Genomic DNA, 144,179 nt, shown 5'->3' with positions numbered 1-144,179 from the left:
CCTGTTGGAAGACTGGGCTCTGGGAAAACCAGACTTGGTGTACTGTTTACACAGAGCGCACGAAAGTTTCTGGCAGAGTCTTTTACAAGGTCCAGGTAGGAGGCTCTTCTGAGAAAGAGCCCCAGATAAACCTGAAGGTTGGCTAACACTGCCTGCCGTGATGGGTGAAGGCTGGAATTTGTCTGTTTCAGCAATTCCTGCGGCGAGGACAGGTAAGGGAAGTTAATCCTATATATAATTATATGATGAATTTCTTCATTTTGAGTAGTTGTATGTCTTACCTGGTTTCCACCACTAGAGGGAGTAAGAGCAGCCTGATGCATACTTACATGCTTACTTTCAGAACACACGCTCAGTGAAGCCTGGTTCTCCAGAGGTCTCACGTCTCCACTGCAGTCCCTGCCACAACAAGGTAATACAGGGGTCCCTCGTAGTCTGGGGGTCCCACGCAGCTCTAATGAGACTCCTTTTTCCCCCCCTGGATTCCGGCGGCTCTCGTGCACGCGCGCTGCGCGCGCTCCCAGGCTAATGGAGGCGGGGGAGTGTGGTTGTGAGCCGTGCACGTTGGTGTGCACGGCACTGTACTGCGCAGGCGCCAGGTGGCAGTTTTAAAAAGCCCAGAGCGTCAGGGGACTGTAAGTGAGAGACACAGGAGCTTTGGGCAGTAAGCATCCCAGGGGATTGGATCCAGGCAAACCTTAGACACCTACTCAGCATCAGGTTGTGCAGTATTAAGCATATATATGTTATTGTGAGACTTTTAGCACAACAGTGCTTGCACTTTGTACTAGTACCTCTGCTTTGTAGCTTAGGACTATGTCTCCTCGTAAGAGGGTCTCAGGGGGAGGTAACAAAGGCACTGGTAAATCACCGCCTAGGTCCAGGGGTTCTAAAAATGCCTGTAAGTTACCATCCCCCCCTGCAAGACTGGAGCCAGCCTCACAGGACGAGTCAGTGCCCCTGTCAGGTTTTGCAGCCTCCCCTAATGTCCCAGCCCCGGTATATGTCACTGAGGACTCCCTTAGGGCTACATTGGAGGGTTTTGAAGGGAGAATAATGAATTTTATTTCTGCTTCCCTGAAAGATAGCAGGAAAAGGGGTAGATCCCCTCCCTCTGCTGAGATTCCTCTCTCAGATGATTCTTCTGACAATGAGGAGAGATCCCTATCTTGGGACAGGGATTTTGAGCAGTCGGAGGAATCAGAGAAAGAGGAGAGAGTCCCCCCCTCCCAGGCGCTCAGAAAACAGGTGCAGTATTATACTGAATTGGTGCGTACCACATTCAGAATGCCTGCTGCTGAAGTCGCTACGTCCTCTGTTTCTTCCCTAGGAGTCAGGAAAATCCCACAGACTGCTTTTTCCTTTCCAATTCATCCTTTAATGGATAAATTGATGTATGAGGATTGGGGACATCCCGATAAACTGTTTACTCCTCCTAAAAGGTTTTCTCTGCTTTATCCTCTGGAGGAAAGTTTCACCAAGAAATGGGGGGTCCCATCTGTCGATGCGGCTGTTTTTGTGTGAATAAAAACCTGACCTGCCCATTGGATAATGCTCAGGTATTTAAAGATCGAACTGATAAGAGGTTGGAAACATTATTAAAAGCCTCCTTTTCCGTGACTGTCGCTGTAGTGCAACCTACAGTTGCAGCCGTGGGGTTGTGTCAGTTCCTCAAGGAACAGGTTAAGTGGATGCTTGGCCTCCTTCCCAGTGAGGAAGTGGAGAATTATGCAGAAATACCTCAAATTCTGTGTTTCATGATTGATGCGATTTTGGTTTCTGTCCAACAAGCATCTCGTTTATCTCTCCTGTTGGTACACATGTGAAGGGCCCTATGGCTAAAAAATTGGGCAGCTGAGCTATCGTGCAAGAAGCATTTGATTGGGTTCCCGTTTAAAGGGGAACGTCTGTTTGGAGAAGAATTAGACAAATTCGTCCAAAAAATTTCAGGGGGTAAATCTACTCTCCTTCCAGTCAAAAAGAGCAAACGTCCGTCATTTAGGCATTCTCTCTCTCCCGGAGCATCAAGCTCTAAGCAGTGGCGACGGCCTTCTCAACCCTCCTCTACAGGAAAGGCTCAGGGCCGGGCCCAAGGGCAGAAAAAGACTTGGGGGCGGAAGCCCGCCAAGCAGAGCCCGAAAGCTTCCTTGTGAAGGGGCGCCCCCGCTCGGCCGAGTGGGGGGAAGGCTTCGGCAGTTTGCGGAAGCCTGGCGGGAAGAGATCCAAGACAAGTGGGTGATCTCTTCGGTGTCTCTGGGCTACAAGCTAGAGTTTCAGGAGATTCCACCTTCTCGCTTTCTAAGGTCAAAGATCCCCAGGGATCCAGTAAAGCAAAAACTGCTATTTCTGGCCTTGGATCACTTGCTATCCCAAGGGGTGATAGTAGAAGTGGACCCAAAAGAACAGGGTTCAGGGTTTTACTCGAATCTCTTCACCGCTCCGAAGCCAAATGGAAGTGTCAGACCTATCCTAGATCTGAAGGATCTGAACTGGTTTTTACGCATCCGGTCCTTCCGAATGCAATCAATTCGCACTGTGGTCTCCTCCCTGCAAGGGGTAGAGTTTATGGCATCGATAGACATCAAGGATGCATATCTCCATGTGCCAATTTTTCCCGCACACCAAAGGTATCTAAGGTTCACGGTAGAGCGGTGCCATTTTCAATTTGTGGCCTTGCCGTTCGGGCTCGCTACGGCCCCTCGAGTCTTCACAAAGATTCTAGACCCTCTCTTGGCAAACCTAAGAGCTCAGGGTATAGCCATCATGGCTTATCTAGACGACTTGCTTCTCATGGAAAAAACAGTAGCGTCCCTGAACCACAGTGTTTCCAGAACACTAGAACACCTGGAACGTCTAGGTTGGATTATAAACCTAGAAAAGTCATCCCTACAGCCTGCTACCAGGTTGGAATACCTGGGTATGTTTATCGTCACCGCTCAGGGCAAGGTGTTTCTTCCAAGGCCAAAAGCCTTGGCCATCGGGGATCTGGCGCACCTCATTCTGGGCAGGAGACCTTCCCCCATTCGGTTATGCATGAGACTGTTAGGGAAAATGGTCGCCTCCTTCGAGGCCGTTCCATTTGCCCAGTTCCACTCAAGGCCTCTGCAAAGATGCATCCTTGCGGCCTGGAACAGGAAGCCCCAATCCATGGATCTTCCTATGCGTCTATCCCCAGGGACACGCAAGAGTCTCGTCTGGTGGTTACAAACCAAGAATTTGCTGAAAGGCAAAACCTTTCTTCCTCTTCCATGGAAGGTTATTACGACAGATGCCAGCCTGACAGGCTGGGGAGCAGTATTGGAGGAGACATGCTCGCAGGGGAAATGGTCTGCGATCGAGAGGCTATTGCCCATAAATGTCTTGGAGATCCGGGCAGTTTATATGGCTCTCATAAGGTGGTCTTCCAGACTACGGGGTCTCCCTGTTCGGGTTCAGTCAGACAATGCCACAGCAGTGGCCTATATCAATCACCAGGGCGGTACCAGAAGTCTGGTAGCGCAAAAAGAGGTGAATCGCATACTTGTCTGGGCAGAAAAGCATGTTCCATGCCTTTTTGAAGTCTTCATTCCAGGAGTGGAAAATTGGCAGGCGGATTTGCTGAGCCGCCAGCAGTTGTGCCCAGGAGAATGGGCTCTGCACCCCGACGTGTTTTTGGACAAATGTCTCAGGTGGGGTACTCCAGACGTAGATCTGTTTGCGTCCAGGTTCAACATAAAACTGGACAAATTTGTGTCAAGAACAAGAGATACACTTGCTCAGGGGTCAGATGCTCTGACAGTTCCCTGGGATCAGTACAATCTGATTTATGCTTTCCCCCCGTGCCCGCTTCTGTCGCGGTTCCTGGGAAGAGTCAAGTGGAAAACGAAGTCAGTCCTTTTGGTAGCCCCGGCTTGGCCCAGGCGACCGTGGTACGCAGAGATCATGAAGTTGGCCGTAGGCAGGCCATGGATCCTCCCTCTCCGGCCAGATCTGCTCTCACAGGGTCCAATCTACCATCCTGCTTTACACAGTCTGAATTTGACGGTTTGGCTGCTGAGACCCACATTCTGAGAGACCGTGGGCTTTCGGGGCCAGTCCTTTCTACTCTGGTTAATGCCAGAAAGCCGGCCTCCAGGCTTATTTACTACAAAATCTGGAAGGCATATGTTTCCTGGTGTGAACTCAGGGAATGGCATCCTAGAAAGTATGTCATTAGCAGGATCTTGGCCTTTCTCCAGTCAGGCCTAGAAATGAATTCGGCCGTAAGCACTATCAAGGTGCAGATTTCGGCCTTGTCAGTATTTTTTCAGAAGCCACTTGCATCGCATTCCCTGGTGCGGGCTTTCATCCAGGGGGCTATGCGGATAAGGCCGCCAGTCAAACCTCCGGTATGCCCATGGGATCTAAATTTGGTTCTCTCGGCTTTGCAGGGGCAACCTTTTGAACCTTTGCATCTGGCTTCATTAGTTCTTTTGACCAAAAAAATTGGTTTTCTTGGTAGCCATTTCCACGGCTAGAAGAGTGTCAGAACTAGCAGCTCTCTCCATCAAAGAGCCGTATCTAATTGTTCATAAGGACCGGGAGGTCATGCGTTCCAACAGGTCCTTTCTACCTAAGGTGGTTTCAGGATTCCATTTGAATCAAGATGTAATCCTACCATCCTTTTTTCCGGACCCACAGTCCGCAGAAGAAGAATCCTTGCACACTTTGGATGTGGTTAGGGCAATCAGTATCTATCTTCAAGCAACGGCTCAGATAAGGAAAACTGATTGCTTATTTATTTTGCCGGAAGGCCCTAGGAAGGGCCAGGCGGCATCAAAATCCACTCTCTCAAGGTGGATCAGACAGATTATTTCTCAGGCCTATAGTGTTAGAGGGAAAATCCCTCCTTTTCAAGTGAAAGCGCACTCTACTAGGGCTGTAAGTGCTTCTTGGGCAGTGCATCACCAGGCCTCCCTGGCTCAGATCTGTAAGGCTGCAACTTGGTCATCAGTCCACACATTCACCAGATTCTATCAGGTGGATGTTAGAGGGCAAGAGGATATCGCCTTTGGGCGCAGTGTGCTGCAGGCTGCAGTTTAGGACCTCCGGCCCATGGCGATCTATAATTATGATCTGTGTCTCCCTCCCCTCAATCTGAGCATTGCTTTGGGACATCCCACTATGTAATGAGCTCCTGTGTCCCGTGATGTATGATCAAGAAAATAGGATTTTTATATACAGCTTACCTGTAAAATCCTTTTCTTGAGAGTACATCACGGGACACAGAGCTCCCGCTCCTCTTGGGTTTTACGTGGTTTCCTATTGCTTTGCTACAAAACTGAGGTGCCTCCCATATGGGAGGGGTTATATAGGGGATGAATTCTCCTTAATTGGGGTTAACCAGTGTCCAATCACTAGAGGTGACTATATAACCCACTATGTAATGAGCTCCTGTGTCCCGTGATGTACTCTCAAGAAAAGGATTTTACAGGTAAGCTGTATAAAAAAAACTTTTATTTCTCACACATGCCATAGTTATATGTGGAATTGCACCCCAAAATATATTCTGCTGCTTCTCCTGAGTACGGGAATGCCACATGTGTGGGACTTTTTGGGAGTTTAGCCGCGTACGGCACCCCGAAAACCAATCAATCAATCAACCAAGTTTTTGATTTCAATCCTCACTACCTATCACCAAATGACCCTATTAGGAAAGTAGACACCCCAAGCTATTTACTGAGAGACATGTTGAGTCCATGGAATATTTTATATTTTGCCACAAGTTGCGGGAATATTACAAACTTTTTTTTTTTTTTTTTTTTTGCACAAAGTTGTCACTAAATGATATATTGCTCATACATGCTATGGGCATATGTGAAATTATACCCCAAAATCCATTCTGATGTTTCTCCTGACTTTTTGGGAGCCTAGCCACATACGGGACCCCAAAAACCAAGCACCGCCTTCAGGATTTAAATATAAAGCGTTACAAAAAAAAAACTCTTATGCCCCGTACACACGAGAGGGATTAAGTCTGACAGACCTCCAAAGGAGTTCCGCCGGAGTTTCGACGGAGTTCCGACGGAGTTCTGGCGGACTTTTCGTCCGAACGGACTTGACCACACACCATCACACCAAACTCCGACGGAGTCGAACGTGATGACGTACGACTGGATTAGACGTAGGAAGTTCATAGACAGTAGCCAATAGCTGCCCTAGCGTCGGTTTTAGTCCGTCGGAGTAGCACACACACGAGCGAATTTTTCTAAGGGGACCGGGTCCGGCGGAGTTCCGTCGGGAAAATTTGAAGCATGCTTCATTTCTAAAGTCCGTCAGACTTTAGCGAAGCTAAAGTCCGTTGCAGCCCACACACGATCGGATAGTCTGACGGACTCAGTCCGTCGGAGTTTGGATGTCGAAAAGTCCGCTCGTGTGTACGGGGCATTAGAGATCGCAGGGATCAGGCCTGACTCTGCAAACTCTGCAGTTATGTGTTTAGTGTTTTGGAAGTGACAGTGATCGATTGATACTGCACTTGGGTGGGCTGGGCGGAGGGGCAAAACGCAGGTGCTAGCAGGTATCTGGGCTGATCCCGCTAACAATGTTTTTTTTGGAACCCTAAACTGCTGGTGACGCTAGTATAGATCTGATCAGATCAGATACTATACCACTACGGGAGGTGTATGCTTTGCGTGTGGGTGTTAGTGGTACTGGCACTAACCTAGCGCTGCCTGGGGTGATGCAGACCCTATCTGACCCTAAAACCTAATTGATATCACCCGTCGGGTGATCAGGGGGTTAAACCTTTATTGTGTAATAAATGGTGGGTGCCCCTAATGCTATAAAAAGAAAACTAACTAACCAGCGTCACCTGTAACACTTATACGGTGATCACTGGTGAAAGGGTTAACTAGGGGCAGTCAGGGGATTAAAACCTTTATTAGGTAGTATATGGGGGTCCCTGACGCTATATAAAAACCTGACGGTGAACCTAAATAACTAAATAACTAACTGGCTAACCAGCGTCACCAGTGACACTTATACTGTGATCGCTGGTGAAAGGGTTAACTCTATGGGGCAATCAGGGGATTAAAACCTTTATTAGGTTGTATATGGGGGTACCTAACGCTATAAAAACCTGGTGGTGAACCTAAAAAATAACTAGCTACCTAGCGGCACCAGTGACCTGGGGGGGGGGGGCAATCAAGGGGTTAAACCTTTATTGGGGGGTAGGGGGCTACCCTGGACCTAACACGAACTGCCCTGACAGTTTTTACAGTTACAACTGACACTAAATGCAGTGATCAGTAAATAAATGATCACTTCAATCAGTGACACTGTGACTGGGAGGCGGTGATCGGGGGTGATCAGGGGGTGACTGGGGGTTAAAGTGTGCCTATGTGTACCTACATGTCAGTGTTGGTGCACTTACTAGGATGTCTTCTCTCCTCGCCGTCCGGTCAAATAGACTGCCCCGAGGAGAGTGACATCACTTCCTCCTGCCTTTGTTTACACTACATAGGCAGGGGAAGCTTCTCATTCACCAGGAGCGATTGAGAGGGGATGGCCAGAAAACAACATCCCCTCATCCCGGATTGCTCCTGAAGCAAAACGGACCACCTCAGGCAGCGGGAGGGGGTCTGATCGGACCCCCCACCCGCTGGAAGGCAGGCACGTACGGGTACGTGCTTGTGCCTGTCCGTGCCATTGTGCCGACCCTGGTGTGGATCCAGGTGACTTTTCCTTCAAGTTTTGCAAAACTGTACATGAAATAGATGCTGTATTGAGTCCACAAGTCACCGGGCTTTAGTTTTAGATCCTTCCAAACTTTTAGGATCTGGAATTGGGGAGAAAACACAAAAATGAGTTTGTAAAAAAACCTTAAAAGATCAGCAACATTCTCTGTTAGATCTGAATGGAGGACTTCAGCAGCTGAGACAAAATATAAGCAAGTGAGTAACACACTCCCAAACCAATTCCCATAGGGAGAGAGTCCAACATCCACTTAGGGGCTTGATAAAATATAATAAAACATTCAGGCAAAAGTTTTCTAGTTTCTTACTCTACTTTGTCCGCTACATTGTAGACAGTGTAAAAATAAAACCTCAAAACTTCTAGTAAGGACTCTCCTACAAAAATGATTTCCTCTGTTACTCTCTGTAGATTCTGCACTGTACTTAAAAACTACTTATGAAAACACTTTTTTACTGTGGCCTTTGCAGTAGCATTTGCCACTGGACATCCAGAATACATGTCCATACAAACAAAATACATACTCGTAAGATCCTGACTTGGCATCTGGATATATCTTTTTGTTATCTCTGGAAGGGATGTTCAGCTTTTGGCAACTCCTTTGGTAACAGGTAACACAAGAAGTGGTATGTTATAAAAACAACTGTGGTGAAAGCTGTCTCTATCCCACGCTCATTTACTAAGGCAGCCATAACTGCTTGTGACTGATGACACGGTCCATGTGTCAAGCTGAAGGGAAAAGAGTGTCTGGCAGATATAAATGATCACCTTTTCCAAACTCTTGTTTCGTAAGAAGTTGCCTTCTGTGGACCACTTGTTCTTCTCGTTCTGGGGTCCTTAAAGTTGAATTATTAACCACTACAATACAGGGCACTTTCGCCCCCTTCCTTCCCAGCCCAATTTTCAGCTTTCATCGCTCTCGCACTTTCAATGACAATTGCGCGGCCATGCTACACTGTACCCAAATGAAATTTTTATCATTTTGTTCGCACAAATAGAGCTTTATTTTGGTGGTATTTATTCACGACTCCGGTTTTTATTTTTTGCGATATAAGCGCAAAAAAGCGGAAATTTGGAAGAAAAAACAATATTTTTTTCTATTTTTTTTTTCTATTTTAAAAGAAATTCAATAAAATCTAATTTTGTCATAAATTTAAGCCAAAATGTATTCTGCTACATGTTTTTGGTAAAAAAAAATTCAGTTAAGTGTATAATAATTGGTTTGTGTGATCACGGACATATGTAGGCAAATGATCACGTACATATGTGTGCAGGTGATCACGTACATATGTGTGCAGATAATCATTGGAACATGTGATTTTAGTGGGACATATGTGGGGGGCATGTGTTTTTTTATTTGGGGACATGTCTTTTTATTATTGGGGGACATGTGTGTTTTGGGGACATGTGTGGTGACATGTGTATTGTGGTGACATGTGTGTTTACACTGTGTGGTAATGTGTGTTTACATTAGACTAGTGATCAGTTAGTAAAAAGCTGTAAAAACAGCTCATACTCACTGATCACCAGCCGGCTGCAGCGATCTGCTCTCCTCTCCTCAGCGATGACTTCTGTGTGAGGAGAGGAGGAGCTGATTGCCTAGCAACCGGCTGTTTGTTTACATCACATGACGGCCGTGATTGGACACGGCCATCATGTGATCAGGAGGGCCAATCACAGAGCCCTCCTGCCGATCCGAGATGTGCCGTGTCCGGGTGACACGAGCACATCAGGATCGCGCCGCTGCGCGGGCACGCGCGCGCGCGATCCCCCTCCCACCCGGCCGTATATGTACATTGGCAGGATGGGAAGTGGTTAATCCCAGCTATACTGGGCCAGAACTGGGGTGGAATCTGTGAGTTGCACAGACCCAGCAAGTGTCCGGGGCTGTAAATGCAGCATCCTTAGTCGCCTGGTCTGCTTCCATATATGAGTTTTACTGTTAGTATGGCTACCTCAGCAAGAACCTGGAAGGCTGAAAACAGCCAATAAAATTAACTTGGCATGCTTGATTGGTTTACCTGCCGAAGTAAAAACAAACTTCTGGCCCTTCAAATGGAACCAAAAGCTCTCTCTATTCCGACTATGTACATAAATATACTCTTTTTATAGCTCATAGGCTTTGCTAAAACATGGAGCTCTGCTTTTTGAGCTGGGGAAAAAGGATCCAATGTATCTGAATACAGAGAATCCTTCTGGATGATAAACTTCATCCTTGGTATAAAACCAGGAATAACACTACAAAAAAGTAAATACTCGGGTCTTCAGGGAGTGTGTCCTGCACTGGACTCACAGCAGCTGATTCCCACGTCATCAATTTAACACATGTGCTTTTTCTTTGTCTCCAGCCTCCTCCAGTAGAGGCAATGAGGTGGCTGGATTCAAATGTACACATTTTTCATTGTTAGATTTGTACATAAACAAAACAAATTCATATTTTGAACCTTTCATTAGATAAACATTTAGTTAGCTATAAATTTGCTGTGCAGAATGTCGGACCATTAAAATTTAAATATTCGACCAAAATAATGTCTGTAACTTTGTCTAATAGCAACTTTGCATAAAGCTACAGCTCTGATATATCGGGGTGAACCCTTGATTACTGGGTCCAGCTTGCATAAATATAACAATGGCTTGTTTTCTGTCATGCTGTTTGTGTAAGAACTCCAGTTTCATGTTTCAAAAAGACAACTTTTTCCTGGCAATATATTAATAAATGATCAAAATACCCTGCAGTCATGCAGAGATGCCCATAAATCCAAAATATTCTTCTACTTATACCTACTGCACTTACAAGGAAAAGGGGCACATCATTTCACAATTCACACATTCTGCTGTGGATTTTAAAAATAAAAATACATAAAAACAAAAGGACCAACAATATGTATGATGGACCAGAAGGCACTCGGCCATCAAACTATAAACCAACTGGTTGCAGGTGTCAGGTTACCTTGAGACCAGGTGACAGATGCACCCCGTAGGGATTAGGAGTGCACCGAAAGGTTGTGGACCCTACGGCTGACTGCTGCGGACGGGGGTCAAGGTGATAGGAAGGCAGGGCCGCCAGAACACCAAGATGGATCCCACCGGGGTTAGAGCGCAAGATTCCCTGGGGCACGGAGTCTAAGAGCCAGCAGGTGTTCACCAGAGCCTCGAGTGGTGAGGATGGACTTGGCTGCAACTGGCTCCCGGTCGCGACCCCCAGGGTCCCCCAGCTCACACCCACAGTAGGCAACAGGAGGATAGGGATGGTGAGGGACAAAGCCAAGGTCGGGGCCACAAGCAGACAAGAATAGTCCGGGACACGCCAAAAGGTCAGGATCACAGGCAAACAGGGATAGTCAAAGACACGCCAAAGTCGGTAACGGAAAACAGTAGAAGAGCACACGGCAGGTAACAGGAAGCTAACACACAAAGGTTGATCAGCAGGATTGGCTTGCAGTGCACAGGTTAATATAGGGTTCTCTGATGGGAGCTAGGGTGGAGCCATGCCAGAGGATGGATTATAAAGGCAGTCAGGTGAGGGTCGGCTGGTCTCTAGAAATGAACACATGGAGACAGGTAAGCAGACGAACTCTATTGCATAACCATGACAGTACCCCCCCCCCCCCTCTTACGAGGCCTCCCCCTTCCCCGCCTGGGACCAGGTTTAGAGGGGAACTTCAAATGAAACTTCCTCAACAGACTAGGTGCAAAGACCTCGGAAGCCGAAATCCACGACCTCTCCTCAGGACCAAAACCTTTCCAGTGCACGAGGTACTGGAGAATGCCTCTACAGAGTCAGGAATCCAAAATTTGGCTAACCTCGTACTCTTGATCATCCTCAGAGACCGGTGCTACGGTAGAGAGAGGACGAGAGAACTTATTGAGGACTAAAGGCTTCAGAAGGGCAACATGGAAGGAGTTAGAGATTTTGAGGCTTTTGGGAATCTGGAGATTGAAACAAACTGGATTCAGTTTAGAAATGATGGTGTACGGACCAATGAATCTTGGGGCAAATTTGAGAGAAGGAACCCGGAGTTTGATGTTCCTGGTGGAGAGCCAGACTTTGTCTCCTGGCTGAAGAGAAGGTGGCTTACGCCTGCGACGGTCAGCAAAATTGAATTTGTTGGCAGCTTTCTGGAGGGAATCATGAACGTCAGCTCACATGGAATTGAATGATTCCTGAACAGTCGCCAAAGCTGGAATGTCAGAAGAACAAGTCATAGGAAGAGGAAGCTGAGGATGTCTTCCATAAACAGTGACAAAGGGTGTTGTCTGAGAACTGACGTTGACATGATTATTGTGGGAGAACTCAGCCCACGGTAATAGTGATGCCCAATCATCATGATGGGCCGAGACCAAGGTACGGAGAAAGACCTCCAACTCCTGATTAACTCTCTCAGTCTGGCTATTGGATTGGGGATGATAAGAAGAGGTAAAATCCAAGGTAATGTCGAGGGATTTGCAAAAGGCTCTCCAAAAATGAGAAGTAAACTGCACACCCCTGTCCGAAACGACATGAGAAGGAACACCATGAAGGCGGAAAATCTCTCGTACAAAAATGGGAACCAAGGCAGGGGCAGAAGGGAGACCAGGAAGAGGAACAAAATGAGCCATCTTGGAGAACGGATCGATTACTACCCAAATGGCCGTATTATTCTCCGACAGTGGAAGATCAGTGATAAAATCCATGGCGATATGAGACCAGGGCTCCTTAGGAATGGGCAAGGGCATGAGAAGACCAGCAGGGGCTTGAGTGGAAGATTTAGACTGAGCACAGATGTGACAAGCCTTAACATAGTCTTTAACATCCGAGCGGAGATTAGGCCACCAGTAGTGATGACTGATGAGCAGGAAGGATCGGAGGAACCCAGCATGACCTGCCACCTTGGAATCATGTCCCCAACGAAGGATCTTAGTTCTTAGCTCCGTGGGAACAAAGGTCTTACCAGGAGGAATTTTTGATTTCAGGGTGGTAGAATGGGCAACAATGCATGAGGTAGGAATGATCGGCTCAGGATTAGGGTTGGACTTCTCGTCCAAAGTGTCAAATGACCTAGAGAGCGCATCAGCTCGACCGTTGCAGGAACCAGGTTTGTAGGTAATCGTGAATTTAAAACAGGAAAAGAAGAGACTCCACCTGGCCTGTCTGGGGTTCAGACGTTTAGCATTCTGTAGGTACTGTAGATTCTTATGATTAGTAAAGATCGTTATAGAGTGAGGGGAACCTTCCAAGAGATGACGGCACTCCTCCAACGCCAATTTAATTGCGAGAAGTTCCTGATCACCAATGGCATCATTTCTCTCTGCCTGAGAATTTTTTTTGGAGAAGAACGCACATGGTTGACGTTTCTTCTCAAAGTCCTGAAGAAGCACAGCTCCCACCCCCACCGAAGAAGCGTCTACTTCAATAAAAAATGGGTCCTCAGGATTTGGTCTCCTCAAGAGGGGTCGGGTCCAGAGACAAAGGCCTGTTTCAGATCGTGAAACGCAGAGACAGCTTTGGGAGGCCAGTCTTTGCATTCGCACCCTTCTTGGTCAAAGCAATAATAGGCGCGGCAATGGAAGAGTAATTCCTTATGAACTACCTATAATAATTTGTGAAGCCAAGAAAGCGCTGTGTGGCCTTGAGGTTAGCGGGAAGGGGCCAGTTGGTAATGGCTGAGACCTTTCCGGGATCCATGCGAAGACCCACACTAGAAACAAAACATCCCAGAAACAGGACCACGGAACATTCAAAGGAACATTTCTCCATCTTGGCATAGAGATTGTTCTCTCTAAGGCCCTGAAGTACGGTGCGTACATGGTTTCTGTGAGCAGGCAGATTTTAGGAAAAGATGAGAATATCATCCAGATAGATGACAACAAACTGGTACAGTAGATCCCTGAATATTTAATTGACAAAGTTCTGGAACACAGCTGGAGCATTACACAAACCAAAAGGCATTACCAGGTATTCGTAATGCCCGTCCCTAGTGTTAAACGCGGTCTTCCATTCGTCACCTTCCCGTATTCGAATGAGATTGTATGCACCTCTGAGATACAACTTAGTGAAAATGGAAGCCCCCTTCAACCTGTCAAATAGCTCAGATATTAGAGGAAAGGGGTATCGGTTTTTAATAGTCACAGCGTTTAAACCTCTATAGTCGATGCAGGGTCTGAGGGTACCATCCTTTTTGGCAACGAAAAAGAACCCTGCTCCTGCAGGCGATGAGGATTTCCGGATGAAACCTCTCTCCAGATTCTCGGTGACATACTCAGACATGGCCTGGGTCTCTGGAATGGACAAAGGGTAGGTACGACCTCTGGGCAGGGTTGCTCCAGGGACAAGGTCAATAGCACAGTCAAAAGATCTGTGGGGAGGAAGCACCTCAGCAGACTTCTTGCAGAACACATCCCGGAAATCGCTGTATTCCGTGGGAAGATCAGACGATACAGATGTGGTAGCAATGGGAAGTTTCCCCTTGGGGGTCACCTTGGGAAGACAGGATGAGAAATACGAAGGACCCCAAGCCAGGATCTGCCCAGAGACCCAGTCCACATGTGGCGAGTGGAGCTGTAGCCAAGGAAGGCCCAATACAATGGGGGTAGAGGCCTTAGGTAGGATGAGAAAGGAGATCCACTCCTGGTGGAGTATCCCCACCGACATCCTAATAGGTAGCGTCTGGAAACGGATAGGGCCCCCTGGGAGCACAGTGCCATCAATTGCCGAGACTACCAGTGGAGTAGCGAGGGGAGAAAGGGTAAGCTTCATAGAAGAAGCAGTTCTCCAGTACATAAAATTGCCGGCAGCCCCGGAGTCCAGATATGCTAGGACCGATTGGGAAGAAGTGCCTACATGGAGGAACACCGGAAGAAGAAGACGAGAAGGTGATGTTTCTGGGTCCAATACTCCACCTTCCAAATGTATTAGACCCGAGCGTTTCCCGGTCGAAGCGAGCAGGAGTCACGAAAATGACCCTTGCCCCCACAATAAAGGCACAAGCCCAGAGTTCTGTGTCTAGCACGTTCTTCGGGGGTTAGTCTGGTGCGGCCCAGCTGCATGGGTTCCCCAGCAGACAGAGGATGCTCCACAGGGCAACGGGAAAAAAAGCTCAGGCTGACTAGGACCTAGGGGGTGCTGGCGTCTTTTTTCTAAGAACCTCTCCTGGAAACGAATGTCAATCTGATTGCATAAGGAGATTCCATCGTCCAGACCGGCGGGGATAGCTCTTCCTGCTAATTTCTCCTTCACTCGGTCAGAGAGGCCATGTAAAAAGGTTTGCGACCAGGGCCTCATTGTTCCAGCTCAATTCCGCTGTAAGGATACGGAGCTGAAGTGCATATTGTCCCACTGAACAAGATTCTTGGCGAAGGCGTAAAAGGGCACTAGCCGCAGAAGAAACCCGAGCTGGCTCCTGGAAGATATTACCAAAGAGCTTCAAGAAGTTGGACAGGCTGGAAACCACTGGATCATTTTTCTCCCACAGGGGAGCAGCCCAGGCTAAAGCTTCACTGGAGAGGAGGGAAATGATATAGGCTACCTTTGCCTGATCAGACAGAAAGTTTTGAGGCTGGAGCTCAAAATAAATGGTGTATTGGCTGAGGAAACCCCTGCAGGCCTTGGAGTCCCCAGAGAAACGGGACGGGGCTGGCAGTACTAATGAATGCGTGGATGCGACTGGTGCGATAGGTGCAGTCGCAGACTGTACTTGAGGCGGCAGGTTCGGGGTCCCCAAGGAAGCCTGTAGCTGCTCGAAGCGGGAAGCCAGATCTTGAAGGAATCGCATCACCTGAGTCTGATTAGATTCCTGGGTTTCAAGTCTCCGAACTATGCCCTGCAAAGGATCGACTGCAGGAAGCGGCACGTCAGCCGGGTCCATGGCTGATCAAACTGTCAGGTCACCTTGAGACCAGGTGACAGATGCACCCCGTAGGGATTAGGAGTGCACCGCAAGGTTGTTGACCCTACGGCTGACTTCTGCGAAAAGGGGTCAAGGTGATAGGAAGGCAGGGCCGCCAGAACACCAAGATGGATCCCACCGGGGTTAGAGCGTAAGATTCCCTGGGGCACGGAGTCTAAGAGCCAGCGGGTGTTCACCAGAGCCATGAGTGGTGAGGATGGACTTGGCTGCAACTGGCTCCAGGTCGCGACCCCCAGGGTCCCCCAGCTCACACCCACAGTAGGCAACAGGAGGATAGGGATGGTGAGGGACAAAGCCAAGGTCGGGGCCACAAGCAGACAAGAATAGTCGGGGACACGCCAAAAGGTCAGGATCACAGGCAAACAGGGATAGTCAAAGACATGCCAAAGTCGGTAACGGAAAACAGTAGAAGAGCACACGGCAGGTAACAGGAAGCTAACACACAAAGGTTGATCAGCAGGATTGGCTTGCAGTGCACAGGTTAATATAGGGTTCTCTCATAGGAGCTAGGGTGGAGCCATGCCAGAGGATGGATTATAAAGGCAGTCAGGTGAGGGTCGGCTGGTCTCTAGAAATGAACACAAGGAGACAGGTAAGCAGACGAACTCTATTGCATAACCATGACAGCAGGCAGCATCTATCCTAACAGGGTGTGTGGACTTGATGTGATGGGTCTGTTATATTTACATTTTATTTATTATTACTCTCACATCATGGACCGCACATCAAGTTATTATCAGACTTTAAGATTTCATTTTTGTACAAAAACTTCTTATGTATCCCATCCATCTTGGCTTTGTTAAACATTATTGCAGCTGTATTCAAATTAACAACTTCATCTTAGACTTTTTTTTTTCTTTTCACTCAAAAAATGTAAAATTACAAAATTGTTATCTTAATCTAAACTAATCCCATTTTTATCAATTTCCCCAATAACCTGGATTTCATTTCCAACCAAAGGTTGTCTAAACCAGTTTCAATATATCTATATTTATTAATAAAATTGTTAAACTCATATTAGAAATTAATACTCATATGATAATTTCAATATCACACACTAATATATATGCACAGATAAATGTCCTCCTGTCTCTCTCTTTTTTTTTTTTTAAATGCACTGTTTCCGCTATCACAGGATATTCAATTTGTGTAAGACACGGTTAAATGTAACCTTCATTTTACCATGTTTGGAAAACAGATTCAAAAATAATTGTGATCGCATTGTTTATCATTAGCCCCTGTACACACAGTCGGACATTCTGCCAACCAAATCCGTCGGATTTTGTCCGTCGGATCTTGTCCGAAACTGTTGCATACACACGGTCAGACTAGGTTGTCGAAAAATCCAATCATTCAGAACGTGATGACGTAATTTCGTTACGATGGGACTACGTTCAGGCTAGTAGCCAATAGCTTTGATGTAGGAATTTGATCTGAGCGTGCGTGGCACTTGGTCCGATCAAAATTCTCTACACATGATTGGAGTATGTCCGATCGAACCAGTTGGTCGGAAAATATTTCCAACAAGTTGGAAAATTGGGTCCGACGGATATTCCGACGGAATCAGTCCGATGCATACCACACACAGTCGGATTATCCGACAACACGGTCCGATAGGACACATTCCGACGGATTCTCCGACCGTGTGTACAAGGGCTAAGATTCGTTAACCCGGCACATTTTGTTATAAATGTTTTGTCTAAAAAAATGAAATTGGCATGGTGTCCTTCCAGCTTATCACCAACCTCTCATCCCAGCTATATTCTTTCAGGAGAGCACAAAGGAGGGGGTCACATTTGCGTACATGACACATACAAGAGATAGAACTAAAGGTTCCAGCATTCACACATATACATAAATATATCTCTAAAAGCTTACATTATTCTTATTTGTACACAACACATGCATATCATTCTCTCACTTTATTTTAACGCTTTTTAAATACTTCCTTGCTTTTGCAAGGAAGTATTTAATTGCAACTTCTGCTTTCTTTATTTTGTTCTGATATCCTTTGCATCCAATGTATTGTAATACCATACTTCACATACTGTACCTTCTATGATCAGACGGGCAGCCATAGTGCTCATCCCATCTTCCCTCTCTGACAACATATAAAGCATTCTGTTTTTAACTCTCATTACTGTTTCTTGACTTTACTAGTTGTAGTGCCTGACCCCAAATTCATCCCACAACTTAACATCAAAAAGTCCCTTTCTGTCTAGTGTTAATTGTCACCCTTGATCCATCCTGCTCACATAGATAGCTGTTTCTCTAGCTGTATACTCTGCATGATTCTTTGTCCCTATGGACTTTGGTGGTAACCCAGTTACCCTTTGTGGATCCCTGTCCACTTTAACCATTAATCTAGGGGTTCAGTATAGGCGGAACCGCACCTTCGGTTCATATATAGCGCTCCTCTTGCGCTGGGCATTTTTGAGGGTCGCTTACCCTTCATTCCCTTACTTAATTTAATGCTCATAATGACTGGCCAGTCTTCTCTACATGTGCCTATACCCTCTTGCCTCTAAACGACTTTATCTAGCAGATGTACTACATATACCTATGAACAGCACTATTCTTCCCTTTCGCTATAACACTTCGATGGACAGTAGACAGTGACAACATAACATATATAACATATAACCACCAATCAATACAGTTCGATTAAGGGGAGTAAAATAGGTACCCTTTGTCACAAAAATGCCCTACCAATCAAGAAAGTCTGATAGCTCAGATGTAAGCAAAATGCTTATCTCACCAGCTGATTATCAGAAATTCCCGGATCGTCTCAAGCTCCTCGTTTCAGATACTCAGGGTCACCTGGTAACCCCTGCTGGCTAAGTTTGCCACCTGAAATGGATATTTTGTAGATAGGCAACTCCTATCCTCATATTGATTAGTGGTTCTAAATTAATAATAACTACTGCAGTAGGGAACAGACACAAAAGATACGCTCAGCATCTTTCCAAATAACCATTCTCCTTTATTATGATGCATTTGAAGGTTTTTATACACATGATTACGTAGGTATCACATTAATATTACAATTGTACGTTTATGGTAATAAGGGGCGTTACATAGGTAGGCTAATTCTAATCAGGACTCGAAAGAATGCAAAACATGTACTGAAAACATTATTAGTGCTGTGTGCACAGTGAGGGCATTGTGCAATACATATAAAATAGAATACAATTATATACAGAATCTACAAATTTCCATTACAGTACCCAAGGTTGGAAGATCTACTAAAGTAGGCCAAAAGAGTGTGCAGCCATTTTAGGCGGGCATACGCAGCCAGTGCTCGGTTGGCTGAAATTCAGCAAGCATTCCACCTGCCTGTAAACCACCTGATTTGTGACATGCCCATCAGGTGGAATTCGATTTTGGCAATGCTGCAGCTGCTGTACATGCTGCAGTGGGCCATCAACAAGTACCTGTGTGAGTATGGCACAACGACAGGCTCAGGCCAGCTCGGCTTTTTTTCCCCACACCAATGGCTGCTCATAAAGGATGCATGCACTGTACTGTCTCCATTTGAGAAGGCCACACGGATGGTGAACCGTGACAATGCATGCATCAGTGACACAATCCCTGTTGTGTTCCTGCTAGAGCAGACTCTGCATGGCATTATGGACAAGGCACTCGAGGCAGAGCAGCAGGACAAAGAGGAGGACTTCCTTTCCTCTCAAGGCCCACATTATGCAGACACCATTGTTCCTATGCCACAGAACACACAAAAGGAGAGAGGAGGAGAAGGATTCTGGCAGTTTCTGAGTCATTGAAGCAGAGGAAGACATACAGTATACATACAGACATACAGTCAAACAGTAAGAGATATTTCCCATCCGTAGAACCCTTGGGAATAGTACGTGGCTGGGAGGAGGCAGTTACAGATATTATAATCCTCAGTCACCCGAGGAGTCCGCTTCTCATGGATCTGCAAATTGGCGGTGCATTGGCTCTCTCGTACTTCAAAGCCTTCAAAAGGACCCAAGAATATGTGGCATATAGGAAAAGGATCACCATTGATTGGCAACCCTTCTTGACCACCGTTATAATCTAAAAGTCTCAGAACTCATTCCGTCCCCACAGAGAGTGCAGAAGATGAAATCTCTTGAGAGCGCTGAAAGGGTTAATCCTGTGTCTAGGGTGGTCCCTTCAACCTCTCAGACCTTAGATCCAATGTATTGTATAAATTCAGATATATCTGGAATCAATTCTCGAAGGACAAATAAAACCACACACACACCATGGCGTCCTTCAAAAACTAATTGTATTGAGTTTTTGCAAAGCGATTGGACCTTGAAGAAGGGGACATACCCGAAAGCTTGTCCTGAAAAATTGTATGTTAGTGCAAATAAAAAAAGTATCACGGACAGTACTCAATTTTATCTGTCACAATTGCACTAATACGGCTACAATCACATTAAGTACAAAGCGATTGATATAGTAAATTTCGCGTCACACAGAATAAGACATGCGCAGTAGACATCAAGACGATTACAGCTGGTCAAGACAAAACGCTATTGTTCTTTGTTAATATGAGAAAAAGATAAGAGACAGTACATGATTTCTTCTGTAGCTAAAGGAATGCTGAGAAAATGTGTGAAAGTTTTAGATAAGTGTGTGAGAACAAATGAGTTAGAAGAATCTCATGTTGAGACAGTTATCTGAGAAGTTAAAGGGGTGTTCAAACTGTACATATTGTAAAATGGAAGTTTGTGAATATTAAGATGGCTGACAGAAAAAAGATGGATGCTTAACATAACCTTTCAACCCCCTCTTAAGTCATGGAATGACTTTCTACAGATCCGCAGCCTCCTGAAATCTACGGTTCTTGCTACGTTTGTTATATTCATTTACATAAAGCTGCAGATATTGTGTATATGCGTGAGAAGGTTGGTCTGGTGTAGTACATTTGCTAATACAAAGTAGAATAAGCTTGAAAATCAGGTAGCCTATCAATCCTAACAATAGTACTATGATAATCATAATCACTATGTCCTTTAACCATGAAAACATTCCACCTAAACCCAAACTATAAAAGGGGTTCCATCCATAATTACCTATGTGCCTTGCTTGTTTCATTAATTCATTTACCTGTGTTCGGTGTTGACTAATAACATCATAGTAGTCTGGGATTTCCAGGCTGGTATTGTGAAACCATGTACAACATTCATAATCTTGGGTCATTTCGCATAAACCTGTCAGAGCTGCACTCATGCTTTCAATAGCCAATTCGTGTAACTCTAGTTGTCTTCTAATTGCTTTGAGCTCGACATTGAGTAGTCCTATATCTTGGGAGTTTTTTTCCATAACATAATTTATTAAACTAGTGTAGTTATTTAATTTGTCCATCATGGTTATGCCCCATCCTGTCCAGGATGGAAACCATGTCCATGACTTATCTGAAGTAGAAAACATAGGTGGGGTTTCTCTCTTGTATTTATAAGTTAACTTATGTACTGGACTTGAAGTAACTTGTATGTGATGTTCCTGATTCTGGCCTAGGGCTGACATGACTGGTACCAACTGTGTTAAATAACACCATCCTTTCACTACTGCGGGGATCCATGGGTAACAAATTTTAGCACAGCATACGTATGTATTGTTTCCCAATGAAAAACTTCTTAGAGAACTACGTTGGGGCTCAGTTCCAGCCTCAAATGCAGCACTAACAAGTTTACTCACAAGTATCCCAGAGGTTGTGTTCCTGTATGTAGTAAGTTCACTAATGGTGTTGTTAAGGGATTGATTTTTGTAACTACACATATGACCTATGATAATGTTACTGGTGTGGAAGGGAATACCCTTTGAAATGTTAAATACAGACTGGGAACACATACCTATTCCGTTGGATGTATTGCCTAACTGAACACACCACTCAGGTTCATGTGTCTTTCCTAAAGTGTAAAACATAATACTCTGATTGCGGTACCCTTCTGAGACATTCTTAATACTTAAGACTAGAGTATTTTCCAATAATGACTTGAGGTTTAGAGGGACAGCTAAAAGTGGGATTTTAGCAGTTTCTGGGTGCAACTTACTACAAATCCAGCATTTTTCATATCCTGACTTTCTAGCATAAGCATATTTAAATTTTAACAGTAACATTTTTCCAGAAAAACTTGTTTCTTTGATCAATTCATTAGAGACATCTCTTTTACTGCGATTTCTGAGGTGAAAGTCAGTATGGTTGGTGTGTATTTCGCTTTTACCACATATGAGTTTCAAGGCACCTAAGTCTTCAGGATGAAAGATACAGTTAGTTATTATCCACACTGGAACAAAGATCAGAAGTAGAAACATCACCAGAAGGCAAAAGGCCTTCCCAGAAGTCTGTGGTGAAATGAGTGACATCACTGTCCTTTATGTCTGTGCTTGTCTTTTGAGGACTTAAAACACCTGCTTCACCTCTTTTCAGCCTTTCTTGAATTCCTGGGCTTAGATCAACCTTCTTTACTCTGCTGGCATGGATCCAAGTAGGACTTTCCTCTGTAAGGATGGCGGTCCTGGTGACGGCTACCACTTTGGTCACTGGTCCGAATGGAACCTCTTGCGGCTTTCGACCTTTCTGAAGCCTCTGGACCACAACTTGATCACCGACCTGGAACGGGTGGGTTGGTACCTGTGAAGAAGAAGGAGAGGTGCGAGCAACTCTTCTTTCGACAATATCAAGAGTTTCAATCAGTTTTTTTACATATTCCTCCTGTATTTGTTCCAAATCACCTTTCTCTACCATCAAGGGATGATTAGCCCACGGTGTGGGGAATGGCCTACCCATGAGTACCTCAAAGGGGGAATAACCCGTCACACTGTGAGGGGTCATTCTGATTTCAGCTAATACAGCTGGGAGAACTTTTTTCCACTTGCCAAATTCCCACCCGTAGCTTTCCTTATCCTGTCTTAAATTGTTCTATTCATTCTCTCTACAATTCCTGAACTCTGTGGATGGTAGGGGAGGTGAAATTTCCAGTCTATTTTTAGTACTTTTACAAGATCTTGGCAAATTTTAGCTGTGAAAGCTGGGCCATTGTCTGAATTTATTTGCAATGGACATCCCCATCTAGGAATAACTTCCTGTGTGAGGATCTTCACTACAGTTTGTGCGTTTTCATTGTTGGTGACAAAAATTTCTGGCCAGCGTGACATCATGTCCACTATAACCAAAAGGTATTGTTGTTTCTTTCCTTCTTTGGGCATATGTGTAAAGTCTATCTGTAAATGGGTAAACGGTGTTGTTGGATACTCAAGATGTTCATGCTTTGATTTCTTTGGGTTTGTTGGATTGTTCCTAATGCAAGTGACACATCTCCTTACAAAAGCTTTGACTAGACTAGGTAATCCTGCAATGAAAAAATCTGCATCTAGAAGTTCACATATGGCCTGCCATCCCTTGTGACCCAATCCATGGTATTGTGCAATGAACAGGGGGGCGCTAGCAACAGGAATACAGGGCTTCCCCTCTTTGCAGATTAATCCTGTTTTAGGATCCTTTTGTACCATCCCATCACAGTTCCATTGCGCAATATCATCAGGGGTGGCAAAAGCCTGTAGTTCCGTGAGCCAATGTGTCTCTTTCAGGGAATATGGCTGAGGTGTTAGCATGGGCATTTGAATGTTTGCCTTTTGTGTAGATGCAGCTTCTTTAGCTATTCTGTCAGCTAGTGCATTACCTTTGGCTATATCAGTCATTTGGCCTGTATGTGCCTTACAGTGCATGATAGCTAGTTTTGAAGGCAACTGAATTGCATCTAGTAATGCTGTGACTAGGTCAGAGTGTGAGATGCTCTTTCCATCTGCTGCCACCTATCCTCTGCGAAGCCATATTACACCATGGTCCCAAACCACACCATGAACATACCTGGAATCGGTGTAAAGGTTTACCTCTTTTCCTGCAAACAGCTGGCATGCACGGGTTAATGCTATCAATTCAGCAGCTTGTGCAGACTGATAGGGTATTGGATTGGCCTCGAGGACGGTATCCGGCAGTTGGACAACAGCATATCCTGCATGATAGACATTATCACTTGGTCTGCTGCAAGAGCCATCAACAAAAACTGTTTTGCAGTAGGAATTGGTACTGAAAGCATATCTGCTCTAGGTGAAGTGTCCTGATGTATTGATTGTGTACAGTCATGAGGTGGTGGTAAGTCATCCTGTTCTCCTTTAAGACCTAATAAGGCATTTAAAATTGGAGCTGGGCCAGAGTTTATGTTTGAACTTTTTATTTTCAGGTTTGGATTGGACAGGAGGATGACTTCATACCCACTCAATCTTTGTGCTGACATATGCTGAGTATGTAAAGTTTTGAGGAGTGCGGTAACGTTGTGTGAGGTGTGTAAAGTAGTGTTATGGCCCAAAGTAAATGGTGCTGCCAACTCTACAACCATAGAACAAGAAGCCAATGCTCTGAGACAAGCAGGCATGCCTTGCACCTGTACTGGAACCACCTTTGAGAAAAAAGCTACGGGGCGCAGTCTCCCACCATGTTCCTGGGCCAGTACTCCTGCCATGGTTTTGCAATTTTCCCTGGCAAACAAGTGAAACATTTTGCCAAAATCAGGGAGGCCGAGGCTCAGGCTGGTAACCATTGCACTTTTCAACATGGTAAAAGCATTTAACATTTCATCTGACCATTTTACAATATCAGACATTTCAGAGAGGGTTGCTTGTCTCAATATATTGTCATAGAAAGAACAGTCAGGTATCCATTGGCGGCAGTAACCAATCATTCCAAGAAAGGTTAGCAGGTCTTTCTTGGTAAGCGGGCGGGGCAGACCCACTGTAGCAACAGTTCTTTTGTGACCGGCTTTCCTAACTCCCGGAGACAGCACAAACCCTAGGTACTCAACCTCCTGTTTACACCATTGTAATTTTTTCTTAGAGACTTTGTGACCACACGTATGTAACCATTTCACTAAGGATAGGCTATCAGCTCGGCAGTCCTCCTCTGAAGAACTACAAATCAAAAGATCATCAACATATTGCATATAACAGTACAGAACCATGAGGGGCAGTCCAAGGCCTGAGGGTGGCTTGGAGTACTATAGAATAGACCACAGGTGAGTCTATATATCCCTGGGGCATTCTACACCAGGTAAACTGGCGATTGTGTTGGTCAATCGACACAGTAAAAGAAAAGAGTGGCCTTGTCTCCTTGTCTACAAGGACAGAGAAAAAAGCATTCTTTAAATCAATTACAGTAAAACATTTGGCTGTTGCTGGAATGGAGGACAGTAGTGATGGAACATCAGGTACAATGGGTGCTATTGGGACTATGAGGTCATTTATGGCCCTCAAGTCCTGTACAAATCTGAAGGAGCCATCCGGCTTCTTTACAGGGTTAACAGGTGTGTTGTATGGAGAAATAATTTCCTCCAGGATTCCATCCTGCAGAAACTTTTTCACCATTGGCACTATGCCATCCATCTTTTCTTTAGAGAGTGGATACTGTTTGTGATAGATAGGAAATGCACCTTCTTTGAGAGTGGCCTTGTATGGTGTGCATGAAACAAGTCCTACATCCAGATCTGATGTAGACCAGACCTGGGGGTCTATATCCTCAAAATCTTCTTCACTATTTTGTTGTGACAGCATCAATAAACCTGGTTTGCATGCTACTATAGTGATTTTATCTGAGGAAATGTCTAGACCTCCTTCTGAGTTGGTTCTAATTGTGATTCCTAGTGGCCCAAACAAGTCTCTTCCCAACAAATTTACAGGACACCTTGGTATTATCCTAAAAGAATGTGTACATATGGTGTACCCTTCATCATCTTCTATTGGTAGGGGTGGAGTCCTATATGTTTTTGTCAGTATCCCATTAATTCCCAAAGAGGGTTCTGCTGGTTCCCACTTGCCTCTGAAATGATCTTCACAAATAGTACTCCTAGTGGCCCCGCTATCGACGAGATAGGGGAGGAGTCTCCCATTTATTGAAATAGAAACCATTGGACTGTCAGTGAAATCATCTGAGACAAAAGGAAAAGCTGGGACACTACCCTCCGGGCCCCATCATTGTTGTTGATTTCCCCATTTGATTGGAAATGTTGGACCTTGTTGGATGGATGCCTGTGGTTGTTGTGTCTGGTTAGGGACAGAGCTGGAATCGGGAGTCTGAGGAGGGGTGGGGCTAGGACACTGACTCACCCAGTGATCCTCAGCACCGCAATTGAAACATCCATTGTTTCTAGAGCGACTCATCCCTCTTCCATTTCTGCCTTTAAATCTGCCTCTAAAATTTCCTCTGCCTCTAAAATTTCCTTTCGTATTCCCTTGAAAAAGTTGTGTGGAGACAGGCGACGGCTTTGGTATATCAAAACAACCTGCTGCATCTTTCTGTGAAAAAGCTTTACCAAAGTTAGTTCTAGAAAGTGTTGACCATTCAGTAACCATTTGTTTGACTGGGACCACTAAATGGGGTTTGAGATTACTCAGGAAAGTCTGGATCAATAATGGATCCATAGTTGGCACAACACCCAAACCGGCTTCCTGTATCCACACATCATTGAATCTTTTCCAAAATTCAAGAACTGATTCTCCTGTCTTGTGTTTGCATGATATGGCAATGGGCAATGAGGATTTTGTTTTAAAAACCTCTAACATGTGAGTTGTTACTTCAGCCCACATATCATCTCTCCCTTGTTCTGTGTTAAGCTTGTAATCGGATGCAGCTGTGCCTGCCGGTTCTATAGTAGATATAGTTCCGACCTTGGCCCAATCCCAAGCTGTATCTGTCCCCACAACACTCTCAATAATTAACCTCATATCTTCCTGTGTGTAGTTTCTGCCTTTACAAGCCCTTTTTAGTTAGGCAAGAGTGGCTGGTGCAGAGACAGTGGGTTTAGGACAGTTTTTAACTATGCGATTTATATCTTCAATTTCTATAACCTTTTTTAATAGGCTGTTACCTACAGTCATGAAGGGCAGCTGCTGAGTTGCAGTAGCCGCTTCTTGCTGTTTTCGCTGTATCATTTGAGTTCTAGTCTCGATTTGTTTTCCTGATGGACTTATTATGTCAGTTGTATCAGATCTGTCAGTAACGCTAGTAATAAGGGACCTTCCCGTTGCTTCATTATCCTTACCTTCCTCATCCGATTTTTCCTCTGCATCTTGTACTGTGGATGAAACTACGGCTGCTCTGTCCTGTTGCTGTGATTGTTGTGGAGGTGGTGCCTGTGGTCTTTGGGGAGGATTATGGTTGGGGTTGTTGGTTTGTGTAACATGGTAACCTGCTAACAAATCTAAGTCCTCGGGTCTCAGACTTGGGTATAAACCTTTCGGGGCATTGGTGGTTGTGGTAACATTATAGGGCGGGGACAGGGTGACGGCGAAGTGTCCATGGTTCAGAGATTTCTCTAACTCATGTTTCTTCTCCGAAGCTGGATCTTTATCCTGTATTTTGGGAGGTTTAGTATTCTTATTTGTTCTATCATACCAATAAGGAGCGTATGTCAACCAGTTTTCCCCTCCCTTTCGCATATAGTCCTTGTCCCATATGGGATCCGGACCATAATATGGCCATGCGTCTCTGTCATTTAGACAGAGGCTTTTAATCATGTCCATATGAAAGGGGTCATTTGCGCCATCCCAGGGAAAGGGACTGCAACTGCCTAGACCTTCTGTCCATCCTGCCATATGATCCACCCAAGGGTTAACTAGGTATTGCTCCGTACATTTCATTTTCCTATGAAAACAAAACAATTTACCATGCTTGACTGCCACCTAGCGGTGCAGACAATCAGACAACGGTGTGAATCTGACAATACCTCAACTTAGATTCCTTTAACAAAAAATATCAGTACTGTCCCTGATACTTTTTTATACTAATACAGCTACAATCACTTCAAGACTGTAACAGAATAAATTTGGAACAAGTTCAAGAGTATTTCAGACATACAATAAACGCACAATCTTGCTCATGGAGCTGCTGTTTTGTTTCAGACAAATTTAAATCTTCTATGAAATTAACTTTGCAATGTACATTAATCTGTTTACCTTTCCCAAAATGGCTTTATCCAAATTGTAACTTTATAACCTCCGGGAATACCACTCATCAAGTATGCCTTTTGGTTCTGGAAACAAAATAGCAGTTCACATATACACACTCAGCGCAATATCATTCAGCGTGATACTTTTAAAGCGAAGCAGTTATACAATCATACACAAAGTTTACACAATACATTGATCATCAGTCACCAGTTCTGTCCCGAACAGAACTAAAACTCTAGAGTACTCTGTAAATTTTTCTAAGGTCATCAAAACCTTTTCTTCTAAGGTCACCAAGACCTTTTCTTCTAAGGTCACCAAGACCTTTTCTTCTAAGGTCACCAAGACCTTTTCAAGTGTCCCGAAAACACTATATGACCCCTAAGGTCATGACCGGTCAACTTATCTACACTTATGAGAGGTTCTATAACCCAACAGCAATCTCTGTGGGATGGTAGCCAAGTCACACACCTGACACCTGGACTCCGGCAAGTAAATTTCACTCAATAAGAATAGAATTCACTTACCGAGCCGTTAAAAGTAGCTTTCCAAGTCCGTTAAGGGTAAATAAACATCCATCCCGTACGAGCCCCCAGTGCTGAAAGGGTTAATCCTGTGTCTAGGGTGGTCCCTTCAACCTCTCAGACCTTAGATCCAATGTATTGTATAAATTCAGATATATCTGGAATCAATTCTCGAAGGACAAATAAAACCACACACACACCATGGTGTCCTTCAAAAACTAATTGTATTGAGTTTTTACAAAGCGATTGATATAGTAAATTTCGCGTCACACAGAATAAGACATGCGCAGTAGACATCAAGACGATTACAGCTGGTCAAGACAAAACGCTATTGTTCTTTGTTAATATGAGAAAAAGATAAGAGACAGTACATGATTTCTTCTGTAGCTAAAGGAATGCTGAGAAAATGTGTGAAAGTTTTAGATAAGTGTGTGAGAAAAAATGAGTTAGAAGAATCTCATGTTGAGACAGTTATCTGAGAAGTTAAAGGGGTGTTCAAACTGTACATATTGTAAAATGGAAGTTTTTGAATATTAAGATGGCTGACAGAAACAAGATGGATGCTTAACATAACCTTTCAAGCACCTTAACCCCCCTGACGGTATTCCCGAGTCTGACTCGGGGTGGATTTTTTATACCAAGAGCGGTATCCCCGAGTCAGACTCGGGACTGCATCGCTGGATCCAGGAGGAGGATTACTTACCTTCTCCCTCGGATCCAGCGTTGTCTCCCCGCTGTACGAGCGAGCCGTGTCTCGCTCGATGCATTACATCGCCGATCTCCGTGCCCTGCGAGCGTTGCGACGCACGGGCACGGAGATCGGCGCCAAATTCAAAAAGTGAAACAAACAGTAAACATACAGTATAATGTAATCTTACAGATTACATTGCTGTATGTAAATATTTCACATCCCCGTTGTCCCTAGTGGTCTGCCCAGTGTCCTGCATGCAGTTTTATATAATAAAAACTGTTCTTTATGCCTGGAAACTGGAGATTGCCCATAGCAACCAAAACTGTCATTTTACATCAAAAATGATTTTAGACCAGCTAGAAAACAGCGATAATAAATTAGAATCACTCGCAGAATTGAGCGACAGCGATTTGTGGGGAGATCCGTCATCAAATACTGAAAAGTAATGACAGTGACAATTCTGCAACTGAGCAAATTTCAGTGTTTTTGATTTGATTACATTATTGAATAATTTTTATTATTGTTATATTATTATTTGGTACAATTATTTATAATTATTTATTATATTATAATTTATGATTTCATTTTTCAAACTTTATCATACCCGGGATGTCTGCTAGACTCTGGTTTGGACAGATTTAAAAGAGTTATTCCTAAGAATTGCAGGACTACAATATAAAACGCCAAATTTTCATGCAAAATAATGGTACCGCTTTTAGCACCTAAAATCCGAAATAATCGTACCGCCAGGGAGGTTAAAGAGAATTTTATCGAACACTTTTGCCAACACTCTGGTAGGTTACAGTGTCATGAAAAACATAGTTTTGAGGCTTCTATTGGTCAAGAGAGGAGAAGGCGGCTGCCTAAGTTGCATTTCTGAATTTTTTTTAGTCCTCGCCACCCAGAACAGTCAGCTTCCACATCCCATCGGCAGCATCACATGGTGGACATTTATCTAGGGGCGAAAACAAAGATGGAGAGCTTTCCAGTTCGACGATCTACTGGCTTACAGGTGCTTATTACAATTTTTGACAGCAAGGCCAATTCTTGATTCATCAAACTATAGGGTTACAGTGTGAGGGAACCACCCATACCCAAAGAACAATTTTTGCGTGCCTGTTTGACAGGTGCATATCATTGCAATTTCTTGCTTTCATCAAAAGTATCTCTATAGGGTTATGGTGTGAATCTGCCACCGACACACAAAGAATAATTTTTCCACACCCATTACAGAAGTAGAAATCCAAAGTCTGTGGTAGAGACACCAGAATTTATCCAAAAAATTTCTAATCATGTTCTAAAAGAGTTGAAGCTGGTATAGCTGCAAAAGGTGGGCCAACTCAATGTAGAGCAAAATATGCTGATGACGGCTTAACTGAAGTAATATCACCACCTGTAAATTCCTCCTTAAATTTGAGTGCAATACAGTACTGACCTTACAGCGCAGGGGAGAAAGACAAGGCCCCAAAGTCCAGCTGTATGATGCCTGTGAAGAAGTAGATTCACCTCCGAAACAAAACACTCTAAATCTGTCAGATTGCAAGGGCATCTTCTGTGCACAGCCCTCTTCAGATCACCCCAAGATTTTCTATTGGATTCAGGTCTAGGCTCTGGCTGGGCCATCCCAAATCTTTAATCTTCTTCTGGTGAAGCAATTCCTTGTTGATTTGGATGTATGCTTTGTGTCGTTGTCATGCTGAAAGATGAAATTCCTCTTCATGTTCAGCTTTCTAGCAGAAGTCTGAAAGTTTTGTGCCAATATTGACTGGTATTTGGAACTGTTCATAATTCCCTCGACCTTGACTAAGGCCCCTGTTCCAGTTCAAGAAAAACAGCCCAAAGCATGATGCTGCCACCACCATGCTTCACAGTGGGTATGGTGTTCTTTTGGTGATGTGCAGTGTTGTTTTTGTGCCAATCATATATTCTGGAATTATGGCCAAAAAGTTCAACCTTGGTTTCATCAGACCATAACACATTTCCCACATGCTTTTGGGAGACTTCACATGTGTTTTTGCAAAATGTATCTGGGCTTGGATGTTTTTCTTCTTGCCACTCTATCCCATAGCCCAGACATATGAAGAATATGGGAGATTGTTGTCACATTAACCACACAGCCAGTACTTGCCACATATTCCTGCAGCTCCTTGACTGTTGTATAACAGATGTGATACCCCAATTACCTAACCCCCAACCTGTTAACCTTCATCTTATTAATTAAGATCACACCAGGTTGGAGTAACAAAAGGCCATAGCAGCCTACTTTATTTTAACAAATATAAACTATATATCTTCAAATTAACATAAAACAAATACAACATCTGTTATTCAACCCATTTATCTAGCGTTGGTCTATGCAGGCAATTCGTAACCATCTGTGGAAAGAACAATATTACACTGCGGTCCCTCTCCAGGTGTATCAGTAGGCCTCAAGCCGACAAGCTGGCTCAAAGACAACCACTGACCGCAGTGCCCCCATTACCACTTCCCGGCTAACCTCCGTTAGCCGGAAACAACCATCAGGAACCATACCAACGATAATTCCCGAACTCTTTCTTCTGCCATATCTTCCTTCCCCTGCACAGACCAATGCCCGCCACAGCATACAAGAGTAACCCCCTTACTCTCGGGTGACCCTCCACACCCAAAGTGCTCTCTGTATACTGTCCTGTAATCCCAACACCCACATATCTATGCCCACATCATTCAAATGCACCCCGTCATTCCTCAGGTACCTCCACGTCTCAAACTCCAGGTCCAAATTCCTAATAGCCAATCCTCCATTCCTGGCCATGAAATTGCTCACTTCCCTATTGATCTAACTCCGAGCCCTGTTAACCCCATCTATCCTGGCCATCCTCCATGTTGTGCGAGCCACCATGTCTGACCAAATTACCATTTTTGGAAAATCCATCATCAAATGCTACACATCAAATTTGATGTCTCTCGTAATGTCGATCATGGATCTCACCTCCAAATCATTGCCTCCTATGTGCAGCACTAAAACGACCGGAGGCCTGTCCAGTTGCACATGATGATGCACTTCCGAGACCAACCTAACCCATAACATCCCAGGTATCCCTAACCACCTAATGCAGGCCTCCTGTCTTGCAAAACCTAACTGCTTGCCCTCCCGTCTAGCGTCCCCCCTCTGGGCCCCCCAGCACACATATGAATGGCCCATTATCCAGACCAATCCAGTCTTCGAATCTGAAATTAGAAGAAAAACAAAAAACACCACACCATGATCACGAAATTCTTGCTCTACACCCCAGGCAATCTGAAATTTACTTCCCCCATGCCGTGTTACCACCCCACCACCAGGTGAGGCCGCACATAAGACTGGATCCTACGTGATTCCCAGCTCCCAATTCATTTCACTGCCTCCAAGTCCATCCCATTCCTGGCTGGCTCTGTTGTCGCCCCCTATCCTGAACGAATGACCTGAAAATCCCTTCTCTTCCAACCCCAAGGCCCATAGCCATTTTCTAAACATCGTCACAAATTGGAAATGCGACAAAGGGGTTCCATCTACATGCAGTAAAAAAGGGGCATTTCCAGCCGGACGAATAGCCAAAAACCCCTCAACTGCCCCCACCGGGCACAGCGGTGAATCCCGCACCAGAAACCAAATTCCCTTTTCCTATTTGATCTGTCTTAGATCTACGTAACCATACTGAAAACCCTTCCTCTCCACATGTCACCTCATGCCACCCAATCCCCCCTTGCACAAAAAGTCCAACCCGGCTAATTTCGCATTAATACCTGATACAGACACACTCTTTTCCATTTTTCTTGCAACTTAGTACAGCACCAGTAGTCTTTCATCCTGACCCGTTGGCACTGTGCCCACCCCTTGAGCGAACGCCAGCCACTCCCACCATACCTTTGTGTATGCCGACCACATCACCTCACTTACCGACCTCTTTATCCATCCAGCAATGTAGCCAATGCTATCCCCCACAACCAAGGTAGCCCCAGCTGCTCCGCATCTGCCACCATCTCTCGGAACCTGTCCCACTGGAAGCGAGATAATGCATCAGCTATAACGTTTTCGACACCTGGAAGGTGTACTGCATGAATGAAAACATTCAGTTGCAAACATCTCAACACCAAATGTTGCAGTAACCTAATCACCGGCGGAGATGAGGCCATGCTCCTATTGATAACCTGCACCACTCCCATATTGTCCCCATGAAACCGCACCTTCAGGTCCCTGAACGATGCTCCCCACAGTTCCACTGCCAGCACCACCGGAAAACATTCCAGCAACACCAGATTCTTTGTGAATCCCGCTTCCACCCACGACCTGCGCTCCATTGTCCCTGAAAAAATGCCCTAGAAGACCCGTGGATCCTGCTGCATCCGTGAAGAGCTCCAGGTCAAAATTGCTAACCGGTCCGGACATCCAAAACATCCTGCCATTAAAGGACTCCAAAAAGGTGTGCCATACCCTTAAGTCATCCCTGTGCGTTTTCACCAAACGCACAAAATATTTTGGGGATCTGATTCCTGCTGTATTTGCTGCCAACCTGTGGCTAAACACCCACCCCATTGGCAGAATGCGCAACGCAAAATTCAGCTTGCCCAATACCGATTGTAACACTCGCAGCTGAACTTTGCGCAATCCCATCAAACCAGCAATCTCCCTCTTTAAATCCGCCAACTTATCTTCCGGCAACCGGCATTCCATAGCATCTGAATCCAGGACAATGCTGTAACGTTGCCAACAGTACCGCACAGATCCTGGAAGCCACCGGCCCTATGCAAAGGAAATCATCCAGGTAGGGAATTATAGAATTCACCCCCGACACATCCCGAACCACCCACTCCATAAAGGAGCTGAATTGTTCAAACAGTGAACATGATAGGGAGCAACCCATCGGTAAGCATTGGTCGACGTAAAATCCGTCATTCCAATGACACCCCAACAACCCAAAACTATCTGGGTGAACTGGCAGGGCTGGAAAGCTGATTTCACATCCGTCTTGGCCATCAAGGCCCCCTTCCCATATCTGCGCACCAACCCTACTGCAGCATCGAACAATGTGTATGTCACCGAGCATGCCTCTTGATCTATCGCATCATTCACCAACCCCCCTTTTGGAAAGCACAGGTGGTGAATGAGCCGAAATTTGTTGAGTTCCTTTTTTGGCACTACCTCCAATGGGGACACCACCAAATCAGCCCACGGGGGAGCCGGGAAGGGTCCACTCATTCTACCCAATGCAACCTCCTTCTTTAATTTCTCAGAAACCACCTCTGGATGTTGCATGGCCGACTTTAAATTGGGAGATAACGAGGGAATAACCGCTAACGTACAGGGAAACCGATATCCTACTGTGAAGCCTGCCTCCAACAACTGAGCCGCCTTCATATGTGGATACCTACCGAGAAACGGCTGCATCCTTTCCACCATCACTAGGGTCCTCCCTCTTGTTGCCAACCTCTCCGAAACAGCACTTTCCTTGCTTGAAGCATCTGAATGCTGGATGAGATCCTCCGCACCCAGAACATTCATGCTTGTACCGACACGTCCTTGTTTACGGCTGATTTTCCCTGGGTCAAAAGTCTACCGCACCCCCCCCCCCCCCCCGGAAAAATTGACCTGGAGCCCTTGCCGTCGTCATCAAGCGCATCCACCAGCTGATGTCCTTGTGGTCCCATCTCAACGCCGGCCGTACTGCTCTCCGCTGACTAAACTGCTCATCATAGTGCAGCCACGCCCTCCCGCCATACACCCTATATGCCTCTGCCATCGAATCCTGGATGTCCAAGGATGCCAGGAAGTCCCCTTGATGGAGTGCAGCGACTACTGAGCGAACTGATTCCATTCTGAACCTCTGCACTTTTACAAAGGGATTGAGGGCCTTCAAGTCCAAAATTGGACGTACCCCTTCCTTCTTGGGAACCACAAACAGATTGGAGTAGAACCCCTGGAAGCGTTCCGATTCCAGAACTGATACAATCGCCGCCTGATTCAGCAAGTCCCTCACTGCCCCTAACAGGGCCTCCCGGCGAACCGGGGACACGGGTATGCTGGAGGGGAAGAATCTGTTTGGCGGCCAAGAGAGAAACTCTATCTTGAAGCCGGTGGAAATCAGGTCGCAGACCCATTGGTCGGATAACCGGGAGGTCCAACGGGCTGAAAACTCCCGAAGGCGACCCCCCACCCAAGATGTGGGTGGGGGCAAAGCTTCATGTGGTAGCACCTTTTGTTCACAGGCTTGTTAGGCTTGCGGTTCCAGGGACACTTCTGTTGCTGCGTGGGGGGGGGGAGGTGCTTAGCGCTAGACTCACCACCCTGGGGCTTTCTGTGAATGCCAACAACAGTGCCTGTAGTCCCTAGGAGGTTCCCAGATGCAGAGAGGAGAAAACACTGTGTCAGCAGCAGCAGTTCTAACAGTGGTGCAATGGTCTGCAGAACAGCTTCAGCATTCCACACAGAGCCATCCAGTGTCCCTCACACACAGGGAATACAGGAAGTGATATGAGAAAGCACATTGCAAGCTGTCACAAGAGCCAGCGGTGAAAAAAGCATTTTGGCTTTCACAAAATGGCTGCCAATGCAATATATAGGAATCCCAGGGAAAATGTCTACTCCCCGGCGGAATCTATAGCTTTCCAAGATGGCTGCCAGCCATGAGGTGAAAATGAGGCCATGAGGTGAAAAGAAGCAAAAGAATAAAAACAAACTGCCTGCTGACACACAGACATCCTCCACAAAAACCTGCCTTTTTTGGATCCCCAGACCTGGATCAGGACTGAGCAGCAACCGCACAGAGCCCCACAGGTGAGAAACAGCGACCCACACACACCGCCCGCAGGGCATGCAGACACCCCCCTCAGAGGGGGGAAGGAGGGGTGATAGGGACTTGGGAGAGAAGATAAGGAGGTTAGGTGGCCCCGAATTGACCCCCCAGGGAATGCCCAGCTGTTCCCCCCACCGAAGAAGGGAGAGCCGTACTTACCAGTCCTGTAGAGCTGGGAGACATTTTGTGGTAGCAAACTCCTGCGCAGTTACAGGGAAGGTTACTGGCCCGGTATACTGTGATCCAGACATCAGTAGCCTGGTCATATGTATACCTCGGAGCATTGAAGCTCACCGATCACCCTCAGTGAAGCCTGGTTCTTCAGCTGTCTCACGTCTCCATTGCAGTCCCTGCCACATCAAGGTAAACACAGGGGTCCCACGTAGTCTGGGGGTCCCACGCAGCTTCAGTGGGGTTCTCCTCTCCCCCCCTGGATCGCGTTCCTGGCCTAATGGAGGAGGGGGGAGTGTGGTTATGAGCCGTGCACGTCTGTGTGCACGGCGCTGTACTGCGCAGGCGGCAGATTTAAAAAGCCCAGAGCGTCAGGGGGCTGTAATTGGAGACACAGGAGCTGTGGGCAGTAAGCATCCCAGGGGATTGGATCCAGGCAAACCTTAGACACCTACTCAGCATCAGGTTGTACAGTTTAAGCATTTATATTTATTGTGAGACTTTAAGCACAACAGTGATTGCACTTGTACTAGTACCTCTGCTTTGTAGCTTAGGACTATGTCTCCTCGTAAGAGGGTCTCAGGGGGAGGTAGCAAAGGCACGGGTAGATCCCCGCCTAGGTCCAGGGGTTCTAAAAGTGCCTGTAAGTTACCACCCCCCTGCAAGACTGGAGCCAGCCTCTCAAGACGAGTCAGTGCCCCTGTCAGGTTTTGCAGCCTTTCCTAATGTCTCAGCCCCGGTTTATGTCACTGAGGACATAAAAATGAAAAGGAGGAATCTTCCCCTTTACACTATAGGCCTGAGAAATAACCTGTCTAATCCACCTTGAGAGAGTGGATTTTGATGCCGCCTGGCCCTTCCTAGGGCCTTCTGGCAAAATAAAATCTGAGCAGTTGCCTGGAAATAGATACTGATTGCCCTTACCACATCTAGAGTGTGCAATGACTCTTCTTCTGCGGACTGTGGATCTGGAAAAAAGGATGGTAGGATTACATCTTGATTCAAATGGAATCCTGAAACCAGGACGCATCACTACTCGGTCCTTGTGAATAATTAAATAAGGTTCTTTGCTTGAAAGAGCTGCAAGCTCTGAAACTCTCCTAGCCGAGGATATAGCTATCAAGAAGACTCATTTTTTGTCAAAAGAATGAAGCCTGGTGTAATGGTTCAAATGGTTGTCCCTGTAATGCCGAGAGCACCAAGTTCAAATCCCATGTGCACACTGGAGGTTTGACTGGCGGTTTTAACCACATGGCCCCCTGAATGAAAGCCCGGACAAGAGAATGTAATGCAAGTGGCTTCTGGAAAAACACTGACAAAGCTGAAATCTGAACTTTGATAGTGCTTACGGCCAAATTCATTTCTAGGCCAGACTGGAGGAAAGCCAAGATCCTGCTAACGACATACTTTCTAGGATGCCATCCCCTGGGTTCACACCAGAAAACATATGCCTTCCAGATTTTATAGTAAATAAGCCTGGAGGCCAGCTTTCTGGCATTGACCAGAGTAGAAAGGACAGACTCCGAGAGTCTATGGTCTTTCAGAATGTGGGTCTCAGCAGCCAAACCTGTCAGAGCTGGCTTAGCCCTTCCTCCTCTGGGCTGGCCGCTCAGCTGACGGCTAATTGCCAGCTCTCTTCTCTCTCTTCAGTTACCAGCTGTTCCTGCTGATGCTTGTCTGGCCTGCCTATATATAAGTCTTCCAGCTCATTTCTCCTTTGCCTTCACGTTTGGTCACATTACTAGGAACCATCTCCTGCTGCTGTTTCAAGACTGGCTTGCTAACATCCCTCCTGGCTTCCATCCTGCTTGCAGTTGCTCTCAGTGGATCCCTGACATCTGGACTGGCTGATTACCCGATCTGGCTTATGAACTTTGGACTGGCTGACTATCCGATCTGGCTTATGAACTTTGGACTGGCTGACTACCCGATCATGCTACTGGACTCTGGCTTGCTTGACTACGCTTTTTCCTATTTATCTTTTTATTTTTATTAATAAACTAGTGTGATTAGATTGTACTTCTCTGTCTGTTTCATGGTTCCTGACAAAACCGTTTAAATTTAGACTGTGTAAAGCAGGATGGTAGATTGGACCTTGCGAGAGTAGGTCTGTCCAGAGAGGAAGGGTCCAGGACCTGCCTACTGCCATCTTCATGATCTCTGCGTACCAAGGTCGTCTGGGCCAAGCCGGGGCTACCAACAGAACCGACTTTGTTTGCCTCTTGACTCTTCCCAGGAACCGCGGCAGAAGCGGATACAGCGGGAAGTCATAGATTAGATTGTACCAATCCCAGGGAATTGTCAGAGCATCTGACCCCTGAGAAAGTACGTCTTTTGTTCTCGACACAAACTTGTCCAGCTTCTTGTTGAATCTGGACGCAAACAGATCTACATCCGGAGTACCCCATCTGTGACATATGGTTTGAAATATGTCGGGGTGTAGAGCCCATTCTCCTGGGCATAAATGTTGGCGGCTTAGAAAGTCCGCTTGCCAATTTTCCACTCCTGGAATGAAGACTGCAGAAAGGCATGGAACATGCCTCTCTGCCCAAGCAAGTATGCGATTCACCTCTCTTTGTGCATTCAGACTTTTGGTGCCACCTTGATGATTGATATAAGCCACAGCTGTGGTATTGTCAGACTGTATTCGAACAGGGTGACCCTGTAGTCTGTAAGACCAGTCCATGAGGGCCATGTAAACTGCCTGAATTTCCAGAATATTTATGGGCAGGAGTCTTTCGGACGCAGACCATCTTCCCTGCATACATACCTCTTCCAGCACTGCTCCCCAGCCTGTCAGACTGGCATCTGTAGTTATGATTTTCCATGGAAGTGGAAGAAAAGTTTTGCCTTTCAGCAGATTCTTGGTTTGTAACCACCAAATGAGACTATTGCGTATCCCTGGGGATAAAAACATAGGAAGATCCAAGGCTTGGGGCTTCTTGATCCAAGCCGCAAGGATGCATCTCTGTAAAGGCCTTGAATGAAACTGGGCGAATGGAATGGCCTCCAAGGAGGCGACCAATTTCCCTAACAGTCTCATACACAGCCGAATGGAGGAACTCCTGCTCAGCACTAGGCGAACCAGAACCCTTATAGCCATGGCTTTTGGCGTTGGTAGAAACACCCTGCCCTGAGCAGCGTCTATGATCATGCCCAGATATTCCAACCTTGTAGCAGGTTGCAGGGACGATTTTTCTAGGTTTATAATCCAACTTAGGTTTTTCAGGTGTTCTAATGCTTTGACAATACTGTGGTTCAAGAGCGCTACTGTCTGCTCTATGAGTAGCAAATCGTCTAGATAAGCTATGACGGTTATGCCCTGAGCCCTTAGGTTTGCCAAGAGAGGGTCTAGAATCTTTGTGAAAACTCGAGGAGCTGTAACGAGACCGAAAGGCAGGGCCACAAATTGAAAATGGCGCTGATCCACTGCGAACCGTTTTGCAGGAAATTTCACCTTTTTTTTCTTTTGTATGAGTTTCCCCTTCAAAATCCACACCAGACTAAAACAGGCTAGTATAAATTGGGAAGCCCTATTTCTTTTTTTGTGAGGGTCACCAATGAAATCTGTACCACACTTTCATCTCGGATAAGTGCCTGGTATAGATAATGAGGAGAAATCTTCCAAATGGGACACTAGTTTTGATGACAAGGGTGGATTTCATCACTTTAGAGGGATCAGCTCAAACATCCTGTTTTGGCTAAGGGGCAGGAAGTGCAGGGACAGCTCTCCAATGTGACATAAATGACAAAAAAATAAAGAAACTGACAGTTTTGCTTTTAGTTCTACATTAGGCATTACTAAAATCAATGCTTCCGATCGTTTGTTTTACTTTTCTATATGTCCCCCAGTAGTGATGGCCGAACGGTTCGCCCGGCGGTCGTTTCGCGGCGAATTTCCGACTTTCGCCGTCCGCGGGTTCGAACGCCTTTTTCCGTCGTTCGCCCCGGCGGACTTACGTGTTTAATGTATACAAGAACTTTAACCTTTCGTGACACGTTTATCATGTGTTACAGGACAACCAATTGAGACATGACAGCTCATGGACACTTGGACATTCCCCCTAACCTATAAATACACCCGATCCGGTGGCCATTTTACATTCTTTCTTCTGTCACTGTAGGGAAAGGATCCTGTGTGGAGTAGGGACAGAGAAAACGCTAGCTATTTGGTACACAAAAGTTCTTTTCAGGACTGGTATAGGTGTTAGGTCAGCAGCCTGAGTTTCTTTTGTCAGTTTAGATAAAGGGACAGAGCGCTGTATGCTGCTATTTTAGGGACAGCTCAGCCAGATTAGTCTTTCTTCATCATCATCATCATCATCATCATTAGCTGTTACTATCAGGTCCACAAAAGAGCTGTTCCAGCTAATCGTTCCAGCCTACTCTTTTTTGCCAATTTGTATAGGGACAGGCAGGAAGCAGTGTGTCAGGCAGTGAGGATAATTTTAAAGACTTGCTGTTACTATTAGTTCCACAAAGGTTCTTTTCAGGACTGGTATCAGTGGTACGGTAATAGGCTTGTACACGTATAATATTCTTTCTTCCAAATATAGAAAGAATATTATACTTGACTGCTGCCCTTCTGCTGCAGTCTGCTAATCATTCACAACTCACTTGTTCCACAAAAGTTCTTATAAGGACTGGTAACTTGGTCTGTCTAGGGTGCTACGGTACATAGGCTTGGGTGCGGTACAGTCTGCTGTTCTGTAAGGACCGCTATCGGTCCACAATAGATAGGGTTGCCGTGCACTACTGCTGACCGCTGCCCTATACTGCAGCAGTCCTTCAGCGGTATAGGGACTGACGCACAGTCTGCTAAACACTAATACACAACCTGCTTGGTCCACAAAAGTTCTTATAAGGACTGGTAACTTGGTATAGGGTGCTACGGTACATAGGCCTGAGTGCGTTACAGTCTGCTGTTCTGTAAGGACCGCTATCGGTCCACAATACATAGGGTTGACGTGCACTACTGCTGACCGCTGCCCTATACTGCAGCAGTCCTTCAGCGGTATAGGGACTGACGCACAGTCTGCTAAACACTAACACACAACCTGCTTGGTCCACAAAAGTTCTTATAAGGACTGGTAACTTGGTATAGGGTGCTACGGTACATAGGCCTGAGTGCAGTACAGTCTGCTGTTCTGTAAGGACCGCTATCGGTCCACAATACATAGGGTTGCCGTGCACTACTGCTGACCGCTGCCCTATACTGCAGCAGTCCTTCAGCGGTATAGGGACTGACGCACAGTCTGCTAAACACTAACACACAACCTGCTTGGTCCACAAAAGTTCTTATAAGGACTGGTAACTTGGTATAGGGTGCTACGGTACATAGGCCTGAGTGCAGTACAGTCTGCTGTTCTGTAAGGACCGCTATCGGTCCACAATACATAGGGTTGACGTGCACTACTGCTGACCGCTGCCCTATACTGCAGCAGTCCTTCATTGGTATAGGGACTGACGTACAGTCTGCTAATCACTAACACACAACCTGCTTGGTCCACAAAAGTTCTTATAAGGACTGGTAACTTGGTATAGGGTGCTACGGTACATAGGCCTGAGTGCAGTACAGTCTGCTGTTCTGTAAGGACCGCTATCGGTCCACAATACATAGGGTTGACGTGCACTACTGCTGACCGCTGCCCTATACTGCAGCAGTCCTTCATTGGTATAGGGACTGACGTACAGTCTGCTAATCACTAACACACAACCTGCTTGGTCCACAAAAGTTCTTATAAGGACTGGTAACTTGGTATAGGGTGCTACGGTACATAGGCCTGAGTGCAGTACAGTCTGCTGTTCTGTAAGGACCGCTATCGGTCCACAATACATAGGGTTGCCGTGCACTACTGCTGACCGCTGCCCTATACTGCAGCAGTCCTTCATTGGTATAGGGACTGACGTACAGTCTGCTAATCACTAACACACAACCTGCTTGGTCCACAAAAGTTTTTATAAGGACTGGTAACTTGGTATAGGGTGCTACGGTACATAGGCCTGAGTGCAGTACAGTCTGCTGTTCTGTAAGGACCGCTATCGGTCCACAATACATAGGGTTGCCGTGCACTACTGCTGACCGCTGCCCTATACTGCAGCAGTCCTTCATTGGTATAGGGACTGACGTACAGTCTGCTAATCACTAACACACAACCTGCTTGGTCCACAAAAGTTCTTATAAGGACTGGTAACTTGGTATAGGGTGCTACGGTACATAGGCCTGAGTGCGTTACAGTCTGCTGTTCTGTAAGGACCGCTATCGGTCCACAATACATAGGGTTGCCGTGCACTACTGCTGACCGCTGCCCTATACTGCAGCAGTCCTTCATTGGTATAGGGACTGACGTACAGTCTGCTAATCACTAACACACAACCTGCTTGGTCCACAAAAGTTCTTATAAGGACTGGTAACTTGGTATAGGGTGCTACGGTACATAGGCCTGAGTGCGTTACAGTCTGCTGTTCTGTAAGGACCGCTATCGGTCCACAATACATAGGGTTGCCGTGCACTACTGCTGACCGCTGCCCTATACTGCAGCAGTCCTTCATTGGTATAGGGACTGACGTACAGTCTGCTAATCACTAACACACAACCTGCTTGGTCCACAAAAGTTCTTATAAGGACTGGTAACTTGGTATAGGGTGCTACGGTACATAGGCCTGAGTGCGTTACAGTCTGCTGTTCTGTAAGGACCGCTATCGGTCCACAATACATAGGGTTGCCGTGCACTACTGCTGACCGCTGCCCTATACTGCAGCAGTCCTTCATTGGTATAGGGACTGACGTACAGTCTGCTAATCACTAACACACAACCTGCTTGTTCCACAAAAGTTCTTATAAGGACTGGTAACTTGGTATAGGGTGCTACGGTACATAGGCTTGAGTGCGGTACAGTCTGCTGTTCTGTAAGGACCGCTATCGGTCCACAATAGATAGGGTTGACGTGCACCACTGCTGACCGCTGCCCTATACTGCAGCAGTCCTTCAGCGGTATAGGGACTGACGTACAGTCTGCTAAACACTAATACACAACCTGCTTGGTCCACAAAAGTTCTTATAAGGACTGGTAACTTGGTATAGGGTGCTACGGTACATAGGCTTGAGTGCGGTACAGTCTGCTGTTCTGTAAGGACCGCTATAGGTCCACAATAGATAGGGTTGACGTGCACCACTGCTGACCGCTCACCTATACTGCAGCAGTCCTTCAGCGGTATAGGGACTAAGAGTTTTGTCACAGGGTCATTTAAAAAATGACATGCAGAGGAAGAGGCAGGCCCTTCCGCAGGGGTGGTAGGGGTAGGGCAGGAGCAACAGGCTTGAGCCAAAGTGGGAAGTTGCAGAAGGTGCGTTCAATTACTTTAAAGGATGCACCAGACTTGGTTGAGTGGCTCGCTCAGCCTTACTCTTCTGCACCCTCCTCATCCTCTCGATCTGCACCCTCTTCTTCACTCTCTGCTATGTGCACCCCCAAAGACACTACCACCAACAACACGACCACCACCACCACCACCACATACCTTCCGCTTGAGTCACTGGAATTATTTTCCGATCCATATCAAGAGGACATTTCTGATGCGCAGCCACTCTTGGTATTGGATCAGGAAGAGGAGGTAGCAACAAGCGCTACTCAGCAGTCTGACGCCAGTACCCAGATCAGCCCAAGGAGGAGGTTGGTCCCCGGTGTTGCTGCCTACTCCGAGATCTCTACTTATAGCGGTGGGGAAGGTGACGTTGATGATGACGTGTCTAGTGATGTCACGTGGGTGCCCACAAGAGAGGAAGAGGAGGGGAGTTCAGAGGGAGATATGGACCAGCAGATAGGGAGGAGAAGCAGCAATGACTTACATTGCACAGCAGGGACAAAGCAGACTGCAAATGTATCAGGAGCGAGTCATCGACCATGTACGGTCACATCTGGCGCTCCCAGGACACCGGCACATGGCTCCGCAGTGTGGGCTTTTTTTAACGTGTCCGCTGCTGACAATAGCGTTGCCATCTGCAATCTTTGCAGTCAACGCGTTAGTCGCGGTAAGCCCAATACTCACCTAGGGACGACCGCCTTAAGAAGGCACATGAGCAGCCATCACCGAGCCCAGTGGGAGCAACGGAACACACAAAGCCACACTGCAGGCTCTCACCGTCCAGCCTCGTCTTCTACTTCTCCTTCTCCTCTCTCCTCACAATTGTCCTCCACTCCACCTTCCATCACGCCAAGCTCACATTTTTCTGCAAAAAGGCAGGCTTCCGTGGGCCTAATGTTTGAGCGTAAAAAAATGATGACGCCGGATAACCCTCTTGCCCAACGGTTGGCGGCTGGCTTGTCAGAACTCATAGCCCGCCAACTACTGCCATATAAACTGGTGGACTCGGAGGCCTTTCGCAAATTTGTGGCCATTGGAACACCACAATGGAAGGTCCCAGGAAGGAAGTATTTCTCAGAGAAGGGCATCCCAGAGCTATATGGCCATGTTCAGCGGCAAGTGAATGTATCTCTGGCACACAGTGTCGGTGCCAAGATACATCTGACCACAGACACGTGGTCTAGCAAACACGGGCAGGGAAGGTATATCAGTTTTACTGCCCACTGGGTGAACCTTCTGACGGCCGTCAAGCATGTAACCCGTGGCACCCGTGTAGATTTGGTTTTACCGCCACGGATTGCATGCAGGCCTGACTCTTCTTCTCCTCCTCCTACTCCATCCTCCTCCCTCTCCTCCTCAGCTGCCTCCTCCTTTTCCGCTGCTAGCGTCTCTTCCACTGCACCGCCCAAGCTCCCCAGAACCTATTCCACATGCCAGGTGAGACGTTGCCATGCCGTGCTGCGTCTGTTGTGCCTGGAAGCAAAGAGCCACACTGGCCCGGCACTCCTTTCAGCTTTGCGTTCACAGGCAGATGAGTGGCTAACACCGCTCAATTTGACAGTTGGTAAAGTGGTGTGTGACAACGGTGCCAATCTGCTTAGCGCATTGAAACAGGGCAAAATCACGCACGTGCCGTGCATGGCACACGTCTTAAACTTGGTCGTGCAGCGATTCCTTGTCAAATACCCTGGGGTCCAGGACATCTTGCGGCAGGCAAGGAAAATCTCGGCCCATTTCAGAAGATCTTACACGGCCATGGCTCGCCTTGCTGACATTCAGCGGCGACACCATCTGCCGGTCAGACGTCTTATTTGCGATTGCCCGACGCGATGGAACTCAACCTTCTATATGCTTGATAGGCTGCTCCAGCAGAAACGTGCAGTTAACGTCTACCTGTATGAACTCTGCGAAAGAAACGGTTCTGGGGAGCTGGGTTTTTTTTCACCGCGCCAGTGGCTGCTCATGCGCGACACATGCAGACTTCTGCGGCCATTTGAGGAGATCACCAAACTGGTCAGTCGCAGCCATGGCGCCATCAGTGACATGGTACCTTATGCCTTCTTTCTGGAGCGTGCATTGCGTCGTGTCATTGATCAGGCTGTGGAGGAGCAGGAGCGGGAAGATGAGGAAGTCGCAATGCTGGATGAATTCCCAGGGGGGGCTACTCTATCTGAGACAAGTCAACAACAGGAGTCTGATGAGGAGTCAGAGGAGGATGGTGCCGGGGCGGATGAGCAGGAGCAAGAAGAGCATGCTTTAAACCTTTCTGGGATCCCTGTTGTGCGAGGATGGGGAGAGGAGAATGAAGAGGACGACATTATCCTGGATGATGAGCAGGAGCCAGGCCACCACACCGCTTCCACTTTAGTGCAAATGGGGGCCTTCATGCTCCAGTGTTTTAATAGGGACCCCCGTATAAAAAGCATGAGGGTCAAGGACCAGTACTGGGTGGCAACGTACTTAGACCCCCGGTACAAACACAAAATGGCGGAAATGTTACCGCCGTCGCAGAGGGCTGTCAGAATGCAGCACTTCCAGGCCTTGCTTCGAGAAATGCTGCATTCTGCTTTTGCGTGCGCTGGCAGAGGAGCAATTCCCACTCCCAGAGAAGGATTTGCGGGTACCAATCCAACAGCGCCTGCAAGAAGAGGCCGGTTTGAAGATGTGTTGGTGACTTCGGATATGAGGTCATTCTTTCAGCCGACCCATCGACAGGTGTCATCCGGATCCAGCATCAGGGAACGCCTAGACCGTCAGGTGTCCGACTACATTGGGTTAACGGCCGATGTGGACGCTCTGAGGAGTGATGAACCCCTAGACTACTGGGTGGGCAGGCTTGACCTCTGGCCAGAGCTTGCCCAATTTGCAATCGAACTGTTGGCTTGCCCCTCATCCAGTGTCCTGTCCGAAAGGACGTTCAGCGCAGCAGGGGGGATTGTGACCGATAAGCGTACTCGCCTAGCTCACCACAGTGTTAACTACCTCACATTTCTAAAAATGAATGAGGCATGGATCTCGGAGGAATTCAACACATGTGATCAGTAGACCATGTATATGTCTATAAACAATTTTTGGAATCAAGCACACAGACCTTCTTAATTCATTTGGCTCACTTCCCTGACCCAAAAAAGCACACCGTACTATATGCCCCTACCCTCCTCTTTGAAGAGGTTGAGCGGTGTCATATTTCTACTGGGGCTGCTTATTATGAGGGGTTCCCACCATCCCTGTGCTGTGCTGACTTCCTCCTGGGTGTTCTTATTATGAGGGGCTCCCACCATCCCTGTGCTGTGCTGACTTCCTCCTGGGGGTTCTTATTATGAGGGGATCACACCATCCCTGTGCTGTGCTGACTTCCTCCTGGGGCTGCTTACGGTGCTGCTGTCAGCGCTGTATGTCACGGAGCTGCTGTCAGCGCTGTATGTCACGGAGCTGCTGTCAGCGCTGTATGTCACGGAGCTGCTGTCAGCGCTGTATGTCACGGAGCTGCTGTCAGCGCTGTATGTCACGGAGCTGCTGTCAGCGCTGTATGTCACGGAGCTGCTGTCAGCGCTGTATGTCACGGAGCTGCTGTCAGCGCTGTATGTCACGGTGCTGCTGTCAGCGCTGTATGTCACGGAGCTGCTGTCAGCGCTGTATGTCACGGAGCTGCTGTCAGCGCTGTATGTCACGGAGCTGCTGTCAGCGCTGTATGTCACGGAGCTGCTGTCAGCGCTGTATGTCACGGAGCTGCTGTCAGCGCTGTATGTCACGGTGCTGCTGTCAGCGCTGTATGTCACGGAGCTGCTGTCAGCGCTGTATGTCACGGAGCTGCTGTCAGCGCTGTATGTCACGGAGCTGCTGTCAGCGCTGTATGTCACGGAGCTGCTGTCAGCGCTGTATGTCACGGAGCTGCTGTCAGCGCTGTATGTCACGGTGCTGCTGTCAGCGCTGTATGTCACGGAGCTGCTGTCAGCGCTGTATGTCACGGAGCTGCTGTCAGCGCTGTATGTCACGGAGCTGCTGTCAGCGCTGTATGTCACGGAGCTGCTGTCAGCGCTGTATGTCACGGTGCTGATGTCAGTGCTCTGTATTACGGTGCTGCTGTCAGTGCTCTGTATCTCCTGCACCCTCTTGTTTGCCTACCCTGGTCCCTGACCTTCCCTCTCCTCCATTGCCTTCATTAGCTCCATAGTCCTGAATTGTCAGAACAATTTCCCAAATAAAAAAAAAATGCTTGTAGTTATCGATCCCAAATTCACCTCATACATGTATTATGCTATTGTCCAGGTGGTGGGACTACGTGCTACCCCCTAATAATTACCCCGTGGCCGCAAATTCGACCTAAAGGTTTGCGAAATTCGCCTCCCATTGAAGTCAATGGAGCCCGCGGCGAACGGTCGTTTTCGCGAACGTTTGTGCCCGTTCGCGTTTCGCGTTCGCGAAACGTCCCGTCGGAAGTTCGTCCATCACTATCCCCCAGGCCGGTAGCCAGCCCACCATGCCATTTCTTTGACTATCCCTTACTTATTAGTCCAGAAAATGGCAAGAGCTGATTTTTTTATTTTTTTTAACATTCAGCTCCCATTGATTTCAGTACTGTTCAGATTCAGCACCCAAACTTTACACACGTTCAACAAACCTGTCTAGAACCAAAACCAGGTGTATCATTATCAATGAAATCCATTTCCCCCATTCCGTGTGCGGACATCACCAGGCTGATGATAAGCATACATGTTCCTAAAAGGGTCATACTGTAGACAGCAATAGAAATTTATTTTTACAACAAAACTGCACCCATGCAGGCTTGCTCACGAGTTCTGCTACTGCGTCCATTGACACAGACAGCGGGACTAGGCTCCGCATCCTGCTCCCATGCCAAAGCTTTTGATTGACAGCAGTGGGAGCCAATGTAATTTTTTAATTTTTTATAATAAAGGAATTGTCCAAAACTGTTTGTGTTCTTTTTTTCTTATTGACACTTTTTTGGTAAATGAGTAGGAAATACGTTGTACCCCTACTTGTATGCTGTTTTCTTTTTTCCACTATTGACACTTTTTTGGTAAATGAGTAGGAAATACGTTGTACCCCTACTTGTATGCTGTTTTCTTTTTTGCACTTTGTTCTATTGCTGACAATGGCTTTTTTTTTTTCATTCAGCTTTCTGCAGGGAAGCCTGTTGACAGCTGACGACTCATCTGTTAAGGATGTGGTGAGCCGCTTCCTAGCCCCGCTCCTCAACAAATAGCTATTCACTGTGCCAGGGCTTTAAATGCACTGTGCAGCACGCAGTGCACTGTGGGACACTCGGCGGGTGAATGTCCCGCCAAGGGACCCGCAAATTTGGGTGTTTGCCGAACACGGGATGGAGGAAGACACGGCAACGAGTCAGACACGGCAACGAGTCAGACACGGCAACGAGGAAGACACGGCAACGAGGAAGACATAGGAAGATAAAATAAGATAAAGATAAGATTTAAAGTCTTTATAAAATACATTTACAACAAAAAACACAATATATAAAAACAAAAAAAAAATGCATCACACACTTTTACAGCACATAATTTTATTATATATCAAATGAATAACAAGCAACCCCATTTAAAAAAAAATAAAAATAATAAAGAACAGTGACCCAAGACTACTGGGCTAATTAACTTGATTTAATTTTTACATTTGTGGCCTAAATATGTCTTGGAATAAAAGCTCTCGCTCTAAACCTGTGTGTACTCTCTTAAATACTTCTAAAATGTCTACTGGGTGACAAAAATTCAACAAGTGGTGGCCAGGATGGGGCAGATCACTCACTCTACAAAGGCATCGGGACTGAAATTTTGGGAGGAGAAGTTTATAGCCCATAGTTTTCAGAGTGGTGTCGATAATTTTCTAAAGAGCAATCTTATCAGCTCTAAAAGATGCCATATTAACCACATGCTGACCAGTGCACGATGATATACGTCGGCACAATGGCACGGCTGGGCAAATGGGTGTACAGGTACATCCTCTTTAAGATGCAGCTCCGTGAGCGTGACTGCGGGTCACGTGAACTCGATATCTGCCAGTGTCCCAGTGATCGTGTCATGGAGCAGAAGAACAGGGAGATGCAAACAAGGCATTTCCCCGTTCTACCTAGTGACAAGACAGAGATCACTGCTTCCTGTCATCGGGAGCAGTGATCGCCGTCATGTGAGTAGTAGCCCATCCCCCCACAGTTAGAATCACTCCCTAGGACACACTTAACCCCTTGATCGCCCCCTAGTGGTTAACCCCTTCCCTACCAGTGTCATTTATACCGTAATCAGTGCATTTTTATAGCACTGATCGCTGTATAAATGACATTGGTCCCAAAATAGTGTCAAATATGTCCAATGTGTCCTCCATAATGTTGTAGTCACGATAAAAACCTCAGATCATCGCCATTACTAATAAAAAAAATAATTATAATAAAAATGCCATAAAACTATCCCTTATTTTGTAGACGCTATAACTTTTGTGCAAACCAATCAACATACGCTTATTGCGATTTTTTTTTTTTACCAAAAATATGTAGAAGAATACATATCGGCCTAAAATGAGGAAAAAATGTGTTTTTTATATATTTTTGGGGGATATTTATTATAGCAAAAAGTCAAAAATATTGCTTTTTTTCAAAATTGTCCCTATTTTTTTGTTTATAGCGCAAAAAATAAAAAACGCAGAGGTGATCAAATAACACCAAAAGAAATCTCTATTTGTGGGGAAAAAAGGATGTCAATTTTGTTTGGGTATGTAACATGAGTAATCCGCACTACCCCCAATGGATACTAGTGAACAAAAATATATATAAAAAATAATAAAACCACGATTGATATATATGTAACAGTGTTGCAATCTATACAAAAAAAGGAAATATTCTGCAAAAAGTACACTATTATATATTGTTATTATATTATATTATTATATTATAATCAGCATGCATAAAATAAAATAAAATTAAATAAGGTATATGCTGAAAAACCTTATATTAAACAAAACACGTAAAAATCCCTAAATGTAAAAAAGTCCTTTAAGATGACTCCTTAGGTACATAGCCCTAAAATGGATATTCTTTTTTTGTTTATATCGCAAAAAATAAAAACCACAGGTGATCAAATACCACCAAAAGAAAGCTCTATTTGTGGGAGAAAAAAAATTTTGTTTGGGTGTAACGTCCCACGACCGCGCAATTTTCAATTAAAATGAGGCAGTGCGAATCGCAAAAAATGCTCTGGTCAGGAAGGGGGTAAATCATTCCGGGTCTGAAGTGGCTAAGGTGGTCTCCTCCTGATTCACCTGTGGGTGTGGATTCTCTGCTTACGCACACAACAGCATCAGATTTTGCACTCTCCAGCTTTAGAAAATCAATATCAGGGACACAAAATTAAATTTAATATTCATTTTTATTTTTACACGCTTTTCTCAGTTTTCTTTCCTACCATTTCTACACCTACTTTGTATCACATTCATTGCTGATGTGAAACTAATATCTGGATTGATATTGGTATGCACCATTGAACAATCCTACTCATATTGTTTCGTTTTCTCGGTCGGATATGCAGTGCTACAATATTTTCTCTTGTATGAAACTAATTGTCTTATATGCTACTAAGATCAGATGATTATATGGACTATTATAAGGACAAAGATTGAGAAAGAGTGACAAAGAGTGACAAAGAGTGACAAAGAGTGACAAAGAGTGCCTTTCTCCACCTGACCCAAGAGATGGTTCATTGGTTTCCAGATATTGTTCTAAATGAAATCTACCTGTGTGGTATATTTCTTTACTGATTTATGCAGAATTATGTGCAAAGTACTCTATGTTTGAAAAATGTAATAAAAATTGTAAAAAATGTATGTCTGAACCAGTGCAGTTATTACACAGCATTTCCAAACCAAAATTCATGTAGCAATTTTCAGCTGCAGCTCATTCAATGTAGGCACTACAGAAGATCTAGAATTAATTAAAGTGGTTGTAAACCCTTACAACACACTTTAACCTACAGGTAAGCCTAGATTAAGGCTTACCTGTAGGTCCAAGAAATATATCCTAAACCTACACGGTTTAGGAGATATTTGCCGAAAGACAGGCACCGCTGTCTATGGCCACTGAGCGCGCTGCCGTCAACGGCGATATGCCGCGCGTGGCGGCTCCTGTGCGCATGCACGGGAGTGACGTCATCGCGGCTTCGCCGAATGACAGCTGCGGAGCAGCGAGACCCACCGAGAAGATGGATGCGCTGGACTACAGGGGACAGCGGTGACTTCGCTTGCTCCTGTGTCAGTGACACATAATGGACTACTATGCAATGCATAGTAGTCCATTATGCTTTACCTTTGCAGGGAATGAAAGAGGAAGTAAACTCATCAGGGTTTACTTCCTCTTTAAAAGAACACTTGGTAAAGGAGGTCTGTGTACTTGTCGCTTTAGTCTTGGTAGCATACCAGACCAACCTCCCTGCTTCTGTTTCCACTCTCGCCATTTCCTACACCGTGGAGAAAGACATAAGAAGGAGGAAGGAATTGGAGGGGGACAGACATGAGTGGCTGGAAGGCATGGGAAGGAAGAGAAAATAAATAAAAACAAGGCATGGAAAGGAGGAAGACATGAATAGAAGGAGGCATGGGAAGGAGGAAGGTGTGGAAAAGAGGCAGACATGGGCAGGAGGAAGGCATGGTAAGGAAGAAGATATGCATAAAAAGAAGGCATGGGAAGGAGGAAGGTGTGGAAAGGAGGCAGACATGGGTGGAAGGAAGACATGGGAAGAAAGGAAGACATGGGAAGAAGGAAGACATGGGAAGAAGGAAGCCATGGGAAGAAGGAGGACATGAGAAGAAGGAAGACATGGGAAGAAGGAAGACATGGGAAGAAGGAAGACATGGAACTAGGAAGACATGGAAGGAGGGAGGCATTGGAAGGAGGAAGGTGTGGAAAGAAGGCATGGAAAGGAAGAAGACACAAGTAAAAAGAAGGCATGGAAAGGAGGAAGGTGTAGAAAGGAGGCAGAGATGGGTGGAAGGAAGGCATGGGAAGAAAGAAAACATGAATAAAAAGAAGACATGGGAAGGAGGAAGACATGAATAAAATGAAGGCATGGGAAGGAGGAAGACATGGAAGATGGAAGGCATGGGAAGGAGCAAGGTGTGGAAAGAAGGCAGCCATGGGTGGAAGGAAAGCATTGAAAGGAAGAAGACATGAGTAAAAAGTAGGCATGGAAAGGAGGAAAGCATGGGAAGGAGGAAGGTGTGGAAAGGAGGCAGACATGGGTGGAAGGAAGGCATGGGAAGGAAGAAGACATGAATACAAAGAAGACATGGGAAGGAGGATGACATGGAAGGGGGAAGGCATGGGAAGGAGGAAGGTGTGGAAAGGAGGAAGGTGTGGAAAGGAGGAAGACATGGGTAGAAGAAAGGAATGGGAATGAGGAAGCAATGTGTAGAGGGATGGCATGAGAATGAGGAAGACATGGAAGTTGGAAGGCATGGGAAGAAAGAGGGCATGGGACGGAGGAAAACATGGTAGAGGGAAGGCATAGGAAGGAGGAAGGCATGGGTTGAGAGAAGGTATAGGGAGGTGAAAAGCATAGAGGGGAGGAAAACATGGGTGGAGGGAAGGCATGGTAAAAAGGAAGACATGGAAGGGGGAAGACATGGAAAGGAAGTCAACATTGGATGCAAGAAGATATCGGGAGGTGAAAAGCATGGGGAGGAGGAATCCATGGGAAGGAGAAGGAGGAAAAAATACAGGAGGTGAAAAAGCAGAAAGAGAAGGAAGAGAGGTCTGGTGAAAAGTTAAAAATGAAGTCAGTTACCCCATAGGGTACCTGCACTTGGCTGAAGATTTAAAAGCTTTGTTGTTGATACCGAGACCGAGGTATCAAAAATCAATATACACATTTATGTTAAGATTGTATTGTCCACTCTAAGTAACATCTCTCAAGATCCTGTTCTTGGTTATTTTATCCCAGTAATCCAGAAGATGGCCCTGAAAATTAGAAAAAGGCATTTATTGGCAAAATCCTTATATGGGTAATGAGCAAAATTGTTTCCTTTTTTTCCACAGTTGTTACTTGCTGCACCATACTGTATATTTATGAAAGTATTATTTATGCATATTGGCAGCTGCAGCCTCTTGTGGCTATCTGTATGACAAGCAGTGCAATCAGGATTCTTACAGACAGCTACAAGGAAAACAAAGGCTGGTTATAATTTATATGATTTTACTAATACTACCTAAATTTGTTACATTTTGGTATGAACTTCATGTTTCTGTCACTTGGTGTGGTAATTGAATACACTGAGGATTATTTACTAAAGGAAAATGCACTCTGCACTGCAAGTGCACTTGGAAGTAAAGTCGCTGTAGAGCCAAGGGGGAAATGCAAGGAAAATAAAAAACAGCATTTTAGCTTGCACATGATTGGATGATAAAATCAGCAGAGTTTCCACTCATTTAAGATCTACCACTTAAACACAAACCCGTGCTTTGCTGATACCTAAAAAAATCAAACAGGTTCACTTTAAATTCCCCCCTCTCCGACTGCACTCAGTCACCTCTCCTTTACTCCTCCACTGCGCCATCCAGCCACCAGAAAGATAGGCCTGGGTAAGCTCTGAGTCGATTAAACTGGAGCTTTACACAAGGCTGAGGACTCTTTCAAACCCCATGTAACAGTTTTGGACAGCCGCACTCTGGAATATGGCCTTTATTTGTAAAAAATCCAACAGATACTAGCCATAGCAAAAAATGGGGACAAACAAACTGACGCGTTTCACCCTTAACAGTGCTTAATCTTAGCTATGACTAAGCACTGTTAAGGGTGAAACGTGTCAGCTCGTTAGTCCCATTTTTTGCTATGGCTTGTATCTGTTGGACTTTTTACAAATAAAGGCTATGTTCCAGAGTGCGGCTGTCCAGAGCTTCCTTTTTGCCTCGTGTTGCTATATGCTTAGTCTGCACCTAGTGTTCCAGTTCCGAGGAGAGTTCTATATCCATATTTTCCCCTGGAGGGGTGATCCCCTTCCCTTCCCCTAACAGCGCTGGCCAATTATTGAAAACCAGCACTGTCCCATGAGAAGAAGGGGGTTGGGGGAGTAAAGTGATCCTCCATTCTTCCATACCTAGATGTATCTGGTATTTACTCCTGGGGGCTAAATGGGAAACTGGTGGGGGAAGGAGGTTACTGCCATCGTTGACCTACTTTTGAGAATGATAGTTTCCTGGCATTTGTCTGACTGGGTTCAAAAAAATCCAAAGTCATGGACCAATGACAGGTGGGCTGATTGGGAACGTTAAAGACAATTCTTATTTACTTAGTTAAAAACTCAAATTGCTGACCCAGGATGGCAGTCAGGGAACTAGCTTTTTCACAGTAAAAGTTCACTATTGGCAGCCTTTATGTTTCTCTCAAAGCAGCTGCAGCCATGATCCTGGCATTGTTTTTTTCAGCCATTGATCGGCTTTCCAGCAAAAGTGATCCGGGCAGCTTTACAGCCGCCTGATCACTTTTACAGCACTCAGAATAGGGGGGGGGGGGCGGGGGCAGCAAACAGCTTGCTCACCCCTTGTGAAAGTTACATTTGAAATTTTTTAAAAGTGTAATAAAAATTAAAATACATTAAATAGAAATAATAAGAAAAATTCAAAAGCCCCCCGTCACCCCTATACTCACATGTACAGTATTTCACAAAAGTGAGTACACCCCTCACATTTTTGTAAATATTTTATTATATCTTTTCATGTGACAACACTGAAGAAATAACACTTTGCTACAATGTAAAGTAGTGAGTGTACAGCTTGTATAAAAGTGTAAAGTTGCTGTCCCCTCAAAATAACTCAACACAAGGGATGAGCCGAACACCCCCCGGTTCTGTTCGCACCAGAACTTTCGAACAGAGCGAAAATTCGTGCAAACTTTAGAACCACATTGAAGTCTATGGGACTTGAAACGTTTGAAATAAAAAGTGCTAATTTTAATGGCTAATATGCAAGATATTGTCCTAAAAAGGGTTTGGGGACCTGGCTCATGCCCTAGGGGACATGGGTCAATGCCTAAAATGTTTTTAAAAACGGCAGTTTTTCCCTTCTGGCGCGGGGTGACTGACACGATCGGTCGTCTGACGGGTGTCTCTCTGGAGGGGAACCCTGCGGCCTGTCTGCTGCACCTGTCGGAGCGATCCATTAAGAAGTATAGGAACTCGTTGACTATTCAGTTACTGAACACGGCGAAGGCCTGTATCCCTTTGTGCTGGAGATCGGAGAACCCACCGGCTATGGCTCTATGGTTCTCTAAAGTGAACGAATTAAGAGATATGGCAGACCTCACAGCGACGCTTCATAATAGGGAGGAGGCCTTTCGTGAGACTTGGAGACCTTGGCAACATTTCACCTACACCGAGGCTTACCTCCGGGTGGTAGCTTTAAATGCCCGTTGAGAGAGGGTCTCTGTTCGCTGGCTTCGCCCCCCCCTGCGGTCTGGTGGCGCTCACAGTCCCTATTTTGCTCTTTTATGTTAGCCTTTGTCGCTTCAGCCCGCCTGGAGCCTCTTCTTTGTTTCTTCTACTTGGACTGTCTCTCTGTTCTGATCTCCTTTCATTTCTCTCTGGCCCCCCTTCCTCCCTGTCTCCCCCTGTAGTCCCTTTCTTCCGTAACCCCTTCCCCCTTACCATTTCGCCTCCTCAGTCCTTTGTCTTTCATGATTAGATTCTGCCAGCTAGTCCAGGTAGGCAGCTGTGGGTTGTGGGCTTCCCTGGGAATGACCAGTTTTCAACAAATGTATGCTCTGTTCGCCTGGGGCCCGGCCCATCGCCCATCTCCCTCCTCTTCCCTTTCTTTATAAAATAACAAAATGTGTGCATCTCACTGTAATGCATGGCCATGTGATGATTACTGCTCCCCTGGGTGGGATCGGATTGCCTAATTGGTGTTTGGAGGTCTTAAGAGGGGAATTTAGCCCCCGGTTCGGGAATGCTTTCATGTTCAGTTTAAGCCTATCTTGGGGGTGGTCTCTATATATCCCACCTGGGTGCTACCAAAAGATTTATGTTTTGAAATTCTGTATGTTTTATTATTGTTGTCCATGTGTCTGTTCTTTCTTCTGGCATTCAATAAAGGAATTACAAAAAAAACACGGCAGTTTATTTCGGGAGCACCGATTTTAATGAGGATTAAAGTGAAAAAAAAAAGAAATATTCCTTTAAATATCGTGCCTGGGGGTTGTCTATAGTATGCCTGTGAAGTGGCATGTGTTTCCCGTGTTTAGAACAGTCCCTGCACAAATTGATATTTAACGTAAAAAAAGTCATTTAAAACTGCTTGCGATTTTAATGTCATATCTAGTTCCGGCAATATGAATGAAAATCATTGAGAAAAATGCAATAGGTAGCCCCCCCCCCTGCCCATTACCCGCCCCTTTGTGTCTTGTACGGATATTAAGGGGAACCCCGTACCCATATTAAAAAAAGGAAAGGCGTGGGGCCCCCAGGGCCTATATACTCAGAACAGGAGTATACAGGCGGTGAAAAGAAGATAGGGACTGTGTAGGTTTGTTGTGTTAATTAGAATCCGTTTGTAATTTTGAACTGGTACATTTTTAAAGTGTAGCTCCAGTCATAAAAACTATCTTTAAGCTTTTTGGAAAACATAGGGAAGGGTTATTACCCCTGTATAATTTTTTTGCCGTCCGTCTTTTTTCATCTCACTTCCTGTTGTCTCCTTCCATTTGCAAGTAGGAGACGTTTATAAGTTGGACGTTTGAAAGTAGGGGCCTGTCCTATATGCTCTGCAGAAATGGCGGAACAAGGTGTTGGTGTTGCCACAACACTGTAAGCCCTCAAAGTGACTCTTGGTGGGCGCTGGAGCGCCCTGTTGTGAACGATTATATCAAGAATTGTAATTACATGCCATTGTTGAACAGTGGTAGAAAAATTGGGCCTTTGGTGGTTGTGGTGGGGGTGCTGGTGCCACAACACTAGAAGTCCTCACAGTTACTCTCGGTGGGCACAGGAACGGGCCCTGCTGTGAAATATTATATCAAGTGTCTACTGCAAGTCTGGGCTCCATTGGAGTCATTTTTACAATCAGAGGAAGGGAAAGGGCTAATTGGAGAGGAACTAGAGGAATAGCTAGTAAGTGATGTGGCACAGGTCCCTCTGTCGTCAGGGGCAACATATTTTTATTTGTTCCATTTGGGATTCCCTGGGGGGGGGTTTTTTCCCTCTCTCTCTCTCTCTCTCTCCTCGGTTCTATAAGTCCCTCACGGGATCTAGAGCCTTGGAGTAGTGGGTTGTTGAGGGGAATCGTTATTGTAATATTGTTAGTTGTTTAGAAGGGGGAAAAAAAAAAAAAAGAAGAAAAAAATTTCGCAGGAATGCACTGTGTATCATTGGTTAAATTAATACGTTTTTGTTTTGTAAATTGATTTGATAAGTTGATCTATGTAATTATTATATTTTTTTTTTTGTGTGATCTTTGTCATGTATTCCTGCAGAGAAATAAAGTATTTAAAAAAAAAAAGAAATATTATATCAAGAATTGTATTTACATGCCCCTGTTAAACAGGGGCTGAAAAATTGGGCCTTAGGCACTGCTTGCTGGTGCCACAACACTGCAACCTCTCCCAGATACTTTAGTTGGAGTGCAGGAATGAGCCCTGCTGCAAAGCATTGCCGTAAAAACTGTTAAAGAGGGGCTGAAAACCATGTCCCGCATAGACTATATTTTGGCGTCGGTCATTCTCCTCCCCCAGTTGGAGGATGCAGGGTTCCATGCGAGGTCCTTGTCGGATCACGCTCCCTGCTGGGCTACCTTTTTGTTGGCACAGCAGGCGGGACCTCGTGTCTGGCGCCTCAACCCTTTTTGGCTGAAGGCGCTGGGGGAGCAGGATGACCTGTCAGAGGAGTGGCGACATTTTTTTGATACCAATCAGGAGACCGCATCGGGTGGCAGTGTTTGGGAGGCATTCAAAATCCATGCACGATCCATCTTAGTGAGGCGGATCAATAGATTGAAGAGTTCCTCTAAAATTCTAGCCAGTCAGGCAGTGGAGAGGCTAGACGCTGTCACCCGTGAGTTTGTATTAAACCCCACGGCGGCGAGCGTCTCGGCTCTCAAGCTCCAAACACGCGTTCTAGACCAGTTACAATTCGAACAAGCCAGACGAAAACACTTTTTTACGCAGCAGTGGATATTTGAGCAAGGCGAGAGGGCGGGTAAACTCTTGGCGTACCTCGCTCACCAGGATGCGAGGCCGCCGGTAGTGGTGTCTTTAGCGGACGAGAGTGGGGCTCTCATCTCAGACCCGGTGACAGTCGCCGAGATGTTCCGGTCTTACTATGCAGACCTTTACGCCTCTCGTGTGGAGGTCACGCCTCAAGAGACCCGGGCAATTGGAGGCTCCGATCAGACTTGAGGAGATTGAGCTAGCGCTCTCGTCCCTAGCCGCATCCAAGGCCCCTGGGCAAGATGGATTGCCGTTGGATTTCTACGCCGCATATCCCGATGTATTAGCCCCCGAGCTGCTAAATTTGTATACCTACCTGTTTGAATCCGAATCCCTCCCCGACACTTTACGTCAAGCGACGATTATAGTGATTCCAAAGCCGGGTAAAGACCCGCACCGCCCCGATTCGTATCGCCGATCTCACTGCTACAGGTGGATATCAAAATATTGGTCAAAATATTAGCATCCCGGTTGAACCCCCATATTTTGTCCCTTATCCACCCAGATCAAACGGGATTCATGCCTGGTAAAAACATGGCGATGAACATCCGCAGACTTCATATGAACCTGCAGGCCTCCCATGAAAATGTGGGTACTAGGGCCGTGATAGCGTTGGATGCGGCTAAGGCGTTTGACTCGGTGGAGTGGGAGTATTTGTGGGAATGCCTTCGACGTTTTGGGTTTGGGCCCAACTTTATAAAATGGGTTAGAATTCTATATTTTTCCCCGGAGGTGCGCGTGGCGGTGAACGGTAGGCTGTCTGATCCCCTGCCCCTAAGGCGGGGCACTAGACAGGGATGCCCGCTGTCCCCGATCCTATATGCACTGGTCGGTGGAGCCGCTGGCTATCTCCCTCAGATCCAATACCCACATTAGAGGCCTTAGGGTGGGATCCATAGTAGAAACTGAGCATGTATGCAGATGACATGCTTCTATATCTTGAAGATGAGGGGCCCTCTTTGCGGCCCGCTATTTGTACCATCGAGGAATTTGGTAAGCATTCGGGCCTCACTATTAACTGGGCGAAATCACAGATTCTTCCCATTGACGTATCGCCGCCAACACGTGACGCAGCTTCCCTCCCTTTGCGAAGAGTGTCTTCCATTCAGTATTTGGGAGTCCAGATTACTAGGGAACCCCCTGATTATATACTTCATAATATTGAACCTCTGATTTCATACTTGGAATGCAAAACTCAATCCTGGGCAAGGCTCCCCCTCGGCGTAATGGGAAGGATAAACTTAGTTAAAATGATTCTGTTGCCCAAGTACCTGTACAAATTCTGGCATGCATCAATTCTTATCCCCCTTAAATATTTTAAAACCATGGACACTATCCTTAACTCCTTCATCTGGGGTTCTGGACGACACAAATTGGCTTGGAATACGCTCAAGAATCCCACCAACCAGGGGGGAGCTGCGCTTCCTGACTTTCATGCATACTACATCGCCGCCCAGCTCTCTCATTTCTATCACCTACATAAAGTAGATGCTCCCCGGTATCAGGCATTGATATGCAGAGAGCCACATAGCTATGCCCACTCTCCCCTTCAGGTTTTGTTTAGGGGGAAGAAGACTACCAGGCGTGCGAAGGTTCGCGCCCCTTTGCTGTTTCAACATAGGCGGGTGTGGGAGATCACCCAAAAGCTGGTGGGGCAGACTGGGTACATTCCCACACGCCCTTGTGGCACAACTCTCAGCTGGGGGAGCTCCGGGAGCTTCTGGGTGCGGGTCTCTGGGCTTCCAGAGGGGTGGTGTACTTGCATCAGGTCATCACCCCGCTGGGGGTACGCAGTTTCCGGGCACTGCAGGGTGAGTTTGAGATCCCCTCGCATATGATTTTTCGCTATGCGCAATTATCCCATGCCCTCCAGGCTCAATTTGGGGATGGATTTCCTGATCCTCAAGAACTGTCCTTGGTGGGTGTCATGGTTGGTGAGAAGCCCTCAAAACTAATATCTACCATATATGGCTCCCTCAGACGCCGCTCTGAATCCAGAATTGCTGAGGAAGCAAAACACAGATGGGAAGAAGAGGGGGGCCCGCTGGAGAATGAGGACTGGGAGGAGATCCTAGATAATGTTAAACAGGCTTCCCCTAGGATAACCGACAGGCTGACTCAACTATACATTTTACATAAATCTTATCTCACTCCTGTAAGAATTTGCAGATTCAAACCCTCCCAGGAGCCGGGGTGCCCACGTTGTGGGGGCCTTCCATGCTCCTTCTACCACTTGATTTGGTCCTGCCCGAACATCCAGACCTATTGGCTGCAAGTTATTCAATTCCTCCATGATCATATGGGTTCCCCCCTCCAGATGGATCCTAAAACCTTCATACTAGACCTGGTGTTGGATGCTCCGACTGACCCCTCACATGCTGTTTTCATACAAGAAACGCTATTTAGTGCTAGGAAGCTGATCGCCAGGATGTGGATGCGGCCCGAAACCCCGACATTCAGGGCCTGGGTAGCTGAGATTAACCTAACATTGCCAATGAAGAAAGTTATATATGCGCACAGGGGCTGCCCAAACAAATTTAATAAGATCTGGGATCGTTGGCTCAACAACCCGGACACATGCGCGGACTAGCCCTTCTAATCCGATATGAGCTCCCCGGGTGAGAGGTGCGAGAAGAGCCACTTTAATTTGATCTACATTAGGGGGACCGGGCGGGCCGACCTTTTGATATTCCAGAGCAGGGATTGTATAGGCGGGTAAGGGTAAAGGTGGATTGTATTACTTTCAACATAATGAGCAAATTTGTGACCTGGTATTTGTCCTCTTACTTTAGCCAGGGACCAGTAAGTGCTGTTGCCATGCTTTAATGGAATAACAATTTTTTTTCTTCTGTACTTTATGCCTTACAGTATAAGTGCTCATATATGTATACTGTTATAGTCTTAATGGATATGGCCTGTGTTCTTCTATGTTACTGAGCTGTTTTTTTTTTTATTGTTTCCCTCTATTGTTGGATGTACCAAAACTGTAATTCTTTACTGCTTCAATTACCAATAAACTCGTTGTTAAAAATAAAAAAAAGAAGGGCTGAAAAATTGGGCCTATACACTGCAACCTCTACCATATACTCTAGTTGGAGTGCAGGAATGAGCCCTGCTGCAAAGCATTGCATCAAAAATTGTAATTACACGCCCCTGTTAAACAGGGGCTGAAAAATTGGGCCTTAGGCACTGGTGCTGGTGCCACGACACTGCAACCTCTCCCATATACTCTATTTGGAGTGCAGGAATGAGCCCTGGTGCAAAGCAATGCATCAAAAATTATAATTACATGCCCCTGTTAAACGGGGCTGAAAAATTGGGCTGGTGGCATCACCCAGAACCAAAAATGTTCTTCCAAGATAACAGCGGAGGAAGGAGGATAGACAGTCAGCATAACAGGACAGTCACTCAGCATCAGCATAGGCAGTCTTGAAGGGATGTGATATTTTTAAAAAAAATATTCGGTTATATCAGCTTCAGGTGCTTGGTAGCTGGTGACTATCCAAGACTGATTCATCTTTATGAAGGTCAGTCGATCAACCGAGTCAGTGGACAGGTGCACCCTGTGATCGGTTACAAAGCCACCATCACCACTGAAGGTGCGTTCCAAAAGAATGCTGGATGCAGGACAGGCCAGTAGCTCAGTTGCATACTGTGCAAGCTCTGGCCAGTGATCCATCCTCAAGACCCAGTAAGCCAGAGGATTTTCGGTGGGAAAGGTGTCCAAGTCTGACCTTGCCCCTAGGTATTCCTGCACCATGTAAATCAAACGCTGGCGATGGTTGCTGGAACCGATCATACCTTGGGGCTGCGGACTAAAAAATTGTCTGAATGCATCGGTCAGACGGCCACCTTCTCCACCGCTCCTTCTGACCGATGCCTCAGCAACACGTTGTCCAGGACCAGGAGTTTGTAACCTCCCAGTCTCTGGGAACGCGCTGCACAGACCTTTCTGCAAGGCCTTCCGGAGATGTCTCATCCTCTGCTCCCTCTGCGACAGCAAGATAAGGTCGGCAACCTTACCCTTGTACCGTGGATCAAGGACAGTGGCCAGCCAGTAATGGTCCCTCTCCTTGATCCAAAGAATACGAGGATTCTTCTGCCGGCTTTGCAGGATCAGGGAGGCCATGCAGTGTAAGTTAGCTGAGGCATTCGGTCCGGAGTCCTCTGGGTCACTAAGGACAACATGATCCGCAGCTACCTCCTCCCAGCCACGTACAAGTCCACGGATTTCTTGGGACTGTAAATCATCCCTACAAGACTGCTGCTGCTGAGTGCCAAGCTCTACCTCCATGCTGACACAATCATCCTACTCCTCGTCCTCTTCCTGTGTGATGGGTGGGACAGCAGGAACACTGTCTGGATAAAAGGGGCCTTGAGAGGCAAGGAAGTCCTCCTCTTCCTGCCTCTGTTCTGCCTCAAGTGCCCTGTCCATTATACCATGCAGCGTATGCTCCAACAGGTGGACAAGAGGTACAGTGTCACTGATGCATGCACTGTCACTGCTTACCATCCTTGTGGCCTCCTCAAACGGTGACAGGACAGTGCATGCATCCCTGATCATACCCCACTGGCGTGGTGAGAAAAAAAACGAGCTCCCCTGACCCTGTCCTGGTGCCATAGTTGTACAGGTACTCATTGATGACCCTCTGCTGCGTGTGCAGCTGCTGCAGCATGGCCAACATTGAGTTCCACCTAGTGGGCATGTCACATATAAGGCGGTTCTTGGGCAGGTTAAACTCCTTTTGGAGCTCAGCCAGCCGTGCACTGGCATTAAATGATCAGCGGAAATGCACACAGACTTTCTTGGCCTGCTTCAGGACATCCTGTAAGACTGGGCACCTGCCCAAGAACCGCTTCATCACCAGGTTAAGGACGTGAGCCACACAGGGTACATGGGTCAGTTGTCCCTGTCGGAGGGCAGAAAGAGGTTGGTGCCATTGTCGCAAACCACCAATCCTGGCTTAAGCTGGAGTGGCATCAACCACCTCTTGGCCTGCCCCTGCAGAGCTGACAAAATCTCTGCCCCAGTGTGGCTCCTGTCCCCCAAACAAACCAGCGCAAGCACGGCATGGAATCGTTTTGCCTGCGTACTTGCATAGCCCCTTGAACGCCTACGGAGCACCGCTGGTTCCCGAGGACAGAGCACTGGAAGAGGCCATGGAGGAAGAAGAAGAGGAGGTGGTGGAGGAGAGAGATGTGTCACAACCAGTAGTAGCATTTTGGAGGCGTGGTGGAGGAACAACCTCCAACACTAATGCACCTTGTCCTGCATCCTTCCCAGCTGCCAGAAGAGTGACCCAATGGGCCGCGAAAGACAGGTAATGTCCCTGTCCATGCCTGCTGGACCATGAGCCAGTGGTAATATGCACCTTACCGCTGACTGCCCTGTCCAGCAAGGCAAGGACATTGCCTTCCACATGCCGGTAGAGAGCCGGAATCGCCTTCCTTGTGAAAAAGTGGCGTTTCAGGACCTGTCACTGAGGAACCGCACATTGCACAAACTCACGGAAGGGGGCCGAGTCTACCAACTGAAAAGGCAGCAGTTGAAGTGCTAGCAATTTAGCCAAGCTATTATTCAACCGCTGGGCATGTGGATGGCTGGGGGTGAACTTCTTTCTACGGTCCAGCAGCTGGGGCAGGGAAATTTGCCTGCTACAATCGGACGTGGGTGTACTGCTAGCAGAGTGCCCACAAGCACTTGGCTGTGACACACCTAATTCTACACCTTTATTCCTCTCAGTGCAGGTTTCAGAGAGGACTGAAGGTCTAGTGGGGTTGGAGATCCCAGCTGATGAAGAGCAAGGAGAGGTCCGCTTTGTTCTTTGGTGTGGGTCTTTGAGGTAAGGTTGCCAACGAGCTGCATGGAAGGTCAACATATGTCTGGTCAAGCATGTGGTGCCCAAGCGGCTGGTGTTTTGGCCACGCAAGATACGCTTGAGACATATGTTGCAAATAGCAGCGGTGCGATCTGATGCACTCGTCTCCAAAAAGGCCCACACCAAAGAACTTTTAGAATAATGCACAGAGGCAGCGCCCTGCATAGGCAGAGCTCTGCGGTGTGATTCAATCGGTGTGCTGCCCCTAAGCTGGCCCCCGGAGGGCATCCTGCCTCGTTGGAGATGTGCCTCCTCCTCCTCTCCTACCAGGCACCCACGTGGAGTCAGTGCCCTCATCATCCCCTACCTCTTCATCACTAGAGCAAACCTGGCAGTATGCTGCAGCTTGTGGAATATGACTGCTAGATTGCTGTCCTTCTTGAGCATCCCCTCTCTCTGCGCTCATGCTACTGCCTTACTCTAGCTGAGTATCATCATCAGAGCCTACAAAACACTGGGCATCCTCCTGGAGCATGTACCCAACACTGTGCTCAAACAGTTCGGGGGACTCCTCAGGAGCACGTGGTGGGTCTAGGGAAGGAGTCACTAATGATGACATTGAGACGAGGGAAGAGGATGCATTGGCAGCTGCTTTGCTAGTACCCTGAGCGTGGGTGAGAGAGGATGAGGAGGATGAAGAGGGCTTGGTCATCTACTCTACCAAGTCTTCGGCATGATGTGGCTCAATGCGTCCAGCTGCCGAAAATAAGGACAAGCGTGTCCCATGGCCACATGCTGATGACAATGCACTGCGTCCACGACCAGCACTGTTGTCTCTAGACACAGAGCCTGCTTGCCCTCTTTTATTGGCTCATGCCTGTCTGCCTCTCCTTGTTGGCCTTCCAGACATGGTAATGGCCTGCAGGGAGATGGGAAAACCAGCAATTGGGTAGTGTATATTGTGCTGGAGGCCCAAAACACCCACTAACTCCTGCAGATGCCTTTATTATATAACACCAGCAATAAAAGGGCAGATACAGGTGTATATTGTGCTCTGTTGGAGGCACACAACACCCACTAACTACTGCAGATGCCTGTATGAGCGAACACCAGCAATAAAGGGTAGATATAGGTCTATACTGTACTGAGCTGGAGGCACACAACACCCACTAACTCCTGCAGATGCCTTTATTATATAACATCAGCAATAAAGGGTAGATACAGGTGTATACCATGCTGGAGGCACACAACAGCCACTAACTCCTGCAGATGGCTGTATTAGAGAACAACAGCAATAAAGGGTAGATACAGGTGTATATTGTGCTGTGCTGGAGGCACACAACACCCACTAACTCCTGCAGATGCCTTTATTATAGAATACCAGCAATAAAGGGTAGATACAGGTGTATACTGTGCTGTGCTGGAGGCACACAACACCCACTAACTTCTGCAGATGGCTTAATTAGAGAACAACAGCAATAAAGGGTAGATACAGGTGTATATTGTGCTGTGCTGGAGTCACACAACACCCACTAACTCCTGCAGATGCCTTTATTATAGAACACCAGCAATAAAGGGTAGATACAGGTGTATACTATGCTGTGCTGGAGTCACACAACACCCACTAACTCCTGCAGATGGCTTAATTAGAGAAGAGCAATATAGGTAGCTACAGGTGTATACTGCGCTGGAGGCACACAACACCAACTAACTCCTGCAGATGGCAGATGGCTCAATTAGAGAAGAGCAATATAGGTAGCTACAGGTGTATACTGCGCTGGAGGCACACAACACCAACTAACTCCTGCAGACGGCAGTTGGCTCAATTAAGGAACAGCAATAAATGGTAGATACAGGTATATTCTGCAGTGAAGGCACACAGACAACACCCAGTCACACACTAACTCCTGTAGATGGCAGATGGCTCAATTAGAGAACAGCAATAAAGGGTAGATACAGGTGTATTCTGCGGTGAAGGCACACAGACAACACCCAGTCACCCACTAACTCTGGCAGATTTCTCAATTAGAGAACAGCAATAAAGGGTAGATACAGGTGTATTCTGCGGTGAAGGCACACAGACAACACCCAGTCACCCATTAACTCCTGCAGATGGCAGATGGCTCAATTAGAGAACAGCAATAAAGGGTAGATACAGGTGTATTCTGTGGTAAAGGCACACAGACAACACCCAGTCACCCACTAACTCCTGCAGATGGCAGATGGCTCAATTAGAGAACAGCAATAAAGGGTAGATACAGGTGTATTCTGCGGTGAAGGCACACAGACAACACCCAGTCACCCACTAACTCCTGCAGATGGCAGATGGCTCAATTAGAGAACAGCAATAAAGGGTAGATACAGGTGTATTCTGTGGTGAAGGTACACAGACAACACCCACTAACTCCTGCAGACGCCGGAACACTACACAAGGCCGCCGTGCTGGCGGTCTTATATAGTGTGGGGTGTGTACTACACAGCCTGAGCTATATTTGGCCACAGGCCTCCTGCCTGTGGCCAATCATGGCTCTCCTCGCTGCCGGTGCTGTGATTGGCCAAGCATGCACTGTGACCCCGCATTCTTGGCCAATCACAGCGCCGGCAGTGAGGAGAGCCATAATGAGCCAGCAATGCACTGCGATGGCGCAGTGCATTGTGGGCCGTGAGCGCCACGTGAATTTGGCGCGAACGGCCCACAGAGTTCTGGCTTCGCAGAACGGGCGAACAGCCGGTGTTCGAGACGAACATGCGTTCGACTCTAACACCAAGCTCATCCCTACTCAACACACAGCCATTAATGTCTAAGCCGCTGGCAACAAAAGTGAGTGCACCCACAAGTGAAAATGTCCAAATTGGGGGGGCGCATGCGCGAAGCTCTCCATGACGGACACATCCCGTTAGAGCTCCGCTCTCATCGCCGCAATCCCGAGCTATAAACATCTCGTCCTAGGCGGCTAGCAATCCGACCGTCACGGGCTTCTGTAGCGGAACCCCTCACGCACCTCCCGGTATGGTTTTGACGGGCCACCGGGGAAAATCCAAACCTAAACCGATTAAAGAAGCACTGGCGCGTGCTTCTTCCAAGATGGCGGCGAAGGCCTCCGCTGCTCTCCAGCACACCACCAGCCCGCATCATCATGAGAGCAGTGCGGAGGAAGAAGCACAGGCTGACTGCACGGCTGCATCCCAGTCTCTCCCACCGTCAGGTATGTCTCAGACTGACTTTTTGAAACACATGGAGACAATGCTGCATAAGGCCCTTAAAGCCACATCCGATCAGATCACTGACAGACTCACTCGTGAGATCCGCGATCTAGGCCAGCGTACCACTGACCTCGAGACAAGAGCGGATGACACTGAGCTCACTCTGCAAGAACTGGCCCAAGACCAAGCAAGCCTCCGCGACGAAAATGCCATCTTACTGTCCCGCTTAGAAGACGCGGAAAACCGCTCACGTAGGTCGAACCTACGCCTCAGGGGTATCCCTGAGTCCGTGGACGACCTACAGTCTTTCACCACAGCTTTTTTCCAAGAACTGTCCCCGGCAATACCAATAGAACGACTCGACTTCGACCGGATCCACAGGGCGCTAACGCGACGCCAATCTGAGGGCCCTCCGCGTGATATAATTGTGAAACTCCACTTCTTCCGTACGAAAGAACAATTGATCTCCGCAGCCCGCAATAAGCAGGATTTGCAATTTCAGGGCCACTCTTACCAGCTTTTCACTGATTTGGTGCCCACAACTATCGCGAAGAGGCGAGCTATGAAACCCCACTCCAAATCTTGCTGCAGCACCAGATAAAATATGCATGGCGCGTTCCTTTCGCGCTCCACTTCTCCTATCAAGGCCAGCAACATACTTGCTCCTCACCTGAAGCACTGCAAAATCTCTTAGAAAGTCTCCACCTCACCCCATCAGAGCTACAGGAAACGGCTCTCCGCCGCACGCCAGCCCGCTCTGCTCCCTACTCATATGTGGCCACGCCGAGGAGGAATCAACAAGCCCCACTGGGCCCCTCTTCCATCAGACAAGGTACACCCAAGCGCCTGGCGAGCTTGGGCTTCCCTAGCCCTAAGGTATTTATCCCCCGCTGAATCACGTCATCTGTTGACTTCTTGAACTTTTTTTGTCCTGGCTTTTCTCCAGTTCTGAACCGCCAGATACTGGGACTTGACAAGTCCTTATGCCCTTCACGGACTGTGTTTGATACACCCCCATTGTCTCTACCCACCCAGAGTTTATTTGACTGTTTTTAAGAGACTAGCCACAGCTATCCCCCCCCCCTTTTTTTTCCCACCCACCCCTTTTTTTTCGCCCCATAGTCCATGGACCGTCCACTCTCCGGACTAGCTGCTACACAGTTCACCTATGGACACCACCTGCGAACTGTACTCCCTCATGTTCTGCATCTCCACACTTGCTTGATGCTAGTGAGCACGTTCCTGATCATACCCTGTCCAATTCGTGGTCTTTGAACTCTCAATCTCACTCCATCCCATACCCTCTCCCACTAGTCAGCCTTTTTTGGGCCCTGACCCTTTATCTCCCCTATAATTTTTATTCTCTTTTTTTTTTCTCCCTTCCTCCCTTCCCTACTTACCCTTTTCTCCCTACCTGTCCTCTCCCCCATCAACCCTTCTCCCCTCCCATCTACCCTCTTCCCCACCCATCTCCTCATCCCTTCCCCTCCTTCCCAGGCTCTCCCCCCCCTCATGTCCCTCGTTTTGTTTCTATTCCCAATAATGCCTAAGATGTTTCTGCACATGATTAATGTTTGTAGGCCAGAACTGTTCCCCCTTTTTTATGTTCTCTATGTAACCAATTCTTTCTGTTTTTTTTTATATATGCCTTAAGTGCCTCTTTTATTTGGTAGAGATTGATATGGTTACGATTTATACCTTCTTTGTACTACTCCTAGAATATTGAACGGGTTAGTGGCGGTGAGCAGTCACTGCTCCCCCCCTTTGTTGATGCATATTCCGCCTGACTGGGTGACAGTTGGGCGGATTGCAACACCCACTTGTTGGGCCGTCCGGTTTAACCTGCACCGCCTCACACCCTTTTTCTTTCTTCTTTACCAACCCTCTTTCTCTTTCTTCCCTTTACCCCTAAGCTCTCTCCCCCCTACCCTCCTTTATCCCTATGGTCGGCTGGCTCGCCCGGGTCCCCAGTGGTCTACTAAGCTTCTCCTCCCTCACATACAATGGCCCCCTTGAATATCCTGTCCTTGAACGTTAAGGGACTTAACTCGCCCCAAAAGCGGGTTAAAGCATTCCGCACCTTTCTCTCACTGAAAGCTGGTATAGTAGCTCTTCAGGAAACACATTTTACCTCCCACTCCACTCCCAAATTTTTCCATCCTAAATACCCACAAGTCTTTACAGCCTCCTCATCTACGAAACATAGAGGAGTTCTCCTCGCCTTCCATCACACTCTCCTTTTTACCCCTAAAACTGAAATCAAGGACCCAGAAGGCCGGTATCTCATAGTCACAGGCCGGATCCAAGACACTGAAGCCACGTTTGTCTCTTACTATGCCCCTAACACGAACCCCAATCCATTTTTCTCTCACCTCCTCCAGATCATCCGATCACACCGTGTGGGCACCCTTTTTATGTGCGGGGACTCTAATTTAGTTCTTCACCCGCACTTAGACAAATCACCCTACTCCCCGGAACATCTTGTCCCTTCAGTAAAACTCTGCACACAACTCCAGCAGGCAGCCTTAGTAGACACCTGGAGAGAATGTAATCCCCTTAAAAGAAACTATACTTTCTATTCCAATCCCCATAAGTCCTTCTCTAGAATTGACCACATCTTCATACCTATAACCTCCTCCCCCACTCTCTTATATTTGCGTATACATCCTATCACATGGTCCGACCATTGCGCAACAATTACAACTGTATCCTCTATTCTGCCACCGACCACAGATAGGGAGTGGAGTATGAACGAAACCCTCCTCTCCAATCAGTCTTATTGCCTAGATATTCAGGTAGCCCTTACTGACTATCTTACCCACAACAATACCCCGGGTATAGCCCCTACCCTCCTTTGGGAGGCGCACAAGCCGGTCATTAGGGGCACCTGTATCTCTGTCGCCTCACACCTTAAAAAGGGACAGACAGATGAGGTCCCGCCAACTAGAAGCTTCCCTCCAACAACACTTCCTTCGGTTCCAATCCAACCCCTCAGAGATAAACAGGCTGACTCTCGAAAAGACAAGATTGGAGTTAGACCTGCTTCTGACTGAAGAGGCTGACAAACAAGTCCGCAAATCCTCCCACACTACCTATACCAAAGCCAACAAGCTTGATACCTTCCTGGCTATGCGCCTAAGAAACCCAGAGAAATCTCACAAACCTATTAGACTTCGAATAGCGAAAGAGGGACCCACTAGCAACCCCTCCAAAATTCTCACTGAATTTAGCACCCAACTATCCAGGCTTTATGAAGCCAAAACCCCCTTTTCTAGCTCCCAAGCTGACGCCTTGTTTCAACCTTTGCAGCTCCCCCAGTTATCCTCCGCAAATCATGACTTAATTGAAGCTCCAATTACGTTGGCTGAAGTTCTTACAGCTATCAAATCCCTTAAACCGCACAAATGCCCGGGACCTGGTGGTTTACCGGCATCGTACTACTGAAAATTTGCTGATACACTAGCCCCTCTCCTTACTAACTCTTAACTCCATTCTACAGGATCACTCCCTTGGCAGGGACACCCTGACAGCCATTATCACAATGATCCCTAAACCCAACTCTGACAACACAATCTGGTCCAATTTCAGACCGATTTCATTGCTCAACATTGACGTCAAGATCTTGGCCAAGGTCCTGGCGCTTCGTTTAAACCCGCTCATAGGCAGGCTTGTACATAAAGATCAGGTTGGGTTCATCCCCCAGAGGCAGGCTAGTGACAATATCCGACGTGTGATTCTCCTCCAACATATAGCGAAAACTAGAAACATCCCCATGCACTTGCTCTCCCTTGATATATACGCAAAGCGTTTGATACAGTTTCCTGGCATTACCTTCATTACATCCTACAACGCTGGGGTTTTGGCCCCCATTTCCTCCGCTGGATAGACGCCCTGTACGCTCATCCCCAAGCCTACGTCAGATATGCGGGTTCGCGCCCAGTGGCCTTTCCCATCCAACGGGGGACGAGGCAGGGATGCCCCCTCTCCCCCATTTTATTTGCATTAGCAATAGAACCCCTAGCTGCGCTGATTAGAGCACACCCCGATATATGTGGCCTCGAAATAGCCTCGACCCTGCATAAACTATGCCTGTTCGCTGATGATGCCCTGCTTTTTATTACCACCCCCCACACTACATTACCTAATCTTTGTAAACTTTTGGATAGGTTTGCCAAAGTATCGGGTTTATAAGTTATTCATGCCAAATCCAGAGCTCTCAATGTCTCCCTGCCAACGGACGAATTTAAACGCCTACAAGTTAACTACCCTTTTTTATGGTCCTCGACCTCAATACCTTACCTGGGCATCCAACTGACAAGTGACCCGTCTTCTCTCTTCTGATCTAACTATCTTCCTCTACTCAGAAAATTTGCAAATATTTTAGCGTCACGGCAACCGATTTGTGTCTCGTGGCTGGGTAGAATAACAGCAGTTAAGATGTCAATGCTACCGAAATTGCTCTACCTTTATAGGGTCCTGCCTATTGCGGTTCCCCCATATTGTCATTGTATCATACAGAATAAAGCACTTAAGTATATTTGGGGACCCACTAGACCCAGAATTTCTAAAACCATACTCTTCCACCACAAGACACAGGGCGGCTTAGGCGTGCCCAATTTCTCTCACTATTTCCGAGCGGCTCAGTTAGCCCAAATCGCCCTTTACCACGCTAAATCAGAAGTCCCCTTGTGGGTTAGTCTCGAGGCTATGGACGCCCACCCGGTAACTATTTCAAATCTCCTCTGGTTGCCCCCCTCCCGGAGAGGCGCACTCACCAACCCTGTTACACTTCACTCCCTGAAAATTTGGGACCTAGCCCGAAAATCCTCTCCGCTTAAATCCGCTCATACCCCCCTACTCTCTCTGTTTGGTAACCCGCTTTCCCCCCCGTTTTCTCGGAAGCCGGGCCTATTCACTGCCTGGTCCCAAGCCCTGGCGTGGACAAGGTCTCAGATCTTCTGAAGGGTGGTTTACCAAAGGCTTTCCCAGACCTCCACGCTCAATACCACATTCCGCGCAAGGAATGCTTTCGTTACCTTCAAATCCTACACTTTCTACAATCACTACCTAAGCCCAATCCCGTCTTGAATCATATGTCATTCTACGAAAAGATATGCGATTCAGACCCACACGCTCCAGGCATTATTTCACAATTATATGCTCACTTTACACTCCCTCCATCCTCTCCTCTGGCATACGCGACGGTCGACTGACCTCGCTATAGATTTGGACACCGAGGCCTGGAAGGAGATTTGGACTAATACTAAGAATGCCACCCAAAATGTTGTTGCCTCCGAGGCTAATTTTAAGGTTCTAATGCATTGGTACCTAGTCCCAGCTAGAATAGCTAGATACGTTCCGGGCTACTCAGCACTATGTTTTAGGGGCTGTACCGAGGTGGGCATCCACCTACATGTTTGGTGGACATGCCCGATAGTCCAGCAATTCTGGGCCGCAGTGTTCCAAATGGCATTGACACTACTAAAGCTCACACTACAACCGGACCCTACTCTTGCTTTACTCAACATGACACCCAAACACTGTACTCGCAACCAACTGAAGCTCTTCCTCCAACTCACCACGGCGGCCAAACAAACCATTGCACAGGCCTGGAAGACAACGTCCCTGCCTTTGCCCGCAGTCAGGAGCAGGGTAACGCAGGCCATGATTCACTGCAGGATCGAAGCCAAAATCCTTGACCGCCTCCCCAACATAATAGAATCTGGCAACCGTGGGTAGACCACTTTGTGCCCCTTGACCTAGACTTAGCCTCATTGGAATATTGAAACAGACGATCCACTATCACCTAACCCACTACTGGTCCTAGGCCCTTGGACCCGTGCGGGCTCGCCGACTTTCCCCTTTCCCCCTGTATAATCTCTCCCCTTCCCTACCCCTCCTACTCCTTTCTTTCCTTACTCACTTCTTCTTTTCTCTCCTCCTCACCCACCTTTGTTAAAAACCATTCACTACGCAGTACCAGGATCCCTACTCGGGACTAAACTTCCCTCTGGGGAAGGCACCGATACCCTTCTCTGTGCAACTCCATGCCTAAGGCCTTCTCTACCTAATATATGATGTGCACTTGCCCTAAGCTGAATCCTTTTGTTGTCACCTTGTTTTGCTGTTCGGGTTCTGACACCCGTTACTGATGTATCGCTCTTGTTAAACTGCCATTAACCTGTTCAAAATACTGCACACCAACTTGTATTCTGTACTGTGTATCCGTTCTATTGCATGTTAATAAAAATATGTTAAAGAAAATGTCCAAATTGTGCCCAATTAGCCATTTTCCCTCCCCAGGGTCATGTGACTCGTTAGTGTTACAAGGTCTCAGGTTTGAATGGGGAGCAGATGTGTTAAATTTGGTGTTATCACTCTCACTCTCTCACACTGGTCACTGGAAGTTTAACATGGCACCTCATGGCAAAGAACTCTGAGGATCTGAAAAAAAGAATTGCCAAAACCCTGAAAATGAGCTGCAGCACAGTGGCCAAGACCATACAGTGATGTAACAGGACAAGTTCCACTCAGAACAGGCCTTGCCACGGTCGACCAAAGAAGTTGAGTGCACATGCTCAGTCATATTCAGAGGTTGTCTTTTCAGGAATAGATGTATGAGTGCTGCCAGCATTGCTGTAGAGGTTGAAGGTGTGGGGGGTCAGCATGTCAGTGCTCAGACCATACGCCGCACACTGCATCAAATTGGTCTGCATGGGTGTCGTCCCAGAAGGAAGCTTCTTCTAAAGATGATGCACAAGAAAACCCGCAAGCATTTTGCTGAAGACAAGCAGACTAAGGACATGGATCACTGGAAAAATGTCCTGTGGTCTGATGAGACCAAGATAAACTTATTTTGTTCAGATTGTGTGATGGTAACCAGGTGAGGAGTACAAAGACAAGTGTGTTTTGCCTACAGTCAAGCATGGTGGTGGGGGTGTCATGGTCTGGGTCTGCATGAGTGCTGCCGGCACTGGGGAGCTAAAGTTTATTGAGGGAACCATGAATGCCAACAGGTACTGTGACATACTGAAGCAGAGCATGATCCTCTCCCTTCGGAGACTGGGCCGCAGGGCAGTATTCCAACATAACGACCCCAAACACATCTCCTAGACGTCAATTGCTTTGCTAAAGAAGCTGAGGGTAAAGGTGATGGACTGGCCAAGCATGTCTCCAGACCTAAACCCTATTGAGCATCTGTGGGGCATCCTCAAACGAAAGGTGGAGGAGAGCAAGATCTCTAACTTCCCCCAGCTCCGTGATGTCATCATGGAGGAGTGGAAGAGGACTCCAGTGGCAACCTGTGAAGCTCTGATGAACTCCTTTCCAAGAGGGTTAAGGCAGTGCTGGAAAATAATGGTGGTCACACAAAATAATTACATTTTGGGCCAAATTTGGACATTTTCACTTACGGGTGTACTAACTTTTGTTGCCAGAGGTTTAGACATTGTGTGTTGAGTTATTTTGAGGGGACAGCAAATTTACACTGTTATACAAGCTGTATGCTCACTACTTTACATTGTAGCAAAGTATCATTTCTTTAGTGTTGTCACATGAAAAGATATAATAAAATATTTACAAAAATATGAGGGGTGTACTTACTTTTGTGAGATAATGTAGATGCAAATATGCAAATAGATAAAGCATGCATATGGAAATCGTGATTGCACCACAAGTGAGGTATCACCATGAACGTCAGAGTGAAGCAAAAATTGTAGTGCTATACACACATTCAACTCTAAACTGATAACCTGTAAAGGCTTTTAACAAAAGCCTATAGACAGTTTTAGGTACCGTTTGTTTTTGCCGTTTCACAGGCATGCGCAATTTTACCTCTTTGACATGTTTGGTATCTGCTTACTCAGCACAGCATAATATTGTATACTTTACAAGAAAATTTGGCATGATATTGTGTTTGTGTGCACTACACTTCATTTAGGTATTTTTTTTTGTTCCTGAAAATTTGCATTTGATAAATAGCTGCGCAAAAAAATTGCAACAGCCACCATTTTATTCTCCAGGGTCTCTGCTTTCAGAAAATATATAATGTTGAGGGTTCTAAGTCATTTTCTAGCAAAAAGATGCTGATATTAACATGTATTTGAAAATGTAAATTTTTTTTCCAGTAGGCAAGCAGTTAAAGATGTAACATCAATCAAGCGTTACGCACCGAATAAAACTTGCTTCAGGTAGTGCTGGTCTGTGTTTCTCCCTTAAAGAAAAATTAGTTTTCTGTCAATAAAACATAATGAATACGTGTATAGCAAGTCCCATTTGGTAGTACTAACCCCTTAAAACATGGATGCTCAACCTGTGGCCCTCCAGCTGTTGCAGAACTACAAGTCTCATAATGCCTCTGCCTTTGGGAGTCATGCTTGTAACTGTCAGCAGCATGCAATGCCCTCATAGGAATTGTAGTTCTGCAAGAGCTGGAGGGCCACAGGTTGAGCACCCATGCCTTAAAATGTTGTTGTACTGATTTTCATAGAAACAATCATTTCATATGCCTATATTTTGTTTCCAAAGATTAACTCAAAGATCCCATACAGATAGAGTACCTTCCTATTGTAGGATGTTAGGCACATTTCATTTTTATCTCTTTCTGCAGTCAAGGTGTTTGTTCTGGTCCTTTCAGTGTTTCACATGATTTGAGTTTAATTGCTTCCCCTGCCTCTGGAAGAAGTTTCTAGAACATAGGTAGGGAGATTCAAATGACCAGCCTGAATATTTATCATGGCCTGGCTAATCCCTGGAGAGGAATGTCCAGAAAGTGGCTGGGGAGGTGATAAATAGCCTGTCAGTGTGACAGCTGCCTGCTCTGTATCTGGAGCTCTGCATGCTCCTGATAAACAGATCACCATGCCTGACTCTCAGAGAGCTATGATGAATATACAGGGAGAGACACGTTCTCCCTGTGTAATCTACAGGACTGAGCCATCAGTTTGGCAGATCGGATACTGCTCTGCTTTTCCTTATGAATAAAAGCTACTATTGTTTTTAGGGCCATCTTTAATATTGATTGGACCCTGAGCAAACATTTTTGCCCAGGAGAAAAGGGCTGAACTTCCAAAGAACCTCTCTGTGGTAAGGTCACCCGGCAGTGGGGAGGGGTACCTGTCAAAAACAGGTACCAGCTCCCCCTCCCCAGAAAGGTGCCAAATGTGGCAGCGTAGGGGGGGAAGCAAACATGTGGAGCTTCTCCTCTTGGGTGGAGCTCCACTTTAATTTGTTCCCTAAAATGTTTTTAGCACCATTTTAAATTCATGTTAGTTTTTGTAGCACCAAATTAAAGATCTCGCTTTGGCATCCTTGCTTTGGGTCCCAGTGGACCTTGTCCCATCACTGCCATTATGTGTTACTGGTTCCTTATATGATCTGCTGAGAGTGATGGTGGGTTCACACTATGTGTGGAGCTGCTCACAGCAGGGGGTCCGGTGCCTCCCTGTTCCACATTTCAGGGATGAATCAGTTCCGATATTTTGCCTGAATTCAGACCTGAAACTGAGCCAAAGACACACACGATCTGTGTGAATCGGCTCCATTGCAAGCCAGTCACACTCTCCTGTCATGTGAATTGGATGCGAAGAAAAACCCAGCCTGAATGATTTTCTCTTTAATAATACTATACAATTTTGGTTAATCTCCATAGAACAAAGTAAGAAGAAATGGGATCTGCCATCGGAAGGTTCAGGTTTGTAATCTTCCTTACCAGACTGTTTGGGGAGGGTTTTTTTTTGAAAATGCCTTTTAGGGCATCAATGACCTGAAATATAAAAGGGAAAAAATATATAGTGATTATCTATTGATCTGTTTATCAAACATCTGTAAAACATCTCTATTTCTTTTTCTCAATATCTATATTAATAAATATAACAACAAATGTTTATGTATTCTATCATGTTTCCCTTTCCTCCCACCTCCTTTCTTTTTCCTTGCCTTCATTCTCCCTCTCCTTTTATTCTTCCATCTCTCCCCGGAACCATGAATCAGACTGAGACAGAAAATACAGTAAAAATCACACCTTTAATATAATGGTAAAATGGTACAGATAGTAAACATAGTCAAAACATAGCCAGGGATCAGAAGCCAAGATGGGTAAATCAGATGAGCCAGTAATCAGACCAGAAACCAGCATAGTCGGAGGCAGAAGAAAGAAAATTAGGAACCAGAAGACATGTCAGGCAGGCAAAGTCTTCACACAGGAACACAGCAGAGACACTCCAGATATGTTGACCAGGCGTACACGAAAGGAATGAACAAGGCAGTTTAAAATAGCAGAAGGGGTTGGCTGGCTGTAGGCAAGACTGATGAGCAGGTAATTATAGCCAGGTGAGCCACTGTGGAACAATGAGTGCTGACAATTATCGGACAGCTGAGCAGCCTGAGCACAGAGAGGAGAGCTGCTAAGAGCCCAGCTCTGACAGTATTCCCTCCTCCTCTGAGAGGCTAGGTTTGGCGGGGAAACATCTATGGAAAGTACAGAGGAGGGCAGGAGCATTTACATCCGAGGAGGCGACCCAAGAGCGTTCCTCCGGACCATAAGCTCTTCAGGGGAACAAAGTACTGTATGCGCCCATGAGACCTATAATGATAGATTGTATCAATCATACTCCTCATGTTTCTCAACTTGAACCATGGAGTGTTACCTATCACTGGCACATCGCAAGGACTCTTGGACCAGCACCCAAATGGAACAGAGATCACGGAGATGTTCCTCTAATGCAGGAATTTTTTAAGGCACAAATGTGTCAGACAACATGGATGGCTGGAACCCATAATTCGCCTAAAAAAACTGAGACAATCGGGAAGTGCCATTGATTTCAATATTGTGAGCAAACTCCACCTAAGGTAAGAGGTCTGACCAGTTGTTATGAAATATAGCAATGTAGAATCTGCCCTATGGCTTGGTTGCCTCGTTTTACAGCCTCATTGGACTGCAGATGAAATGCCAAGGAGAAAGAAATTCCCAACTGTGCACAAACGGCTAGTCAAAACCTGGACACAAACTGGCTACCCCTTTCCTAGATGATAACCTTAGGTAGCCCATGTAAATGGAAGCTCACCCGAGCAAAAAAGGACTCCAGTTCTTTGGATGTAGGCAACTTCTTAAGAGGAATACAATGACACATCTTCGAGAACCAGTCAACCACCATAAGAATAACTGTGTTGCCCTGAGGAGTTGGGTAACAATAAAATTCATAGACAAATAGGTCCAAGGCCTCTCCCCATTGGGTATGGGTTGTAGGAGGCTCATTGGAAGGTGTTGAGGTGTTTTACTCTGAGCACACACAGAACAAGCAGCTATGAAGGTGGTTACATCAGTGCAGAGACTAGGCCACCAGAATTGTTAAGAAATAGACCAGTTGAGTTGATTCTTCCCTGGATGACCAGCTGTCTTGGGAGAATGATAAATCTGCAGCAAAGCAGCACGGAGATTCCCGGGGACAAGGCAGCAGTCACAAGGTCATGAGCTGAAATGATAGCTAACAATTCTCTGTCCCCAATCTTGTAATTGCATTCTGCAGGAGAAAATTTCTTAGAAAAGTAGCCACAAGGATGCATAGCGCTCTCAGAGGTACAGCGTTGAGACAGAAGGGTGCCTACTCCAGTCTCAGACACATCAACCTCAAGAATGAAGGGTAACGTGGGATCAGGATGTGCCAGCACAGGAGCTGCAACCAATTCAGCCTTGAGAGACTCAAAGTTTGCAATGGAATCCAGAGACCAATTCTGTGGGTTTCCGTCCTTCCTGGTCATATCAGTCAGGGGTTTGACCAGAGAAGAGAAATTATAAATACATTTCCCATAATAATTGGCAAAGCCAAGAAAATGTTGTAGCAGACATAGACCTACGGGTCGAGGCTACTGTAGAACTGCAGATAGTTTCTCTGGGTCCATCAACAAACCGGCAGTAAAAATTACATAACCAAGAAATGTAACCTGTTCACAGGAGCGTTGCTAGGTCTAAAAAAGATCTGGGGCTAGAGACCATAGCAGCGAAGTAAAGAAAGTCATATACTCGGGCGGGCATACACATGCATATAATATATGTGTGTGTGTGGGTGTATATGCAGACATGGTGCAGGAGGAGATGATCAGAGGCTGCGGACATGGTGCAGGGGGAGATAATCAGAGCCTGCAGACATGGTGCAGAAGAGCAATAACAGGAGGTAGTCAGAGGCTGCAGAGGGGTCCACCCCGGCCATTATGAGAAGCATGCGACACTGCCGAAACTTCACAGAGGTGACACTTCTGCTTTACATTTAAAAATGGCACCACCCATTACGTCACTGTGCATGCGCCCGCATTCCCGAAAAGGGCCGAGCTTGTACTGGCTTTCTCGAGTGGAGCATGCGAAGTTGACATCTTGGCCTGGGCCTGCAACCATATGTTTTACGTGTGCTGCTGTCTTCAAAGCTGCCCTAGGGCAGGCGGCCTTGCTGCTATCCCAGTAGGCCAGTCCAGCCCTGGCCACTGCACCTAGTAAGAGACTCGGGGCTATGGGCCCCAGATTCGATGCTATAGCCCCAGAAGCCACCCTCTAGAGATGCCTTTGCCTGTTCATGATGGAACTCGTACTTTTCCAACGTACAATACAGATTTTATCTCTTAACCTCTGTAGCACACAAGAAAAGTCTGTGTGGTGGCACTCTAGGGTTTTTGAATATATCAAAATATCATCAGGATATATTGCTGCAACATATCTCAGAGGACATGATGAATTCCTTAAAAACTGCAGGAGCATTGCAGAGACCAAACGGCATTACGAGGTATTCCCTAATGTACAGTCCTAGTATACTATTAAAATGCAGTTTTCCATTCGTCGCCCTCCTTAATCCTCACAAGATCGTATGCCTCTCTCAAATCACGCTTAGTGAAAACTGTTGCTCCCTTGAGGTGGTCAAATAATTCCAAAACCAATGGGATCAGATAAGCATTCTTAATCGCGTGATGCAACTGAGACCCCTATAATCGATACCAGGTCTCAGTTCACCACTCTTTTTCACAAAGAAGAAGCCAGCACTGGCAGGAGACGAGGATTTGCTAATAAACCCCAAGAAAGTGAATTAGCAACATAATCCTCCATGGTTTTATCCTCCAAGACAGACAAAGGGTAGATCTGGCCATGAGGAGGCATGGCACCAGGTTGAAGGTCAATTGCACAATCATACGATCGGTGTGGAGGCAAAATACCGGTTTGACCCTTGTCAAAGACATCGCTAAATGTGCAGTACTCTTTTGGCAAAGAGGAGAGTGAAGACATGCACAAGACCTTAACCACTTTCTGAAAACATGTAAAGGTCTCCCATCGATAGCCTTAATGGCATGTGGAGTGGCACAAAGCTGCAGCGGAACAGAGTGCTTAGACACAAAGGCGCTATCTACGAACAAGCATGCAGCCCCAGAATCGATTAGAGCCTGTGTATTGATGATCGACTCACACCAAGAAAGGGTATCCGGAACTAGAGACTTATGCTCCAGGATAGCTGGGGACACAACAATGTCACCTAAGGTCTGTCCCTCAGCTTGGGGCGTTCTGCTGGACGGGGAGGACAAGACTTCAATAAGTGACCTGCCAGGCCACAATAAAGGCACAATCTCTCCCTCCTCCTAAAGACCCTCTCCTCTGTAGAGAGATGTGTGCAGCCACACTGCATGGGCTCTACTTCACTGGTGGAGTCGGTACTGGGAGGCATGGGAGGTGAAGAAGGTGCTTCCCTTCTCCAGTCTTCTCTTCCCTTACATTTTTTTTATATTCCTGGTCTTTTCTCACTTCCCTTCTTCTGTCCTCCTGTGCTCTCCTTCACAATCTTTAACTCTTTAGCTATCCTCTTCTTTCCTTCCCCTCTCCTTTCCTTCCCTCTTCTCTGTTTTTCTCTTCTACCTGTTTATATTCTTGCTTCCCTGGGTTACTTCTTACCTCCCTTCTTCTGCTTTCCTCTCTCCTCCCTTCTTCCATCCTTTTTTTTTTTTTCGCTACGTCAGCGTAATTCTCCAGAGGGACGTAAATCAACTTTTCGTTCATCACTGTCTCCCTTCATCTTCACATCATTGTAGCATCTCAATATATATCAAAAATTATCAATAACTATTAAAATAGATCTTTTTCCCTTATTAAATTCATATCTTTTATTCATCGTACACCTCTTTATTATTTCCCTTCTATTACCCATCCCCCCCCTCTTTTCCCCAGCTAAATGTCAGCGTTTTCCCCATCTCCTCCTATCCTCCTCCCATATTGGTCTACTATGGTCTTAAATATTCTGCGTAACTCCAGTCCTTCTTAAAATCTTTCCAACATTCCCATTTTTTTATTACTGCTTCTCTTTTATTGTTTTCTCCACTACTCAACTTTTCCATCTTATATACCTCTTCAACTGCATCTACCCACTCCCACATCGTTGGACTTTCCACCTCCTGCCACTTTTTAGGGATCAATTTCTTCGCTGCATTAAGGAGGTGTGGGATAATAGTTTCTTGATATTGTTTTTCGTTACTCTTTGTTCCGTGGAGAAGTACAATCCAAGGATCCACCTTCACGCTTATTTTAGTTATTTCTCTTATCTTTTGCAAGATCTTACCCAAATAAATTTAGATTTTTGGGCATCCCCACCATAGATGTGCCATTGTGCCTGTGGTTTTACAGCCCCTCCAACATTCTGCCGATCTTCCCTGTTGGTATTTTGCAGTCTTATCCAGCGTGTTGTACCATCTAGTTAGGCACTTATAGTTCATTTCGGCTGTTTTACTGTCTATTGCCGAGCAATGTGTTAATCTTAAAATTTTGCTTATTGTGTCTTTATCCCTCTGTGTTCCTAATTCCTTTTCCCACTTTTTGATATATGGCGGGGTCTCCAGCTCTCCCACCGACATCAGCAGTCCATACATCCTGGATACAATTCCTTTAGAGTTGTCTGTTGTACAGAGTCGCTCCAGCATGGTAGGCTCCTCTCCAGATCTTATTGGTTGAGGTAAGCTTCCAATAAAATGGGCCAGCTGGAGATACCGCCATTCGCACATTCCCATTAAGCCCTTCTGTGCTAATTCCCTTAGTGTTATAAGTTTCCCTTCTTTCATAATATCTTTTATTTGTATTTTTTCTTTTTTTATCCAATTACCTCCTATTTCCTTTTTCCGGGGGGAAAAAACTCATTTTCCTTCAGTGCTATAAACGGTGAATTAAAGTGCCCATTTAATTTTTTGTACACCCCATCCCAAATTTCTAATGCTATTCGTGTCAGCTCATTTGTGTTCGCATCCAAAACCCTGAATTTTGGAGGGTTCCATACTATTTTATCTAATTGTGCCTTACTATATGTGTATTCTAAGGGTCCGTTCACACAGGGGCAACACGACTTGTAGGCGACTTGAGTCAGGCAACTTGGACACGACTTGAGTTGAGATCACAGCGCGACTTGGGACGACTTCAACACGACTTGTGATGACTTCAACGCGACTTACAAGTCGCCCCAGGCCAGGCGACTTTTGCAGCGGCCAATCAGAGAATGAGCTCTCAAGAGGGCACTCCGGGCCAAATTTATGAATAAAAATTTGGCGTGGGTTCCCCCTCCAAGAGCATACCAGGCCCTTAGGTCTGGTATGAATATTAAGGGGAACCCCCTACGCCAAAAAAAAACGGCGTGGGGGTCCCCCCCAGATCCATACCAGACCCTTATCCGAGCACGCTACCCGGCCGGCCAGGAAAGGGGGTGGGGACGAGCGGGCGCCCCCCCCTCCTGAGCCATATCAGGCTGCGTGCCCTCAACATGGGGGGGTTCCTTGGGGGAGGGGGGGCGTGCGGCCCCCCACCCCAAAGCACCTTGTCCCCATGTTGATGGGGACAAGGGCCTCTTCCCGACAACCCTAGCCGTTGGTTGTCGGGGTCTGCGGGCGGGGGGCTTATCGGAATCCGCGAGCCCCCTTTAATAAGGGGGCCCCCGGATACCGGCCCCCCACCCTATGTGAATGAGTATGGGGTACAATGTACCCCTACCCATTCACCTGTGAAATAAAGTACAAAAAAAACACAACACAGGGTTAAAATGTTTTATTGCACAGCTCCGGGGGTCTTCCGTCTTCGGGGGTCTTCTCGCCGGACTCCTTCGCTATCTTCTTGTAGCTCTTTTGCTAGCGGAGGAGTCCGGCTTTCTTCCTCCCCGCCGCCGGCCTCTTCTCCCGACTTCGGGGGTCTTGTCCCCCTCTTCGGTTCTTCTGCCGGGCCACCGCGCCTTCTTATAGCTCTTTTACAGGCGGTGGCCCGGTCTTCTGTCGCCGCCGCCGCCGCCTTCCGTTCTTCTTCTTCTTCTTCTTCTTCTCCAGGAGATGTTGACTCGACGCTCTCTCCGGCCACAATGCCAGGGACGCGCTCCGCTGCCACTTATATAGGGACAAGGAGCGGTGTCACATGGCTTTATGTCACATGGGTTGGTCACATGGGTTGATGTCACATGGGGACTATGACATCGTAAGGGGCGGGGTCACCATGTGACACCAACCCATGTGACATAAAGCCATGTGACACCGCCCCTTGTCCCTATATAAGTGGCCGCGCAGCGCGGCTCTGGCATTCCGGCCGGAGAGATCGTCGAGGCAACATCTCCTGGAGAAGAAGAAGAAGAAGAAGAAGAAGAAGAAGAAGAAGAAGAAGAAGAAGAAGAAGAACGGAAGGCGGCGGCGACAGAAGACCGGGCCACCGCCTGTAAAAGAGCTATAAGAAGGCGCGGTGGCCCGGCAGAAGAACCGAAGAGGGGGACAAGACCCCCGAAGTCGGGAGAAGAGGCCGGCGGCGGGGAGGAAGAAAGCCGGACTCCTCTGCTAGCAAAAGAGCTACAAGAAGATAGCGGAAGAGTCCGGCGAGAAGACCCCCGAAGACGGAAGACCCCCGGAGCTGTGCAATAAAATATTTTAACCCTGTGTTGTGTTTTTTTTGTACTTTATTTCACAGGTGAATGGGTAGGGGTACATTGTACCCCATACTCATTCACATCGGGTGGGGGGCCGGTATCCGGGTGCCCCCTTATTAAAGGGGGCTTGCGGATTCCGATAAGCCCCCCGCCTGCAGACCCCGACAACCAACGGCCAGGGTTGTCGAGAAGAGGCCCTTGTCCTCATCAACATGGGGACAAGGTGCTTTGGGGTGGGGGGGCCGCACGCCCCCCCTCCCCCAAGCCACCCCCCCATGTTGAGGGCACGCAGCCTGGTACGGCTCAGGAGGGGGGGCCGCCCGCTCGTCCCCACCCCCTTTCCTGGCCGGCCGGGTAGCGTGCTCGGATAAGGGTCTGGTATGGATCTGGGGGGGACCCCCACGCCGTTTTTTTTTTCGGCGTAGGGGGTTCCCCTTAATATTCATACCAGACCTAAGGGCCTGGTATGCTCTCGGAGGGGGAACCCCCGCCAAATTTTTATTCATAAATTTGGCGTGGAGTGCCCTCTTGAGAGCTGATAATTCTGTCAGAGTCGCCTCCGTATAGACGGAGATCCCACTTTGGAGGCGATCTCCATTGAAATCAATGGGTACCGGTCGCCTACAAGTCGGATAGAAGTAGTACAGGAACCTTTTCTGAAGTCGGAGCGACTTCAGTAGTGTGCATTAAGACGGCTCTCATTCACTTACATTGCTTTTTAAATGTTGTCCGACCTGAGGCGACTAGGGGCGACCTGAAGTCGGATCGGAGTTGCCCCTGTGTGAACGGACCCTAAGTGTATCCACCTTTTCTCATTTCCTGTCTCGCTCACCCAATCGACAATTCTAGACAACACTATTGCCTTATAATAATTGTATATATCCGGGACTGCAAGCCCCCCTCGCTTTTTTCCCTGTTTTAATATTGAATGGGAAATCCTTGGTTTTTTATTCTTCCAAATAAATTTAAGCAATATGGATTTCAACTTTGAAAAATAACCAGCAGGGATTTCAATCGGCATCATCTGGAATTTGTATAAGATCTTTGGGAGGATAAACATCTTTAATGCCTTTCTTCGTCCCAGCCATGATAATGGACTATTATCAAGTCTTCCAAGTTCTTTTTTAATTTCGTTTAATAGTGGGATGTAATTTAGTTGATATATCTTCTTTAAGGAATTTGCCAGTTTTATACCTAGGTATTTCAACCCTTTACTCCATGTATATTTGCATTCTTTTTGGATCTGTTGTACTTCTTGTTTACTAAGGTTGATGTTTAAGATTTCAGATTTTATTTGGTTAATTTTAAAGTTCGACAATTCCCCATAATATTCCAGGGCCTTATTTAACTTGGGTAATGTGTTCTTAGGGTAGCTAATATAGAACAATACGTCGTCTGCAAAGGCAGCCAATTTATGTACCTCTTTCTCCACTTCAATTCCTTTAATTTCCGGGTTTTTTCGAATCGTAGAGAGTAGTGGCTCTAACGATAATACAAATAAAAGGGGGGAAAGAGGGCACCCCTGTCTAGTCCCATTTTCCATCTCAAAGGGCAAGGAGAGAGACCCATTTATCTTTATAGTTGCTGTAGGGTGATAATATAATGTTTTGATCCATTGGATCATCCTTGGTCCAATTCCCATTTTTTCCAATGCCTGGAACATAAATCCCCAGTCCACCCTATCGAAGGCCTTTTGAGCATCCGTTGACAGTAGAAGGACCGGGGATTCTGTCTCCTCCCTCTGAGATAGCAACAGGAGAGTTCTCACCCCATTGTCCTTGCCTTCTCTCCCAGCTACGAACCCGACCTGGTCCGGAGGAACCAGTGAATTCATCAATGTTTTAATTCCTGCTAATATTTTAGCAAATAATTTAGTGTCTGCATTCAACAGCGATATCGGTCTGTAGCTGGAACACATAGTCTTGTCCTTTCCCTCTTTTTGGATTACAGTAATTGAAGCTGTCAGTGCCACTTTGCTCATTTCATAATTTAGCCCTAACCCATTCATGTATTTACAAAGTCTAGGGATCAGAATATCTTTAAATTTTTTGTAGTAGTAAATTGTTAGTCCGTCGGGTCCAGGGCTGTTCCCGGGGGCTGAATCTCTCAATGCTTTATTTATTTCCTCCTCCGTAATGGGGCTTTCTAAGTTTTCTTTTTCGTTTTCAGTAATCGTAGGTAATCTAGCATTGTTTAAGTATTCATCTATTTTCCTTTTTGTTTTTCCTCTTTTTTCCCTTTCCTTTTCCTTATTTTTTACTGCATAGAGTCGATTATAGTAGATTCTAAATGATTCTGCTATTTCTTTTGTTGTATATACCATTGCCCCGTGTTCTGTTTGGATTTTCTCTATATAATTAATAGCTTTTTTTCTTTTGAAGCATTTTAGCTAAATACTTAGTAGGTTTATTACCTTCCTGATATCTTTCTTTGGCCAATTGATTATAGATTCTTTTGGTTTCCTGTTCCATTAGCTCTCGTAATTCTTCCCTTTTGGTCACTAATTGTTGAAACAGTTTTTTATCTGTGGGACTATTTTTATGTTGTTGCTCCATATTAAAAATTTCATCTCTCAGTTTTTGTTTCTGAATATTTCGTTCTTTTTTTTTCCTTGACCCTAAGGCTATCAAGATCCCTCGGGTGTATGCCTTATGGGCATCCCACAGGGCTTGTCCTGAGATCTCATCTGTGCAGTTTAATAAGAAATACTGTTCTAGTTCTTTATGTACTATTACATACCCTTCTTTGTCCTGAATTAGTTCTTTGTTTAAGTGCCACGGGAGGACTTGTCTATGTAGACCTGAGATCGACATTTTCATCTTTACAGGGGCGTGATCAGATAATGTAGTTACTTCTATACTAGTTTCTATAACACTTTCCAATGCTCTATGTTCTACAAAAATATAATCAATCCTAGAATACGACCCGTGCACAGGGGAGTAAAACGTATAGTCCGCCTCTTCCAGATGTTGGACCCTCCAAACATCTACCAGCTGACAGTTCTTTAATCTTTGTTTTATCTTCTTTAATTGTAAATCACTTGTCCCCTGTGCACCCGACGTACTATCTAGTTTCGGATCTAGACAAAAATGTATATCTCCCATCACTATTAACAGGCCTTCCCTAAATTCCTGTAATTTAGCTAAAATTCCCATTAAGTATTTTATTGGGTTCTTATTCGGTGAGTATATGTTAGCTAATGTACATCTTGTATTACCCAATTTTCCTTTTAGGAAGAGATATCTTCCCTCCGGGTCCGTCTTTCTATCCTCCAGGGCAAAGCGGATTTTCTTTGCGATCCAATTGCTACTCCCCTCCCTCTATTTGTTATTGTATCTCCATAGAACCAACTCGGGTATTCTTTGGAGTAGAGTCTAATCTTTGAATGGTGGGTGATATGTGTTTCTTGTAAAAATATTACCTCCGCCTCGTATTGTTTTAGTTCTTTTACAATTTTTAATCTCTTATTTAAACTATTCAACCCCTTCACATTATATGATAAAAAATTAATAGCCATTGTTTTTATTGTCTGAGCTTTCTAACCAGACCTCTTTTCTTTCTTTTTTTTCTCCCCCCCTCCCCCTCCCCCCCTTGGCCCCAAATGAGCCCCTGGGCCCATGGTCTCCCATGATATCATGTCAAGCCACAGTCCCTTAGCCTAAGGTGGAGCTTGGTGCGTCCCCCCAAAAACTAAGGTAGGGGTCGACTGGCCTCCTGCACCAATCTCCCTCCCTCCCCCCACAGCACCGCATCACCACATCACCCCACCACCCCCCCCCCCTATATTTTAGCAACTCTGGATTGCTCTAATATCCTAGTCTATTTCTTAAGTTTCCACCTCCTCTTCTCTCCAACCCGGTAGATCAGGGGGCCTAATGTCCAATTTATCACAGAAGTCCGATAGGTCCTCCGGGAATCTCAATCTAGCCGATCTCCCCTCCTTTATTCCGATCAAGCATGCTGGAAACCCCCACGTATACTTTATTTTTTGTTCTTGCATCTTAATCAAAAGGGGTTTCAACAGTCTTCTTCTTGTCAGAGTCTCAGACGCCAGGTCTGCAAATATCTGGACATCTGATCCCTGATACTGTAATGGGGGTTTTCCTCTCAATTTGGCCCAGATTTCTGCTTTGTCTTCAAAAAATCTAAACCGAACGATGATATCTCTCGGTCTGACTCCTCCTATATTAGTCATCTTTCCTACCCGGTGAACTCTTTCAATCCTAGGAAAATCTCTTGGTTCTCTCTCTAACAGGGGATTGAAAATATTTTTTATCATTTCTTTCAGGTCTTCTCTCTTTTCTTCATAGACTGCACGTATTCTCAGATTAGACCTTCTGTCTCGATTTACCTGATCTTCTAATCTATACAGGATAGTTCTTTGATTTTGTTGAGCTATTTTCAGTTGCTCCCTTAACCTGGACAGCTCTTTAGCCTGTTTCACCACTCCATCCTCTGCTGATTCCACTCTAGTCAACAGGTGTCCCAGGTCTGTTCGCAGCAGATTCATCTCACATTTAATTGTTTTCTCTATACCTGTAAACATTTCTTGAATATCCCCCTTAGTTAAAATTGCAGCCGAGACGTTTAAGTCCTCTACCCTGCTAGAGTCCACTTCACTTTCTGTTAAAATATCTTCCACTGACTGATCCGGTGTTTCCCCTATCTTCTTGTCTGACCCCTTTTTCTTTTCCGATCTCTCCCTTTGCTGCTTCCCCAGGCCGCTGGTTTGAGGCGTGTCACTCTGGGTCATATACATTTGTATCGTACTTGTTGTTGCCTTTGGGGTTTTGCTTCCACCCCGCTTTGGTCCTTTACTCCCCATTTAGCTCCTATAGTGTTTGTCTTTCTGTGATATGATCCTTCCCTTCCCCCTTATTAATCGATCTCAGACGCTTTTGGTATCTTTGCGTGGCGATACCTGAGGAGTAAGGGGGGCCGTTATTGCCTTTGACAGGTATGTGTCAAGCCCAGAGAGCCCGGTATTAAAACCCGGGAGGGGAAGGGGGGGGCAGGGAAAAAAAATTTGAGAAAGAGGGGGGAAGCGAGGAGAGAAAGGGCAGAGGACAGTATAGGGGGACCGTTTTGATAAGTTGGCCTTCACCCACTCTTTTCCTCTGATAATATGCCTTACTCTCACTACCCTCACTCACCTTACCCCTCACTCATGCTGCTCTTGCTTCCCCTCCATGTGTATGAGTCGCATACATTCTTATGTTTTGCTGCTTCTTACAGTCTTATGTAGTTCTTTAGATTCACAGCAACTCTAGTAACTCAGGAGGGTATAAGCAGACTATCAGCACGGGCACAAAAAAAAAAAGGGGGGGGGAAGAAAACCAAAGATAAAGAAGTACCATATAGAGGTTCTGATCTTATCCTCCACTCCCCAATCTGGTGGGGTAGGGTCAATAGTCTTTTCAATGCAAGACAGTCTGTGCTCCGCAATCCAAGATAAATGTGGTAGCTCCTTTTTATTGCATTCCGAATACTCTTCTCAAATGTTATTTTTATTTTTAATGATTATTCGAGTACCTATATAGTTTCAGATATTTTCAGGCGCTTGCCAAGGGGATGTACTTTAAGCACTGGTCATTACTATAATTCCCATCCTCTGTCAGTGCTCAGCCTGCAGTTTACTCACACTTGTGGGTTTTATAGGTTTTATTCCAGAGCCCTTCTTGTAAAATGAAAGGCAGTAAGAGGGGGAGGGGGAGGCTGGGGTCTTTCACAGTCCTCTGAATTCCCTCCTCTCTTGTTCTTCCACCACTTACACTGATCAAGGATGATTAAGGTAACTTTCAGACACACTTCTCTGACTTTTGTGCTTATGCTGGTTACTGTTTAAATACGTGATCCCCAAAAAAACTGCAGACATTTCCAAGCGAGATACACTTAAATCATGTCAGTTTCATATGATTACCTGTCTCCATCAGGTCTCAGCCAGCAGTTTTCTCTGCCCATAGTACTCACGTTTGTAAGTTTTGCTTCAGAGTCCTCTTTGTGCAGAGAAATAACCAGGGGGGAGGGGGAGCGGAGGTCTCTCCCTGGATCTGTGTTCAATCTTCCCCCTTATCTCTCACACTGCTTACCTCCACCAAGCTGACCATTGGGAAAGGAGATCCTGTCATCTGGGGGCTCTCACTCCCCCTCACCTACCGTGGTGCAAGTGCAGTGCTACGATGGGGATATCCAGGAGGCTTGTGTCGGAGTCATCACGTTGAGGTGTGTCCCCCTTCTTCCATCCTTTTTTCCGCTCTTGTTCTCTACACCCTTCATCTTTCTACTTCTCTCTTCCTGTCCTCTCCTCTGTTCCTGTCCTACCCTTCTCTATTGTTTCTTCCTGTCCTGTCAACCTACGTCTCTCCTTTTTTCCTCCACTCCCCTGTTCTTTTCTACGAATACCTTGTCTTCTCTCCTCTTGTCCTCCACTCCTTTTCTCTTTTCTCCTGTCTACTTCTCTCCTTCCTCCTTCTTTCACCCTGTACTCTTCTCCACTCTCTTCTTCTTCCCTCTTTTGAGCTTCAATACCCAGAATCACTAGTTATCTCACTTGGTTTCACAGATTAAAGGTGTAGCCTTGGGAAGTTCTAAAAAGCACAAAAGGTAGGCTTTGCAATAAACCTGCACTTTTCTGCCCAGGTTTGGGGGGGGGGGGGGGGGTGAGGTGTGCAGATTGATACCCTACAAATACTGTGGAATACAAGGTGTAACAATCATAGTTTAGGTGCAATACAACATTTTACCACCAGGTGGAAACTGTAATACATTCCTTCCAAGTTTCTCAGTATAGTTTTGACTACTGGTGAGATCTGGTACTGCGACATATCTCTATGGAATACATACAGTATATCAAAGGTGTATTTTGCAAAAGTATTACTAACCTTTTTATCCAGGAGACACCCAAACAGTAGAAGGAAAAAGCCCTATAAAATACAAATTATGACACTGTATTGTTATATTAGGCTTCATTACATTATATCAGCTGACATTTTCTTATATTTTGACACTCTCTTTGGAACAATGTTAAAGGGCACCTGTCAAAATAAAATGTGGGAGCTGCCAGTGATGAGCTTTACTATTTTATGAGTTAGTGATCAAAAAGTGAAGGTAAAAAAGCAGCACTTACACATGTTAGTATGTACTGTCTTACTGTTGACTAGTAAGGCTGATCTTTAGACTAAAGTAAGTTTGGCTGATGTACCAATAAGCATTTAAAAAGCATTTGGTGGGATATGTACGAAGCACCACCATTGTTCCTTCCCCTCCCTTTTGTACGGCCAAAGGTTTTCTTTAAATCCAGATTTGCATTATTCTTTGTGTTAATGTATTGTATTTACATGAATTAGGAACTTTGCTTTAGGCAGACATCTATTAAAGTTGGTAGGCCCTGTTCTGTAACATTAAAAATATTTAAATGACAAAAGCTAATCTTTCTGGATGATTACCTGGAGAGGGTTGAGCAAGGTAAATAGGTAGTGCAAGAATACAGCCTTTGGGTATACGTATAAGGGGATCCCAATAGCCCAAGTCAATCCAAATTGTGGCGTGCAGAACAAAACTGCTTTCATCAGCTTCTCAACCACCTCGTCATCCTCATTCTTCCCTTCAGAGACTGACGACTTGAAGATTTTTGCAATCACAACCACCAGGATGAGAATATTTCCACCCAAAATTACCATGGCAGGGATGGCGAACAGCAGAAAGGCCCCAGTTTTGTTATCCAACCAGCAGGCATTGCTCATCAGGTACTTATTAGGATAATACACCAAAAAAGTGGTACAGGCTATAACAGATGGACAACCATATCCAAGTATGACAGAAAGGAGCAAAAATTCTTTTTTGGTGAAGTGATGGAAGACAAAAAGTAATTGGCACACCAAAAACAGGCCCTGCACCAATGTCCAGGAAAAGAAGGCCAACAAAGAAAAATGAGTAACGAAGGTGAGTATTTTGCACAAAAAGCGATGTGAAAGGATATCAAAGAGGCTGGACGCCAAGAAAGAGACATTGCTAATTAACAGAAACACAGCTATATGAATGATGCAAATATGTCTGTATAAAGCAACAGAGCTCTTGGATTGTTTAAGAAGAAAGATTTCTATGGCAATGCAATTCAGAAGAGATCCTATGGAGACAGGAAGCAGAATCTTCGTGAGAGTATCCAAGAGAGCCAGGTTCTGATTTTCTTCTGGTTCATAGCCCGCCATTAGGACTGAGAAGGAGGTCAGGTGATTACAGGCACAGTGGGTACTACCATCGATAACTGTAGTATTACAACCCTTCGATGACCATTTGTTCGTATTTATATTCCAAAACACACATACTGCAGTCTCATTAGACATGATTTCGTTATATGTGAAGTTCATATAAATATTCAGAGAGTGCTCACTCTTGTTATTTACTATGGCCACATTGGTCCATATGAAACTGTCCAAAATATAAGAAAGGTTATCAGAACTGTCATATGGGAGGTTAAAGCTGCCATTAGTTGGTGCATAGATCATGGATAGTACATTAATGACACCCGCAGAAGACTTATCAATTTTCTTTAATATTTCTGTGGACAGGGACACAGTGGCCCCAGACAAAAGCTCTATAGAGCTACTCTCGTTGAGTCCATCAGGATTGAAAACGGTGCAGGAAACATTAATACCAGGATAGGCAATACTGAAGTTCTCAAATGTAGTCTCCATTGTTGAAAACATGTTTTCAATGCTTTGTAGCAACTGTAGATTTAGATCTGGCGTGTCAATGCATTCAATCAACATACTGATAATAAAAATAGTTTGCTGTAAAAAAGAAGTAAAGTTAATAAAACACTTTTAGCATTGTTCTAAAATATAATTTCCAAGCTTTTAATACTGTTTATACATACTGTAATTAAATGGAGCAATCATCAATGTACCATCTCACCTCAAAACAATTAAATTATTGAAGCATGTCTAAAGCCCAAACTATTTTCTGCCATCTGTGTCCCAAGAGCAGATTTACCTTCACTTCCTGTCCTATAGATATACAGTGGGTAAAATAAGTATTGAACACATCACCATTTTTCTAGGTAAATAATTTCTAAAGGTGCTACTGACATGAAATTTTCACCACGTGTCAGTAACAACCCATGCAATGCATACATACAAATAAACCAAAGGAAATAAGTTCATAAATTAAATTTTGTGTAAAAAAAAATGGAATGACACAGAGAAAAAGTATTGAACACATTAAGAAAGGGCGGTGCAAAAAGGCATGGAAAGCCAAGACACCAGCTGAAATCTATTAGTAATTAGAACGCAATCCTGCACCTTGTCAGTGCAAATATCAGCCGATTCAGTCTCAACTTATGGCCTATAAAAAAGTGTCTCATTACCAAGGTGTCACACAAGAAACATCTCATGATGGGTAAAAGCAAAGAGCTCTCTCAAGACATTTGCAACCTTATCGTTGCAAAACATACTGATGCCATTGGTTGCAGAAGGATTTCTAAAAAGAAATTTCCAAATGTTCCATTGAGCACTGTTGGGGCCATAATCCAGAAGTGTAAAGAACATAATTTCCTCATTAACCGGCCACAACCAGGTGCTCCTCGTGAGATTTCTGACAGAAGATTAAAAAGATTATCAGAAGAGTTGTCCAAGAGCCAAGGACCACTTGTGGAGACTGAGCTTCAGAAAGACCTGGAATTATCAGGTACAATTGTTTCAAACAAAATGATAAGTAATGCACTAAACCGCCATGGCCTGTAAGCACGCTCACCACACAAGACTCCTTTGGTGAAGAAAAAGCATGTTGAAGCTTGTTTAAGGTTTGTTGCACAACATTTAGACAAAGCCGTGAAATACTGGGAGAATATAGTCTGGTCAAATGAGACCAAAATTGAACTCCATAATGCCATAATACACACCATATTTGGAGGTCAAATGGCATTGCACCTCACCTCAAAAACACCATACCAACGGTGAAGTTTGGAGGTGGGAACATCATGGTGTGGAGCTGTTTTTCAGCATACAGTACTAGCAAACTTTAGATCATTGAAGGACGAATGAATGGAAAAATGTAACAAGACATTCTTGATAAAAATCTGCTGCCATCTACCAGGATGATGAAGATGAAACAAGGGTGGACATTTCAGCAAGACAATGATCCCAAACACAAAGCCAAGGAAACTCTCAATTGTTTTCAAAGAAAGAAAATAACGCTGCTAGAATGGCCCATCCAATCACCGGACTTGAATCCAAAAAAAAATCTATGGAAAAAAATAAAGATCAGAGCTCATGGAAGAGGCCCACGGGACCTTCAAGATTTGAAGACTGTGCGCAAGAATGGGACAAAATCACACCTGAGCAATGCATGCAACTAGTTTCTCCATATAGGAGAAGTCTTGAAGCTGTCATTACCATCAAAGGGTTTTGTACCAAGTATTAAATAAATTTCAGTTAGCATGTTCAGTGCTTTTTCTCTGTGTCATTCCATTTTATTACACATACACTATATTACCAAAAGTATTGGGATGCCTGCAGATAATGTGGATAATGACAGAACTCTGGGCGGCAGCACTCTAATGCTAAAACGATGCTTTATTCAAATAATATTTAGGACACAGCAAATAACATGGAAAAAATAAACTGCGCTCATGTGAGAGCAAAACATAAAATAATCTAAAATAAAGGCCGCAGCTCTAAGTGGGATACACACACTCAAATATACTAGAAAAAAACTTCAAAAGCTGCGCCGTAACCCCTATATAATAACTTCACAAATAATAAAAAAGGAATAAATGTGAATAAATTAATATAGATCACGTCACATACAAAATAAATGAATGAAATAACAGATTATAATTCATCAACCTAAAAGGAAAGGAGCAAACAAAGTTCATAAAAAAGTCCTCTATGGCAATTCTTTCCAGGTCACCACGGTGAGTCCACACAAAAACAGCAAACAGGTGCCCGTCACCGAGAAGTGAGTGCGCTTACCAGATGGAAGCTTAATTAAAGCCTTGTATGTGAATCATCTGTGTCCTTCTCCTTATAGCTTGCGCTCATAGATCAGCTAACCCCAATGAATGGCAGCGTTCACATAAACTTAGCCCTCGTTCAGCGATCCCAAATAGTGCTAACAGTGGCTCCAAAGAGAAGAGGAAACCCTCATAGTGTAACACCGCTTGGATAATTTATTTAAAACACGTGAATATTACACTTACATTAACATCCATTCGAATACAGCATAAAAATAAAAAGCCCGCCGGCATTTGGGAGCCCGTCCTCCCCTCGTACAACGCGATGGCGTGACGAATGCCGGCCGGCTTTTTATTTTTATGCTGTATTCGAATGGATGTTAATGTAAGTGTAATATTCACGTGTTTTAAATAAATTATCCAAGCAGTGTTACACTATGAGGGTTTCCTCTTCTCTTTGGAGCCACTGTTAGCACTATTTGGGATCGCTGAACGAGGAATAAGTTTATGTGAACGCTGTCATTCATTGGGGTTAGCTGATCTATGAGCGCAAGCTATAAGGAGAAGGACACAAATGATTCACATACAAGGCTTTAATTAAGCTTCCATCTGGTAAGCGCACTCACTTCTTGGTGACGGGCACCTGTTTGCTGTTTTTGTGTGGACTCACCGTGGTGTCCTGGAAAGAATTGCGATAGAGGGCTTTTTTATGAACTTTGCTCCTTTCCTTTTAGGTTGATGAATTATAATCTATGTTATTTCATTCATTTATTTTGTATGTAACGTGATCTATATTAATTTATTCACATTTATTCCTTTTTTATTATTTGTGAAGGTAATATATAGGGGTTTACGGCACAGCTTTTGAAATTTTTACAGCAAACAACATCACAGCGAAAGATGCTTACAGCTAACGCGTTTCGCATTAAGGCTAGTGCTTACTCATAGCTGTGTTGGGATGCCTGCCTTTACACGCACATGAACTTTAAAGGCAGTCTTAGTCTGTAGGGTTAAATGTTGTATTGGCCCACGCATTGCAGCTATAACTGCTTCAACTCTTCTGGGAAGGCTGGCCACAAGGTTTAGGAGTGTGTCTATGGGAATGTTTGACCATTCTTCCAGAAACACATTTGTGAGGTCAGGCACTGATGTGTGTGAGAAAGCCTGGCTCACATTCTCCACTCTAATTCATCCCAAAGGTGTTCTATTGGGTTGAGGACATGACTATGTGCAGGCCAGTCAAATTTCTCCACCCCAAACCCACTCATCCATATCTTTATGGATTTTGTTTTGTACACTGGTCCAAATCTTTGGGTGTAGGGGGGATTATGGAGTGGGGTTGTTTTTCAGGGGTTGAGCTTGGCCCCTTACTTACAGTGAAGGGAACTCTTAAGGTTTCAGCATACCAAGACATTTTTGTCATTTGATTTCATGCTCCCAACTTTGTAGGAACTGTTTGGGGAAGGCCCCTTCCTGTTCCAACATGACTACACACCAGTACATAATGCAAGGTCCATAAAGACATGAATGAGTGAGTTTGGGGTGGAGGAACTTGACATGACCTCAACCCGATAGAACACCTTTGGAATAAATTAGACGAATTAAGTCAAAACAGACTAAGACTGGGTTGTTTTGGTCTCTTTGTATGTATGGATTGCATGGGTTTTTACCGACATGTGGCGAACATTTCATGTCAATAGCACCGTTAGAAATATATTTACCTAGAAAAATGGTGCGGTGTTCAATACTAATTTTGCCATCTGTACCTAACAACAGACAGGAAATATCTCCAAAGTCAGATTGAATCCCCATTGGAAGGCTTACTCTCAATTCCAGTTCTGGTGACAAATGTAAATTTTCCAATTTTTCCTCACTTTCAGCCCTGGTAGGCAGGACTAATAGAGATTGATTCTCCCCGGGGAGGTAACAGACATAAATAAAAACCTATAACTAGGCGAGGTCCGTTTCCCTACGCACCAAAAGGCCACTTAACTAAAACGTAACCTTTATTGTAAATCATAAAAGGTATGTAATTGAACATAACAGATATACCTATAGGTTGAGGTTAATGGCATTATATATGAATAAACATTCTATCTCTATGTGGTAATATTAACCTCTACCAAGTTTAAATAGTGAAACTTCTCTTGATATATACAGTACATATAGACAATATGAGGCTTATAATCCCCTACGTTCATTATAAAGGCTCCAGGCTTTGTAGAGGATATGTAAATTCAAGGTCTATTCACCAACACCAACTGGTATGAAGAGATGGGGGTATATCTGTCTCTCCTCCCATCCATTGGCCACATATAAAAATGAGATGAACAGAAAAAGAGAAAGTATACTAGTAAATACTGTCTTACTGAAGATGTGGACTATCTGTCTTCTGCCCTATGAAATTATCTGTCTCTCATATATGTAATACGGACACATTCATCTATGTGGACCCATATATCACCATATCCACAAAAAAAGCTTCTCTCCTAAACAAGAATGCATTGACACAAGCACATCTTACCCTACCAAAAAAAAAAAAAGGAAAATGGTGGGAAGGGGAGAAAGAATGTGTCAGGACAGAAACTAAATCATGCGCACCTAAATGAAAATAAAGTCAGAAGGTGCTCCCAAAATCAAATCACAAAAACCTAACATGTCTCACTCTTCAAATAGAGCTTCATCTGAGGTAAAAAACAAAAACAAAGAAAAATGAAGAAAAGAAGCAACCAGGAGTAGCCGACTGTCACATGGTGAAAAGGAAATAGTATCTTTTGTTTGTAGTCCCTCTATTTATAACCTAACTATCTAAAATGGCCACCGCACATGCGCATTGCTGAGGGAAAACCTATCACCAGCTTGTGGATGAAAATCAGAACTACAAGACAATCACTTATTATTGATTGCTCCTATCCCATATATCATTGTCCTTAAAGAGGAAGTAAACCCTGATGGGTTTACTTCCTCTTCGTCTCCCTGCAAAGGTAAAGCATAATGGACTACTATGCATCGCATAGTAGCCCATTATGTGTCACTTACCTGACACAGGAGCCAGCGATGTCACCGCTGTCCCCTGTAGTCCAAAGCATCCATCTTCTTCCGGGTATGGCTGCTCCAGCCACTCACAGCGCTGGAGCAGCTATGACGTCACTCCCGCACATGCGCACGGGAGCCGCCACTAACGGCATATCGCTGTTAGCAGCGGCATGCTGCTAACGGCGATAGTGCGCCTGCGTGCCACTGTCTACGGCGCATGTGCCGCATGTTGTCACTGTCTTTTAGTAAATATCTCCTAAACCGTGTAGGTTTAGGAGATATTTCTTGGACCTACAAGTAAGCCTTAATTAGGGTTTACAACCACTTTAACATACTGTAGCAGAGCGTCCCAGAGAGAGCGCCGGGAAAAGTTTTTGTTTAGCTATTTTTGTTCCTATTTGTTTTTGGAACACTGTACAGCCCCTGTATATAGGCTTGTATATATCACAAATAAACACTGCACTGTTTGTCACTACTTCATTGGATTTAATATTTGTGCCTGAAAGACTTCTCATCCCAGGGAGCTTTGTACTTGCTACCTGTCCCCCAGGTTACAATACATACAATTCCTTTTGAGCAAAAATGAATAGGAAGTGAATGTAGATTCTTTCCCTTTCCTAAATACCAATATGATCCATACACATATTATTATTAGACAAGGCTATTAGACAATAAATCCAAAGATTTTTAGTCATGTATGAAATGTAAAGCTTTCATTAGGGTTTGATGGCACTCGAGAATTGAGACAGAAGATCCATCTCACTTCCAACTTCAATAGATAATTATCCAGGTCACCTTTCCTTGGTCCTAATTTAAATTGTTCTATGGCCCAAAATTTTAATACCTCCGCTTTACCACCATGTTTTCAATTGACATGCCTAGCAATTGCTCTCTCTCTTTTTTTTTGTGCAAAGTCATTAACATGTTCCAATACTCTCCATCTAATGATGTCAGATGCTGCCATTTGGCGGCGTCGTTGTACGCCACGTGGGTTGGGGAGCTTAAATAGAGGCTGCTTGTCAGTCCTCTGTTGAGCGATTTGGGACCGTGACGCTGGGCGTTCGTTTGGGCGATTGTCTGTACAGGTGGGTAAGTATACATTCTAAACTGATCGGATTACAATCCTCTTTTTATCGTGCTGTATTATTGGGCTTTTGATGACGATCCTTTTCTTTGCACCAACAGTTTGTATTGTGTTGAAGGCCTACGTGGCCACTATATTGGAACCTGGATAATGTATTTTTGGAGATAGAATTTTACAACGTTTGGTGAAAAAAATGTTTGATAGGCCTATAGCTCAATCAGCACTTCTGTGATTTCGATTACCCCTGTATATCTCGCCCCTGTGTTCGCCCATGCGTAGACTCTGGCTGTATTACAATTCTTGAGCCGGTCCTATATACTCCCCTGCATTCGCCGCTGGGGGAATTGGTGGGCCCTGCTGACCTATCGATACTGGCTGTATTGGTGAGCCGATCTCCTAATTTTGAGATATGTTTAACCATGCCGTTTATTTGCTATATATTGCTGTTTTTCTTCTCTACCCTTTCTTTATTTGCCTATTTTATAGATCTCCCTCTTGAAGAAGCGTTTGACTGCAAAACCGGTAGAGGAATATTGCCACACCACCCCTCAGCATAAAACTTTACGGGGAAACCCGACAGTTGTTGTGGTGGATGTTTTTATAATGCAATGTTTTGTTTGACTGTAAGGCCGCGTACACACGCGGGGACTGTTCGCCCAACTTTGTCCGTCAAACAGTTTCAGCGAACAGTCCGCTCAAAATTAGCATGGACGGACATGGCCACACACGACGAACGAACAGTTTGCTGAAACCGTGCGCGATGACGTAAGTCACGTTCGACGGGACTAGAAATAGGAGGTCCAAGGCACAGCAAAGCACCCTTTGGGCTCCTTCTGCTGACTTTGCGTTAGTAGAAGTTTGGTTAGAGACGATTCGCGCTTTTCAGACTCCAGCTTAATTTGTCCGTTCACTGCGGCGCAGTCTACCTGTGAGGTTTGTATCTGTCTTTCGGTACGCGTGGATCAGTTGTACCTGTTATTAGGCGCTTCTGGTCCGCTCGTTTCTGGGTTTCAGGTCGTTCTTCATAGGTCTGGCTGTTCTTCAGTGCGTTCAGTTGAGCTTGTCTGTCCAGCCGACCGTTTCAAAGCCATGGAGTGTGGACGTACTCGGGAACGAGTTCGTGCTATATGGGGGCTTGGTGTTGGGGTTAATACTTTGACCCGAGCCCAGTCTGTGAACAGGGTGAGGAGGAGTTCATGGACAAAGAATTGGTTGCGCCAGCGTGACCAATTCTCTCATATGTCTTTACTCCGTGAGATCCGTGAGAATAATCCTGATGATTTCAGGAATTATCTCAGGATGACGGACCCCGTTTTTCACCGTCTGCTGGCTTTGCTGACCCCTTATATCAGCAGGCAGGATACCTGCATGCGGCAAGCCATCACTCCGGAGCAGAGGCTCGTCGCCACGTTGCGCTACTTGGCGACAGGGAGAAGCCTTCAGGACCTCAAGTTCTCGACAGGCATCTCCCCCCAGGCTCTGGGGATCATTATTCCAGAGACCTGTTCTGCCATTATTCGGGTCCTGCAGAAGGAATATATTAAGGTAAATTTGTTATTTTAATATTGCATTGTATGTTTGTATTAATTTCATCATGACTTTTAATATCCATGACAGGAATATGATGTGAATGTCCCCTTTATATGAATGCATGCACTTTTTTTTTTTTTTGGTGTCATTTTTTTTCTTTAAATGTTTTTTTTTTTTTGGTGTCATTTTTTTTCTTTAAATGTTTTTTTTTTTTGTGTGATTTTTTTTAGCTTTTTACCTTTTTTGTGTATACATCCTGTGTGTGGGAGAGAGAGAGAGAGAGAGAGAGAGAGAGAGAGAGAGAGAGAGAGAGAGAAATATGGATTGTCAACTCATTAATTTAATTATTCCCCCCACTCAAATTTGGTTCATGTGTTGTATACTTAGTAATTAGTCCCCCCCCCCCACCCCACTTACCCACCTAATTTATGTCCCCTGGTCCATCAGAGGGCTGATTAATCTGTGAATTGGTCCGCCTACTTTTTTTTTTTTTCTTGGCAGAAAACAAATTAGCAAGATTTCTGTTTAACTGTTGTTCCAAAATGTTTTTGAATTTTCTTTGTTATGAATTGTTTTTATTTAATGACTAATTTTTTTTTTTTTTGTTTCAGCTTCCTTCAACGCCACAGGAATGGCAGACTGTGGCTTCCCAGTTCGCTGCCCGTTGGGACTTCCCCAACTGCGGAGGGGCCATCGACGGGAAACATGTGAGGATTGTGCCCCCACCCCATTCGGGGTCCTACTATTGGAATTATAAGGGGTTCCATAGTGTGGTGCTAATGGCGGTGGTGTCGGCACAATGTGACTTCCTTTATGTGGATGTGGGTAAGAACGGCCGGATGTCTGACGTAGGAGTCTTTAGGCGGACCGAGTTCTGCCACCGTCTTACCACTGGTGGCCTGGACTTGCCACCAGATGCCGAAAATGTGGAGGGGCTCCCGTTTGTTTTTCTGGCTGATGAAGCGTTTGGTCTGAGTGAACATCTCATGAGACCCTTCCCCCAAAGGACCCTCACCCCGGAGAGGAGGATTTTTAATTACCGGCTGGCCAGAGCAAGAAGGGTTGTGGAGAGTGCCTTTGGCATTATGGCCAGCCGGTTCCGTCTGTTGCTGACAGCCATCAACCTGGCAGAATATAAACTCAACTATGTTATTCTGTGCTGCTGCATTCTTCACAATTTTTTAAGGAAATTTTCTGGTAACCAGTACCTGCAGCCTATTGGGCCTGAGGCTGGACTCAGGCTTCCAGAACTGACAGGGCTGGATCATGCCCTTCCTGGCTTAGCCCCCCAAACAGCACGTGAGGTGCGTGACCGCTATGTCAGCTATTTTAATGGTAGGGGGGCTATTCCAATGCCAGCTGACCAATAAAAAAAAAAAATTTCTTGAAATATGTCTTGTCTGTTCAAATTTTTAAGTTTGGTTCTTGTTTGCTTTTCACGTTGCTTGTATCCTACATTGACCTAATTCAGGGATATGCAATTGGCCAACCTCCGGCTGGTGCAAAACTACAAGTCAATCATGCCTCTGGGTCTCATGCTTGTGGCTGTCAGTCTTGCTATGCTTCATGGGACTTGTAGTTCTGCAACAGCTGGATTTCCACTAATTGCATATTCCTGTCCTAGTGCATTTGTATAGCAAAGTGGTTTTTGACAATAGGAAATAAGGCCCTTTGTGACAGAAAACACAAAATGACTTTCCAAACTCGTATTGAGTATTGAAAGAAGTAGACACACACATATTTTTTTTTTGATTTTTTAATAGTGCACATTCCAACCAGTGCCTCTTATTTAGATCTTTTTTTTTAAAAAATAATTTTTTTTATATTTTTTTTTTTTTGTTTTTATAAATTTTTTTTTTTTTTTTTTTGCCTTTTTTTTTTTTTTTTTTTTTTGGTAAACATAGAAATATATAAATATATCAAAAATGCAATTATCACAAAAATGTAAAATAATAAAATCAGATTTTTAACTATTTACATAAAACAAGGGGTAAAGCCAAATTTTGAAGATGCACACCAAAAATTGGTAATGTCAACATGTGCTATGTACCATCATGAGTGATCAATGGACGTGTTTGGTGTGTGCAATCCCTTCCTCTCACATACTAGAAGGAGGAAGGGTTTGCAAACACCAAATGCGTCCATTGCGATCCTCTGATGGCACATAGCACATGTTGACACACCGTGTGCATCTTCAAAATTTGGCCTCTAAAAATCAACTAAAAACCTTAAAAACTTTTTGGCAAGGAAATGAAGGACATGATCGATTGTGTTTTAGGGGAAAAGGGGCTTATATTCTCCCTAAAACATCGATCATGTCCTTCATTTCCTGCCTCATAGGGACCAGTTGTTGTTGAATGCCCTGGATTCGTTGTTGCGTGGCCAGGATTTGTTGTTGCATGGCCTGGATGTTGCTCTCCATTAAGTCGATCCTGGCATTCCAGGCCATGATCTGCCCTATCAGCCTCTGGGCACTGTCCGCTGAAAATGGCTCCGCAGCTTCTCCTACCACCACCAGATCATCACCTAAAAACATGTGTAGATAAAAAATTGGTTAAAATATACAGCCATTAATTGTTTACCTTAAGCTGGGTTGTCAGACACTCACTTTCACTTTGTGGGGTGTGTAACTCCACCTGCTCTTCCTCCTCCACATCTAGCCCTGGGCTGGGCTCATCCAGTGGAGCTACGGAGCTTGGTCCAGCGGAGGATACCGAGCTTGGCTGCTCCCTCGAGGACACTGGGCTGGGCAGCTCCAATACTGACGCGGGGCTGGATGGCTCCATCACCGACACGGGGCTGGGGTTGGGGCTGGGGCTAATTGCCCAATCAGGCTGGCGAGGTCGGGGGGTCCTGGGCTGCTCCGCCTCTTGTCTGAGTCTTTGTTTCCCTATGAGAATGAAAAAAAAAAAAAAAAAAATACTTTTAAGCATAGTGATATTTGAGTTCAGAAATTTGAATATGAAACATTGGTTTGAAGTGGTGTAAAATTATTAGCTGGTTATTACAAGATCCTAGTTTAATACATCCTTAAAATGACTTTTTTTTTAGTTAGGCTGTGTTCAGACTGCTGCGATGTGTGAACGCTGCAAATCTACTGTGGTTTCACGCATCGCATGCGGAGTTCGCACTGCCCTATGTGACCTGCTGGGAGTATCAGTGTAAAGTTTTATTGACACCTCCAAATTAGTTCTCATTTCACAGTGCAATCTTTAAACTCGGACAGGAATCGGACCACATGGTGTGAACACCCATGTGATCCGATTTGGCTGTGGACTAAAAAAAGGGCCATGTACAAGTTTGGTCCGGATGCGATGTATATTCAGCCATACTACATGCATGGCTGAAATCGCATCACACAGAGATCACATGTGATTTGCACTGCAGTGCGGTGCAAATCACATTTGATCTCGTACATTGCAGCAATGTGAACCTAGCCTTTAACCAAACTGTGATACTGTATATCTTTTGTCCAAGTTTCACAGACGGACACACTCGAATCAACGCCTGGAGTACCTGTGTGTGATTATGTCAAAAATGTTCTATGAAGGCCCAAACTACACTTATAAAAGTTTCCTAGTCCAGATGTTGAACCAGCATTTTATCTATCTATCTATCTCATTTTTTTAATTGAGTCTACATTGCACTGAATAAATTTATGAAACTTTAGTAAAAATTTATATCCTATAAACTGAGCGTGACAATTCAGTTTATCATGAACAATACAAAAAAAAAAAAAAATAACTAATTAAAATCTAATCCAACACCAGATAAATTTACACCATACACAAATTCATGCTATTTACGCCCACATATACGAACAACCATATGCGCCATATTTTCATAAACTACCTACATGAACGATTACGATCTAATCCGCCAGATTTACACCGCCTACACGAACGATTAATATAAATCCGCCAGTTTCAGTTACTATCTACATGAACGATTACGATCAAATCCGCCAGTTTTACATACATTATCTATACGTACGATTACGATCAAATCCGCCAGTTCTACATACACTATCTACACGAACGATTACGATCTAATCCGCCAGATTTACACCGCCTACACGAACGATTAATATAAATCCGCCAGTTTCAGTCACTATCTACATGAACGATTACGATCAAATCCGCCAGTTTTACATACACTATCTACACGAACGATTACGATCAAATCAAACGATTATGTCCGACAGTCACGAGAAACGCGGAGTTTACTCACTTTTTTTCAGGACCTTTTTGATGCGGTCATATTGGTCCGGCTCCCTGGACTTGATGTCCGACCATCTTTTCCGCAGCTGGTCCTTTCCTCTTCGTACCCCAAATTTTGTCTCCAAGGCTGTGACCACCTCGTCCAAGATGGCGCTTTTCCTAATATTCGGTTTTGGGTAAGGGCCATGTTTCCCATCATAGTCCTCCCTTTTAAGGATAGCCACCATCTCCACCATCTCTTCGAAGGCCATATTCGTGGCCTTGTATCTCCTCCTTGCTCCTGAAGCATGGGGCCCATGGCTTTCCTCCGCGCTGCTCACGCTGCTAATTGAACTTGCATCCGCCATTTTCTACTCTCATACACCCACAGCGGAAGGAGGGTAAAAGGGGCGGGGAAACACGGTCGCAAGGAACGTCAGGAGCGGGCGACGCAGGCGGAGCCTGAGCACATGCGCCGTATATAAAGCGTTACCAGGAGGCCGTACTCTTGTCCGAACGGGAGCAGCGAGTGCTACACGCGACGGTAAGATAGTTATTTTATTTTCGGTTAATTTAAAGCCTGCGTTAGGGATATGCATATTGAATTTTATTCTTATTGATGTTTAATTGATTTCTATGTGGGTTGGTGGTTGAGTGGGCTTGGTGTTTTGTGTGGTAGTGTGGGGGTGGGTGTATAGGGGGTGGGGCTAGTGTGTGTGTGTGTGTGTGTGTGTGTGTGTGTGTGGGGGGGGGGCAGTAGTGTGTGTAGAGTGTGTGTGTGGGGGGGGAGTGTTTGTGTGTGTGTGTGTGTGGGAGGGGTAGTGTGTATGTGGGAGGGGTAGTGTGCAAAAGTATACTGCAGACCCCTTTGAAGAGGAGGCCTTCCTCTCCACCTTTCTAGATTTAGTGGAGTCCCACAGCAATCTGTGGGATACAAAACACCCCCAATATCCAATCCGTGCTGCCCGGAAGAAGACACTGGAGACAGTTTTGGCGTTTGTGAAAACCCGAGTCCCCCAGGCAGACACTGATTTTGTGAACAACAAAATTAAGAACCTGCGTAGCGCGTATAGGCGGGAGCAAAGAAAGATCCTAGAGTCCCAAACATCAGGATCAGCAGCAGGTCAGGTCTATGTACCTAGGCTGTGGTATTATGACAGGCTGCGTTTTCTGGATGACACGTCAGAAGCCAGGCCGTCACTTTCGACTCTTCCGTCTACCCGTCCCTCCACCCTTCCCTCCGCCTCAGGTGAGCCATCCCTGGAAGATCCAGACCCTTCCTTGCTGGACGAGGTTGATGCGCCCAGCTGGAGCCAGGTATATTTTAGTTTCTAACGTTTGGATTGCTCAAATATTAATGATGTCAAGTTCAATGTTTGAATTGCTTCCAAATCTAGGATTTCATCACAAATTAAATTAGATAGAAGGATACAGTAGTTTACACAAATGTGGCTCAAATCTTAATGAACTGATGGAAAAATGATGGTGTCAAAATGATAGCCTTTTGTATTTCAAGACAAATGTATTTGCAAGTGAGAACTGTAAAATTGTTAGTGATTGATGATTTCTAAATATAGACATATTTTAGTTATTGATTGCTTTGTTTTTTTACACAGGATGAGCTCACCCAGGAGCTAGCTGGGCCCAGCAGGAGTAGGACTGAGAGCCAGGTCCCTCCCCTCCGCCTAGCCAGCAAAAGGCCCAGGAGGATGGGCCGTGCAGAGGAGGAGTCCTTGGTGCTGATACAGCGAGCCACACAGATTTTGTCCAAACCCCCCAATCCTGAGGAGGCCTATGCCACTTATCTGGCTAGCAAGCTCCAAGAAATGGACAAACCCCAAAGAAACATGTGTGAGGCAATCTTTTTTGATGCCATACAACTGGGTCTGAAGGGTGAGCCCACACCCACCACTAAGCTCTACAAAACAGATCCTCCTCCTCCTCCTCCTCCTCCGAAGCGTGGAGGGAAGGCTAGACGGAAGAGTCGCAAGTGACTGCCTGGCTTCAGTCTGCTCTGAAAGAAGACGCAGGCTGTTGTAGTACCACAGTCTGGGGACATAGATCTCATCTGCTGCTGTTCCTGGTCTTTGGGATTCTAGGACCTGGTTGTGCTCCCTATGTACATGCTACGCAGGTTCGGAATTTTGGTGTCCACTCACTTGATGTGTGCCTGGGGGACAAAAGGCTTCACAAACGTCAAAATTGTCTCCAGTGTTGCCTCCCTTTTGTTTTGTTTTTTTGATTCTGAGGAAAAATAAAAATTTATTATTTCAAAAAAATCTTGTATGTTTTCTTTTTTTTTTTTTTAATCAATATTTTTGTATAATTTTGGGTTAAAAAAACAAAGTTTATTTGTGAGTAGGCAGATACATGTCAAAAGACTCTGGGGGTTATTTACAAAACACATGTTCATGTAAATATGCTAACTTCAAGTGCAAATTTTAAAGCACTGCAAGTGCACTTGGAAGTGCATTCGCTGTAAATTTGAGGCTTAACATTTGAAATGAGGGGAAGCTCTGCTGATTTTGAACATGCAATCATGTGTAGGCTAAAATGCTGGTTTGGGTATATTGGGTAAATATATAGTAATAGATAAATTCTTTTTTTTTTTCTGAAATTATATATATATATATATATATTATAGATAGATAGAGATATATATATATTTTTTTTTTTTTTTTTGGGTTGTTTTTTTTTTTTTTTTATATAAATTGGGAATATATTTTTGCTATAATTGGAAGATTAATCATAGGATGAGGATGAATAAAAACATGTAGTATAACTCTGTGTGAATATAAGCATCAAAGCTACTTCACTTTTCTTGCATTACGAAGAAGAAAAGAACGGGCTATATTAAAAAAAAACACAAAATTAGCAGCATGACGAATATGCTAGCTTCAATACGAACACTAGTTTTACAAGACCGAGCGCTTCCGCCCTGTAAATTCTTTCTGAGTATGCGCGGAACTTAGTTTGACGAACAAGCCTACACACGAGGGGACTGTTCGCTGAAACAAAGTTTCAGCGGACAGTTTTTCGGAAATTCCGAAAAACCTTGTTCAGCAGACTGTTCGCTGAAATTGTCCGCTGAAAGCCCACACACGGGCGGACTGTCCGCCGAAACACTGTTCAGCGGACAAAGTTGGGCGAACAGTCCCCGCGTGTGTACGCGGCCTTACAGTGTCCACATCTGTGGCTACCTAATGTTTTTTCCAGGAGCCATGTGGGAATGACTTATTTTTGGACAGTTCCTAAATAACCATGCACTAGCATGTCTCTCAGATTTCTACCTCTTCTGTATGTGATCATGGGGCTTTTCGGTATGATTTTAGATAGATCTTTGTCATTGTGCAGCACGTCCAAATATTTTTTAATGATAAAAAAAATAATAATAATTTAACCGGATTAATGCGAGTACGTCCCTATAATACGCATGCCTGCATTATCATCTGTCTTGGCCTGTTTTTGTCCAATTAAAGTATCTGTCACGTATCTGGTGGGACCAGAGCTGTGTGGACAGCAACAGAGGAACAAATGCAGATAAGGTGAAAATATATAATTTATTAAGATAAGCGAATAAACACAACCGCCTCCAATATACTACAATGTGCAACCAAACATTCACCAACAGAAACCCACAAATAGTAACCGACAAATATATACAAGTAAAGGTTAATACCGGAATCATAAACAGGGCCAGGCCATGGTCGACAACGGGGGTTCAGCAGCTGGGGATGGAAGACAAACAGGACAAGGAGAGGATGGATCAGGTACAAGGCTCAGAGTCCAGGGTTCAGGAAACGAACAGGTTCACAGCACGAGGAAGATACCAAGGCAAGGCATCAGTGTGTCTGCCGGGTACTTATACACACCTCCTGCAATTACTCAGGTGACACCTAATTGCAGGAGATGTCGGCCCCACACTGCCAGGAACCACCCGCTGGTGGACACCAGTACTGCGGCCCAAGGATCATATGATACTATCAACAGGGGAAGGCTCCCCAAGCAGTTCCAGACTGCCAGGAGACACCTGCTGGTGGACCACAGTACTGCACGCCAAGTGTCAGACAGTATCATCAGCGGATGGAACCTTTCCTGACAGTACCTCCTCTCACAGGAGCAGCCTCTGGACACTCCAACTAGCCGTTGCCGAGAAAAGTCCATGATATCAAGCCAGACAACGGATGGAGGTACATCAAGCCGGGCAGTGGGCACATCAAGATGGGCAACAGGCAGTGGCAAGTCAGGCTCAGACTGGGAAGCAGACTGGAAGGCTTCAGACTGGAAGGCCGGGATATCAGGCTGGAAGGCGTCAGGCTGGAAGGCCGGGACATCAGACTGGAAGGTGTCAGGCTGGAAGGCCGGGACATCAGACTGGAAGGTGTCAGGCTGGAAGGCCGGGACATCAGACTGGAAGGCGTCAGACTGGAAGGCGTCAGGCTGGAAGGCCGGGACATCAGACTGGAAGATGTCAGGCTGGAAGGCCGGGTCATCAGACTGGAAGGTGTCAGGCTGGAAGGCGTCAGGCTTGAAGGCATCAGACTGGAAGGCCGGGACATCAGACTGGAAGGCCGGGACATCAGACTGGAAGGTGTCAGGCTGGAACATCAGGCTGGAAGGCATCAGGCTGGAAGGCCGGGACATCAGGCTGGAATATGGCAAGGAAAGGGGAACAGCGGCCAGAGGAAGTTTTTCTGGGGAAGTTGCACGTAGTAGAGAAGAGGCAGGTGGGTTTTTAGTAGCAGGTCTGGGTTGTGGAGAGCTGACAGAAGCTGGGCATAACAGGTCTGACCATGCCTGAAGTACAGGTAGCACAAAAGTGGGCTCACATACCCTCTGTCTGACCAGGGACTGCACTTCATCTATACAATCTTTCAACAACTGTTTGGGAAAAAATGTATAGTGCTCAAATAAGGATGCAGAGTCATCCTCCAACAGCCATACTAAGGACACAACCTGGTTAATGGTGAAGGGGGGAGAAAAGTCATCATGGCCCTTTGGGATACAGGGCAGAACCCGCTCTGTACACATTCCAATCAAAGGCTGAACATCCTCAAACAGTACACTGCCCTGATCAACCACAGAGTGAGCTAAACGGATAATTTCCAGCAGCTGATCACTGGACCACCCCTTCAATGTCTGGCGGAGATATTCAGAACTCTCTGTTGCCAGCAGAACATAATAAATTAATTATATCTTAATCCATCTCAGCAGTGTGAAACAGAACCAAAATGGTTCCTCTGTGCAGCCACTTCTGGTCAGGAATGGCCTTGGTATACTGTCACGTATCTGGTGGGACCAGAGCTGTGTGGACAGCAACAGAGGAACAAATGCAGATAAGGTGAAAATATGTTGTAAGGCTGGCCGCAGGGGAGGAGCCCGGGCGCTATTTAAGCCTCCCTCCCTGGCTGTGACGACGTCCGTGACTATTTCCGGGTCACTTGGGGGCCGGTCTGGACGGGAAGTTCAGTTATTTTTTTCACGGACAATCAGGCCACGGCCAACATCATCAACAAAGGCAGGTCAGGGTCCCTGGCCATCATGGCCTTCATGCGCAGATTGACATGGTTGGGGTTGACTCACAGGTTCCATTTTCAGGGGGAATTCATCAGTGGGGATTTCAACAGGGCGGCCGATGCTTTGTCACGTTTCAAATTCAGTCAATTTTTCTTACAGCATCCGGAAGCAGAACGGTTGGGCAAGCCAGTCCCTCCTTTTTGCCTTCTCACCATGGACTGACAAGATTCTGGACACAGGCGATCGGTTTGGCCAATGCATCCTTGTCCAGCAATACGTTTAAAGCCTACTCCACGGGGTGGAGGAGTTTTCTCAGGTTTTTGAGGTTGCATCCTTCTAGCAGCTCGTGGGATATCCATTCTGTCATGGCATTTGCGGCCTATTGCCACAGCGAGTTGGCTTTGTCCGCCAGTACCATCAAATCTTATCTCGCAGGCATTCAGCATTTTAGGTCCATCCAAGACCCTGCTAGTCCGTCCATTTTTGCCACTCACCCTCTCAAAGCCTTGCTGAGGGGTGTGCAGAAATCTCAGGGTCAGGCCCGGACGGCCAGGCTGCCCATTTCCGGTCGGATGGTTCGGGACATTTCGGATTTACTTTCGGCATCCCCTTTTGGCTTAGGTCCCAGTCTGGTGATCAAAGCAGCGGTATATTTAAGTTTCTTTGGGTTCCTCAGACCAGGGGAGGTGTCACGGGTCAGCAATCATGCACCTTTTCTGTCCAAGGGTAGTCTTAGCAGGTTCTCGGACCACTTCGCTCTGCAGCTTAACAATAACAAGACCAAGCAGGTGGGTCAGGGTTATGTAGTTAAGTTCTATGGTACCAGCAGTAGGTGGTGTCCACTCCAGGTACTTGATGCGCTTGGCGCGTTTTTTTTGCGGCATCTCCTCAGCACAGCCCGTTGTTACCATTTCCATCCGATCCATTGACATCCAAACAGTTCATGACACATGTTAGGTTGTTAATCGTCAAGTTGGGGTTGGACCCCAAATCATTTACGGGTCATTCATTCAGAATCGGGGCAGCATCTGCCGCGTCCAAACAGGGGGTGCCCCCTCATATCATTAAGCACATGGGGCGCTGGAATTCCTCCTGTTTTAGCAGGTATATCCCCGATCCACAGGAAGAAGTCAGCAGGGCGTTCGCCTCTTTGTTAAATGAATCTCGGTTTGTGCAGCACCATTAAACACTCTATTTATTCACCTATCCACGTGTCTTTTTGCCCTCTTTTCAGGTATACTGACCTACAGGCCGAGGCACAATGCAGGTCTTAGTTAGGTTGCTCTCAGGTGTCGAGGAGGGCTCTGATTACAAGTTGTAAGGCTGGCCGCAGGCCTGTATTTGTCGGAGGACCCCGGGCGCTATTTAAGCCTCCCTCCCTGGCTGTGACGACGTCCGTGTCTATTTCCGGGTACCCACCCTCCCGGTTTCCCACTTTCTCTGTATTTACAATCAAGCAGGTATTCATACAGGGTATGCCCTCTTTTCAGGTATACTGACCTACAGGCCGAGGCACAATGCAGGTCTTAGTTAGGTTGCTCTCAGGTGTCGAGGAGGGCTCTGATTACAAATAATTTATTAAGATAAGATAACACAACCGCCTCCAATATACTACAATGTGCAACCAAACAATCACCAACAGAAACCCACAAATAGTAACAGACAAATATATACAAGTAAAGGGTAATACCGGAATCATAAACAAGGCCAGGCCAGGGTCAACAACGGGGGTTCAGAAGCTGGGGATGGAAGACAAACAGGACAAGGAGAGGATGGATGGGTCACAGGAGGGACGGATCAGGTACAAGGCTCAGAGTTCAGGAAACAAACAGTTTCACAAGCAAGGAAGATGGCAAGGCATCATTGTGTCTGCCGGGTACTTATACACACACCTCCTGCAATTACTCAGGTGACACCTAATTGCAGGAGATGATGTCGGCCCCACACTGCCAGGAACCACCTGCTGGTGGACACCAGTACTGCAGCCCAAGGATCATATGATACGATCAACAGGGGAAGGCTCCCCAGGCAGTTCCAGACTGCCAGGAGACACCTGCTGGTGGACCACAGTACTGCACGCCAAGTGTCAGACAGTATCATCAGCGGGTGGAACCTTTCCTGACAGTATCCCTTGGCACAGTGCTCACTTTTTCATAAGACTTTCTTAAGTCATTGAGATTATAACTTCATCTACTGAACCTCTCAGCCATTTTGAAAGGCTGCATCAGTAGAGCAGTTTCTCTTAGCTCTCATAAATTGCCCAGTGGGAATGCCTTTTTTTAAGGGATGTAGGGTTTTGGCTCTCCCAATTATTGGTGGAGGTAGGTTTCCGGGAGATAGTTGTATTAATAGCATCATCGGCATCTCTCTCAATCTTAAAATTCAGGAAATTGATGCTGTCATGGTTAATCTCACTGGTGAAAAACATACCAATATCATTGTTATTTAGACGTGCTACAAATTCCTCAAATCTCAAATTTGGCCCTGCCAATTGTGGATATGGTGTTATATGGGGGTGTCCATCAGTGATTATTTGTGTCCACATGAATGAGTATACCCATATTACATATATGAGAGATAGATAATTTCATAGGGCAGAAGGCAGATGGCCCACATCTTCAGTAAGACAATATTCACTTGTATACTTTCTCTTTTTCTGTTCTCCTCATTTTTATGTGGCCAATAGATGGGAGGAGGGCCAGATATACCCCCATCTCCCCATTTCTTCATACCAGTTGGTGTTGGTGAGTATACCTTGAATTTACATATCCTCTACACAGCCTGGAGCATTTTTATTTATCTTAGGAGGAGATTGTAACCCTCATATTGTCTATATGTACAGTAGCTTATAAAAGTGAGTACACCCTTCACATTTTTGTAAATATTTTATTATATCTTTTCATGTGACAACACAAAAAATTGACACTTTGCTACAATGTAAAGTAGTGAGTGTACAGCTTGTATAACAGTGTACATTTGCTGTCCCCTCAAAATAACTCAATACACAGCCATTAATGTCTAAACTGCTGGCAACAAAAGTGAGTACACCCCTAAGTGAAAATGTCTAAATTAGCCATTTTCTTTCCACGGTGTCATGGCAAAGAACTCTCTGAGGCTCTACATAAAGATGACCTAGGCTATAAGAAGATTGCCAATACCCTGAAACTGAGCTGCAGCAGGATAGCCAAGACCATACAGTGGTTTAACAGGACAGGTTTCAATTAAAACAGGCCTCGTCATGGTCGACCAAAGAAACTGAGTGCACGTATTCAGCGTCATATACAGAGGCTGTCTTTGGGAAATAGATGTATGAGTGCTGCCATTATTGGTTTAAGGGGTGGGGGGTGGGGTCAGCCTGTCAGTGCTCAGACCATACGCTGCACACTGCATCAAATTGGTCTGCATGGCTGTCGTCCCAGAAGGAGGCCTCTTCTAAATATGATGCACAACAAAGCCCGCAAACAGTTTGCTAAAGACAAGCAGACTAAGGACATGGATTACTAGAACCATGTCCTGTGGTCTGATGAGACCAAGTTAAACGTATTTGGTTCAGATGGTGTCAAGCGTGTGTGGTGGCAACCAGGTGAGGAGTACAAAGACAAGTGTGTTTTGCCTACAGTCAAGCATGGTGGTGGGAGTGTCATGGTCTGGGGCTGCATGAGTGCTGCCGGCACTGGGGAGCTACAGTTCATTAAAGGAACCATGGATGTCAACAAGTACTGTGACATACTGAAGCAGAGCATTATCCCCTCCCTTCGGAGACTGGGCCGCAGGGCAGTATTCCAACATGATAATGACCCCAAACACACCTCCAAGATGACTACTGCCTTGCTAAAGAAGCTGAGGGTAAAGGTGATGGACTGGCCAAGCATGTCTTCAGACCTAAAGCCTATTGAGCATCTGTGGGGCATTCTCAAACAGAAGGTGGAGGAGCGCAAGGTCTCTAATATATACCAGCTCTGTGATGTCGCTATGGAGGAGTGGAAGAGGACTCCAGTGGCAACCTGTGAAGCTCTGCTGAACTCCATGTCCAAGAGGGTTAAGGCAGTGCTGGAAAATAATGGTGGCCACACAAAATATTGACACTTTGGGCCCAATATGGACATTTTTACTTTTAGGGGTGTACTCACTTTTGTTGCCAGCAGTTTAGACATTAATGGCTGTGTGTTGAGTTATTTTGAGGGGACAGCAAATTTACACTGTTATACAAACTGTACACTCACTACTTTGTAGTAACAAAGTGTCATTCCTTCAGTGTTGCCACATGAAAACTGTCCCTCGGTCCTCGGATGCTGCCGCTGCCATCTTCGGTAAGGGAATCAGGAAATGAAGCCACGCAATCTGAATGGTCCCTGCTGTCTGTAGGACCCATGTGTGTCCCAGCAGACAGCGCCGTGGGAGGGGAAGAGGCATAGACTCGAGGTGCGGGAGTCTATGCCCGGAAGTGGGTGCAAATACCTGTCTTATTCAAGTATCTGCACCCCCCTCCCCCCTGAAAGGTGCCAAATGTGGCACCATAGGGGGAAGGGTTCTGAAAAGCAGAGATTCCATTTTTGTGTGAACCTCCGCTTTTATATTACCACATAGTGATAAAACAATGATTCATCTATAATGGCATTGACCTCATCCTATAGGTATACCTGTTATGGTCATTTACATACCTTTTATGATTTTCAATAAAGGTTGAGTTTTAGTTAAGTGGCCTTTTGGTGCATAGGGAAACGCACCCTTCTCTAGTTTATTTTTGCCACAGTTAAGTGTTATCATCATCAGAGGTTTATATATATCTACATATATATATATATATATATATATATATATATTATATTTATTTCTCTGTCAACACACTCTGATATCCCCCCTGAAACCACTATCTCACTCACTTGTTTCATAATGCGAATTTCCCCCCAGGGCTAAATATACAAGCATTCAGATGGTGGATTGATAAAGGCCTTTATCGCATATGCCACTTTCTTACTCCAGCAGGTGCCCTTTCCCTGTCTCACTGCAGGAAAAAACTAGAAACGCCTGACACGGAAATTTTCAGATTCTCCCAAATATCCCACTATTTAACTACCTCAATACCAGGCACTTAAACACCTTCCTGCCCAGACCAATTTTGAGCTTTCAGCGCTGTCGCAATTTGAATGACAATTGCACGGTCATGCTACACTGTACCCAAATGAAATTTTTGTCATTTTTTCCCCATAAATAGAGCTTTCTTTTGGTGGTATTTGATCACCTCTGCGATTTTTATTTTTTGCTAAACAAATAAAAAAGAACGAAAATTTAGAAAAAAATGTTTGTTTTGTTTTTGTTTCAGTTTCAAAACTTTGTAAATAAGTATGTTTTCTCCTTCACTGATGGGCACTGATGGGGCTGCACTGACGGGCACTGAAGAGGTGGCACCAATGAAGTGGCACGGATGAGGTGACATTGATGGGCACTGATATGTGGCACTGATAGGCGGCACTGATGGGCACTGATAGGTGGCACTGATGGGCAGCACGGATGGACACTGATAAGTGGCACAAATTGGCACTGAAAGCTGGCACGGATTGGCATGGATAGGCGGCACAGATGGGCATGGATAGGCAGCACATATGGGCATGGATAGGCAGCACAGATGGGCATGGATGGGCACTGATAGGAGGCATGGATGGGCACTGATAGTTGGCATGGATGGGCACTGATACGTGGCACGGATGGGCACTGATAGGTGGCACGGATGGACACTGATAGGCGGCATTGTATTGTTTTGTACTGATGGATGCTAATCAGTGCCAAACACTAATGCATTCCAATCAGTGATGCCCATTGTGGGCACTGATTGGCATCCATTGTGGGCACTGAATCCCTGGTGGTCTAGGGTGGCATACCTGGTGCTGGGCATCCCTTGTGGTCTGGTGGCGTCCCTGGTGGTCCAGTGTGGGCATCCTCGGGGGGCTGCACTGATAATCGATCAGCACAGACCCCCCCCCCCCGTCAGAGGAGCAGCCGATCGGCTCTCCTCTACTCGCTTCTGACAGACGCGAGTGAAGAAAAGCCGATCAACGGCTTTTCCTATTTACACTTTGATGAGCCGTGATTGGACATGGCTGATCACGTGGTAAAGAGTCTCTGTCAGAGACTCTTTACCAAGATCGTAGTTGCCAAACAGACACCCTGCAACAACGATCGCTGCGATGCGCACAGCGGCTCAAGATCCTGAGGACGTCATATGACACCCAGTCAGGATTTTGAAACCACTTTGCAGCCGTCATTTGCCTATAGGGCGGGCGGCAATTGTTTACAGTCCATCTGGACCAATAAGACAGAACCTCCCATAATTACCCCCTAAGAGCACTGGTGCTCCAATGCTACTGACCAGAAATGAGGTATCTCCTTGATTTATACAGCCCTCCTGATGAACGTGGAAAAGCCAACTTATGCTCGGGCCTGGGAAGAGGACACGGACAAAACATGGTCCACATTGGAATTGTTTTGGACCTCTTCACTAGGGATGAGCTTCGAGTTCGAGTCGAACTCATGTTCAACTCGAACATTGCCTGTTCGCCTGTTCAGCGAACAGTGAACAATTTGGGCTGTTCGCAGCAAATTCGAAAAGCCGGAACACCCTATACAAGTCTATGGGAGAAATCTAAAGTGCTAATTTTAAAGGGTAATATGCAGGTTACTGTCCTAAACAGTGTTTGGGGACCCGGTTCCTGCCCCAGGGGACATGGATCAATGCAAAAAAAAGTTTTAAAAACGGCCGTTTTTTCAGAAGCAGTGATTTTAATAATGATTAAAGTGAAACAATAAAAGTGTAATATTCCTTTAAATTTCGTAGCTGGGGGGTGTCTGTAGTATGCCTGTGAAGGGGCGCATGTTTCTGGTGCTTAGAACTGTCCCTGCACAAAGTGTCATTTGTGCAGGAAAAAAAGTCTTTTAAAATCACTTGCGGCTATATTGTCGGCTCCCCGTAATACAGAGAACACTCAATGAGTGTTCTCTGTATTAGCCGACAATTCATTCATTCATTGATAAAAAAAAAAAAAAGCGTGAGGGTTCCCCTAAATTCAATTACCAGGCCCTTCAGGTCTGATATGGATATTAACCACTTCCCACCCGGCCAATGCATATATACGGCCGGGTGGGAGCCGTCTACTCCTGATAGGACGTTCAGGAACGTCATTCAGGAGTAGCGGGATCGCGTGCGCGCGCGCCCGCGCAGCGGCGCGATCCCGATGTGCTCGTGTCACCCGGACACGGCACATCTCAGATAGGCAGGAGGGCTCTGTGATTGGCCCTCCTGATCACATGACGGCCGTGTCCAATCACGGCCGTCATGTGATGTAAACAAACAGCCGGTTGCTAGGCAATCGGCTCTCCTCTCCTCACACGGAAGTCACCGCTGAGGAGAGGAGAGCAGAACGCTGCAGCCGGCTGATGATCAGTGAGTATGGGCTTCTTTTTACAGCTTTTTACTCACTGATCATCAGTGTAGTGTAAACACACAACACACCACACAGTACAAACACAGTCCCCACATGTCCCCAAAACACACATGTCCCCAAAACATACATGTCCCCAAATAATAAAAACACATGTCCCTAATAATAAAAACATGTCCCCCACATATGTCCCACTAAAATCACATGTCTCAATGATTATCTGCACACATATGTACGTGATCACCTGCACACATATGTACATGATCATTTGCGTACATATGTCCGTGATCACACAAACCAGTTATTATACACTTAACGGAATTTTTTTTACCAAAAACATGTAGCAGAATACATTTTGGCTTAAATTTATGACAAAATTTGATTTTATTGGATTTCTTTTCAAATAGAAAAAAGAAAATATTGTTTTTTTTCCAAATTTCCGCTATTTTTGCGCTTATATCGCAAAAAAAAAAGACGGAGTCGTGAATAAATAACACCAAAATAAAGCTCTATTTGTGCGAACAAAATGATAACAATTTCATTTGGGTACAGTGTAGCATGACCGTGCAATTGTCACTGAAAGCGCTAGAGCGCTGAAAGCTGAAAATTGGGCTGGGAAGGAAGGGGGCGAAAGTGCCCTGTATTGTAGTGGTTAAGGGGAACCCCGTGTCAAATAAATAAAAAATTGACGTGGGGGTCCCCCTAAATATCCATACCAGACCCTTCAGGTCTGGTATGGATATTAAGGAAAACCCCGCATCAAATTTAAAAAAAAATTGACGTGGGGGTCCCCCTTAAAATCCATACCAGACCCTTTACCTGAGCAGGCAACTTGGCAGGCCGCAGGAAAAGAGGGGGGGACGAGAGAGCGGCTCCCCCTCCCTCCTGAACCGTACCAGGCCACATACCCTCAACATTGGGAGGATGCTTTGGGGGTCTGTGACCCCTCAAAGCACCTTGTCCCCATGTTGATGAGGACAAGGGCCTCATCCTCACAACCCTGGCCGGTGGTTGTGAGGGTCTGCGGGCGGGGGGCTTATCAGAATCTGGAAGCCCCCTTTAACAAGGGGACCCCCAGATTCCGACCCCCCCTGTTTGAAATGGTAAGGGGGTACAAAAGTACCCCTACCATTTCACAAAGAAAGTGTAAAAATGGTTAAATGAGACAAACACACTTTTGAAAAATTCCTTTATTAAAAACAAAAAAAAACTAAAAACAAAAAAAAGATTCCAGCGGTGCTAATCCACTCTTGCTATCCAGCGACGGATCTCCGGGGTCCAGCGATGGATGATCATATCCAGCGACGGGGGATCTCTCAGTCCAGTGCTGTCCATACACGGGAAACATGCGCCCCTTCACAGGCATACTATAGATACCCCCCAGGTACCATATTTAAAGGAATATTACACTTTTATTGTTTCACTTTAATCATTATTAAAATCACTGCTCCTGAAAAAACTGCCGTTTTTAAAACTTTTTTTTGCATTGATCCATGTCCCCTGGGGCAGGACCCAGGTCCCCAAACACTTTTTAGAACAATAACCTGCATATTACCCTTTAAAATGAGCACTTTAGATTGTGAACGTTCGAGTCTCATAGACTTTAATAGGGTTCTAAAGTTCACACGAAGTTTAGGTCTGTTTGCAGGTTCTGGTGCGAACCGAACAGGGGGGGTGTTCGGCTCATCCCTACTGGTCACGATCTTTCAAATGTATCTGTAATATATCTCTTATTGAAGCTAGTCTAATGGTATTATACAGTTGGTATTATGTTCCCTCTAGGCTGGCTTTAATTTATCCAGGAACTTCACCCTTACGCTTCAGAGGATGTGAGCTAGAGAGCTCCATGCTTCATATATGGTGGACCTGTCCCCATATCAGATCCTTCTGGCGCACCATCAGCTCCTTAATAAACACAACGCTTACTCCTGACCCCAGCATTGCTCTATTCAATCACTACATCCCAAAAATTACTAAGCACCAACAGGACTTCTCTTTATTTTTCTGGGGGCTAAAACCACGATAGCTAAGGCCTGGAAGAAGCCTACAGTTTCATTCCAGTGCTACAAGAGAAAAGTCTCCTGGATTATGTCCCAAGAGCAAATAGTAGCAAAATTAAATGACAAGACTGAGAGATTTTATGTCACATGAGAACCCTGGGCATCATTTTGTAACATACCTCTACTACCTGGAATGGAGATCAGATCCAGGAACAACCCCTCCTCTCCTCTCTGATTTTATCCTGTACTCTACTTCTTTCCTTTCACACGCTTCTTTCACTCTCTTCTCGGGACGATCTAGCCCCCCCTTTACTACACGTACAGTAAGATCTGGAGTCGCCTTCACAGGGGTTATTTCAGCTGTTCGGGGTCGGGCTGTCAGGGCGTTCTAGTTTTCATTATTAATCATATGATACTTCATCGACCTAGCTTTTATCTTGGAAACAGGGGGCTACGTTTGTATGGCATATCATTCAGCCAAAGGCGACCCCGGTGGGGGTGTTGGGCATGGGCTCTGTGGGGGCTCTGAGCTTGTCCACAGATAGATCCCAATGGGGTCTTGAGCTTTGAGCCTCTCGGCTGTCATGCGGACACCTCTGGGGTTAATTTTTTTGCCCACCTTGCTGTTCCACTCTTTGGGTCTCACCCCTTTTCAGACATGACCTTAGATTTTTGGCTCACTAATGAATGGTCAACCACTTTGTTTCTCATGTTCACTCTAACATCTGTGACCAGGTATCATTATCTGTCTTCAATTTTTTTGTGTATCTGTATTGTTTTATGCTCTGATATACTGTACACAGTTACGTTACAATCATCTTTACTTTGTATACATGCCTATATACAATAAAAATTCTTTAAGGTTAAGTCTGGTCTCTGACTAGACCATGCAAGGACATTCACCTTTTTCTCCTTCAACCACTGTGTGGTCATTTTTGTTATGTGATTTGGGTCATTGTCATGTTGGAAGGTAAATCTTCCCATGACAGCTTTCTGACAGAGGGCAGCAGATTTTCCTCAAGAATTTAACGTTATTTTGCCCCATCCATTTTTCCCTCTACCCTGACAAGTACTCCAGTCCCTGCTGCAGAGAAACACACCCATAACAGGATATTACCACCTCTATGCTTTACTGTAGAAATTGTGTTATTTGGCTGGTGAGCTGTAATTGATTTCTGTCTGACATATCATTTGCTGTTGAGGCCAAATAATTTGATTTTAGTCTCATCTGACCATAACACCTTTTTCCACGTGTCCTCAGAATCTTCAAGGTGCGTTTTGGCAAAGCTCAGTCATGACTGCATGTGGCCTTTCTTAAGGAGTTACTTTTTTCTTGCAACCCTCCCATACAGGTCATGACTGCATGTGGCTTTTCTTAAGGAGTGACTTTTTTCTTGTAACCCTCCCATACAGGACACATGTAGCACTAACCCCCGAAGGAGCTGCTGGTTATTTTTGGGCTTACCGTTACCTTCCGCTTCTTCTTGTTGCACGTCTAGGGGATGTCCCGTGGTAGATGGCCCAGTAACTTGAGACTGACAATAGATCCACTTGAATGGATTTCATTAGCAAACTTCAACCATTGAACAGTCTTTTAACTTGAGATCAGAGGGTGGGAAAGGAATTCAGGTACTTTCAATGTCAAAGTCTATAAACGTTAAGGAACTTGCTTACTTTGACTGCATCCAGAGAATAGCCATTCGCAGTTGGATGAACACTCAGGTTGGACAGTCCCTCTCTCACAAGGCCTAGCAGCCAACAAGGTGCTTACTCAGGAACAAAGTCTTTGTCACAGATGTTGTTACAGAACACGTGGGAAACTAAGCTGTAGAACACTTGTAGGATACCTGGATCTTTCAGCCTGCTTGGCGATATCCACAAGACCGGATTCTCTCAGTTACTTCAGCCCTTCCAGGCTCTTGTTAATAAAACCAAACTCAAACGTGGTGTTCTTCTAAAGAGTCCTCCCCTGGAATGCTCGAAGTCCAATGGGTCTCTCCCAGACAGGAGACGGCACCCATCCACCTCAGAATCCTCCTCTAGTTTCCATGCCTTGGGCTAGCCAGTTCCGAGGCATTAAAGTCAGGTGGAACCGCACCCCAGGCCAAAGCCTTCCTGGGGGCTGGTCAGGAGGACCAGGACCATGTAATCAGCACAGCATACTGGACCGGAACCCCGAACCTCGTGACGTCCGCATCTTAAATACCCTCTCCCAGAGGGCACAGCGAGAGGGCCACTCCCACTGACCTGACTCTGAAAGAGAGTAACTTAAGCGCCTGACCAGACCACAGTTCAACGCCTGCCACCAGAGACAGTGCCCCCCCACCCGCGACCAGGCTGAACATCTCACAGTCCAGTCAGACTGACACAGAAGTCAAATTTAGACAAATAGATCCAAACCAAACTGTAGTTTGGGTAAAGTTTAAATTTGAAAAACATAGCCTGTGCTCTTCAGGAGCCCGCTGCTACACACATTTTTGGAAAATTTGTGATATTGCTTTCACATGCACACAATGACCACTGTTTGTCATAAATTCCTGCAACTGATTAGAGTCATTGTGGAACTCTTGGTAGCATCTTTGACCAGTTTCCTCCTGGCACTTTCATCCAGTTTGGAGTGATATCTTGATCCAGGGAGGGTCTGTGTTGTAACAAATACCTTCCACTTCTTAATAATAAATGTCACTGTGCTTCTAGGCATTGATAAAGCCTTTACTTTTTTTTGTATCCATCTCCTGACTTGTGCCTGTCCACAGCTTTATCACAGAGATCCCAGTGACAGTGCCTTGCCAGGAAAGCTCTTTTTATGCTGAGTATGGATGAGCTGGGTGTTCGAATCGAATACATGTTTGACTCGAACACCGGGTATTCGCCCGTTCGGTGAAACCAGAACTTTATGGGCCATTTGAGCCATATTCGAGTGGCGCTCACGGCCTACAATGCACTGCAGCATCGCAGTGCATTGCTGGCTGATGAGTGGCCAAGCATGCACTGTGACCCGCATGCTTGGCTAATCACAGCGCCGGCAGTGAGGAGAGCCATAATTGGCCACAGGCAGGATGCCTGTGGCAAATTATAGCTCAGGGGGTTTAGTACACGCCCCACACTATATAAGGCCGCCTGCGCGGCGGCCTTGCGTAGTGTGTTGCGGCGGCTCATAGAGACAGATAGGCAGAGACAGTGTCTTCATTTCTTTTGAACCTAGTGCAATTACAGTCAGTGTATTGTGCCCCCTGCACAGTGTACACCTGAAGCTACCCCAATTGCTGGTGTTGTTCTGGTCCTATACCACAAGCAGCTGCAGCAGTTACAGTCGGTGTATTGTGCCACCTGCACAGTGTACACCTGAAGCTAGCCCAATTGTTTGTGTTGTTCTGGTCCTATACCACAGGCAGCTGCAGCAGTTACAGTCAGTGAATTGTGCCCACTGCACAGTGTACACCTGAAGCTACCCCAATTGCTGGTATTCTTCTATTCCTATACCACAGGCAGCTGCAGCAGTTAAAGTCAGTGTATTGTGCCACCAGCACAGTGTACACGTGAAGCTACCCCCAATTGCTCATGTTGTTCTAGTCCTATACCACAGGCAGCTGCAGCAGTTACAGTCAGTGTATTGTGCCACCTGCACAGTGTACACCTGAAGCTAGCCCAATTGTTTGTGTTGTTCTGGTCCTATACCACAGGCAGCTGCAGCAGTTACAGTCAGTGAATTGTGCCCACTGCACAGTGTACACCTGAAGCTACCCCAATTGCTGGTATTCTTCTATTCCTATACCACAGGCAGCTGCAGCAGTTAAAGTCAGTGTATTGTGCCACCTGCACAGTGTACACGTGAAGCTACCCCCAATTGCTCATGTTGTTCTAGTCCTATACCACAGGCAGCTGCAGCAGTTACAGTCAGTGTATTGTGCCACCTGCACAGTGTACACCTGAAGCTACCCCAATTGTTTGTGTTGTTCTGGTCCTATACCACAGGCAGCTGCAGCAGTTACAGTCAGTGAATTGTGCCCACTGCACAGTGTACACCTGAAGCTACCCCAATTGCTGGTATTCTTCTATTCCTATACCACAGGCAGCTGCAGCAGTTAAAGTCAGTGTATTGTGCCCCCTGCACAGTGTACACCTGAAGCTACCCCAATGGCTTGTGTTCTTCAGATCCTATACCACAGGCAGGCAGATGCAATAATTACAGTCAGTGTACTGTGTCATCTGCTCAGTGTGCACCTAAAGCTACTCCAATTGCTGGTGTTCTCATCTCCCTGCAGGCCATTAGTATGTCTGGAAGGCCGACAAGGAGAGGCAGACAGTCACAAGCCAATAAAAGAGGGAAAGTAGGCTCTGTGTCTAGAGGCAACAGTGCTGGTCGTGGATGCGGTGCATCGTCACCAACACGTGGCCATGGGACACGCTTGTCCTTATTTTCGTCAGCTGGACGTGTTGAGCCGCAGCATGCCAAAGACTTGGTAGAGTGGATGACCAAGCCCTCCTCATCCTCTTTCACCCAGGCTCAGGGTACTTGCAAAGCAGCTGCCAACACGGCCTCTTCCCTTGTCTCAATGGCATCAGTCACTCCTTCTCTAGACCCACCATGTCCTCCTGAGGAGTCCCCCGAACTGTTTGAGCACAGTGTTTGGTACATGCTCCAAGAGGATGCCCAGAGTTCTGAAGGTTCTGATGATGATACCCAGCTAGAGGAAGGCAGTAGCGTGAGCCCAGAGAGAGGGGATGCTCAAGAAGGACAGCAATCTGTCAGTCATGTTCCACCAGCTGCAGCATACTGCCAGGTTTGCTCCAGTGATGAGGAGGGAGGGGATGATGAGGTCACTGACTCCACGTGGGTGCCTGATAGGAGGTGGAGGAGGCACATCTCCAACAAGGCAGGATGCCCATCAGGGGCCAGCTTAAAGGCAGCACACCGAATGAATCACACCGCAGAGCTCCGCCTGTGCAAGGCATTGCCTCTGTGTCACGTACCCGGTGGCTGAGCCCACAGATGCTGGGAGCGGCTGCTCGTATTCCTCTGGCTCAAGAACTCCTGGTAGAGCGGACAGATGTTCAGGAGCACAGAAGGGGCACAAGCGCCTAGCAGGTCACTGGTGCAAGGGCTGGTCTGGACTCCAAGAAGCGGAGGGGTACCGGAGGCAGGCTGGAACTGAGGTCAGCGAGGAGCAGGAGCAGCAGGAACACTCACACTGGATCGGAGAGGAAGGTGTCTTGTAGTTCAGGACACTCAGCGGACCTTCAAGCAGATCGGGTAGGATGCTGGTCGGCAGGAACACAGCAGGGCAGCAGGCAGGCGTAGTCGGAGACAAGCAGGGTCATACACAGGCAGGCAGATATGGTACCAAAACAGCAGGTGGAAGAATAGTCAGACAGGCTGAGGCTGGAGACTGGCAGCAAGCAAGGGGTAGTCAGAGGCAGGCCGGGTAACAGGAATCAGGTAATGATCAAGGTAGTAACAGGGGGTCTCTCAGGAACACTGTAGACTGGACAGCAAGGAGGCAATGTGACAGGTCCCTTTAAATTACCCCTTTGGCGCCAAGAACTGTCATGCTGCGTGCCCTCGCACGCTCACGCGCCGGTTGGCTCCTTTGCAAGAAGCTTCACAGGTAAGACCTCCGGGAACAGCCTAGCGACCAGAACGTCCTTCTTGACACTCTGTGTGTTATTCCAAAAGTTCTTTGGTGTGGGCCTTTTTTGAGACGAGCGCATCAGATCGCACCGCTGCTATTTGCAACATATGTTTCAAGCGTATCTCGCGTGGCCAAAACATCAGCCGCTTGGGCACCACATGCTTGACATATGTTGACCTGCCATGCAGTTCGTTGGCAAGCATACCTTAAAGACCCACACCGAAGAACAAAGCGGACCTCTCCTTGCTCCTCATCAGCTGGGATCTCCAACCCCACTAGACCTTCAGTCCTCTCTCAAACCAGCACTGAGAGGAATGAAGGTATAGAATTAGGTGTGTCAAAGAACTTGCGGGCACTCTGCTAGCAGTACACCGACGTCCGATTGTACCAGGCAAATTTCCCTGTTCCAGCTGCTGGACCGTCGAAAGAAGTTCACTCCCAGCCATCCACATGCCCAGCGGTTGAATTGCTAGCACTTCACCTCGCTGAACAGGGTGGTCAGCGGTAATGTGCATATTACCGCTGACTCATGGTCCAGCAGGCATGGACAGGGATGTTACCTGTCTTTCACGGCCCATTGGGTCACTCTTCTGGCAGCTGGGAAGGATGCAGGACAAGGTGCAGTAGTGTTGGAGGTTGTTCTGCCACCACACCTCCAAAATGCTACTATTGGTTGTGACACACTTCTCTCCTCCACTCCCTCCTCTTCTTCTTCCTCCTTGGGCCTCTTCCTGAGCTTTTTCCTCTGAACCAGCGGTCCTCTGTAGGTGTTCAAGGGGCTACGCAAGTACGCAGGCAAAAAGATACCATGGTGTGCTTGCACTGGTGTGCTTGGGGGACAGGAGCCACACTGGGGCAGATATTCTGTCAGCTCTTCAGGGGCAGGCTGAGAGGTGGTTGATGCCACACCAGCTTATGCCAGGAATGGTGGTTTGTGACAATGGCACCAACCTCCTTTCCGCCCTCTGACAGGGACAACTGACCCATGGGCCCTGTGTGACTCACGTCCTTAACTTGGTGGTGCAGCGGTTCTTGGGCAGGTACCCAGGCTTACAGGATGTCCTGAGGCAGGCCAGGAAAGTCTGTGTGCATTTCGGCCGGTCATATAATGCCAGTGCTCGGCTGGCTGAGCTCCAAAAGGAATTGAACCTGTCCTAGAACCGCCTAATCTGTGACATGCCCACCAGGTGGAACTCAACGTTAGCCATGCTGCAGCAGCTGCACATGCAGCAGAGGGCCATCAATGAGTACCTGTGCGACTTCGGCACCAGGACAGGGTCAGGGGAGCTTGTTTTTTTCCCCATGCCAGTGGGCCATCATCAGGGATGCATGCACTGTCCTGTCACCATTTGAGGCGGCCACGAGGATAATGAGCAGTGACAGTGCATGCATCAGTGACACTGTACCTCTTGTCCACCTGTTGGAGCACACGCTGCATGGAATAATGGACAGGGCACTTGAGGCAGAACAGAGGCAGGAAGAGGAGGACTTCCTTGCCTCTCAAGGCCCCCTTTTTCCAGACAGTGCTCCTGCTGTCCCGCCGATCACACAGGAAGAGGAGGAGGATTGTGTCAGCATGGAAGTGGAGTCTGGCACTCAGCATCAGCAGCAGTCTTTTATGGATGATTTACAGTCCCAAGACTTGTACGTGGCTGGGAGGAGGTGACTGCGGATCCTGTCGTCCTTAGTGACCCAGAGGACTCTGGACCAAATGCCTCAGCTAACCTACGCTGCATGGCCTCCCTGATCCTGCAATGCCTGCAGAAGGATCCTCGTATTCTGCGGATCAAGGAGAGGGATCATTACTGGCTGGCAACTCTCCTTGATCCACGGTACAAGGTTGCGGACCTTATCTTGCCGTCGCAGAGGGAGCAGAGGATGAGATATCTCTGGGATGCCTTGCAGAAAGGTCTGTGCAACGCGTTCCCAGAGACTAGGGAGGTTACAAATTCCTGGTCGTGGACGACGTGTTGCTGAGGCTTCGGTTAGTCACAGAAGGAGCGGTGGAGAAGGTGGCTGTCTGACCGATACAATTTTTTAGTCCGCAGTCTCAAGGTATGATCGGTTCCAGCAACCATAGCCAGCGTCTGATTTACATAGTGCAGGAATACCCAGGGGCAAGGTCAGACTTGGACACCTTTACCACGAAAATCCTCTGGGTTACTGGGTCTTGAGGATGGATCACTGGCCAGAGCTTGCACAGTATGCAATTGAGCTACTGGCCTGTCCTGCATCCAGCGTTCTTTCGTAATGCACATTCAGTGTTGCTGGAGGCTTTGTAACCGATCACAGGGTGCGCCTGTCCACCGACTTGGTTGATCGGCTGACCTTCATAAAGATGAATCGGTCTTAGATCACCATCAGCTACCAAGCACCTGAAGCTGATGTAACCGAATATATTTTTTTTAAATGTCACATCCCTTAAAGCGGGGTTCCACCCTAAAGTGGAACTTCTGCTGATCGGAACCCTCCCCCCCTCCAGTGTCACAATTGGCACCTTTCAGGGGGGGGGGGGTGGAGATACCTGTCAAAGACAGGTATTTACACCCACTTCCGGGCATAGACTCCCGTGGGAGTCTATGCCTCTTCCTGTCCTGCCGCGCTGTCTGCTGGGACACACACGGGTCCCAGAGACAGCGCGGACAATTCCTATTGCGCTGCGCGACTCGCGCATGCGCAGTAGGGAACCGGGAAGTGAAGCCGATTCGCTTCACTTCCTGATTCCCTCACCTAGAATGGTGGCGGCAGCAGCCGAGAGCCGAGCGATCGATCGGCCTCGGCTGCCGGCATCGCTGGACCCCGGGACAGGTGAGTGTCCATTTATTAAAAGTCAGCAGCTGTAGTATTTATAGCTGCTGGCTTTTAATATTTTTTTCCCCAGTACAGTCCCGCTTTAAAGACCGCCTATGCTGATGCTGAGTGACTATCTTGTTATGCTGACTGACTATCCTCTTCCTCCTCAATGATCCTGCTGATAGCTTGGAAGAACATTTTTGGTTCTGAGCACCGCCACCAGTGGCTTAGGCCCAATTTTTCAGCCCCTGTTTAATAGGGGCATTGAATTACAATATTTGATGCAATACTTTGCAGCAGGGCTCATTCCTGTACTCAAACTAGAGTATCTGTGAGGGGTTGCAGTGTCGTGGCACCAGCACCAGTGCCTAAGGCCCAATTTTTAAGCCCCTGTTTAACAGGGGAATGTCATTTTAATGTAATACTTTGCAGCAGGGCTCATTCCTGCTCTCCAACTAGAGTTTCTGCGAGGTGTTGCAGTGTTGTGGCACCGGTGCCTAAGGCCCAATTTTTCAACCCCTGTTTAACAGGTAATTACAATTATTGATATAATATTTCACAGCAGGGCCCATTCCAGCACCCACCGAGAGTAACTGTGAGGACTTAGTGTTGTGGCACCAGCATCTCCACCACCACAGCCGCCAAAGGCCCAATGTTTCTGCCACTGTTCAAAAATGGCATGTAACTACAATTCTTGATATAATAGTTCACAGCAGGGCATTCCAGCACCCACCAAGAGTCACTTTAAGGGCCTCCAGTGTTGTGCCAACACCAACACCTTAGGCCCAAATTTCTGCAGAGCATATAGGGAAGGCCCCTACTTTCAAACATCCAACTTACAAACGTCTTCTACTTGCAAACGGAAGCAGACAACAGCAAGTGAAATGAAAAAATAAGGACTGCAAAAATAATTATACAGGGGTGATAACCCTTCCCTAAGTTTTCCAAAAAGCTTAAAAATAGATTTTTTTGACTGGAGCTACACTTTAAAAATGTACCAGTTCAAAATTACAAACGGATTCTACTTAACACAACAAACCTACACAGTCCCTGTCTTGTTTGTACTGCCTGTATACTGCTGTTCTGAGTATATAGGACCTGAGGGCCCCGCGCCTTTCCTTTTTTTAATTTGGGTACGGGGTTCCCCTTAATATCTGTACAAGACCCAAAGGGGCTGGTAATGGGCAGGGGGGGGGCTACCCATGCCATTTTTCTCAATGATTTTCATCCATATTGCCGGAACCAGACATTACATTAGATGTTAGAAATGTCATTTTGTGCAGGGATATTATAGACACCCACCAGGCACAATATTTAAAGGAATATTTCACTTTTTTTTCACTTTAAGCATCATTAAAATCAGTGCTCCCGAAAAAACTGCCATTTTTAAAACTTTTTTTTTTGCATTGATAAATGTCCCCTGGGGCAGGAGCCGGGTCCCCAAACCCATTTTAGGACAATAACTTGCAAATTAGCCTTTAAAATTAGCACTTTTGATTTCGAACATTCGAGTTCCATAGACTTTAATGGGGTTCTAAAGTTCGCGCAAATTTTCGGTCCGTTCACAGGTTCTGGTGCAAAACGAACTGGGGGATGTTTGGCTCATCCCTGATGCTGAGCTAATCAAAATCACCACAGCTGATCACAGTTGAAAGTCAGATTGCTCTGTGTGCCATTGAGAAGGTAATTAGCTACACCTGATTGAGTTTACAAGTCATTTTTAGGAGGGGGTGATCCTTTTTCCAACTCAGTGATTCTGTTTTTTATTTATTTTTTTTATTTTTTTGTTGGTGTTATATCTTTCACTTGGATGTTATAAGTTGCACTAAGTAAATACAGCTGGATAAAACAAAACTATGTCTGACTTCATTTGAGGCTGCAAAGCAACACAATGTGGTTATTTTAAAGGGGGTGATTCTTTTCTATACCCACTGTACATTATTTTATAATTGTGTGTCTATATACAGGTATGTAATAAAAAAAAAAAAAAAATATATATATATATATATATATCTATGTATACATAGATATATAGATACATATATCAATAGATATATACAGTGGTGTGAAAAAGTGTTTGCCCCCTTCCTCATTTCCTGTTCCTTTGCATGTTTGTCACACTTAAGTGTTTCAGAACATCAAACCAATTTAAACAATAGTCAAGGACAACACAAGTAAACACAAAATGCAATTTGTAAATTAAGGTGTTTATTATTAAAGGTGAAAAAAAATCCAAACCATCATGGCCCTGTGTGAAAAAGTGATTGCCCCCCTTGTTAAAACATACTATAACTGTGGTTGTCCACACCTGAGTTCAATTTCTCTAGCCACACCCAGGCCTGATTATTGCCACACCTGTTCACAATCAAGGCATCACTTAAATAGGAGCTGCTTGACACAGTAAGGTCCACCAGAAGATCCTTAAAAGCTACACATCATGCCGAGACCCAAAGAAATTCAGGAACAATTGAGAAAGAAAGTAATTGAGATCTATCAGTCTGGAAAGGGTTATAAAGCCATTTCCAAAGCTTTGGGAATCCAGCGAACCACAGTGAGAGCCATTATCCACAAATGGCTAAGACATGGAACAGTGGTGAACCTTCCCAGGAGTGGCCGGCCGCCCAAAATTACCCCAAGAGCGCAGCGACGACTCATCCAAGAGGTCACAAAAGACCCCACAACAACGTCCAAGGAACTGCAGGCCTCACTTGCCTCAGTTAAGGTCAGTGTTCATGCCTCCACCATCAGGAAAAGACTGGGCAAAAATGGCCTGCATGGCAGAGTTCCAAGGAGAAAACCACTGCTGAGCAAAAAGAACATCAAAGCTCGTCTCAATTTCTCCACAACACATCTTGATGATCCCCAAGACTTTTGGGACAACATTCTGTGGACCGATGAGACAAAAGTGGAACTCTTTGGAAGGTGTGTGTCCAAGTATATCTGGCGTAGAAGGAACACTGCATTTCATAAAAAGAACATTATACCAACAGTAAAATATGGTGGTGGTAGTGTGATGGTCTGGGGCTGTTTTGCTGCTTCAGGACCTGGAAGACTTGCCGTGATAAAAGGAACTATGAATTCTGCTGTCTACCAAGAGATCCTGAAGGAGAATGTCCGACCATCTGTTCGTGTACTCAAGGTGAAACGAACTTGGGTTCTGCAGCAGGACAATGATCCTAAACACACCAGCAAGTCCACCACCGAATGGCTGAAGAAAAACAAAATGAAGACTTTGGAGTGGCCTAGCCAAAGTCCTGACCTGAATCCTATTGAGATGTTGTGGTATGACCTTAAAAAGGCCGTTCATGCTCGAAAACCCTCTAATATAACTGAATTAGGACAATTCTGCAAAGATGAGTGGGCCAAAATTCCTCCAGGACGCTGTAAAAGCCTCATTGCACGTTATCGCAAACGCTTGGTTGCAGTTGTTGCTGCTAAGGGTGGCCCAACCAGTTATTAGGTTTAGGGGGCAATCCCTTTTTCACACAGGGCCATGGTGGTTTGGATTTTTTTTCACCTTTAATAATAAACACCTTCATTTACAAATTGCATTTTGTGTTTACTTGTGTTGTCCTTGACTATTGTTTAAATTGGTTTGATGTTCCGAAACACTTAAGTGTGACAAACATGCAAAGGAACAGGAAATGAGGAAGGGGGCAAACACTTTTTCACACCACTGTATATAATTTTATTTTTCTATTATTAATATATTATATATACAGTACTTACACATGCACACAGACATTATATGGTCAAAAGTTTATCAACACTCCTTTATTTTCTTTTAGCTTGTCATAACCCCAGTCACTTCTGCCAGTCTTATACTCACTTTTTTCTACTTTTTTCTAATCCAGACAGATATTACTCAATAAGCTGCAAAGCTGCTTGTCAAAACCCTTTAGCAAGTCTAAAATCTATTGGCCTTATAGTAGATATATCACATGGCCCCAAAGTGCAGTTCCACTATTCCATCTAAAAAAAGATATTTGCATACTACATGACATACTTCCATCAGTTGCAATCGGCCTCCAGGCCCGAGCATTGTCACACTGGAATTCTATTCCACACAAGGGTATTTTGCAACTGCAGAGGTAGCAGGGGGAGCAGAGAAGGAGCAATAGAAATGCCGTGTACACACGAGCGGAAAGTCCTACAGAAAAAGTCAGACGGGAGCTTTTCATCGTATATATTCCGATTGTGTGTATGCCCCATCTGACTTTTTACGTTGAAAATTCTGACGGACCTAGAAACAGAACATGTTCTTAATTTTTCAGACGGAACCAATTCCTATCAGGAAACCGTTTGTCTGTATACTGTTCCGACAGACCAAAAACTATGCATGCTCTGAAGCAAGTTTTTCTAGTCCCGTCGAACGTGTTGTACGTCATTGCGTTCTTGACAGTCAGACTTTGGTGTGACCGTGTGTATGCAAGACAGCTTGAGCAGAATTCCGGCAGAGAAACCTTCAGAGTTTATTCCGACGGAAAAAATGCTTGTGTGTACACGGCATAATGGTGTGACCGAGGTTCAGAAGGACAGAATTTTCAATATGAAACTAAGTTCAAGAACATAACCTCAAACTAACAGTAGGAAAATTCAAAATTAACTTTAGAAAAAAATATTTTACTTAAAGGGTAGTATGACCGGAACAGATCTCCAGCAGAGGTATGGAGGCAGGCAACAGTAAGTGAATTTAAACATGCCTGGAACAAATATGTTCTATTAAAAAAAAAAGGAAAAAAAGTGCAGACTTGTTGGACCACTTGGGCTTTTTTCAGCCATCACTCTATTATCTCTCTATGTTTTTGTCCTCTTCTTTCCTTTTTGGCTCAGCTTTCACAGTTCAGGTCCTCCTAAATGACAAGTGTCTTCTACAGTAATTAGACATGTTTATATAACTGGAATCTTCCTTTAGGTATAAAAAATATACTCACTTTTACTGTGTCCACATTAAACTTGAAATTGAATTGCAAAGCATTGCTTGTAACATTGCCGATAATATTCAGAATCAACTGTAAATCATGATCACTGTAACTAACCGGGTCGGCCTTGGCAAGTAAATTGCCAAGAGAATTTATGAGAACCGGTCCTGAAAAATTCTGAAAGAACAAAACCATTAATTTTACACCTTTACACGGCTCTGGAGGAATAAAAAAATTACTACAAATGACAATATTACCATCTTCATAGCTGTATACCACCCTTAGAAAATTCCTGTACATTTTTTTTTTTTTAAAAAAAGCATTTTTCTTAGTGTCCTAAAAATATAAATATAGAAAATAAATACTTGTATGCAAAGTTTTGAAAAGTGCCTAGAGAGATTTTATGACAACTGAAATGTCCAGAGTGAGAGATTAGGAATGATTAAAAACTAAAAGTTGTCATGTACCTGAAATTTTGTTAAAAATAGGGAGATTCCGACTAAGGTTTACAATTTTGTGGAAAGTCAATGGAAAATTAAGGTGGCTTTTGGTTGTTTTTAATAGTGTAATGGGCTTTAAATAGCTTCTAATGCCACGTACACACGACCGGACTTTCCGGCAGACTAAGTCTGACAGACTTTTGGTGGAATTCCGAATGGACTTGACCACACACAATCACACCAAAGTCCAACGGATTCGACCGTGATGATGTACGACCGGACTAGAATAAGGAAGTTCATAGCCAGTAGCCAATAGCTGCCCTAGCTTCGGTTTTCATCCATCGGACTAGCATACAGACGTATGGATTTTTCGACCAGACTTGAGTCCGTCTGAAAAATTTGAAACATATTCTAAGTCCGTCTGATTTTTCGACAGCAAAGGTCCGATGAAGCCCACACACGATCGAATTGTTCAATGGATTTGTTCTGTCAGACTTTTGCTGTCGAAAAGTCCGGCCGTGTATACACAGCATAAGGGTTGTAGAAACTCCCTTCAATTATCATGGATCTGTTCTTGTACCAGGAAACTGCTCCCTCATTAGTTGTGTAGCGCCCTGCTGCTAATGGGCAGACGCTATTATTTTTCAAATTTAGTTGTCTGAAGCTGCAGTTGGGCTCAGGTTAATTTTTCCTAAAAGTTCTGGTTTCTGTGCCAGTCCAGCTGGGTTGCACTGGTTTCCACTTGACTGTAGGTGTCGCTGACGCCGCCGCTAAGTGTGGAAATGCACCGAGCTGGATCTATTGAATACCACCTCTTGCTCGGAAATAGCTCAGTGGGAGTGGCTTCTCTGCTGTGCATTCCGGGAGAGGGTATTTAAGGTACCAACGCCATTTTTGCTGGTTCTTTTTCCGGGATCCGCTATCCTGACCTCATGGCCCTCCTGGCCTGGGGTCTGTGTCGCATGGTCCTGTGCCTTGGGCCGGCTGGCCTGAGGCTTTGCAACTGAGAGGGTAGGCCCAGAAAAGTCTTGGGGCCTACTGATCCAGGGGCGGTCCTGTGCTGTCTCGCCTACGGGGAGAGGCCAAGAAAACTGGAGGATCCAGGGGAGGACTTTTCTAGTAGAGGACCGAGCGCAAGGCTGGTATCTCTGAAGGAGCCTGGAAGCTCAGTTAGAGGACGCAACCTGGATCAACACACATACAGTATTGACGGGTCGGCTGAAAAAAACTGGTACTGTATGGTAGTTCTTCAAAACTCTCAAGATTTCTTAGTTCAATTGACAATTCAGTGGGAGAGACTTTGTTGAGCATCTCATCGTCTGCTAGGTCAAGTGAAAGGGGCCTATCTGATGGTTGCTGGATCCAGTCTGTGGAGCTGTTTGTCCTCTGGATCTGACCAATACCTCTAACCCGCACTTATCAGGTGCCTGAACTCCCCCTTTTTCCTTTGACCCTCTATTGAAGGACTTTTGTGCTTATCCTAAATAAATGTTAAAAAAAAGGACTAAGTGTCAGATTCAACATCATTTGGGCTACTTTCCAACGGGACCCCTGGGACGGAGAAGCGAGCAGGTGAGGTAATGGTAAGCCCAAATAAAACCAGCAGCTCCTTCGGGGGGCAGTGCTATAGTTGTATTTTTTCACTTTTTTTCCACAAAGAAAATGACAGATCATGGGAAAATATGCTTGAGGTGATTGTAGCCGTATTAGTTCAATTGTGACCGAGAAAATTGAATACTATCCGTGATACTTTTTTTTTTTGCACTAGCATACAATTTTTCAGGACAATTTTTCGGGGGGACATACCCCGAAAGCTTGTCCTGAAAAATTGTATGTATCTTAGTGCAAATAAAAAAAGTATCACGGACAGTACTCAATTTTCTCTATGGGAAAATATGAAATATAAAAGAAATGAACGGAGCACTACATAAACAACAATGAGATCCACACAAAAAAATACTCACCGAATAGGCTTTTTCCAAATAACAGTTAAACTTAATAGTTAAATCGAAACCTAATAAAAAAAAGCACATACAAAAGTGTTTGAAAGAAAGTTAGACTTTGTAGCTATACACATATTCTGAAAAAAAGGAAAGGTGATAATTACTATCAGGGCTTTTTTTTCTTAGAGAATAGGTGCAGGAACTCCCCTCTTCGGAGTCACTCCTTGTCTCTGCCCCCTACCCACCTCAAAGCACTGTCTTTCGGCTCCACCCCTACCCACCACCCAGTACTAACCCTTTTAGAGAATACAGAACCAAGTATCACTTTGTGCTACTAAGTCATTTGTATGAAATTTGATAGACCCCACCCCAGCAACAGACCCACCTCAGCAACAAAAGACTCCCCCAGCAGCAATAGACTCCCCAAGAAACAGACCCACCACAGCAACAATAGATCCCCCACATAGCAACAAATCTCCCCTCTAGCAAAAAATACCACCCCAGCAACAATAGACCCACAGCAGCAAAACAGATCTCCCAACAGCCAGCATCAATAGACCCTCCAAGCAGCCAGCAACAATAGGCCTCTCCCTCAACAGTAGATCCCTCCCAGCAACAATTGACCCACCAGCAACATAAGACCCCGCCAGCCAACAAAAATAGTCTTACTCAGGAACAATAGACTCCAACAAAAAATAGATCTCCACCAGAGAAAATAGATTCCCCAGCAGTCAACATCAAGAGACCCTCTAGCACACCTTGCCATAAAATATATTCAGTGTTGGAGGTGCCGGAACTGCATTCCCGCTGAAAAAAAGCCCTGATCACTATCCAGAACTGAATGTGAAAAAATGACCCATGGGCCAATCACAGGAGTTTTGACTGTCTGAAAGAAGGATTGCAGTCTCAAAATTGAATAATCCATACTATCGGGTAGATTTACTAAAACCAGAGAGTGCAAAATCTCGTACAGCTCTGCATAGAAAGCAATAAGCTTCCATTTTTTATTTTTATTTTTTTTGGGGGATTCTCATGTTTTTAGTAAATCAAACCCAATCTGTAAATCAAAAAGCGATGTGCTCTTGTCTTTTTTTCCATTGTTGGGTTTGGAATAAAAATAATGATCCTTTAACTATGGACCAGTACCAGGCAGTGAGGCCTTCTTATGACAATATACAGTGCCTTGCAAAAGTATTCGGCCCCCTTGAAATTTCCAACCTTTTGCCACATTTCAGGCTTCAAACATAAAGATATAAAAATTTTATTTTTTGTGAAGAATCACCAACAAGTGGGACACAATTGTGAAGTAGAACGAAATCTATTGGATTTTTGAAACTTTTTTAACTAATAAAAAAATGAAAAGTGGGTCGTACAAAATTATTCGGCCCCCTTGCGTTAATACTTTGTAGAGCCACCTTTTGCTGCGATTACAGCTGCAAGTCGCTTGGGGTATGTCTCTATCAGTTTTGCACATCGAGAGACTGAAATTCTTGCCCATTCTTCCTTGCAAAACAGCTCGAGCTCAGTGAGGTTGGATGGAGAGCGTTTGTGAACAGCAGTTTTCAGCTCTTTCCACAGATTCTCGATTGGATTCAGGTCTGGACTTTGACTTGGCCATTCTAACACCTGGATACGTTTATTTGTGAACCATTCTTTTGTAGATTTTGCTGTATGTTTTTCTGATCATTGTCTTGTTGGAAGATAAATCTCCGTCCCAGTTTCAGGTCTTTTGCAGACTCCAACAGGTTTTCATCCAGAATGGTCCTGTATTTGGCTGCATCCATCTTCCCCTCAATTTTAACCATCTTCCCTGTCCCTGCTGAAGAAAAGCAGGCCCAAACCATGATGCTGCCACCACCATGTTTGACAGTGGGGATGGTGTGTTGAGGGTGATGAGCTGTGTTGCTTTTACGCCAAACATATCGTTTTGCATTGTGGGCAAAATGTTCGATTTTGGTTTCATCTGACCAGAGCACCTTCTTCCACATGTTTGGTGTGTCTCCCAGGTGGCTTGTGGCAAACTTTAGACGAGACTTTTTATGGATATCTTTGAGAAATGTCTTTCTTCTTGCCACTCTTCCATAAAGGCCAGATTTGTGCAGTGTACGACTGATTGTTGTCCTATGGACAGACTCTCCCACCTCAGCTGTAGTTCTCTGCAGTTCATCCAGAGTGATCATGGGCCTCTTGGCTGCATCTCTGATCAGTCTTCTCCTTGTCTGAGCTGAAAGTTTAGAGGGACGGCCAGGTCTTGGTAGATTTGCAGTGGTCTGATACTCCTTCCATTTCAAAATGATCGCTTGCACGGTGCTCCTTGGGATGTTTAAAGCTTGGGAAATCTTTTTGTATCCAAATCCGGATTTAAACTTCTCCACAACAGTATTACGGACCTGCCTGGTGTGTTCCTTGGTCTTCATGATGCTCTCTGCGCTTTTAACAGAACCCTGAGACTATCACAGAGCAGGTGCATTTATACAGAGAGTTGATTACACACAGGTGGATTCTATTTATCACCATCAGTCATTAAGGACAACATTGGATCATTCAGAGATCCTTGCTGAACTTCTGGAGTGAGTTTGCTGCACTGAAAATTAAGGGGCCGAATAATTTTGCACGCACCACTTTTCAGTTTTTTATTTGCTAAAAAAGTTTAAATTATCCAATAGATTTCGTTCCACTTCACAATTGTGTCCCACTTGTTGGGGATTCTTCACAAAAAATTCAAATTTTATATCTTTATGTTTGAAGCCTGAAATGTGGCAAAAGGTTGAACAGTTCAAGGGGGCCGAATACTTTCGCAAGGCACTGTATTGATTTTGTGTGATAATAAGGGCTTCTTACAAAATGCTGAACTTAAAAGGTTTTTTTCCTGACAGACTCCATGGCAGCAACGTGTGGGTTAAGTCCCGCCTCCACTACCCTATAGGACACTACTCCCATAAATCTTTGCTCCCTGCCCCTGGCCGTGTTCTTTTTTTGTCCTCCTCCGAAGGACCCAGAGGTGGTTTTTCTACCTGAAGATCTATCATCCCCATGATCGAGGTCGGCCGGTCTGCGACTCTGGGTATGGAAAGTCGCATTACTCCGCTAAGCCCTAGCTATTAACAGGGTATGGAGTGGGCAGTGGAAGAGGCGCTGTGAAGAAGCCCATGTCCTGGCCACTGGCAGGCAGGCTGCGCATTGGTCGGATAGTCAGCTATTAGCAGGTGACCTGTTTTGCCCCCTGGAAAGTCCGGTGTCATCTTACCTTACCTTCGGCCGAGTGATCGATCGTGGTGGGAGTGGTGAGAGGTTCTATAGTTCATTATGGCAGCAGTTTGTGTATGTTTTATCTGTCCTCGTTTTTTCTGTTTGTTTGAATGTGCAGGCATGGCGGCTCGTTCTTCCGCGTTCCAGCTGCCGTTCTACTTCCGGGTTTGCGTTCTCGGCCGTAATGCGCATGCGCAAGTGCGGTTTGAGATGGAGGCATGGTTTCGCGCATGCGCGATGGCGGCAAATTGCCGCTATTTCGCGCTTGCGCACAGGCACGGCGGTGACATCACAGGAGCGGGCTATTTAAACGGGGAATTAGTCTGCAAGCTTTGGGAATGCTTGCGGGCTGTTGACTTCCCCCTGCCTCTGTGTTGCATCTATTGGTAAGTGGCATTCTGGGACAGGGTGGCTATCCCTTCCCTGTCCCTTGCACTGATCCCTTGTCATCTTTTCAGCGCGTATGGATATCGCTGAGGACATGGATTCTCTACCGCCTGTCTGTGGCCAGCCCTCTCATAAAAGGTATTTTTAATGATCACCTGAAGGTCTGGTGGGGGAGGGGTATATATCTGTTAGCTCTGTCCTGATATCTTGTCTCTTGTGGTTTCTTGTCTTGTTCCTGTTTCAGCCCTTCCAGGTCAGAACAGCATCGCAGCTCTCACAGAGGGAGCGACTCCTCCAAGTCGCATCACCGGCACTCCTCTTCCAAATCAAAACATTATGGTTCCTCCTCAAGATCAGGACACCGTAGTGAGGAACGGTCGCATTCCTCGAGGACTCAATCCAGTCACCCCTGTTGGGGGTGCAGAGCTCTTGTACCGGCAGGAAAATCTTTGTGCGATCTTTGCTACGCCAAGGCTTCCAATGAAAGGGGTGACGCGGATCAACAACTTAAAACCCTGGTGGAAAAAGTTGTTAAGGAGTCCCTCAGAAATATTGAGGGCCAGTCCTATGTTCCTCCGGCAGAGCCGCCACTTTCTCCAGGAAGGGAGACTCAGCTGCAGGACACTTAGGAATCCTCTGTGCATAGCCACCCCTCAGCTGCCATATCTGACAGTGACTCTGATAAAAGTGACCCCTGTGTGGGTTTTGATTTCGCTCTACTTCCTCTGGTCAGAGCTGTTAGAGAGACACTGAACTGGGAAGATTCTGTGGCTGCTCCTTCAAAACAGAGACAATTCTTTAAGCAATTAAAGAAGGAACAGATTAATTTTCCTTTTATCTCTGAGCTAGGCGAGATTATCACAGATGAATGGGGCAAGGTGGAGAAGAAAAATTCCATGCTGTCTAAGGTTTCGAAACTCTATCCTTTCAATGAAGAAGAGGTGAAGCATTTGGAGTCAGCGCCGTTGGTAGACGCAGCAGTCATGAGGCTGGTGAAACATGTCACACTTCCCTTAGAGGATACTGTTTCTTTTAAGGATGTTCTGGACAGACGGATTGACGCTGATTTGAAGAGAGTGTATCTCTTAGCAGGAATGGCCTGTAAGCCAACGTTAGCTCTGGCCGCTATGTCCAAAGCAATGGAGGTATGGACGGATAGTGTAGATGAGATGCTTAGGTATATCTCTGAAGATACGGCTAAGAGCTCGCCTATCCAAGAACTTAGGCTGGTCTCCGCCTTTCTTGGGGAGGCCTCTATCGACATCATACGCCTGGTGGCTCGGGTGATGCTTTCTTCTGTTACGGCCAAACGGGCTCTGTGGCTCCGTCCTTGGCTGGCGGACCCAGGGTCAAAACAAGTATGGTGCCGTATCCCCTTTGAGGGGTCCTCCCTTTTCGGCAAACAGTTGGATGAGGCTATTATCTGAGCCACTGGTGGGAGGTCGGGGTTCCATCCCCAGGACCGGCGTTTGCAAGCCCAGAGAAGGTCTTTTCCAAAGAGACAGTACCAGGAACGAGCCAGGGAAGCTCGCAGTTATAGACCGGGCCGTGAATTTTCCAGGTCCTGGAAATCAAGACAATCCTCTAAAAAATGTACAAAAAGTGATTCAAAGGGAGAGAGGGAACCGACTAAATCCTTTTGAGGTTGGGCCCGCTCAGACAGGTCAGGTGGGGGCTCGTCTTTTGCACTTTCGCCATGTCTGGGCGGCCTCGATCCAAGACTTCTGGGCTGTCAAGACTGTCTCCTCAGGTCATGTTTGGACCTTCAAGGAATCTCCCAGGCTCAGATGGGTCCCCCCTCTCTTCCGGCTTCAGACGAAAAAAGGCTAATTCTTCTAGCCTACGTGGAATCTTTGTTGGCTCAAGGCGCCGTTATCCATGTTCCAGTCATTCAGCGAGGCATGGGAATCTACTCTCCTCTATTTATGGTCCAGAAAAAGAGTGGGTCCTGGAGGCCGGTCATAGATCTAACTCACTTGAACAGTTTTATCAAAAAATAAAAATTCAAGATGGAGACATTATCCACAATTCAACAATCTGTTCAAGCAGGGGACTGGATGGTCTCCATAGACCTGAAGGACGCCTATTTTCATGTCCCAGCTGCAGAATATTACCAGCAGTATCTCCGCTTTTCCGTGGGCGAAAGCCATTTTCAATTCACATGCCTTCCCTTCGGGCTATCAACTTCTCCTCGTGTATTTTCAAAAGTACTGTTGGCAGTGGTGGCTCTTCTGAGAACCAAAGGGATTCGTCTACATCACTACCTAGACGACCTTCTGTTGTTGGCTCAAGACAAGGATCAACTTCTGGTACACAGAGAGCAGGTCATCTGAGAGCAAGCTGGACCCATCTCAGCGGCTGGTGTTCTTAGGGGCCCTATTCAAAACTGTCAGAGGCACCCACCATCTCATTACCAGAAGAGAAGTTGTCAGTGGTCAGGGACAGAATCCGTCCGGCCCTCTCTGCCTCTCATCTCCAGGCTCTTCAGTGCCTGAAGAATTATAGGCACCATGGTAGCGACAATTCCGATGGTGAGGTGGGCACAGTGGAGGATGAGGTCCTTTCAGAAGGGTTTCCTTCATCAATGGTCAGGTAACAAAACCCAGCTGATTCCGATCACCCTATCCATGAGGAATTCCCTTCTGTGGTGGCTCCAACGGGAAAATCTCTGCAACTGCCATTCCATTCTCCCCATCTCATAGGTCACCATAACAACGGATGCCAGCAACAGAGGCTGGGGCGCCCACTGTCTGGCGGAAGTGGCTCAGGGCACCTGGATTCTCCCCTCCAGAAGGACGGTGTCAAACATCCTGGAGTTGAGGGCAGCCTTTCAAGCTCTGCTAGCCTTTCGGCATCTGATTTCAGGAGCCTCAGTCTTACTCAGGCTAGACAACACCACAGCAGTAGCGTACATAAGAAGGCAAGGGGGTACCCGAAGTCTATCCCTTCTCCAGGAGGTGGAACCGATCATGACCTGGGCTCAGAGGAACCTGAAGGATCTGACAGCAACTTATGTTCTGGGGATTCAGAACGTTCAGGCAGACTTTCCTTCCCGGATACTTCTGGACAACAACGAGTGGTCTCTTCACGAGGAAGTGTTCAACTGGATCCTGATGATGGGGCTCTCCCCGGAAGTCGACCTGTTTGCCTCTCCCTGCAACAAAAAACTGGAGAAGTACTACTCAAGGTACAGGGATCCTCAAGCCTACGGGGTGGATGCCTTGATGGATAAATGGTGGTTCCACAGGGCCTATGCCTTTCCACCAACTCCTATCATTCATCAGTTCCTGAGGAGACTCAGGTCAGAGACAGCAGAAGTGATAGCCATAATCCCTTATTGGCCCAACAGACCCTGGTTTCCGCTTCTGATGCTCCTCAGTGTCAGGGATCCAATTCCTCTACCATCCAGACTAGACCTTCTGTCTCAAGGGTCGAGATTACATCCTTGCCCGGATCACCTGCGCCTAAAGGCTTGGTTTTTGAAAGGGGACGGTTGAAGGCTTTAGGCTGTTCTGAAGAAGTCATTCCCACTCTTCTTAGTGCACGAAGAAGTAGTACCAACCGGGTATATGGGAGAATTTGGGCGAAGTTTACAAATCACTTGTCTTCAAGGTCCAGTTCCTGTAATACCCTGGCAGTCCGGGACGTTTTAAGCTTTTTACAATCAGGATTGGATATCTCCCTTTCAGTTAGTTCTCTCTGGGTCCAGGTATCAATTTCAGTTTTTTCTGGAGTCGCATGGGCCAATCATCCCTTGGTCCAACAATTTTTCAAAGGAGCAGTCAGGCTTTGGCCACAAAGGAAGCCTAGATTCCCCAAATGGTACCTTCCATTGGTTCTAGATTTCTTCTCTCGACGTGACAAAACGCTCAGTCAGGGAATTAACCCTTAAAACCTCTTTTCTGGTAGCCATAACTTCGGCAAAGAGAATCTCCGAAATTCAGTCTCTAGGTGCAAAGGAGCCTTTTCTCACCTTCTTTCCAGATGGGGTAGTCCTAATTCCGATGTTGGGGACAAATCCCAAGGTTACCTCTGTTTTCCATGAAAACCAGGAAATCACTCTTCCTACCTTCAATTCTGCTCGAAGTCCGGATCCACATCCACTCGATTTGGGAGTTACTCTAAAACAATATCTGGATGTTACAGCTTCTTTTCGTCAATCTGACTTCCTCTTCATGTTATTTAACGGGAAAAATAGAGGCGCTAAGGCCTCCGTTAGATCCATCGCTGCTTGGGTGGTCCAGGCAATCCAATGGGCTTATAGAGAGAAGGGCTTGGCTCCTCCTGAGGCGGTTACAGCTCATTCTACCAGACGTCTCTCAACCTCATGGGTTGCTTCGCGTCATGTTGCGCCTGATGTAATCTACAGAGCGGCCTCCTGGTCTTCAATTCATACCTTCATGTCTCACTATTGTGTATAGCCAGCATCTTTATCCTCTGTTGATTTTGATTTGAAAGTCCTGTCAGCTGACAGTGTTAAATAAATCTTTTTGTTCAGCGTTTTGCCCACCCGGGTGTGTTTGGCGAGTTATTTCCCACACGTTGCTGCCATGGAGTCTGTCAGGAAAATGGAAAATTCCTATCAAAATACTTACCATAATTTTCCTTTCCTGATGGACTCCATGGCAGCAGGAGTTCCCTCCCAAATGGCTGGAGTAGGCTAGTTACCGAACACGGCCAGGGGCAGGGAGCAAAGATTTATGGGAGTAGTGTCCTATAGGGTAGTGGAGGCGGGACTTAACCCACACGTTGCTGCCATGGAGT

At 45.8% G+C, this 144,179-nt stretch overlaps 1 protein-coding gene and 1 long non-coding RNA gene across 2 annotated transcripts; both read right to left on the bottom strand.

Annotated features, from left to right (window-relative positions):
• Positions 1-50,153: 50,153 nt before the first annotated feature.
• LOC143989114 (uncharacterized) lies at positions 50,154-91,220 on the bottom strand. Its single transcript, XR_013276979.1, has 4 exons — positions 91,177-91,220; positions 77,101-77,154; positions 75,562-75,603; positions 50,154-53,132 (listed from the first exon to the last, which is right to left on the bottom strand). It is a non-coding gene; the product is annotated as an uncharacterized LOC143989114 (long non-coding RNA).
• Positions 91,221-91,719: 499 nt separating this feature from the next.
• On the bottom strand, positions 91,720-93,076 carry LOC143986783 (adhesion G-protein coupled receptor F1-like). The gene has a single exon (XM_077485189.1). The coding sequence runs from the start codon at positions 93,061-93,063 to the stop codon at positions 91,720-91,722; it is 1,344 nt and encodes a 447-aa protein (XP_077341315.1). The 5' UTR covers positions 93,064-93,076.
• Positions 93,077-144,179: the final 51,103 nt, after the last annotated feature.

Source organism: Lithobates pipiens, unplaced genomic scaffold (genome assembly GCF_037356315.1).
Source record: "Lithobates pipiens isolate NorthernLeopardFrog02 unplaced genomic scaffold, aLitPip1_a1.2 Scaffold_18, whole genome shotgun sequence".
Lineage (NCBI taxonomy): Eukaryota > Metazoa > Chordata > Amphibia > Anura > Ranidae > Lithobates > Lithobates pipiens.
The sequence above is the reverse complement of the archived record's forward strand: the minus strand, read 5'-3'. Positions and strand labels throughout refer to the sequence as shown.

Bases quoted from the DNA above. Each gene is read 5' to 3' on its own strand.
- LOC143986783 (XM_077485189.1), bottom strand. From the start codon at position 93,063: ATGTTGATTGAATGCATTGACACGCCAGATCTAAATCTACAGTTGCTA.